The sequence below is a fragment of the Pristiophorus japonicus genome, chromosome 7, assembly GCF_044704955.1.
Source record: "Pristiophorus japonicus isolate sPriJap1 chromosome 7, sPriJap1.hap1, whole genome shotgun sequence".
NCBI classification, from domain to species: domain Eukaryota; kingdom Metazoa; phylum Chordata; class Chondrichthyes; family Pristiophoridae; genus Pristiophorus; species Pristiophorus japonicus.
In genome coordinates, this window is record NC_091983.1 from 209,144,444 (window position 1) to 209,288,622 (window position 144,179).

Below are 144,179 nucleotides of genomic sequence, written 5' to 3' on the forward strand. Positions count from 1 at the left end.
TTGGCTAACTAACAGAAAACATAGAGTCGGGATAAATGGTTCATTTTTGGGTTGGCAATCAATAACTAGTGGGGTGCTGCAGGGATCAGTGCTGGGACCCCAACTATTTACAATCTATATTAACGACTTGGAAGAAGGGACTGAGTGTAACGTAACCAAGTTTGCTGACGATACAAAGATGGGAGGAAAAGCAATGTGTGAGGAGGACACACAAAATCTGCAAAAGGACATAGACAGGCTAAGTGAGTAGGAAAAAATTTTGCAGATGGAGTATAATATTAGAAAGAGTGAGGTTATGCACTTCGGCAGAAAAAAAATCAAAGAGCAAGTTATTATTTAAAGGAGAAAAATTGCAAAGTGCTGCAGTACAGCGGGACCTGGGGGTACTTGTGCATGAAACACAAAAGGTTAGGATGCAGGTACAGCAAGTGATCAGGAAGGCCAATGGAATCTTGGCCTTTATTGCAAAGGGGATGGAGTATAAAAGAAGGGAAGTCTTACTACAGTTATACAGGGTATTGGTGAGGCCACACCTGGAATACTGCGTACAGTTTTGATTTCCATATTTAAGAAAAGATATACTTGCTTTGGAGGCAGTTCAGAGAAGGTTCACTAGGTTGATTCTGGAGATGAGGGGTTTGACTTATGAGGAAAGGTTGAGGAGGTTGGGCCTCTACTCATTGGAATTCAGAAGAATGAGAGGTGATCTTATCGAAAAGTATACGATTATGAGGGGGCTTGACAAGGTGGGTGCAGAGAGGATGTTTCCACTGATAGGGGAGACTGGAACCAGGGGGCATAATCTTTGAATAAGGAGCCGCCCATTTAAAACTGAGATGAGGAAGAATTTATTTTCTCAGCGGGTTGTAAATGTGTGGAATTCGCTGCCTCAGAGAGCTGTGGAAGCTGGGTCATTGAATATATTTAAGATAGAGATAGACAGTTTCTTAACCGATAAGGGAATAAGGGGTTATGGGGAGCGGGCAGGGAAGTGGACCCGAGTCCATGATCGGATCAGCCATGATCGTATTAAATGGTGGAGCAGGCTCGAGGGGCCGTATGGCCTACTCCTGCTCCTATTTCTTATGTTCTTATGTTCTTATGAGAAAGGACCATATTTTACAGTGTGCATTGGTGCGTTTATGCAGCACTTTAAAAGGTAAAGTTCCCCAAACCGCTGAGAGATTCTTTTTTGTGCAAGTATTTCCAAATATAGAAGTAATTTACAAAATGCTTTCAGTTCTCATGAGAACGAGCACATGATCGATGGGCTGAATTGTCTCCTTCTGCACTATACTGTTCTGTTCTAATCGGCAGCCAACATGATTTCAGAAGGGATAGATCCCCCATCCCCCTACCCCCGACCAACCTTCTCAATATTATTTGAGGAAGTGACATCCCAAGTGGATATTGGAACACAAATGCTGTAGCACACTTGGACCTCCAGAAAGCTTTTGATGAAGTGCCACATGAAAGGCTGCTACGCGAGCTTACGCTGGTGGAATTCGTAAGATAAGAAATTGGCTCAAAGGAAAGAAGCAGTGAGTGCTACTTTGAAGAAGGATGTGGGCCTGAAGAGATGCATTGAGTTGAGTGTTCCAGAGATCCCTGCTGAGGCCCTACTGTTTCTGAGCAACAGAAATGATCTGGATTCAGAAATGTAGTTAGTCAAAATCATAGATGATACTAAAATGGGGAGAGAGGGGATGGTAGAATCCAATGAAGCAGTTACGGAATTACAGAAGCAACTGAAAAATATCCATGGATTGGAAACAGTTTAAAGTGGTTCTGATTATTAAAAAGGGCCATTAAGCAAACTCGGGAAACTTCAGGCCTATTTAGTCTCACTTCATTAACTTGTAAGATAATGGAATCAATTGTCAGAAGTAAACTTGGGTATTGTCTGTATGATAATTTAATAACCAGCTGCAAAAATGGATTTAGAAGGATAAAGTCCTGCCTGACCAACCTCCCTGACCGTTTTTTGAGAAGGGAACAAGCCAATTGGACTATGGAAAGGCCTACAATGTGGTGCACATAAACATCAAAAAGTGATCGACAAAGTTCTACATGAGAGTTAATAATTAAACTCAAAATAGTAGGGATGAACCTTGGGAATGGATAACAAATTAGTTGAATAGTAAAAAGCAGCAGATACTTGTTAGAGGAGTTATGTCAAGGTAGGGAGAGGTGCAGATTGGGGAGCCCCGTAGTTAGTTGACTTACATTTGTTTAGCACCTTACATCTTTCTAAATGGTATCAGCGACAGCGTATGATGCTTTAATAAAACTTCAGTATCCCTTTCTAGGCAGTATACTTGTCTGTTCCAGATCAGTCCAATTAACCAGCAACACCTGGATGCTCAGATTTATTTAGAAGATCAAAAGTAAATGAATACACAGCATATAATTTAAATCAGTGGGAGTTGTTACAAGAATACCAAACGAGGATGTTGAAAATTAGTTTGGTTAAAGGACAATAATTGTTGATATCGCAAAGGCTTCTTTGACAGAGCCTCCCAAACGCGTGTAGCGTTGACCACCTAGAAGGACAAGGGCAGCAGGGGTCTGAGAACACCATCACGTCCAGGTTCCCCTCCATGTCACACACCATCCTGACTTAGAAATATATCCCCATTTCCTTCAACGTCGCTGCGTCAAAATCCTGGAACTCTCTACCGAGCAGTAGTAGGGGAGCACCTTCACCACATCGACTACATCGGTTCAAAAGGCGGCTCACCATCAACTTTTTCAAGGGCAACTAGAAATGGGCCTTGCTAGTGGTGCCCATATCTTTAGAATTATTATTGTTTAAATTACATCATGCAGGCTTTCTATTTGGGATTGTAAAGTAGCCCAAAGCCATTTCAGAGTAACTGCATGAATGTGTGGTTGGTCCTGGAAGGTGTGGCTCAGACACATGATCCAGAGATGGCCAGATGGAAGATAATGGGAATAGTGTTACCCGGATAGTAGTGTGTTGCTACAGATTCTAAGTGCACATACAACTAAAGGACTGGTTTTCATATATGGAAATGCATGGCTGAAGGTCACGAAAGATAAATAATGGGATGTGTACGAGGCATTGAGGCAGGCATTAAGATCCACCCAGGGGTAGTCTGAGGGAAGTAGGCACCACACTGCTAGATTCCGTAATCGTGGTACCAAAAGTGTTACTTAATCATCTTAACATGCAGCAATTAATGATTAATTTGGTGTGTTTAGGGAATTAATATTTGAGCTAATAGTCATGCTTATCTAGATTATGCGGTTGTGAAATAGAAAGTGTAGTAATCGCATAAAAGTTAAACCCAAGCTTGTATATGAAAGTTTGGGATGACACAATGATAGGCTGCTGTGCTTGCACATAACATCAGGATGCACGCAATCATTGAGTTCAACAATTACCTGTGTGTTCGGTCGGACGACTTCAGAAAAGAATAAAGTGCCAGCATACTTACTAGATGGGACGTCTGAGCCGCTGTTAATGTCACAGGGTCATTGTTGAGGCCTTTGAAGAACAACATAGCAACGGGGAATGAACCCTGACATAAAAGCCGGCAGGTGGGCAGACATTTGACAGAGCAAGATCCCGCACAACTTTCCGGCCATGCTCACTGTGATATATTCTTTACGATATCACAAAGCACACTACACACAAGATGGCGCTACAGGAACTTGTCATGTGACCCTGTCACATGATCCTTTTATTATTTACATCAGCAGTTGCATTACCACAGTAGTCCACTAGGTGGAGCAGTAGTCCACTAGGGGGAGCTCTATATTACACTCACCAGTTCAAGTGGGCCAGGACCAGAATATCCAGGCCATCGTGTCCGGCTATGCTTCGGCTCCTTGGCATGTGATTGGCTCCCACTAATCACATGACTGACAATACATTACCGATTGATGAGGTTGGCATGGTAGAAAGTGTAGCATTGATCTTGGTTCTGACCAGTAAAATTGTCAGATGATTGATGCAGAATAGGAATGAAGGGAGGGGAGGTAAGGGGGATCTGGAGTGCTTTCAGAAGCTGAAACTTATCTCAACAGCCTACTTTACACTGATTGGACCTCAGGGAAAGAAAAATCAGCAAGTAAATGTAAAAGGTTAATTAATTGGCATGAAAAATCCAGTTAAAAGGAGCTTATTTTATAAAAAGGGACACAGGTATGTAGAAGATCATTGAGGTTCAACTGGCTGGTTCCACAGTTCAAAACATAATATATAACATACAACCTTATACGTCCCCCATTTCTTCCCCTTTTGGTAAGAAACTATCCAGCTCCTTGTTGAACTTGCCAGACATTATCCGCTCCCACTGCCTTCCCAGTCTGTTCTAATTATTCGCCAGCCTCTTTTCAAAATTGTAATCTAAGCTGTCTTCCCACCATTTAGCTCAAGCCTCTGGCTCTTGGTTACTGAGGGGCTGACTTCAACACTCAAATCTACTAGAAGTCACACCTCTAAGTCACACACCATCCTGTCTTGGAAATATTTCACCGTACCTTCATTGTCGCTGGGTCAAAATCCTGGAACTCCCTCCCTAACAGCACTGTGGGAGTACCTTCACCACAAGGACTGCAGCGGTTCAAGAAGGCAGTTCACCATCACTTTCTCAAGGGCAAATAGAGAAGAGCAATGAATGCCGGCCTTGCCAGTGATGCCCACATCACAATAATGAATAATAACAAAACCAGTATCCCAGGGATGAACCAGGAGAAACTCCATTTATGATTTTAAGGAGCTGCGTCAGCTATAAGTGGCTGGGGTTGAAATTCAGCTTCGGCGGAGTGGGAAGACAGGTAGTAACGGATCAGTTGCCCATTCTACACCCTGCACCATTTTCCTTTCTGTTGAAGTCAACGGGAATAATTGGCGGCCAGGCCTGTTAGCCACCTCTTTATGCCACCCGCCTCCTCTCTCCTCCACTCAAGTTGAGTTTTACGCCCACCGCCTCCATTTAAAAGGAAGCCACCAGAAGCCATTAAAAAGAATTGAAAGACTTGCATTTATATATCGCCTTTCATGGCCTCACCGATGTCCCAAAACGGTCCACAGCCAAAGAAAAACTTTTTGGAGTGTAGTCACTGTTGTAATGTAGGAAATGCGGCAGCCAATTTGCACACAGCAAGCTCCCACAAACAACAATGTGATAATGACCAGATATTTTACTAATGTTGGTTGAGAGATAAATATTGGCCAGGACACCGAAGATAACTCCCCTGCTCTTCTTCAAATAGTGCTATGGGATCTTTTATGTGCACATGAAAAGGCAAATGGGGCCTCGGTTTAATGTCTCATCCAAAAGACAGCACCTCCGACAGTGCAGCATTTCTTCAGCACTGCAGTGAAGTGTCAGCCTAGATTTTGTGCTCAAGTCTTTGGAACTTGAATCCACAACCTTCTGCTATTCTCCACATCGCTTCTCTTGGAAGAGGTGGAAAAGTTCAGAAAATTAATAAAAATTGTTCAGCTTCATATAAGTTTGAGCTGCTGCAGGTTTGGTGTATCATGTTAATGCTGAACATGTGGTTCAGTCATTGAGCCCATTCAGTGAAAAGTAAGCAAGGGGAGAGCAGTCAGAGATCAAATGGGACTGAGTCAAGGCTCTTGAACTGCTCCCTTGTTTGTTTCCAAACCGTATGAGTGCTGTATGGAGGGAGTTTGTCTCACATACTGAGCTGATTCACGGTCTTGCACCTGAATGGAGCTCACTCTCTGTTTTCCAGCAGAACCATTCCATTGAGACTCCATCCATATATTCCCCCCGCTCAGAGGGATGCAAGACTGGTAATCTAAATAAGAGCCATTTAGAAGCATGTCTTGTTATGAACTCAGCTCAGGTTCCAGACCTGGGGCTGTTGTGATATTTGTGTGGTATTTTGTACAACGAACTACGCATAGGACTGGAGTGAACATCATAGTTTAATGATTCTCTCAAAATCATTCTATGAGATGACACCTTCTTATTTGCATGCCTTACCTTGACCGATAGACACACCTGTCTCTGAGCCATTCAGCCCAGAATGTCCCAGGGACTTGTGGTGGCAGTTGGATTGCAGCAATTGGCCTCAGTGCCCTTGAGACGGGAAGGGAGAAACAATGTTACGCAGCTGCATAGAGTTCATGTGTGAATATCGGGTGAGGGTAGGATGGGCTCAGCTGTGATGATCCCCATGGTTGAATATTCTGTCACCATGCATCGCGATAAATGGACGTTTTACCAAAGGATCAGTGCCCTTGGAATCGTACCCCTGCAGGAGCCAGGGTCTGCAGGTGAGGAGAGAAAAGATTGGAATGGGATGGGGAAAGGAATTAAGAGAGAACTAAAAGACAATACGTCGGGACTTCAGTTGCGTTGATAGACTGGAGAAGCTGGGGTTGCTCTTCTTGAAGCAGAGAAGATTGAGAGGCGATTTGATAGAGGTGTTCAAAACCTCCACAAGACCATCCTGGAAACATCAGCACCAGGCCAGACTTAGGGCAGGTGTTCACTGGAATGGTTGTGAATTTTCAGGGCCCATAGACGCAGGCTGGCCAAGCATTCGCACAGCCTTAAAGCTCTTTAATTGCATCTCATGCATACCTCAGAAGGGCGCACAGTCACGATCCAATGTACAATTCAAAGCCTTGCCAAACTTACAAAGCGGCAACTAGTGACCGACTGCACTGGTCTAATATACCAATGTAACGACATTGGACATGCAGTGAGAAAGGCGATCAAAGTTCTGGCTATACTGACCAATGCTCCTTTCACTACCTGATATTGGAGTGCTAGGCATAACAATGGAGGGTAGAGGGGATCTTGCCAAACACCACTGTGACATTTCCACATTGTAAGTTTCGCTGCGGGTGTCCTTGGTGCAGATAAAAAAAGAATTGCATTTCTAAAGCCTTTCACAAACACCGGACGCCCGGTGCAGTATTGAAGGAGTGCTGCACTGTCGGAGGTGCCATCTTTCAGCTGAGATGTTAAGCCAAGGCCCCACCTGCTCTCTCACGTGAACATAAAAGATCCCATGGCACTATTTCGAAGAAGAGCAGGGGAGTTATCCCCGGTGTTTATCTCTGCAGGTGAGGAGAGAAAAGATTGGAATGGGATGGGGAAAGGAATTAAGAGAGAACTAAAAGACAATACGTCGGGACTTCAGTTGCATTGATAGACTGGAGAAGCTGGGGTTGTTCTTCTTGAAGCAGAGAAGATTGAGAGGCGAGGCTTTGAATTGTACATTGGATCGTGACTGTGCGCCCTTCTGAGGTATGCACGAGATGCAATTAAAGAGCTTTAAGGCTGTGCAAATGCTTGGCCAGCCTGCATCTATGGGCCCTGAAAATTCACAACCATTCCAGTGAACACCTGCTCTAAGTCTGGCCTGGTGCTGATGTTTCCAGGATGGTCTTGTGGAGGTTTTGAACACCTCTATCAAATCGCCTCTCAATCTTCTCTGCTTCAAGAAGAACAACCCCAGCTTCTCCAGTCTATCAACGCAACTGAAGTCCCGACGTATTGTCTTTTAGTTCTCTCAATATTTATCTCTCAATCAACATAACAAAAACAGATTATCTGGTCATTATCACATTGCTGTTTGTGGAAGCCTGCTGTATGCAAATTGGCTGCCGCGTTTCCCACATTACAACAGTGACTACACAACAAAAAGTACTTCATTGGCTGTAAAGCGCCTTGAAACGTCTGGTGGTCATAAAAGGCACTATATAAATGTAACTCTTTCTTTCTTTCTTCACAATGGGTGGAATGACCACCTTCTGTGTCATAATTTTCTATGATTCGATAATTCTTTCTTTATATGAAACTGCAGGAACAAAAATATAACAAGGCTTTTTTTGTTTTAATACAGTAGAGATTTGGCAAATACAAAACAAAGTATTCAGTTTCTCTTATCAATAGTTGGAAATAAAAGCAGGAAAGGCAAAAAAAATGCAGAGGTTTAGACTTGAATGTAGGGGGGTATGATTAAGAAGTTTGCAGACGATACAAAAATTGGCTGTGTGGTTGATAATGAAGAATAAAGCTGTAGACTGTAGGAAGATGTCAATGAACTGGTCAGGTGGGCAAAACAGTGGCAAATGGAATTCAATCTGGAGAAGTGTGAGATAATGCATTTGGGGAGGACTAACAAGGCAAGGGAATACACATTAAATGGTAGCACACTGAGAAGTGTAGAGGAACAAAGGGACCTTGGAGTGCAGGTCCACAGATCCCTGAAGGTGGCAGGCCAGGTAGATAAGGTGGTTAAGAAGGCATATGGAATACTTGCCTTTATTAGCCGAGAGATAGAATACAAGAGCAGCGAGGTTATTCTTGAACTGTATTAAACACTAGTTAGGCCACAGCTAGAGTACTGCGTGAAGTTCTGGTCATGACATTACAGGAAAGATGTGATTGCACCAGAGAGGATATAGAGGAGATTTACGAGGATGTTGCCTGGACTGGAGAATTGTAGCTATGAGAAAAGGTTGGATAGGCTGGGTTTGTTTTCTTTGGAGCAGAGGAGGCTGAGGGGAGACCTTATTCAGGTGTATAAAATTACGAGGGGCCTAGATAGAGTGGTTAGGAAGGACCCATTTCCCTTAGCTGAGGGGTCAACACCAGCGGGCATAGATTTATAGTAATTGGTAGGAAATTTAGAGAGGATTTGAGGGGACATTTTTTTCACTCAGAAGGTGGTGGGAGTCTAGAGGGTGCCTGAAAGGGTGGCAGAGACAGAAACCCTCACCAAATTTTAAAAGTACATGGACGTGCATTTGAAGTGCCATAACCTATAGGGCTACGGACCAAGAGCTGGAAAGTGGGATTAGGCTGGATAGCGTTTGTTGGCCAGCGTGGACATGATGGGCCAAAATGGCCTCCTTCTGTACTGTAAATTTGTATAATTCTTCTATGATTCTGTATTAAAAAAATTGCTTACATTCTACAAAAGTGCTGCAATGGTTTAATATGCAAGTCTTTTCCTGGAATAATAAAGAAGTTTGTTTACGGAAGAACAAAAAATTTGAGGGCTACAGCGAAATAGAAGGGAAGTGGGATTAATGACTAATTGGACAGCACTTTCAAAGAGCCGGTGCAGGCACAATGGGCTGAATAGCCTTCTTCTGTGCTGTGTCATTCTGTGATTCTATATCAGAATATCCAAGAAATTACACAAATTTACCTTCTAATGCATTTCACTCAAAGCTGAGTCACCTGACAAAAGGGACACTGTGCCTATAAATAGAGACTTTAATGTGTGCTTTCTTATAACCAGTGGTGACACAGCTTTTTCAAATTTGAGTTGTAGAGGTATGTGTAGGTTGGCAGACACTGCATTCACAAAAAAAAAGAGAACAGGTTGTTTTATGTGTCGTAGAGACTAGAAATCAATAATAATAGTTCTTGGTTTGTGCAACTTTACTTCCTACAGTTAATGGAGCTTTAACAACTGTGGGAAAGAACCTGATGTTGAACTTAGTGCATTTTGTAAATGGATTTTTGTAGTATTTTACAGCATAATTAATGACCTAAATTTATAGACTTCGACAGCACAGAAAGACGTGCTGAAAGAGGCCCCTCATACCTATGCTGGCACTCTGAAAGAGTTACCTACTTAAGTCGGGAAAGGAATGCTGTGATACAGTTTATTTAGGCACAGCCGCCAATGAATCGTGGGTCGAAGAAAATCAGGGATGCACAAGAGGCCAGAATTTGAGGACGTAGAGTTATTGGAGGATTGTAGGATTGGAGGAGGTCACAGAAATAGGGAGGGGCGATGTTGGAGCAATTTGAACTCAAGGATGAGGAACACACCATTGGATAGCACCATTTAATATGGTGAGATCACCAATATGACACCTATATGGGGATGGGGGCATAAATCTTTCCTGTGAAGCCTTAAGATTGTGTGGAATATTCAGCTAACCCTGCTGCTTATCATTTAATTGGCAGAGATAGCTTGTGGGCAGGGCCATTTTATTGCATTGCAGGAAAACTTTTCTACCAGCTTTCCCACAGATGCCATTTCAAGGATAAGAACATAAAAACATAAGAAATAGGAGCATTTGGCCCCTAGAGCCTGCTCCATCATTTAATAAAATCATGGCTGATCTGATCATGGACTCAGCTCCACTTCCCTGCCCGCTCTCCATAACCCTTTATGCCCTTATCGCTCAAAAATCTGTCTATCCGTCCAGTCCATAGGAACTGATCTAGAGTCGATAGGCTGTTGGAAAATGATCACTATTTCTAAGGCCATTTCCTTAAGTACTCTGGGATACAGACTATCAGGTCCCAGGGAATAATCGGCCTTCAATCCCATCAATTTCCCGAACACAATTTCCCGCCTAATAAGGATATCCTTCAGTTCCTCCTTCTCACTAAACCCTCGGTCCCCTAGTGTTTCCGGAAGGTTATTTGTGTCTTCCTTCGTGAAGACAGAACCAAAGTATTTGTTCAATTGGTCTGCCATTTCTTTATTCCCCATTATAAATTCACCTGAATCCGACTACAAGGGACCTACGTTTGTCTTCACTAATCTTTTTCTCTTCACATATCTATAGAAGCTTTTGCAGTCAGTTTTTATGTTACCGGCAAGCTTCTTCTCGTACTCTATTTTCCCCCTCTTAATTAAACCCTTTGTCCTCCTCTGCTGAATTCTAAAGTTCTCCCAGTCCTCAGGTTTGTTGCTTTTTCTGGCCAATTTATATGCCTCTTCCTTGGATTTAACACTATCCTTAATTTCCCTTGTTAGCCATGGTTGAGCCACCTTCCCCGTTTTATTTTTACTCCAGACAGGAATGCACAATTGCTGGAGTTCATCCATGTGATCTTTAAATGTTTGCCATTGCCTATCCACCGTCAACCCTTTAAGTATCATTTGCCAGTCTATTCTAGCCAATTCACGCCTCAAACCATCGAAGTTACCTTTCCTTAAGTTCAGGACCCTAGTTTCTGAATTAACTGTGTCACTCTCCATCTTAATAAAGAATTCTGCCATGTTATGGTCACTCTTCCCCAAGGGGCCTCGCATAACAAGATTGCTAATTAGTCCTTTCTCATTAAGCATCACCCAGTCGAGAATGGCCAGCTCCCGAGTTGGTTCCTCGACATATTGGTCTAGAAAATCATCCCTAATACACTCCAGGAAATCCTCCACCACCGCATTGTTACCAGGTTGGTTAGCCCAATCAATATGTAGATTAAAGTCACCCATGATAACAGCTGTACCTTTATTGCACACATCCCTTATTTCTTGTTTGATGCTGTCCCCAACCTTACTACTACTGTTTGGTGGTCTGTACACAACTACCACTAGTGTTTTCTGCCCCTTGGTATTCCGTAGTTCCACCCATACCAATTTCACATCATCCAAGCTAATGTCCTTTCTTACTGTTGCATTAATTTCCTCTTTAACCAGCAAGGGGTCAGAGAGTCTAGTAAGGAGGAGGAACTGAGGGAAATCCTTATTAGTCGGGAAATTGTGTTGGGGAAATTGATGGGATTGAAGGCCGATAAATTGCCACGGCCTGATGGACTGCCTCCCAGAGTACTTAAGGACGTAGCCTTGGAAATAGCGGATGCATTGACAGTCATTTTCCAACATTCCATTGACTCTGGATCAGTTCCTATCGAGTGGAGGGTAGCCAATGTAACCCCACTTTTTAAAAAAGGAGGGAGAGAGAAAACAGGGAATTATAGACCGGTCAGCCTGACCTCAGTAGGGGGTAAAATGATGGAATCAATTATTAAGGATGTCTTAGCAGCGCATTTGGAAAGAGGTGACATGATAGGTCCAAGTCAGCATGGATTTGTGAAAGGGAAATCATGCTTGACAAATCTTCTGGAATTTTTTGAGGATGTTTCCAGTAGAGTGGACAAGGGAGAACCAGTTGATGTGGTATATTTGGACTTTCAGAAGGCTTTCGACAAGGTCCCACACAAGAGATTAATGTGCAAAGTTAAAGCACATGGGATTGGGGATAGTGTGCTGACATGGATTGACATGGTTGTCAGACAGGAAGCAAAGAGTAGGAGTAAATGGGTACTTTTCAGAATGGCAGGCAGTGACTAGTGGGGTACCGCAAGGTTGTGAGCTGGGGCCCCAGCTGTTTACGCTGTACATTAATGATTTAGGCGAGGGGATTAAATGTAGTATCTCCAAATTTGCGGATGACACTAAGTTGGGTGGCAGTGTGAGCTGCGAGGAGGATGCTATGAGGCTGCAGGGTGACTTGAATAGGTTAGGTGAGTGGGAAAATGCATGGCAGATGAAGTATAATGTGGATAAATGTGAGGTTATCCACTTTGGTGGTAAAAACAGAGAGACAGACTATTATCTGAATGGTGACAGATTAGGAAAAGGGGAGGTGCAACGAGACCTGGGTGTCATGGTACATCAGTCATTGAAGGTTGGCATGCAGGTATATCAGGCAGTTAAGAAAGCAAATGGCATGTTGGCCTTCATAGCGAGAGGATTTGAGTACAGGGGCAGGGAGGTGTTGCTACAGTTGTACAGGGCCTTGGTGAGGCCACACCTGGAGTACTGTGTACAGTTTTGGTCTCCTAACTTGAGGAAGGACATTCTTGCTATTGAGGGAGTGCAGTGAAGGTTCACCAGACTGATTCCCGGGATGGCGGGACTGACCTATCAAGAAAGACTGGATCAACTGGGCTTGTATTCACTGGAGTTCAGAAGAATGAGAGGGGACCTCATAGAAACGTTTAAAATTCTGATGGTTCAGACAGGTTAGATGCAGAAAGAATGTTCCCAATGTTGGGGAAGTCCAGAACCAGAGGTCACAGTCTAAGGATAAGGGGTAAGCCATTTAGGACCGAGATGAGGAGAAACTTCTTCACCCAGAGAGTGGTGAACCTGTGGAATTCTCTACCACAGAGAGTTGTTGAGGCCAATTCACTAAATATATTCAAAAAGGAGTTAGATGAAGTCCTTACTACTAGGGGGATCAAGGGGTATGGCGACAAAGCAGGAATGGGGTACTGAAGTTGAATGTTCAGCCATGAACTCATTGAATGGCGGTGCAGGCTAGAAGGGCTGAGTGGCCTACTCCTGCACCTATTTTCTATGTTTCTATGTTTCTATTTTTCTAATGACACCCTGCCTCCTTTTCCTTTCTGTCTATCCTTCCTAAATGTTGAATACCCTTGCACGTTGAGTTCCCAGCCTTGGTCACCCTGGAGCCATGTCCCCGTGATGCCAGTTACATCATACCCATTAACTGCTATCTGCGCAGTTAATTCGTCCATCTTATTCCGAATACTCCTTGCATTGAGGCACTGAGCCTTCAGGCTTGTCTTTCTAGCACACTTTGCCTCTTTAGAATTTTAGTGTAATGTGGCCCTTTTTGTTTTTTGCCTTAAGTTTCTCTGCCCTCCACTTTTACTTTTCTTCTTTCTATCTTTTGCTTCTGCCCCCATTCTACTTCCCTCTATCTCCCTGCATAGGTTCCCATCACCCTGCCCATATTAGTTCAACTCCTCTCCAACAGCACTAGCAAACACTCTCCCTAGGACAGTGGTTCCAGTCCTGCCCAAGTGCAGACCGTCCGGTTTGTACTGGTCCCACCTCCCCCAGAACCGGTTCCAATATCCCAGGAATTTGAACCCCTCCCTTCTGCACCACTCCTCATCTGAACTATCCTGCGATTCCTACTCTGACTAGCATGTGGCACTGGTAGCAATCCTGAGATTACTACTTTTGAGGTCCTACTTTTCAATTTAGCTCCTAGATCCTTAATTTCGTCTCGTAGGACCTCATCCCATTTTTTACCTATATCGTTGATACCTATGTACACCACGACAACTGGCTGTTCACCCTCCCTTTTCAGAATGCCCAGCACCCGCTTCAAGACATCCTTGACCCTTGCACCAGGGAGGCAACATACCATCCTGGAGTCTCGGTTGCAGCCGCAGAAATGTCTATCTATTCTCCTTACAATTGAATCCCCTATCACTATCGCTCTCCCGCTCTTTTTCCTGCCCTCCTGTGTAGCATAGCCACACACGGTGCCATGAACTTGGCTACTGCTGCTATCCCCTGATGAGTCATCCCCCTCAACAGTACCCAAAGCGGTGTATCTGTTTTGCAGGGTGATGACTGCAGGGGACCCCTGCACAACCTTCCTTGCACTGCTCTTCCTGTTAGTCATCCATTCCCTATCTGGCTGTCAGAGTTATTTAAATGCCATCCAATTGAGTGATAAATCTAAAGATTATAGTTAAAAATCAATTGATAAAAAGGAGTGTGTAAGGTATTAATGCACTGTTTACATTTCACAACCTGCTAGATTGTGCAGTTTATGAGCCAACATTTTGGTGTTGTCTCTCTGCTGTAAATATAAAGAAAGACTTGCATTTATATAGCGCCTTTCATGACCAATGAAAGTCTCCAAATGCTTTATTGCCAATGAAATACTTTTGGAGTGTAGTCACTGTTGTAATGTGAGAAACGCGGCAGTCAATTTGCTCACAGCAACTCCCACAGACAGCAATGTGATAATGACCAGATAAACTGATTTTGTTATGTTGATTGAGGGATACATATTGGCCAGGACACCATGGATAAGTTCGCTGCTCTTCTTCGAAATAATGCCATGGGATCATTTACATCCACCTGAAAGAGCAGACAGGGCCTCGGATTAACGTCTTATCCAAAAGATGGCACCTCCGACAGTGCAGCACTCCCTCAGCACTGCACGATGTATCAACCTAGATTTATGTGCTCAAGTCCCTGGAGTGGGCAAGTCAGTGTTCATGAGAAAACCCCTGCTTAAAGGGAGTGGATATTTATTTTTGGAAGATTGTGTTGCATACATAGCGGAGAGGAAAATATAATCCTCCTACATGCAGCTTACCTAGTAAGGTAAGGGCATTCAGGTGGGACAGTGCTCTCATACAAATACTCAATGCACTCATCCCAGATTCCTCTTGTTCCAGTTACAACAAGTTTCTCAGAGCAAGTTAAGAGCAAATTAGAAGTGACCAAAAGCTTGGTCGAAGAGATGGGTTTAAAGATTTTTAAAGGTGGTGAGGTAGATGGGTCTGAGGTGGGTGGTGGGGGGGGAGTGGTGAGTTTCAGCGGGTAGGGCTGAGGCAGCTAAGAGCTTTGACACCAATGGGTGTGGGGGGAGGTGGGCCGTAGATACATGAGAGGCCAGTGGACACAGAGGGATTTATAGATGAGGACAAGGATTTGAAATTGAATGCATTGGGGGTTTAGCAACCAATGTAGATTTTTGAAGACAGAAGTGATGGGGAAGTGGGACTGAGTGAAGGACAGGATAACAAGCAGTAGAGTTTTAGATCATGGAATAGAATCATAGAATGGTTACAGCACAGTGGAGGCCATTCGGCCCATCGAGCCCATGCCGACTCTCAGCAAGAGCACTTCAGCCAGTCCCACTCCCCTACCCTTTCCCTGTAGTCCTGCAATTTTTTTTCCTTCAGATACTTATCCAATTCGCTTTTGAAAGCCATGATTGAATCTGCCTCCACCACCCTCTCAGGCAGTGCAGTCCACCTAACCACTTGCTTAAAAATGTTTTTCCTTATGTCGCCTTTGATTATTCTGCCAATCACCTTAAATCTGTGTCCACTGGTTCTCGACCCTTCCGCCAATAGGAACAGTTTCTCTCTCTTTACTCTGTCTAATCCCTCATGATTTTGTGCACTTCTATCAAATCTCCTCTCAACCTTCTGCTCCAAAGAGAACAACTCCAGCTTCTCCAGTCTATCAATGTAACTGAAGTCCCTCATCCCCAGAACCATTCTTATAAATCTTTTCTGCACCAACTCTAAGGCCTTCACATCCTTCCTAAAGTACGGTGCCCGGAATTGGACACAATACTCCAGTTGAGGCCGAACCAGTGTTTTAGAAAGGTTCATCATAACATCCTTGCTTTTGTACTCTATGCCTCTATTTATGAAGCCCAGGATCCCAAATGCTTTTTTAACCATTTTCTCAACCTGCCCTGACATCTTCAACAATTTGTGCATACATACCCCTCGGTCTCTGTTCATGCAAGATGAATTGTAATTTGTGTAGGATGGATTTGGCCAGCATTTGGAGTAGTGATATAGGGGTAAATGTGCTTTTTTTGGCAGTAGCACACAGAACAACATTAACTGCATTTCAAAGCAATTGAGTTGTCACTGGTACAGGGATGATGAGCTGTGCTGTAAAGTATATGGGGGTGAAATTGGTCTTCGGGGAAAGCGCAACATGGGCAACAGTGAATCGTTTTACACTACGCTCGATTTCTTTTTCCAATAACTTCAATGCACAGTGTAAAACCGGGCTGCCAATTCGCAGATGCCTGATTTGTGCTTTTGTCAAAGACCAATTTCACCCCCTGTGATTCTTTGATTCGACTTCTGGCAGCAGGTTTAAAATCATCTTTCAGAACTTCATAACAAACAGCCAAAAAAGGGTCTGTAAGCATATTCTCTGAATGTGGCCATTCAAATGAAGCATGCCCCGAGAACACCAGAGTAAACAACCTTTGCACATCTCGGTATGTGGTTCAGCGCTGTCTGGACAGCCTTGCTCTTGGACACTGGCCAGTGTTAATGCAGCTGGCGTGGAGCTGACTAACCCAGCAATCATCTCGCTAACCACTTCAAGTCATAATACCCAGCACCTCAATGCATGGTGAAAGGATTCCAAGGAATTTGGGCCATTTTGTAGTCATCTCTGATAGGAAGACTGCGAGTTCTTCACTTATTTAGGCTGCAAGACACAAGGAAAGTTTAGAAGTAATTTCTGAAGTGATTTACAAAAAAAAAACATTTCCTACATTTAATAAGTCAACAATTTCCAGACTGCGAGTTAGCCGATGGCACGACAGTTCAACCTGTTGAAACAGAAACTCCCCAAAAACAGACCTGCTAAAAACGGACACTGATTGAGAGCCCCTAGTAAAATATCCAAGAGGCACTCTGAAATCACGGACACACATCACAGTACGAACTGGAGACAGCCTTCAATGCACCAAGCCCTTTTACAACTTGAAAGAAACTGGGATTGAGTGGTTTGCACGGCTCAGTCCCAGGGGTGGAGCGGGTTCTCTGCCAGTATGGGAGCTGGGGAAAGAACTCCCATTCCACGAAGGCCGTTTCTATCACAGAACCCGCTGCCGCCTCGCCCTGACCTCACCAGCCTCCAATCCGCCAGCCGCCCTGCGGACTCACAGCTCAACCACAAAGCTGCAGTTTCACGCCGAGGTACAACATGACCTGCCGCGCGTTTCCTCCCAAATCTTCTCAATCTGCTCTGAGACTTGCCTCTGGAAGCTTCAACACACCGCCATAACCGGCCAACACTATTGCCCTGTGACTGCCCCAATGCTGGTAACTTGATTTCCGAAGTTACACTCTGCGCCAAGCGACAGCGCTTTGAAATGAAACGGGAATTTCGAGTGCAAAACTGTTGCGTGAACGGCGCTGACCGCTGGTGTGTGGGAGGGGGTTTCTGAGTATTGCTGCGCTGATCATAATCGCAGCTGGTTCTTCAAGATTGTTGGGAATTTTTTTACAGTACATACAATGAGTATTTTGAAAATAAATACCCCTGCAACAAAAGGACAGCAGAAGCCAGTCCCTAAAGTGTCCGTAATTTACATGTTGCCCTCCAGGTCTCCATAACCAGTGCCTGTGAAGAGACACTTAGTCACTCAACCAAGAAACACCAGGATTGGTTTGATGAAAATGATCAGGAGATCCAAGAGCTAATAAATCGTAAGCGCAGAGCATTTCTGAGCCTCAAGCAACCAACCCAACTCGGGAGCTACAAAGCAATGTTACAGATGGCTCAAGGCTGAGGTCCAACAAAAACCCAGGACCTAAAGAACAGGTGGTAGATGGAGAAAGCACAGGAGATACAACAACTAACCGACAGCCATGACACGCGAGGATTCTTCATTGCAGTCAAGGCCACCTACGGTCCAAACCCCCAAGGTCTCACCCAACTCCTGGCTAAGAACGGGGAAACACTCATCAAGGACACCGAGGCTGTCAGGGCCCGCTAGAAGGAGCACTTTCAAAATCTCCTCAATCGAGACTCTGCCTTTGACTCAATTGTTCTCAACTCCATCCCGCAGCATGCAACCCGCCACCACCTCAGTGAAACTCCAACGCTGCAAGAGGTAGGCAAAGCCATAAAACAGCTCAAAAATAACAAGGCTAGGGGTACGGATGGAATTCCTGCTGAGGCGCTAAAATATGGTGGAGAGGCGCTGTTGTCGCGGATAAATGACCTCATCGCTCTCATTTGGAGGGAGGAGAGCATGCTGGGGAATCTCAGAGATGCAGTGATCGTGTACATTTTTAAAAAGGGGAACAAATCCGAATGCGGCAACTGCAGGGGAATCTCCCTGCTATCAACCACTGGGAAGGTTGTCGCTAGAGTTCTCATCAACCGTCTTCTCCCTGTGGCTGAGGAGCTCCTCCCGGAGTCACAGTGCGGATTTGGTCCCCAACGGAGAACAACGAACATGATCTTTGCAGGAAAAATGCAGGGAGAAGCTCCAGCCCTTATACATGGCCTTTTTCGATCTTACAAAGGCCTTTGACACTGTCGACCGTGAGGTCTTATGGAGTGTCCTCCTCCGTTTTGGATGCCCACGAAAGTTTGTCAATATCCTTCGCCTGCTCCACGATGACATGCAGGCCGTGATCCTTACCAACGGATCCATTTCAGACCCAATCCACGTCTGGACCGGGGTCAAACAGGGCTGCGTCATCGCTCCAACCCTCTTCTCAATCTTCCTCGCTGCTATGCTCCACCTCACTGTCAACAAGCTCCCCGCTGGAGTGGAACTAAACTACAGAACCAGTGGGAAGTTGCTTAACCTACCCCACCTCCAGGCCAGGTCCAAGAATCACCCCAACCTCTGTTGTTGAGCTGCAGTATGCGGACGATGCCTGCATCTACTCACACTCTGAGGCTGTACTCCAGGATATAGTTGATGTATTCACCTAGGCATATGAATGCATGGGCCTTACGTTTAACATCTGTGAGACAAAGGTCCTCCACCAGCCTGTCCTTGCCGCACAGCACTGCTCCCCAGTCATCAAGATTCATGGCGCGGCCCTGGACAATGTGGACCACTTCCCATACCTCGGAAGCCTCTTGTCAACAAAGGCAGACATTGATGCGGAGATTCAACATCGCCTCCAATGCGTAAGTGCAGCTTTCGGCCACCTGAGGAAAAGAGTGTTCGAAGACCAGGCCCTCAAACCTACCAACAAGCTCATGGTCTTCAGGTCTGTAGTAATACGTGCCCTCCTATATGGATCGGAGGCATGGACAATGTACAGAAGACATATCAAGTCGCTGGAGATATATCACCAACGATGTCTCCGCAAGATCCTGCAAATCCTCTGGGAGGACAGATGCACTAACATCAGTGTCCTCGCCCAGGCTAACAACCCCAGCATTGAAGCACTAACCACACTTGATCAGCTTTGCTGGGCAGGCCACTTAGTCCGCATGCCAGACATGAGACTCCCTAAGCAATTGCGCTACGTGGAGCTCCTTCATGGCAAACAAGGCAAAGGTGGACAGCGGAAACGTTACAAGGACACCCTCAAAGCCTCGCTGGTGAAGTGCGACATCACCACTGACACCTGGGAGACCCTGGCCGACGACCGCCCTAGGTGGAGAAAGTGCATCTGGGAGGGTGTTGAGCTCTTCGAATTTCAACGGCGTGAGTGTGAAGAGGTCAGGCGTAGGCAGCGGAAGGAGCGTGCGTCAAATCAGTCTCACCACCCCTCTTCCCCTGACGAATATCTGTCCCACCTCTGACAGGGTCTGTGGCTCTCGGACTGTTCAGCCACCAAAGAACTCACTTTAGGAGTGGAAGCAAGTCTTCCTCGATTCCGAGGGACTGCCTATGATGACACTGTATTATAGAAACTGGCGAGAGGAGTTACTGAACCTGACAGTGCTGCTGGATTAGCACCATCAGAGGCACAGCACTTAACGCAGGGGTCATCTTGAAACACCCCCAAACATCTGGTGTGAAAAAAGGCTGCATGCTTGCTAATGAGCACAACTTTTCGAACCAAAGAGCAGGCACAGGCACGATGGGCCGAATGGCCTCCTTCTGTGCTGTAAAATTGCGTGATTCCAATATTGTTCCTCAGTGACCCTGCAATAGAAAGCACGTAATTGTAATTCTGGGGGTTTTGGAAGCATTGACAGTATGACTGCCAGTAACTGAAGATTGTGGAATAAGTGCTTACTTGATTTAAATTACTTTGCTTAATTGCATGCTGAGTAAAGGTTCCCTTCACAGGTGGAGTTACGAGCTTTCTATTGGACTGATCACAACACAGTATGTGGCCTGAACTGGATTTGTTGACAATCTGCTTTTTTGTCTCAATAAATACTACTTTAAAAAAAATCCAACTGTGTTTCGCTTTCTGCCTAAGCTTATTAGCAAAAATATGGGGGTGTAGTGTTAAGTAGAAGGGGTTGTTTCTGACATCCCTCAGATGGCCCCCAACCTTTGGTCCTTTCTGCTTAAACATCTCTCAGATATGACTCTAAGTAGTTGCTTGTGCAACAACAATGACTTGTATTTAAATAGCATCTTTAATGTAGTAAAGCGTTCCAAGGTGCTTCATCGGAGCGTTATAAAACAAAATCTGACACAGAGCCACATAGGGAGATATACGGATAGATGAGCAAAAGCTTGGTTAGAGGTAGGTTTTAAGGAGCATCTTAAAGGAGAAGTTTAGGGAGGGAATTCCAGAGCTCAGGGCCCAGACAGCTGAAGGCACAGCCACCAATGATGGAGCAATGAAAGTCAGGGATGTGCAAGAGGCCAGAATTGTCGGAGCATAGAGATCTCCAGCTAAGAAGGTATGGTAACAAAGCTTTGTGGAAAGCTCAGCTCTTGGATATGGGTGCATCAGATAGTGCAGGCTTTCCAACGCAGGCCTCCCCATCGCCAGACATCTCAACATCACCTTGCCGCTGGATTTAGATGTGGTGGGGGCTGGGTGATGGTGGCGGGAACGCAGAGACAGGAAAACTGTGCAAATTTCACTCACTTCAGCGCAAGTGCCATTCATCTCATATTTCCGTCAATGAAATGATGTGCTGCCTGTCTTCTTCAATATCGAAGGACAAACGACAATGCAAGATGCTGCCCTGATCAAGAAAAGAAAAACATGCACTGATAGAGTGCCTTTCACGATTTCAGGACATCCCAAAGTGTTTTACAGGCAATTAAATACTTTTGAAGTGTAGTCACTGTTGTAAAATAGGAAACGCAGCAAGCAGTTTTGTGCACAGCAAGGTCCCACATGCAGCAATGAAGGGGCAGACAGGGCCTCGGTTTAACGTCTTATCCGACAATGCAGCACTTCTTCAGGACTGTACTGGAGTGCCAGCCTAGATTTTTCGTGCTCAAGTCTCTGAAGTCGGACTTGAACCTACAACCTTCTCACTCAGAGGTGAGAGTGCTACCCACTCAGCCATAGCTGACACTCTGATAAAGAAATGCCGCGGAGGCAAATAGGCCCTATGATACAGCAGTGAAATTTAGTACCATTGAGGTGATATCCTGGTGAAAGTCATTGTGGTTCACCTTTCACTTGTCGATAAGCCCAAAACATAGGGGCTGAATTTCCTCAGTGTCCTCTCCCTCACCGCCACTGCCAAAATCTGCCAAATTTATGGCAGCAGATCGGGAAAAACTCAGTGGAAATTCACTCCCACTCATGACTCACCGCAACGGTTCAATGGTGTTGGGTTTTTAATAAACTGATTCGACGGCCCCTGCTACGTTGTTCTCTACGTTGAACAACCACAACTCAAATGTATTTTTCTCTGCAGTGCTTAGGGTTGCCAACTCTGGTTGGACTTAGCCCTGGAGGTTTCATCACATGACCTCCCTGCTCCAGCCGCCCCCCCACACTCCCGCCATTGGTCATCCGACACATCAATCCACACAGTGCACCACCTTCCCAACCAATCGGAAAGTGAACAGTCTCTTTGTTACTTGATTGGATGATTCTTGACTGAAAGTCAAACAGCCTTCCCCCCCCCACCCCCCACCCCCCCCATTCCAATATTTTTATAACTAATAAATGAAAGTGCTCAAAGAACATGAAAAAAACCCACAAATCTTTTAAAGATTTTTCTCCCAGGTTGCTTGCAGCAGTGTCCCAGGGGGGGGGAATTTTTCGAGGGGTCAGCAGTCACGTTTGGTGGCGGGCCGGGTGGGAAAAGGTTTTTTTTTGACTGTGGGTCGGGACCCCGCTGTCAACCTACTGCCACACGCCTTTCGCAGATGTCGGGTCTGTCAACGTGAACAGATCTGGCACGCAGCGGCAGGGGAGGCAATTCAGGTCATTATGACCTTGTTAACAGCCACTTAAAAAGTATTTTAAGCTCACCATAACATTTTACGAGATCGCCCATGGGCTCTGTGCTGCTCAGGGATCATGTCATGGAAGGAAGTCAGGAGTTTGATAACCATGGAATCATCTCATTACTTGACAGCTACAAATGTGCTCCTGTCTCACAGCTGTTCACTTTCCAAGCTCAGAAGCTGTTGCTTACTGCATTTGGAAGACAGATTGAGCTTTATGCAGGTTGCAAGTCTTTGGAGTAAACGCTCCATCCAGTGTCACCTCATTGGAACAACCTCTCTCACCATTGACAGATCACTTCTGTCATCTCAAGTTCACCTGCTATCTATTACATCAGCATCAGTGACCTTGAAACTATCTCAACTTTGTCCTCAGAATCCCACCTCGATCAGCCCCAACACCAGCAGCACCAGGCACACCAGCAGCACCAACAACAACGCAAACCTTCTCCGCAATCAACTGATGCTGCACAGGACACAAGGTATCGACACCTGACCACATTGCTGCCCGGGACATCAGAGATGGCGTCACCATGGCCAGATTTACTACAGCTGACACCGCTACATGATGCGCCAAGTTGGCACCACCCTACACCAACAGCATAAAGCGTCCCGACAATGCCCAAGCCATTCCTTTCACACTCATCACCATTACGGGGATAGCATTATGTCTCACCATTCACTGCAACTCACTAAGCCACTTCCAAAGTTGCACACAGATCTGTCCAACAATGCAAAGTGTTGAAAATAAAGGTTTCTATGTTTGACACCACATTGACAGAAACTCTACATGAACATTGCTTAAAACACTCACGTGCCTACCCTTGTGTGTTGTTAGTTGATTGGACAAGGATGAGGAAAAGTGTGAGGAGTGGCTAGTGAGATGGGGAAGTGATAATGTAGATAGAGAGGGATGGGTGGAGGTGCAAGGTAAGTTGGTGTAAGGATGTGCAGGAGTAGGGTAGAGAAGGCAGAGTGATGGGGATGTGATGAGTGGCACAGCAGGATGAGGTAGAGTGTGGCTTTGCAGTAACGTTTCGTGATCTACTGAGATCATTGAAAGGTTTGCGCCATTGCAGCCTGGTTCTCCTGACAACATTCCTGCTTGTGTCCTCCTGTGCAATGTGCAACCAGTCTGCTTTGGTCTCCTGGGGAGGCTTCCTCTGCCAATTGGAAGGGAAGAGAACCTCTCTGTGTGCTGTGATTTCCTCCATAAGCAGATGGAGGGAGCCATGGGGGAGCCGGGGTGCAGCCCTGCATGTCTTTGTAGTGTTTGTAATGCTGTAGAACACTGACAGCACAACTGTCAAAATTAATTTGTGCATGGTCCCTTTAAGGAAACCGGCTGATGACGCATCAAATGATGTCATCAGACCCGCTTCCTTCAATTGGCTGGCAAACACGCTGGACGGACTTAACAAGCCCAATCAGGGGAAAATCATTTTGGGTAGCAGGCAGGAGCCAGCAGAAAGGTTGGGACCCGCCACCGATGTCACCTGCCACAGACCTGCCGAGGTAGGGGAAATCACGGTCCTGGAGATCAATCTTTCATGCTTGGAGACTCCAGGACAATCCTGAAGGGTTAGCAACCCTCGCAGCACTTGAGTTTTTTTCTTCTTTTCCCAGGTACAACATAATAAAATCTCCGTCGTCTTTGCGACAAAATAGTTGCAGTCTATTGCCGGCGATTTCCTCAGTGGTTGTTCCCATTGGCTGCCATAACATCAGCCGATTATCTGAGGCAGTTATGACGGCTGATCAGAAGAAGACTTGAGGAGATTGTGTGAATATTACAGATACGATTGAAGTTACATGAAGGGTAAATCCTCTGCAACTTAAAGTGTTCATTGTGCAGCCAAGAGTGTGACACAGTGCCCGGTATAGTGTGAAATATTTTTTATTAACAACAATTAGGACAAAGAATGCCTGACACATAAGTAAAGGCCTTCTATAAGAAACCTTTTTAGAGCTTCCTGCGCAAAGCTACAATCCCATTAATAACTTTCAGCTACCAGTTCTTGAAAATGTAGTAAGGCAACTATCTGCATCTGACCATATATATGTTGTTATACTGTTCTAATAAAGTCAGTGATGGTCAATGGATCAATTTTATTTTTGCATCTAGTAAAAAAAATACATGGCTATCTTGTTAGGAAGTATTATATTTCTCATTGTATCTCACTGCTTCTATTAAGTGCCTGTTGGAGATTAAACACAGCATTGCAAGGTTCAGTACATAATAGTAGATTAACTTGATCGTGACAGACAGTCCAAGGTTAAAGAGAAATCAACTTATTGGAGCTACTTGTAAGGGTTCAGAGTAAATATAGGGTCAGGTATGTTTATCTTCTGTGGTTGGTTGTTGTGTGCAATGTTAGTTTGGTTGAGTGGTGTCCTCATTTCCTTTCAGGATATATTATAATTGATTGATGAAGATTCCATTGGGACATAGGACACTTTTGGTGAATAGGATGTATGGTAAACAAGAGATGTATGGTAAACAGGGAAACATGGTAAACAGGAGATGTATGGTAAATTGGAGATGTATGGTAAACAGGATATCTATGGTAAACAGGGAAATACGGTAAACAGGAGATCTATGGTAAACAGGGAAATACGGTAAGTAGAAGATCTATGGTAAACAGGGAAATATGGTAAACAGGAGATCTATGGTAAACAGGAAACATGGTAAACAGGAGATCTATGGTAAACAGGAGATCTATGGTAAACAAGCGATATATGGTAAACAGGAAGACTTGGGCTATCTGCAATGACAGAATTCAGTGAAGTCTCCAAGGCTCCAGCTGATCATAACACAACATTGAATATATAGCTCAAAAAGTAACAAGTAATGGATAAGATCCAGTCCATATTGTGCATGGCAACATGTTCTAATCTTCATATTGTGCCATTTGGACTCTGATGAAATACCTTTATACCTGGATGCTGATGTCATCTCCCACAATAAAAGCCACAATTCAAACGAATCCCGCAAGTCAACATCTGTGGGTCCCTGGATATTTTCTCAAAATCCATTGGCCGAGACAAAAAGTGTGACCTTTGACACATGCTTGGCCTGGAAAGTGCGATCGAGGTACTCAGTCATGTCCACGTCCACCTCGATGGTGCAAGGTCCTTTCAAGGGCTGAACAAGAATGAGTTCTCCGGTCTGTCTGTCGGATCGCTGGACTACAAACTGCCCTTGGTTGCTTCCTCCTACAATGCCAAAACGCAAGCTATCTGGTCCAGGCCTCCCGGGAGCAGCAGCTGTGGCCATACGGAACAGGGTGACCGGAGTTTTCAGTTTTGAGGGCATCGACAGGTAATGGAAGGAGATAGTCTTCGCCGCATGATGGCAGGATTTGCTGTTCATGGGACAGGGATGACGTTCACATTGACTGGAAACAAGAAAAGCAGAGATGAAAGGTCATCGAACTGAAACGTTAACTGTTTCTCTCTCTACAGATGCTGCCTGACCTGCTGAGTATTTCCAGCATTTTCAGATTTCAGTATTTATGCTCCACTTAAGCCTCCTCCCATCATACTTCATCTAACCCTATCAGCATAACCTTCTATTCTTTCCTCCCTCAAGTGTTTATCTAGCTTCCTCTTAAATGCATCCATGCTATAAATATAGCCAGCTTTAACAGTGTATGGCAGTCTTTTCCTTTTTGTTTTATTTTTTACATAAGATTTTACATGAGATTTGTGAATCTTTTTCTCCACATACAACTCTCTTGGGTTAGCCAACCAAAAGGGCAGATGGGCTATCTGCTCCCAGACCTCTGCCAACGCCACACTTCAGCTGGACACGAGGGGGAATGCAATGACTCCTCCCTCCCGTCTTCCATCTCCGCTGTGGCCTCTGCTCAACACCTCGCCATAACAATGAGGCCAAGATTGAGAGGATGAAAGCAAAAGAAAATACCATGAGGTGTTTGTTTAAATTATCAGATGGGGCAATTGACCGAGCAGTGGAACATTGAAAATTCAACCGGATGGTATCAAGTATGATTTCTGGCCTTGACTGGCATTAGAACCTCAAGTGCCATAATGGTGCAAGGTTCAGTAAATTCATGGCCAGCTGCAACATGAACAACAGGATGAAAACATTAAAAAAAATTAATTCACAGGATGTGGGTGTCGCTGGCATCCCTAATTGCCCTTGAGTGGCTTGCTTAGCCATTTCAGAGGGCACTTAAGAGTCAACCACATTGCTGTGGGTCTGGAGTCCCATTTAGGCCAGACCAGGTAAGCGAGGCAGATTTCCTTCCCTGAAGAGCATTAGTGAACCCAATGGGTTTTTACGACAATCCGGTAGTTTCACAGTCACCGTTATTGATACTAGCTTTTTAATTCCAGATTTATTTAACTGAATTGATTTGAACTCTTGTCTCTGGATTATTAGTCCAGGCCTTTGGATTACTCGTCCAGTAATATTACCACTATGTTACCGTTTCCCCTATATCAAGACTACTCCCTGCTTCCAGATATGTGTGTCCCACAAGCGTGACATTAATCACTGTGGTGCAGAAATCCATAATACAAACCTTCCTAACTGAACCCAGAAGGATAATGTTGGAGAAGCTCATGAAATGCTGGGAAAAAGTGGAAAAGCAGGTATTATTTTTTGGTCCTCATGATCTGGGCAATGCTGAGAAGGCCGATTATCTATGCTTAGTTGCTCCGAACAACCAAGTAGCTTGCTCGGCTACTTCTGAGGGCATTAAGAGTCAAATACATATTATGGGCTAGAATCACTGGGAGGAGTGGCAGCTTCAATTCCCTGAGGGACATTGGTGAACCAGTTGGGTTTTTGCAATAATCCAGCAGCTTTCATGGTCATTTGTCTAGAGCTAGCCCACAAATTGCCAGATTTATTTGAATTCCATTTCGCTACTTGCTATGGTGATATTTTGACTCGCGACCTCTGGGCTGCTAATCCACTACCATTGCCACCATACCCATGTTGAAGTTAAACTTTACATTGTGATTCAATCACATACTTTTTCCAAGGTTAACGTAGACTATTTGGGTCCAGATCAAACATTATCTTTGCTTTTGATTGTAAGTGAAGGATTAAAGCTTCAGTCTCAAGTAAACATTTTTATTATTAAAATCTTTTAATATAGACCAAATAGTGTGTAAAAACTATTTTCTGTGGAATTTTAATGTATTGATGAACACATTTGGATAAGACTCCTGAGGTCCCTATTTCAATACATTCGATAACCTGTATGGGATATGCAGCCACTTCAATTGTTAAGCTATATAATGGAATGATAATATGTGGTGCATGGGACATAAAATGGTGCTTTATAAACACATGAATTTATACATTCAGAGAAAGAACTTGCATAAATAACCTTTGGATGGCCTAAAGCCAATGAAGTATTTTTGAAGTATAGTCACTGTTGTAACAGAGGAAAATGAGGCAGCCAATTTATGCACAGCAAGATCGGGATTGGCTTCACTTGAACCAGGCTGGGACCAGTGTCCTGGCGAATTGAATAATAGGGCTGTAGATAGGGCTTTAAACTAAATAGTGGGGAGGGGAGGGGGGAGGATCTGGTGAGCAGAAACTTCGAAAGTCAAGGAGAAAGGAGAAGGCAATAGTGCAGGGTAGCGATAGGGGTAATGACAGAGGCTGAACTCCAGGACATAGTCGACGTATTTACTGAAGCGTACGAAAGCATGGGCCTTATGCTAAACATCCATAAGACAAAGGTCCTCCACCAGCCTGTCCTCGCCGCACAGCACTGCCCCCAGTTATCAAGATCTACGGCGCGGCCCTGGACAACGTGGACCATTTCCCATACCTCAGGAGCCTCTTATCAACAAAGGCAAATGTTGAGGACGAGATTTGCCAGTGCGCCAGTGTAGCCTTCGGCCGCCTGAGGAAAAGAGTGTTTGAAGACCAGGCCCTCAAAACTGCCACAAAGCTCATGGTCCACAGGGTTGTCGTAATACCTGTTCTCCTGTATGGCTCAGAGACGTGGACCATGTACAGTAGACACCTCAAGTCGCTGGAGAAATACCACCAACGATGTCTCCGCAAAATCCGACAAGTCTCCTGGGAGGATAGACGCACCAACATTAGCGTCCTCAACCAGGCCAACATCCCCAGCATTGAAGCACTGACCACACTTGATCAGCTCCGCTGGGCAGGCCACATTGTCCGCATGCCAGACACGAGATTCCCAAAGCAAACGCTCTACTCGGAACTCCTTCACGGCAAGCGAGCCAAAGGTGGGCAGAGGAAACGTTACAAGGACACCCTCAAAGCCTCCCTGATAAAGTGCAACATCCCCACTGACACCTGGGATTCCCTGGCTAAAGACTGCCCTAAGTGGAGAAAGTGTATCCGGGAGGGCGCTGAGCTCCTCTAGTCTCATCGGCGAGAGCATGCAGAAATCAAGCGCAGGCAACGGAAAGAGCGGGCGGCAAACCTTTCCCTTAACGACTATCTGTCCCACCTGTGACAGGGACTGAGGATCTCGTATTGGAATGTACAGCCACCTAAGGACTCATATTAAGAGTGGAAGCAAGTCTTCCTCGATTCCGAGGGACTGCCTATGATGATGATGATAATGATGATGATAACCAGAGTGTGACAGGAAGGGACAGAGCGTATAGACATAAGAGTGCATCAGAAAGTGGGGTTAGAATAGGGAAAAATGGTAAAAAGACACAATTAAAAGCTCTTTGTTATTACACAGCATTAGTAACAAGATAGATGTGTTGACGGCACTAGAAATAAATGGATATGATCCGATAGCCATTACAGAGACGTGGTTGCAAGTGACCAAGGCTGGGATCTGAATATTCAGAGTTATTTGATAATTTGGGAGGATAGGCAAAAAGGAAAAGGAGGTGGGGTAGCTCTGTTAATAAAGGATGAGATCAGTGCAGTAGTGAGAAATGGTATTCGCTCAGAAGTTCAAGATGTAGAATCTGTTTGGTTAGAGATAAGAAATAATAAGGGAAAGAAGTCACTAGCGGGAGTGGTCTGTAGGCCCTCTAACAGTAGGACAGAGTATAAATCAAGAAATAATGGAGGCTTGTTAGAAAGGTACGGCAATGATCATGGGTGATTTTAATCTTCATATTGATTGGACCAATCAGATTGGCAAAGGTATCCTTGAGGAAGAGTTCATAGAGTGTATTCGGGATGGTTTCTTAGAACAATACATTGTGGAACAAACCAGGGGGCAGTCTATTTTATATCTGGTAATGTGTAATGAGACTGGATTAATTAATGATCTCCTAGTAAAGGATTCTCTTGGGAAGAGTGATCATAGCATGGTAGAATTTCAAATTCAGTTTGAGGGTGAGAAAACTAGGTCTCAAACTTGTGTTCTGAACTTAAATAAAGGCAATTACAAAGGTATGAAGGTAGAGTTGGCTAAAGTGGACAGGGAAAATAGATTAAAGGGTAAGATGGCAGATGAGCAGTGGCAAACATTTAAGGAGATATTTTGTAACTCTCTTGCAGTAAGAAAGAAAGACTCTAGGGGAAAGATGACCCATCCATGGCTAACTAAGGAAGTAAAAGATGGTATCAAATTGAAAACAATGGTATACAATGTTGCGAAGAACAGTGGAAGGCCAGAGGATTGGGAAATTTTTAGAAACCGACAAAGGACAACTAAACAAATAATAAAGAGAGAAAAGATAGTTTATGAGAGTAAACCAAGAAATATAAAAACAGACAGTAAAAGTTTCTACAATTATATGAAAAAGGGAGTAGCTAAAGTAAACATTGGTCCCTTAGAGGATGAGACTGGGAAATTAATAATGGGAAAGAGGGAAATGGCAGAGACTTTGAACAAATATTTTGTATTGGTCTTCATGGTAGAAGACACTAAAAGCATCCCAATAATTGGTAATCAAGGGGCTCTTGTGTGTGTGTGTGGAGGGTGGGGGTGTACTTAAAACAATCACTATCACTAGAGATAAGGTACTAGGCAGCTAATGGGATGAAAGGTGGACAAGTCCCCTGGACCTGATCGCCTGCATCCTATAGTCTTAAAAGAAGTGGCTGCAGAGATAATGAATGCATTGGTTGAAATCTACCAAAATACCCAAGATTCTGGAGAGGCCCCAGCAGACTGGAAAACAGCAAATGTAACGCCCCTAGTTAAGAAAGGAGGGAGACAAAAAGCAGGAAACTATAGAACAATTAGCCTAACATCTGTCATTGGGAAAATGCTGGAGTCCATTATTAAGGAAGTAATAGCAGGACATTTAGAAAATCATAATACAGACAAGCAGAGTTAGCATGGTTTTGTGAAAGGGCAAACATGTTTGACAAATTTGCTAGAATTCTTTGAGGATGTAACAAGCAGGGTGGATAAAGGGGAACCAGTAGATGTGGTGTATTTGGATTTCCAGAAGACATTTGATAAGGTTCCACATAAAAGGTTACTGCACAGGGTTGGGGGTAATATATTAGCATGGATAGAAGATTGGCTAACTAACAGAAAACAGAGCATTGGGATAAATGGGTCATTTTCAGGTTGGCAAACTGTAACTAGTGGGGTGCCACAGAGATATTAGGGCCTCAACTATTTACAATCTATATTAATGACTTAGATGAAGGGACCGAGTGTACTATAACCAAGTTTGCTGATGATACAAAGAAAGGTGGGAAAGCAAGTTGTGAGCAGGATGCAAAGAATCTGCAAAGGGATATAGACAGGCTCAGTGAGTGGGCAAAAATTTGGCAGATGGAATATAATGTGGGAAAATGTGAGGTTATCCACTTTGGTAGGAAAAATACAAAAGCAAATTATTATTTAAATGGGTACAGAGGGATCTGGGGGTCCTTGTACATGAAACGCAAAGAGTTAGCATGCAGGTACATCAAGTAATTAGGAAGCCAAATGGAATGTTGGCCTTTATTGAAAGGGGGATGGAGTATAAAAGTAGGGAAGTCCTGCTACAATTGTACAGGGTATTGGTGAGACCACACTGGAGTACTGCGTACACTTTTGGTCTCCTTATTTAAGGAGGCAGTTCAGAGAAGGTTCATGACGTTGATTCCTGAGATGAAGGGGTTGTCTTATGAAGAAAGGTTGAGCAGGTTGGGCCTATACTTATTGGAGTTTAGAAGAATGAAAGGTGATCTTATTGAAACGGATAAGATTCTGTGGAGGCTGGGTCATTGAATATGTTTAAGGTGGAGATAGACAGATTTTTGAATGATAAGGGAGTCTAGGGTTATGGGGAGGGAAGTGGAGTTGAGGCCAAGATTAGATCAGCCATGATCTTATTCAATGGTGGAGCAGGTTCGAGGGGACAAATGGCCTACTCCTGCTCCTATTTCTTATGTTCTTATGTTCTTATCCCACAAACAGCAATGAGGAAAGTCTTATCTGTTTAATGATGGTGGTTGAGGGAGGAAGACTGGCTAGGATGCTGGGAGAACGAGCCTACTTTTCTTCAAATAATGCTCTGGGATCTTATACGTCCATCAGAGAGGGAAAATGCGGGCTCAGTTTAATATCTCATCTGACAGCAGCTCCGATAATGCAGCACTGAAGTATGTCTCCAGATTATGCGCCCGAGTCACTGGAATGGGGCTTGGACCTGCAACCTTCTGGCTCCGAGGCAAGGTTGTACCTCTGAGACAAGGCGGACATGTACAAATTCATGTACAGATTTACTCACAATGGCGATGTTTTAACATAGCTGACATTCCCATGCGGCTGTGGACACTCTGGATTAACACACTGAAATCCTCCTCCCGTGTTGATACAAGTTGCCTCTCTTGTGCAGTTGTGCTGTGATGTTGCACACTCATCTATATCTGGAAAAACCAGACCAAAAGAAAAATATGAGAGCATGTTTTGAACCTTCACGTACAGTACAGCTATTGAACTTTTTTAAGTAGTGCAATTAAATTAAAATTGCATGCAATACTATTAAATTAACAAAGCAATGCATAATTCCACAAAGATTATCATCATCTTGCTCTTTTTTTGTTGGCTTTTCTTCCTTCCTCCTAAGGTGACATGAGCTACTTGCGCAGCTTGGGAGTCCTTGACTAGAAGCCACTTCCTGGGCATTTGCCAATGTTTCTCTGAGTCAATCGATAGGAAATGCCTCAGGGCACCCTCTGTCCCTCTGGGAAAGTGCCTTGAGCTCACGTGGCACTGTCACAAATGCCTTTTTTTTTTGCACAGAGTACTTGTGTTCTCAATTTGAACTCTGCAAACTGACAGGTTCACTGGCTTGAAGTGGAATGGTCCCACTTTTGCTTGGATTCTTCAAAGCAATTAAAAAAAAAGAGCCCTCGAATCAAAAATGGTTGAAAACTTAAACCTTTTGTTCTGTTGCCCAGGTTTGGGTAGACTTTTGGTAAGCCGGTTGATGTTTACCGGCTGGACTCCAGGGATCGCCGTTCTTTCATCGTCGCTGGGTCAAAACTCCCTACCCAGCAGCACTGCCCAAGTACCTTCACCACACGGACTGCAGCATTTCAAGAAGGCGGCTCACCACTACCTTCCCAGCTAGGGGTGGGCAATAAATGCTGGCCTTGCCAGCGATGCTCATTTCCCAAGAATGGATCACAAAAGAAAAGCTTCACTCATGGCTTTCATATGTGGGGACTTACCATCACAGCTCCTGCCATCATTGAGAAGTTTGTATAAAGCAGGACAAGTACAGCGGTAGGACCCAGGGATGTTTACACAGGTGTGCATGCAGAGTCTGGCAACCCCATCCAGTTGGAAAACCTCACACTCGTTCACATCTGTGTGGAAGAATTAAAGCATTTCCTTAGCACAACTACCCACACCACAATGGATACAGCCAGAGCAGTCCAGTAGGTCTGTACATATTTTACAAATGAACCTTGCCAGATTGGCGGTTGTTAAGAACTTGGCCTTTGCAGACACTTGGGCGTACACCTCTCAATCTCATTATCTCAACAGTGTCCCCATCTACAGCACATGCGGTTCCCAGCCTGAGAGCTTATAGAATCATAGAATGACACAGTACAGAAGGAGGCCATTCGACCTGTCGTGCCTGTGCCGGCTCTTTGAAAGAGCTGTCCAATTAATTCCACTCACCTCTTTCCCTGTTGGCCCTGCAAATTCTTCCCCTTGAAATATTTATTCAATTCCCTTTTGAACGTTATTGTTGAATCTGCTTCCACCACCCTTTCTGGCAGTGCGTTCCAGATCATAACAACTCGCTGCATAAAAAAAGTCTCCTCATCTCCATCTAGTTCTTTTGGCAATTACCTTAAACCTGTGTCCTCAGGTTACCGACCCGTCTGCCACTGGAAAAGTTTCTATTATTTACTCTATCGAAACCATTCATAATTTTGAACAACACTATTGAATCTGCCCATAACCTTCTCTGCTCAAAAGAGAACAACCCCAGCTTCTCTAATCTCGCCATACAACTGGTGACCTCCCATCCCTTGTAAGGTTGCAAAATTCGTGGGGAAACCCCTCTGCCCGCCCGCCCTCCCCACCCCGCCCCCCCCCCCCCCCACAGTGTTTGGACTCAATGGAAAGGAAATTTAATTTGGAACTATCAACCAGAAAGTTTGAGATCCTGAAGTGCACATGGAAGAAACTGTGAGTTTTAATCAAATTTGGGATTTTACAAGGCAGATTGGGTCCGTGTGGGAAGGGCTCAGAACTAAAGGATAACTATCCTTCAAAAGAAACCAGTTTTGAGTACTGAAACTATCTGGAGTATTGAAGCTAAACAAATCGTCCGGGGAATTGTATAAACTCGAAAACCCTTCTCCCCAGGAGACATTAACATAGCAACAATCAACCCAGAGATAGCCAGCCATCACTATGAGCAAGAAACGAATCCAGCATATACATAATGACAATGACACATCCAGCCCGCATGGAAAACCTAGGCCTAGGCAGACATTGCAAATACCAAAGCTAACTTTTCCCCATCAAGGAACAGATTTAAAAAATCGACACATCCAAGACAGGTTAACATTAATGAGCCCGCCAAAATATTACTAAGAGAAATCAAGCCCGCCAAAAATTAAACAAAGAATCAGGGCTGATTTGGCACGAAGATTAGAACAGCTCCAAAAGTATAACTGGGGCCCTGTTTTAACAAAGCGTGTGCATAGCATCATAGAGCATCAAGAAGGGAGGAGAGAGAGACTACCGCAGCAGTTTTAACAAGCCTCTCCAGCCTCGACGACACCACAGGGGCCACACTGCCCTGCTTTCGAGAAGGAAGGAAAAACATCGCCACGGCAGAGAAAGCAGCCCCAGAACCTCGGACATCACCATCGCGGCAGCAACCGACCACAGCCAACATGGTACCATCGAAAATGTAGTGTCCCTGCACCTTACTACAAACTCACACGAGGCATGGATATATCAGACACGGTCACTCTGTGACCTTCACCTCTATTGCCAGGACCAAAGAGTGTGGACCCTGGGTGGGCCCTCCCCTTTTATACCTGGAAACCCAGGTGAGGAGTGTCTCCCACAAGTTCACCCCCTGTGGTCAGGGTGTGCATTTCAACGGTACAGGTACAGTGTGCATGAGTTACAGTTGCATACTTAGTCATTGCAAAATGGTTAAATATATGACATCACCTCCCCCCTTAAGTCTTTTTGTTTCAGAGGTTAAGTCTATCAGGTGGTCGACGCTCTCTTGTGGAGCGCCGCAGTTGTGGCTCTGGTGGCTGAGCCTCGGCACGCGTCTCTATCACTTGAGGTGATTCCGGCCTGTCCGGGCTGACCGCAGGGACTGTGCATGCTGAAGGCTGTCTTTGTTGCTTGTCCGCTGGCAGTGGTGTGGGTGCTATCTCATGCTCTTCTTCAGGTTCCTCCATGTCTATGCTGAACCTTTTCTTTACTTGGTCCAAGTGTTTGCGGCATATCTGCCCATTGTTTATTTCCTTCTTTGCCAATTACGGTGCCCCCAAGCCACTTGGTTCCCAAAGCATGGTTAAGAACAAATACCGGGTCATCTATTTCTATACACCTCCCCCTTGAGTTTCGATCATGGAGCTCGCTTTGGGACTGGCACTTGCCCTCAACAATGTTTGCCAGGGCTGGGTGAATGAGGGACAGCCGCGTCTTGAGCGTGCGTTTCCTGAGGAGTTCCACTGGCGGGACTCCCGTGAGCGAGTGCGGGACCTGTAGGCCAGCAGGAGGTGCGATAGGCGGTACTGAAGGGAGGGTCCTTGGATGCGTAGCATGCCCTGTTTTATGATTGGACCACCCACTCCGCCTGGCCATTAGAAGCCGGCTTGAATGGCGCTGTCCGGACGTGCCAGATACCATTGCCCGACATAAACTTCTGGAATTCATGGCTGGTAAAACACGGCCATTGTCCGGCAAGCCGTAGGTCGCGAAAACCATACGCAGACTCTCCACGGCGATGGATGTCGTGCACGAGTTCAATATGATGCACTCGATCCACTTCGAGTATGCATCGACAACGATCAGGAACATTTTCCCCATGAACGGGCCCGCACAGCCTACATGAATACGTGACCATGGTCTGGTGGATCAGGTCCACGGGCTGAGTGGGACCTCCCTGGGGGCATTGCCCAGCTGGGCACACGTCGTGCACCTTCTAACCCAGTGTTCCAGGTTTGAGTCAATCCCCGGCCACCATACATGTGACCAGGCAATGGCCTTCATTAACACGATGCCAGGGTGCTCGCTGTAGAGTTCCCTGATGAACGCTTCCCTTCCTTTCTGGGGCATGACTACCTGGCTTCCCCATAGCAGGCAGTAGGCTTGGATGGAGAGCTCATCCATCCGTCTCTGAAACGGTCTGACTTCCTCGGGGCATGCTCCGTGTGTGGGCGCCCAATCCCCAGTCAGGACACATTTCTTTATCATGGATAGGAGGGGGTTCCTGTTGGTCCAGAGTTTGATCTGGCGGGCTGTGAAGGGAGAGCCCGCAGTGTCAAAAGCCTCAACGGCCATGACCATCTCAGCGCTCGGCTCCGACGCCCTCTCGGTGGTGGCCAGTGGGAGCCTGCTGAGCGCGTCAGCGCAATTTTCGGTGCATGGCCGGTGCCGTATGGTGTAGTCATACGCAGCCAGCGTGAGGGCCCAGCGCTGTATGCGAGCTGACGCATTGGCGTTGACAGCCTTGCTGTCGGACCACAAGGATGTTAACGGCTTGTGGTCCGTCTCTAGCTCGAACTGTCTACCAAAAATGTACTGGTGCATCTTTTTCACACCGTATACACACGAGAGTGCTTCCTTCTCGACCATGCCGTATCCACGCTCTGCCTGGGCGGGCGACCTGGAGGCGTAAGCCACCAGTTGGAGTCGGCCGTCATCATTACCCTGCTGCAACACACACCCAACCCCGTAGGATGACGCATCGCATGTTAAGACCAGTTTTTTACAGGGATCATACAAAGTCAACAGTTTGTTGGAACACAGCAGGTTCCTCGCCTTATTGAAAGCCCATTTTTGCCCATCCCCCCAAAACCATTCACACCCTTTACGCAGGAGCATGTTTAACAGTTCCAACAATGTGCTTAAGTTCGGCAGAAAGTTGCCAAAATAGTTCAAAAATCCCAGGAATGATCGCAACTCCGACGTGTTGCCGGGCCTGGGCACCTGGCGGATTACCTCCGTTTTTGATTCAGTGGGCCGGATCCCGTCTGCGGCAACCCTCCTGCTCAAAAACTCGACCTCTGGGGCCAAAAACACACACTTGGCCTTTTTCAGCTGCAAGCCTACCTGATCCAATCGGCATAACACCTCCTCCAGGTTGTGGAGGTGTTCTTCAGTGTCTCGACCCATTATGAGAATGTCGTCTTGGAATAGGATCGTTCCAGGAATAGATTTGAGCAAGCTTTCCATGTTTCTCTGAAAGATGGCTGCTGCCAAACGAATGCCAAACGAACATCTGTTGTAGACAAATAATCCCTTGTGCGTCGTGATGTTGGTCAGAAGCTTGGATTCTTCAGCCAGTTCCTGAGTCATGTAGGCCGAAGTGAGATCCAGCTTCGTGAACAGCTTGCCACCTGCCAACGTGGCAAAAAGGTCCTCCGCTCTCAGAAGCGGGTATTGGTCTTGCAGCGATATTCGGTTGATGGTGGCTTTGCAGTCACCACATATACTAACCGAGCCATCTGCTTTGAGGACGGGAACGATGGGACTTGCCCAGTCGCTGAATTCAACGGCCGAAATTATGCCCTCTCTGAGCAGCCTCTCCAGTTCACATTCAATTTTTTTATGCATCACATATGGCACCGCTCTGGCTTAGTGGTGCACTGGTCTGGCGTCCGGAGTGATGCATATCACTACTTTAGTGCCCTTGAACGTACCGCCACCAGGTTGAAACAGTGACCCAAATTTTTGCAGGACCTGTGAGCATGAACTTCGCTCCACGGATGAAATGGCGTGCACATCCCCCCATTTCCAATTCATCTCAGCTAGCCAACTTCTCCCCAAGAGCACGGGGCCATTTCCCGGAACGATCCAGAGTGGCAGCCGGTTCTGTAATCCATTATGTGTTACCACCAAGTTTGCACTCCCCAGCACTGGGATGATCTCTTTGGTGTACGTCCCTAGCTGCGTCTCAATGCGCTCCAGTTTGGGCCTGCTAGCTCTGTGTGGCCATGGTCTCTCAAATTGTTGGGCGCTCATGAATGACTGGCTAGCTCCCGTATCCAGCTCCATGTGCACCGGGATGCCATTCAGTAAGACTTTCATCATTATGGGTGGCGTTTTAGTGTATGAGCTGTGGACATCAGCTACATGAACCCGCTGAACTTCAGCATCTATGGCTTTACCCCAGGCCTCATCCTGCATTGCAGATCCCTCGTCTGGTTCCTCTGTCTCACAGATTAGCCTCGCTATTGCCTCTTTGCACATCCTGGCCAAGTGTCCACTGACATTACAAATCCTACAGGTATATTGCTGGAACCTGCAGCTCCTCGCAGTGTGTCTACCCCCGCACCTCCAGCATGAGCTGAGATTGAGATTGCTGTTAACAAAAGGACTATTACCAGGCATTCCTCTTTGATTGCCCATTTGGCTGTTTCTAAGCACTCTGATGGTGGGTGTTAATGGTCCCATCGCGGGACGCATTGTTTCTCGAGATGGCGTGAATTGCCGATCTCCTTTCCATTGTTCTTGTTGCGGGCCCACCCTAGAGTCTGTTGCTGCCTGGGCGGTTTCGAAATACCCTTGCCTGCCTGCGGGGTCCCGAGCTGCGTTCATCATGTTAACTCCCTGATCCATCGCCACGTTTGGACCAGGGCTGCACGCGTAAATTAGCTTGGTCCTCTTCCTCGGTCATAAAGGTCTGAGCTATCAACGGCGCCCCATCTAAAGTCAAGTCCTTAGTCTTTATGAGCTTCCTGAAAATGCCGGCATGATTAATGCCCTCGATGAAAAAGTCCCTTAACATCTCCCCCCTGCAGGCATCGGAGAACTTACAGAGACTGGCCAAGCGCCGCAGTTCCACCACGAAGTCCGAGAAGTTTTGTCCCTCCCGACGCCGGTGTGTGTAGAACCGGTGCCGGGCCATGTGTATGCTGCTCGCCGGCTTGAGATGCTCACTGATTAGCTGGCTGAGCTCTTCAAAAGACTTATCCGCTGGCTTTTGGGGTGCGATCAGGTCTTTCATCAGCGCATACGTCTGTGGTCCGCATCTGGTCAGTAGATGCGCCCTCCGCTTGTCAGCCGCTGTCTTTTCCAGCCAGTCCTTTGTGACAAAGCTCTGCTGGAGTCTTTCCACAAAGTCGTCCCAGTCCTCACCCACACAGTAACGTTCCTCTGTGCCACCGGTGGTCATCCTTGTGGTTCGGTGATTCCCGTTTCTCGTCGCCAAATGTAGTGTCCCTGCACCTTACGACAAACTCACACGAGGCATGGATATATCAGACACAATCACTCTGTGACCTTCACCTTTATTGCAAGGACCAAGGAGTGTGGACCCTGGGTGGACCCCTTTTATACCTAGAAACCCAGTGAGGAGTGTCTCCCGCAAGTTCACCCCCTGTGGTCAGGGTGTGTATTTCTAGGGTACAGGTACAGTGTGCATGAGTTACAGTTACATGACTATGTCATTGCAAGATGGTTAAATACATGACCCAAAACACCGCGATCGACCAACTCCGAAACAAAACTCCTCAAAGAAGAAATTGAAGATTCGAAAGTTTCCACTCTACAATCTAGTCCTGACTATCAACAGGTAAAGCATTATCTAAAGAGACTTTTAAAACCTATTTATAACGAATGAAAGTGGGTACTCACCCCATAAGTCCAATACGCGCCCTACCGCATCAGCGGACACCACCCAACTGAAGACTATGCAGTGAGAAGTCCTTTTATGACGTTCGGGGTAAAGCAAGCAGAACCTACAGAGTCCAGTGAACCCCGAATCGCGAACCACTGCCAACTGACAATAAAGGATTGGTGAGCATAGTCCCTGTTTGCCCTGGAGTTTAACCTAGTCAGAGTTAGGCATTGGGAGGTGGGAAGTGTATTATTTCTGTAACCTCTTTGAATGTGTGATATAGTGTTTTTTACTTGAATGATTACAAGTTTGACATTGTATTTTCTTGTCCTTAATAAAATCGAAGTTCTTTGCACCAAACCAGTTGTCTCTTGCACTTTGTCACATCCCCAAATAAATCCAAAGTCTAGAACCCAGGGAGTGGGAGCGATTCGAACCGCTCAGAAGGTCAGAGGTGAACCTGACCCCACACACCACCCCCTACACCTGGTACCATTCTAGTAAGTCTCCTTTGCACACTCTCTAAGGCCTTGACATTGTTCTGAAAGACTGAGTAGGAAATCTTATTTTCCAATCTTCAGCCAATTCTGCTTTAAATCAGTTTACAGATGTGATCTGAGTTGATTTCCCTTTGTCTTCCAGGGAATTAAGTTGTCTTCAATTGATGCAAATGCAGAATGGCTTTAACTTAGGCTACTAGTTGGTTACATTTCGGTTCTGTTGAAAATGGCGAGGGACTCAGAATAGAGGTCAGCCTGACGAGCAACGTGCTTTTACATTGCGTGATACTGTCCATGATAGAACCTGCAACTCTACCCACATTAGGTTGCATCACTTTGTGTAGTGAGGTAAGTGACTTGTTCATCGGCACAATATTTATGAGGGATCCTTTGCTTCATCCATTGACGTAATCACGAATCAACTCAGCAGGACCTGTGGCCTTGCTGTGTCTCTGCTGGTCTTCACCAACCACCTCTTTCTATCCCCCACCCATAATCACACTGCGTCACCTCATCTAACTCACTTAACACCCTTTGGGGTTGTGTTTCTATTCTGGTGCCTGCTTTGAATGATGTGGGTGGTGTAGAGTTCTGAGGTGCGGAGTTCCAGCTTCTTTCCTTCTGGGCTTGTGCTGTGCTGTCTATATATAAGCTAACAACATCTTTCTACAGCGCTCGTGCTGATGTGCAGTGAGAAATCTCAGAGCCGAGTTGAGAATAAAACAGTGGAAACCGTACAAGAGGGCAGAACGAAATGCTGGAAAAATTAAGGGGACAGAGAAGTTGTCAAAAAGAGAAAGGTTCTGAAAACAGAGAAGGCGGTGACAAGGTGGAGGAGTTCAGGGAGGGAGTTAGAGGGCAGGGCCTAATGGCTGAAAGACACTGGGTAACTCTTGGTACCCCGCTCCCTCTCTTGCACCCAGTGTCAGCACAAAGACAGTTCATGTGGTGACATTTGCCAGGAGGGGATTGCTGAGGTGGTGTGGAGCAAACCCACAGATTGATTTGAAAGACAGAATGAGGATCTTGAGGTCACTTCACTGGGATAGGGAGAGCCAGTGGACTTTGAAAAGGACAGAGTGATGTGACGTGGGGTTGGAGCCGAGTGGAGCACAACTGTTAACTTACAATAGAAGTAAAGCTTATCTGAATCTTTGGTAATATTCTAACAATTTGTCTGTTTGACACACTACCATGTGTGTGTATGATAATCACATGCACATACCTTGGCACACACTGTTCTCACTGGTCCCGCTCATATGGAAGCCGGCATCACAGCTACAGTGTTGGGTCCTTTCAACCTTTGCACAGCGGGGCTTCCGACTAAAGGACATGTCACTAAACGCACTCCATTCTTCAGCAGCGGGAGCTTTGGGGGGTGGGGGAAATGACATGTCAGCAAGAGATTTTTGTACTGGTCTCTGTTTTTAACAGCACAATGATTACAAGAGCCTGTAATTGCAAATTAGATACCTTGGTAGTGAAATTCCCACTGTTGCTCAATTTTAGCAAAATAAAAGTTGGCACGAGTACAAAGATTTTAAGTAAATTTAATGATTTCCCTACCCCACACTTCTATTTATACTGGATCCTGGTTTGATATTTGTTTTGTTTGGATGATGTCATTCAATGGAGAACACGGGTTCATACTTTCCCCATCTGATTTACACTCCAATTGAATCATGCTGCAATGAGGTGTTATTGGGTAGAAACCCAGCATTTTGTAGAACACATCAATGATGTTTCTCGATATGGGAAACACAGGAATTCTTCTTACTATTTCTGGCAGTGTTCTTAACACTTTATGAGCTCAAAGGAATTGTCCTTCAGGGAAACCAAAGGGAGAGGGATGGGCAATAATTAAAATACATCTAAAATTAAACCTTTTTACATTTAGGAATTTCAACATCATCGATTTGCATTCACATAGTGCCTTTAACATGGTAAAATGTCCTGAGGCCTTTCTAGGCGTGCAATCAGACAAAGATAGACATCAAGCCAAAAAAAGAAAACATTTGGACAAGTGACCAAATGCTTGGTCAAAGAAGTAGGTTTTGTGGAGCTTCTTAACAGAGGAGAGAGGCGGTGAGGTTTGGGGAGGGAATTCCAGAGGTTAGGGCCCAGACAGCTGAAGGCACGGCCATCAATAGTGAGTTGGCAGTGGGGGTGCACAAGAGGGCAGAGTTGGAGGAACACAGCCAGGTAGCACAATGGGCTGATGAGGTCGTCCATGTTTTGAGAGTCAGGTTTGACTCTGCCCTGTGGATCTTACATGATCAGAGGGTTGGAGTCTGCGCCAGGGAGGTAAGACTGTGTCACCGTCTTTGAAGTTTAGGATTGTTTCGATTCAAGGGAGGGCTGTGGTAATAAAAAAAAAGTGATCAGTTGTAAAATGTTTCTTGACACGTTTCTTGACTGAGCAAACAAGATGGAAATGCTTCCAAAAGATGTTAGCCAGTGGCTCAGTGGGTGGCACCCTTGCCTCTGAGTCAGAAGGTTGTGGGTTCAAGTCCCACTCCAGAGACTTGTGCACAGCATTTAGGCTGACCCTCCAGTGCAGTACTGAGGGAGTGCTGCACTGTTGGAGGTGCTGTCTTTTGTATGAGACATTAAATCGAGGACCCATCTGCCCTCTCAGGTGGAAGTAAAAGATCCCATGGCACTATTTTGAAGAAGAGCAGGGGAGTTCATTCCTGGTATCCTGACCAATATTTATCTCTCCACCAATAACACCGAAACTGATTATCTGGTTATTATGTTATTGCCGTTTGTGGGAGCTTGCTGTGCACAAATTGGCTGCTGTGTTTCCTACATTACAACAATGACACTCTTCAAAAATTGACTGTAAAACTCTTTGGGACATCCTAATGTTGTGAAAGGTGTTCTATAAATGCAAGTCTTTCTATTTCTTTCTTAAGGTTATGCAGATTCCAGAAGTAAACTTTGTAAAGCAAATGGATTCTATCATGAATTGATAACTCGGTCCCAGCTCGAGCTGCAGTGTTGTAATTTGAAAATGGAGTTTTGTTGTTATGCTTCTGATGATTTAGATTCTGTCAATTTGTGCGAACTGTTCGTTGCAGTCAGGCATCACTGTAATATGCAAGACTAGGCCTTAGGAGAAAGCCAGTGATGCTTAAGACCATCAACTGAACTGTCAAATCATTTCTTAAAAAAAATATATTATTTGGGAAAAAATAAAATGGTGTTCTACTTTCCAGTAGCGTCACCTAGAAATGGGAGTTGGAATCATACGGAATGAGATATTATGAAATCCTGTTGCTCACTCGACTATTCAGTTAATGACTTGGTAAAAAGAGCAGACACAGGAAACGTTTTGTTCCAATATTGCACAGAGTGGCTTCATCCTAATGGTCACTTTTTGAATCCCCCCAAAAAATTAAAGAAGTGAAACCTCAGAGCAGTCAGACGGACCGTGGTGTGAGGAAGGACTTGCCAGGCATAATCTTCTATCGTAATCCAATCAGTCCCGGGTCCTAAGTATCCGAAGGTTTATTGGCAGCGAAAGCACAGCTCTTCGCGTTGGACTCTAATTCTCAGCTGCATATAGCAACCCAAAGGACCAGCAAACCTGAGTAATTATAATCTCACAGCGGTGTAGTGCTGAGAGGCTGTCACTCAGCCTTCTCATCCTGCTCTCCGATATTTGTCTCTTAAAAACAAGTTAAAATGTTATTCATTAGATGTGACCACATTCCCCGAGTGGAATGTGCGTGCGGCCCACACGATAAGAACGGCACTTCAAAGAGAAGCTTCTGGAACGGATTCCAAACGGTTTTAACAAATAAAACCACAGCATGTGCAGAATTCCTTCATAATTCAGAGGGGAAAACGCCTTTCAATTTTTTTTTTGTGGGGGGGTGGGGGGGTTAAAAGATTAAGTTTTATTAAGTATGCCTTTGTAAATTTTCTTCTCGCACATTCCCACATTAAATTCTTTAAGAAGTCTGAGATGTTTGCTTCATAACTTTGGCTGGAACAAGATACCCCTGCTCGCTCTCCCAAATCCAGCTTGATTATTTAACTGTCCCAGATGTTACAAACCTGTCTGCACTGGATACCGACAGTGGCTCCCTGTCCAGCTGTTTGGGCACGAACACGTGTACTGGTTCACAGCATCCTCACACGTCCCTCCATTCTGGCAGGGGCTGCTGGCGCATTCGTTAATTTCTGTAAAAGAAATCAAACTGGTTTTAAAAAACATGGCTCAGACGAACAACGTGGACCAGATTCAGATTTAGCCAGATCTTTTAAATCGCTTCTTAGGTGTTCCAGTGACCGTTCTGACCCGTAGAATCAGAAAGAGCTATGCAATTAATCCCACACCCCTGCCCTTTCCCCGTAGGCCTGCAACACTTTCCCCTTGAAATATTTATCCAATTCCCTTTTGAAAGTTATTATTGAACTGAACATAAAATGCAGTTCAAAAGAAAACAGTAGATTTAAATTCCATCGAGACAAAATGGAACTGCCTGGTGCTGCTACAGGTTGTCATGGATACCTCTCTATCTTCCTTTAAGATGCTCCTTAAAACATACCTCTTTGAACAAGCTTTTGGTCACCTGTTCTAATATCTCCTGCGGTGGCTTGATATCAAATTTTGTCTGACAACGCTCCTGTGAAGCATCTTGGGAAGTTTTACTACGTTAAAGGCAAGTTGTTGCTGTTAATATTCTGGTAAATGTTGCTATTCATGACCTGTTAAAATGCTGACTTCCTGAATATTCTTGCGCTTGTCTCTTCCTCCCCCACCCGATTGATCTACAATTGGATGTACATGAGAGTGGCCTCAGTTTGACTTGCCCTCTGACTCTCTCTGGAAACACCTCGTGTCTCCCTGGAGGTTGAGATCATGATTTGCAGCCATTTCAGGAACTTGCTGTTCTATAAAGCATGCCCGACCACTGCATGGCACTGCAACCCTGGGCACTAACATCGTACCACAACACTGCACCAGCACGTTTGAAGCAGTGATATGTACGAAACCAGCTCTATCCGATGAAGAGTAACAAGTAAATTGAAGATAGTAATGACACTGCGTAAAATCAGACCACCGACACTTTCGATTTCCCTCCAGAATTGACTAATCTGCCAATTCCTATGACTTTTCTGGACAACACCAGGAGGGCAGTATTTATTTCCTATCCCTAGTTGACATGAATGCATTAAGAATCAACCACATTGCGTGTGACTGGAGTCACATGTACGCCAGATAGTGTCACGGTTCAGGATTCTGTGGTCACTTTTACCACCATCAGGACTCTGACGTGAGCTGGCTCCATTTGAGCAGATGCTCGTCTAAAGGTGGTTCACTGCTCCAGGTCGTCCCATTGCTGCGTTGCCAGTCAAGCACCAGTCAAGAGATGATCTAAATGCAGGATGGGTTATTGTATTGAATTGGTTGATTCAATAGCAATGTCTGGTCATTCAAGACACACCTACAACCTTAATGTCAACACATTTCTTTGACACCTGCTAGTCTTAGAAGAGAGGCTTTTTAAAAATCAGCACCATAAGAACGAAATAATTTGCATTTATATGGTGCCTTTCACGACCTCAGGATATCCCAAAGTGCTTCACAGCCAATGAAGTTCTTTTGAAGTGTAGTCATTGTTGTAATGTAGGAAATGAGCAACCATTTTAGGTAAAGCAGGGGAAGGGCTGCAAAAGGAGTCAAGGCAGCAGAATTAGAGAGGGAAAATCACCTCTGCACTGTGGGTAGGATCGATGTGAGAGCCAATCTGTCTTTCTATGTTCGGTAAGAATCCTACCAAGTGCATGCATGTTCTTTACTTTTGTAATAATACAGAAGTTGAACTGAGTGCATCAAGTGAATTACATTATCTTCAGTGTTCTGTATGCTTTGTCTACTATGGAATAAAGTAGATTGCGAACATACCGAACAATACCTCGCCTAACGTCAACTCGGTCTGCCTTCCGAGAGACTAAAGGAACCCATGTGCTTCAAAGACGGACATCCTGCCAGGATCAAAAGTCAGTTTGCTAGGTCCGGCTACTGCGCTAGTAAATCAAGGGCAGCGGGAGTTAACTTCTGTACAAGAGCAGGTAACCTCCTGCTACTAGCTCTTCAACTGGAATTATATTGTACTTTTTAACCCATTTCCTTTATAGGAATTTAGGAAAAGGAGTAGGCCATTCTGCCCCTCGAGACTGTTCCACCATTCAATTAGATCATGACTGATCTGCATCTTAACTCCATCTACCCGCCTTGGTTCAATCATGATTTCCCAAAATAAACATAGTTTTAAATAGATTGCAGATCTGAAAGGGGATTAAAAACATTGCAAAATTATTACAGGGATGTATTGATTACATTATTGTTACTTGTTATATTAAACTATCTGCATCACACTGTACAGTTATATAGTATATATTACTCTTCATTGCACTCAGTAATGCTGGGGCCGATTTTCATCAAGGCCCAAGTGCCGCCGATGGCCGCCGAGGTACCAGACGGTACTTTGGGCGGAATATTCATGGCCGAGTTCCCTCGAAGGTCGGCGGGCAGCAAATGGACGACGTACGCTGCCAATCTGGGCGGCAGCGGGCAGGGGGGTCTCATTCTCGGCGGCAGAGACGCTTGCCGCCCAAGTGCCGCCGAGGATGGAGTGGAGGGTCGAAGAACTGAAAAAAAAAATCATCAGTAAAAAATAAAAAAACTATCCGAAGACCTTCAGAGGACCCCCATCCAGGTAAGTCGCTACGGAAATTTAAAAAATAAGTTCATTAACTTTTTTTTCAACTTCTTCATACTTACCATTGGACAGATCAGCCTCCTTGCAGTGGTCCATTCCCGTTCTGCTGTCGACTCCCGCCTGCATCAATACGGGAGGTCAGCGGGCGGGCGGTCAGTTGCGCCACTCAGCTGTTCGCTGACATCAGCGGGCGGTTCCCGGCGGCTCGCCCCTCCCGCACGCTCCAGGCCACCTCAAAAGTGAAACTGGGCGGATGGGCAGATCTTCAAGAGCAATGTCGGCGGGTGTGGGCGGTGAATTGATGAATTTCGGCCCCATAGCGTATTGCTATGTTAGACGATATTAATTACTATATTCTACTCTCTGGAATTACTATATTCTACTCTTTATTATCCATTCTCTGCCATATTGTGTATCACTCTGTTATAGGGAAGGAGTTGCAGAGAGTGAATCCGTTGGTTGAAGGCTCTGTGAGCAGTGGTGGGACAAAGGGTGTTGGATGCACAGTAGGTATGAATTACAGGTCTGAAGTTTGTGGGAGATTCGGTTAGTAAGTCATAAAAGTAGCTTACGAACCCTGTACTTGAACAAAGAGGAACAGGGAGGGTAATGAATAGATGGAAAAGTTTGCCAGCAAAGGTGGTTGAGGTCAGGATAGTGGGTGCCTTCAGAAAACTCCTCGTGATGTAATGGTGAGGCGGCGGGGTTGGAATGATAATATTAAGCTATGTTACAGTTGTATAAACCCTTGGTTAGACTGCATTTGGAGTACGGCATTCAATTCTGGGCACTGCATGTCAGAAAGAATGTCTCTGCTTTGGAGAGGGTGCAGTGTCGATGCATCAGAGTGATACCGGGTTAAATTCTGAGCACAAGCTTGTATTCCCTTGAGTATAGAAGATCATGGGTGATCAAATTGAGGTGTTTAAGATGATCAAAGGATTTGATAGGGTAGATAAAGAGAAACGATTTTCTCTGGTCGGGCTGTCCAGATCTAGGGGACAAAACCTTAAAAGCTCAGGAGTGATGTCAGGAATACAAAGGATAGTGGAAAACTGAGATTGTTAGATTTTTGTAGGTAAGGATATTCAGGGTTATGGAAGCAAGGCGGGTAGTTGGAGTTAAGATACAGATCAGCTATGAATAATTGAATGGTGAAACAGGCTCCAGGGGCTGAATGACCTACTCCTGTTCCTATTTATTTTGGAAGAATTAGACCGAATGGGCGGAATGATCTCCTTCATTAGAATCCACGCGCAATCCTGTAACACAGCCCCTAACATTTCTCAAGGGATTTTGATCACAATAGCGTCGGCTTCATGTTTTCCTCAGTCCAAACAGACAAAAGAGTTGCGCCCTGTGAGGTCTCGTACAGCAGCCAATCTCAGAGCGTTACTCAGCCTCTGCCAGAACTAGGTGCGGTGGCTATCAATAGCATGCCTAGAATGTCTCTGGACCATTAGACCATGAAATTATTTCATGAAATGTCTGAGACTATTAACCCAATGCGTCCTTGACCTCAGAAACCCATCAAGCCTGGCAGCTGCAACATGGCTGGGCTAGTGGGGCAAGTGAGCACAGGCAGCTACACGCTGGCAGAGGCTGCCTGATGGGAAAGGTAGGAAGCTCGGGGTGGAATGTGCGAGCAAATATCATTAGGCTGGGGAAAGAAATACAGGTGTTCCCGCATGAGGAATGCAATGTTGCTTTTTTTTAAAAGTTTAAAAACGAGAATATTCAGCCAACTTTGATCAAGGTGGTTTTGTGTGACTAGAAACACCATAAAGACTTCATTATTCATTGCCTCAGAACTCTAGGGGTTGGCATTCCTCCCCATCAACAATTTTAGTGACAAAAGTGGTGCGAGCACAAAACAGAAGATCCTCTTTTGTGATCATGCTGAGTGAAATGATTATTCGGAAGAAATTCCTGACAATAATTCAGTCTAATGGTGGGAGTCTTTAAATTGCTGCATTTGATATTAATGTGCAAATGTTTAATATATGCATATGATATTACTATTTTAATAGAGGTGTTAACCCGTTTACTTTAAATTAATAAGCTAAAAATTTAGTATAGCTCGGTTTGATGTGGTGACACTGCCTGGTCGCTAACTTTAGCACCAGGTGATGTTTACCGCCTCCAATCGGGATATTCACCTTTTTTTAGCGCCCCAAGAGGGGGGTGAAGTGCTAAGGGAAACGTTCCACGCCCCTCTTTGGGCGCGAACCCTGATTCCTGGGCTGCTATCGCGGGAGCGCTGCTGAAATTCTGGCACGAGGAAACAGGCATCCTAGGGGAGGTCAGCTGGACCACCCGAAAAGTTAAGGACCAGCCAAGGCAGCTAAACAGCAGGATCTCAGAGCTTTGCTCAGCCCCTGCCAGATCTAGGAGAGATGTATTAATGGGAAAAACATTTCATTTTAACTTCCCACCTGCTCCCACTCGGACATATCGCCCTGGCAGCTTCTGCGTGATGCCTACTTTCCCCGTCGGAAGTCGCGGCAGGCGCTACGGCAGGCGAAAGCAGTCAAGTTCGCGACTGCGATGCTACGGGGGCGTTGCACACTTGATGATGTTACCGAGTGGGCGGCGCTAGCGAGCGCATTGCTACCGCTAAACCTTCGCTGAAGTTCGCAGCGGGTGCTGACAGCGCGGTGCTTGGGCGGGAGGTGCTTAGCGCCTCGAACGGGTGACGCTAACCAACTGAATTTCTCCCCCAATGTCTTTCCCAGAAAAGCGAACAGAGTACTCTTGTACGAATGTGCTAAATGCTTGTACTCTGATGTCACACGCAGTTATCCCTGGAGTCTATTATCAGTTATTTACTTTCCAACTGCACACTTATATGGGCCATTCGGTACCAATACTTTTAAATATTTTAGTCCTCCATAAAAACAATGTGATCATGTAGAAATTTAAATATAGGAGGAGACTGTTCTGGTCAACTATTAATGTTAGCTCTACACTGGAGCTATCTACACTAAGCTTATTTTCCCATTCCTACCCTCAAGTGTTTATCTAACTTCCTTTGAAACATTATGATTGAATTGCCAAGCATAACTCATTGTAATTTATTCCATATACTTATAACTATTTGCATGAAAACATTTCTCGTAAAGAAAGAACAAAAGACATTTACATAGGACCTCAGAACATCCCAAAGCCAATGAAGTACTGTTGAAGCATAATCACTGCCGTAACGTAAGGAAATGCAGCCATTTTGCATACAGCAAGGTCCCACAAAACAACATCTGATAATAGTCAGCTATTCACTTTTTAGTGATGTTGGTTGAGGGATAAATATTGTCCAGGACTCCGGGAAGAACTCCTCTGCTCTTCTTCAGAGTGTCAGCTGTGGCTCAATGGATAGCACACTTGCCTCTGAGGCAGAAAGTTGCTGGTTCAAGTCCCACTCCAGGGACTCGAGCACATAAATCTTGGCTGACACTCCAGTGCAGTGCTGAGGAAGTGCTGCACTGTCAGAGGTAATGTTTTTCGGATGAAACATTAAACCAATGTTAAACTCTTCTACTCACTCAAGTGGACGTAAAAGAGTAGGGGAGTTATCTTTGGTGTCCTGGCCTATATTTGTCCCTCAATCAACATAACAAAAGAAAACAGTTGATCTGGTCATTATCACATTGCTGTTTGTGGGAGCCTGCTGTGTGCAAATTGGCTGCTGCGTTTCCATCATTAAAACATTGATTACACTTCAAAAGTACTTCATTGGCTGTAACGTGCTTTGAGACATCCGGTGATTGTGAAAGGCGCTATATAAATTCAAGCCTTTCTTTTTTCTTAGAAATAGTGCCATGGAATCTTTTATGTCCACCAGTCCACCTAAGAGGGCAGATGGGGCCTTAGAGTCATAAAATCATAGAATGGTTACAGCACTATTGTGGTTAGTTTCTGTCCGATAGCTGGTGTTGGTGTTTCACTCGGGATGCTGGGACTCCTCCACATGCTATTTTATTTAGTAAAGTGAATGTTTAGGGATCTTGAGTCCAAATGATGCCAGCCTATTGTGAAACATTAAACAGGAGTACCTGTACAGCCAGCATTTTCCCCGGTCCACCGTCCGTTGGACTGACATACTCTGGTACTGGAGCCAATGAGCTGATAGCCAGGCTGACAGATGAAGTGCACTTCGTGATCCGTGCTGTACCTGGAGCCAAACTTCTTGCCATGCTTGGGAGCCTCCAGTGAAAGGCACGATGTCACTAAAACAAAACACATAGAGAGAGAGAGAGAGAGAGGAATGTCTCAACAGATCCACGTGAGGAACACTTGCTTAAGTTAAAGAGCTTGGTTTGATTCACAATATTTTAAGCATTCAAAGTAACTGAGAGTTTCGTAGCTATCATAATCCATAATCGTAAACAATATAGTAAACATGCAAATACATGAAGACCTTGTGACTATTTATTTCTATATTCTTATTTTCTTTGCTCTCCTCCCCAGCCCCCACATCCTCTCCTGAAGGTGTTCACTCCCTGTTAGTGTGTGCTTTCGCTGTTCATGATTCACATATTTAACTATTAAAATACTGAACATGCTGCTTAGAATTCTTCACAAGTCCTTCTTTGAGACGATGAATGTCTGAAACAGTATAGACTCTCACTTCTAGGACAACATTACAGCATTTTTATTCTAGAGGTTTATCGGTATGAATTTACTAAGTTAGCTTTAATAACTCCATCTTCATTCAGCGCCATATCCTGCAAGTGTTATCCTTGCTTCCTGTGATGATGGCATTTCCTTCATAGTTAAAAGCACATGAGAAAATTTCATCGGTATGACCTTCGAGCACTTGGAGGCATTGGCCTGTGCGAGGATCCCAAAGCCTGGACGTTTTATCAGAACTGCCTGTAAGAATACGACTGACCTGAGGATTGAAACAAATCTTGAAGATTTCTCCGTGAATTCTGACAGGCTATTCAACCACAACAACAACAACTTGCATTTATATAGCACTGTTAACATAGTAAAACGTCCCAGTAATGGTTAGAAAACAAATTTTGGCACCAAGCCACAAAAGGAGAAACATAGAAACATAGAAAATAGGTGCAGTAGGCCATTCGGCCCTTCAAGCCTTCACCACCATTCAATATGATATTAGGATAGGCGACCAAAATCTTGGTCAAAGCGGTAGGTTTTAAGGAGCGCCTTAAAGGAGGAGAGAGAAGTAGAGAGGCAGAGAGTGTAATGTATGTAGGCACCTTTAGTAATGACCCCACGAGGCAGGGTATGATACTTAAACTGTGTAGACCTGCAGTCCTTTATTTTCAGCTCCTGAGTGAGGACAAAAAGCTGTGTGTTCCTTTTTATACTGGGTTACCTGCAGTGTGCAGGTAACCCTTAGGTCTCCAGCAGCAGCACCCTCTGGTGTACAGGCAAGGTGTGTACAGTGTAAGGGTACATTCAGTGTTGCATAACAGTGTTACAGACATAACACAGTAAACAGGCATGCATACACAACAACACTTCTCGCCCTAAGCATTTTTCATATCCTTATTGTCATGACCAGGGGAGGTGATCAGTGGTGGGCTATGGGAGGTTGTGGTGAGGGTTGTGTGGTTGCCAGGTGTGACCCTTGTGCTTGAGGCTGGCCTCGTACGTTTCCCCTCCCTCACACACAAACCAAGTGGGTGTTACTGTTGTGGGATCCCTCGGGGGGGAGGTGGAGGGGAGGTAGCCACGGCAGCAGTGGGTGGTGTCTATACACTGTGATGTGGGTAGTTGTGGGCAGGGCCACAAGACTGGGTGGGTTCCTTGTCCACCAATTGGAATGAGGGTCACGTCATCCCAGGATTTGCCAGGGAAGCTGGAGGGTATTGACCTCATGCTCCTGGTGTTGGCCCTGGTGGCCAGGGGTTGTAGGGCTGATCTGGTGCAGGTTGCCATTGGTGGTGGCTGGGCTGCTCATTGACCACTGTCCCTGTAGTGAGTCTGCTCCCACTGGCTGTGTGTGTCCTGCAAGGGGCATCACATTGGTTCCAAAGGTCCAGGCTACATGGTCAGGTAGCCTGCTGGACCTGGGGGTCTCCCACAGGGGGATTCCATTGGCATCAGCATGGTCCCTGTAGGACCCAATGTCCTTTGGCAGTGTCCTACCGGTATACATGACACCTTGGCTCTGATCACACATAGTCGAGCCTGCATTATACATTCTAGCATTTGCATCACTTTTGGGTGTCCTGGTTTCAACAGACATGGTTACATTAGGCATTTCACATTCTTTATCATTATTGTTAAGCATAATAAACTTGTTCTTAACCTTACTGACACCTGCATTCATCTCATTAGTCACATTAGTTAAACCAGCATCACAATTCATGGTTACATTGCATACATTTTCATACTTGCACCCTTTAATTGCATCTTTAGCTTTAAAGTCTGTGTACTCAAATAGTTGAAACTTTCCCTTTAAATTTTTTTGATACCGGTCTCCTTTAAGGGAGCCTTCAAATCCGATTGGCCGCTTGATGTCACATGATGCTCCTCCATGTTCACTCGTGGCATGGCGGAGGCTATTTTGATTACAGGTTCTGCTGCTTGTGGTGCTGCAGCCATTTTCTGGTCTTGCTGCAGGTAGGCTGTGGTGTTCTTTTCTTCCACAGGTTCGATCCTGAACGTTGGGAATCCATTTCTCTTGTCGATGTTCACCTCTTGGAGTGCTGCCCCGGCCCGGAAAGTGAAGTTTGTCTCCTCAGTCTCGGAGATTTTGCCGGGGTGCTTTGGGCAGTCGAGCTGGACAGTGGAACCTCCGGTTTCAGCGATAGGAAGTTGCGAGGCCATGGAGGTATTTCAACACAAGAGGCATTTTACAATCGAGGTGTTGCTGGACTGGTCAGTGTGTACAGGGGTGATGGGTGCACGGGACATGGTGCTAGTTAGGATTTGGGCAGCAGAGTTTTGGATCACCTCTAGTTTATATAGGGTGGAATATGGAAGGCCAGCCAGGAGACGTAACCAAGGCATGGATGAGGGGACATCATGTCCTCACCTGACATCCATGCACATCGTACTTTCCAGTGAGGGTCACTGCATAGCAGTCAAAAGGAAGAATTAGATTACTTTCTCCTCTCTGACTCAACAGCATCAAGCACTCTAACTACTGTTCTGATTTGTCTACAAAGCAACAGGGACATATACAAAACACTTTGAGATGATTGTGCGAAATAAGGTGTTATAACTAAATATCCCTTTTGGTTGCGGTGAGCGACACCAGCAATTGAACCCAGCATCTTCACCATCGAGGAAGACTTGCTTTCACTCTAAAAGTGAGTTCTCAGGTGACTGTACAGCCCAATATGGGAATCACAGTCTCTGTCACAGGTGGGACAGACAGCCGTTGAAGGAAAGAGCGGGTGGGGAGTTTGGCTTGCCTGCGCTTGTTTGCCTGCTGCATGCTCTCGGTGACAAGACTCGAGGTGCTCAGTGCCCTCCCGGATGCTCTTCCTCCACTTAGGGCGGTCTTTGGACAGGAACTCCCAGGTGCCGTTGGGGATGTTGCATTTTATCACCGAGGCTTTGAGAGTGTCCTTGAAACGTTTCCTCTGCCCACCTGGGGCTTGCTTGCCGTGTATGAGTTCTGAGTAGAGCGTTTGCTTTGGGAGTCTTGCGTCGGGCATGCGGGCGATGTGGCCCACCCAACGGAACTGGTCGAGTGTGGCCAGTGCTTCGATGCTGGGCTGTTGGCCTGATCGAGAACACTGACGTTGGTGCATCTATTATGGTCTGTATGGCTCAGTACCACGACAAGCGATAAATCTACCCAGTATACCATCAAAGGCGATCAGTATTCTTTTTAATTAAATGCATTCATCTTGTTTAATGAACCAGGGGGTGATGTTTATACTTAGAGTATTTTTATTTTATAGAAGATACAGATTGAAGCTCATAATGAAGTAACAGCAGTTCAGTCCTAGTGATGAAATGTAACAGATCAAAGAAATTCTCCCTGCCCTCCCGTTTTTGACAATATTGGACACATTCCTGTATCGTCGCTGTAATGTATGTACCTGTGAGTATGCTCACAGGTTTGTAAAGCTGTTGCAGCCCCTCTTTCAATATTTGAAGGGGCTGCTGCTCATATTCTGGTTGCACTTCAGTCCCACATTCCTGATCTTTGGGCGCCCTGTGCGGAGGGGAGCGGGCAGGTCGGAAGGCCTCCTCGTAGGACTGCTTCTGGGCATGGCCAAGGTGGCCATCAACTGGTCCAGGCAGCGGACGGTCGAGGCGGTTGTTCAGCCCGACTGCCTGCCTCTCTTCCGCGGTTACACCCGAGCCAGGGTGTCCCTGGAGATGGAGCACGTGGTGTCCACTGGTACGCTCATGACCTTCCGCGAGAGGTGGGCGCCAGAGGGACTGGAGTGCATCATCACCCCCGGCAACCAAATTTTAATTTGAATTAAGTTGATGGCCAAAATTTAATTTGTTTATTTGTCGGTTTTAGTGCCCCCTCTAATAATGGGGCATTTGATTTGATTTGATTGATAGTCTCAACTAAAAAAGTTGTAGACCTGTTGATTGTGCTCTTAAAAAAAAAAAAGAGGCACTTGATTTAAAAGTTTTAGAAAAATAGTTGTCAAGCTGTTGCATTGTGAGTGGCTTAGCTAGTCACCTGATGCTCACAAGACTAGTCTAGGTCATCCTCGAGGAGATATGTAGTTGTGAGCTTAGTGGATGAACTGGTAACGTGTAGTGTGATTGTTAAACCTTTGTTAATAAACCAACTAGTTCTTCATAGCAATGTACTGCTATGACTTCTTAAGCAAGGAAAGCACGAAGCAAATACATAACAGTCGCTGGGTCAAAATCCTTTGTTGAAACCTGGGTTTGCTTACACACATCTTCCCATAATTCCTGGGTGGCAGAGCAGAGGATGAGGGGGTGGGGCTGGGAGGGAGGAACAAATAGCTCAGAGGAAGATAGAGGGAGCATTTTGGTAACCTGGTCAATCCCTGACAGTAGTTTCAGGATCTAGGCTAAGATCTTCACTAAAAACATTGAACACCTGCATCTTTTGATCCTGCAGTACTGGGTCTGAGAAATAATGTCATGGGCCATCCTTTGGTTCTTCTTGGTCAGATTTTACCACAATTTCAAGGCGTGTGGATGTAGAGTTTTTAAATGGAAGAGTTGGGGCTGGCTACTGTTGCACCATGCGCATCCATTTGAATCGTTAATTTATCACAACATAAGAACATAAGAATTAGGAACAGGAGTAGGCCATCTAGCCCCTCGAGCCTGCTCTGCCATTCAACAAGATCATGACTGATCTGGCCGTGGACTCAGCTCCACTTACCCGCCCGCTCCCCGTAACCCTTAATTACCTTATTGGTTAAAAATCTATCTATCTGTGATTTGAATACATTCAATGAGCTAGCCTCAACTGCTTCCTTGGGAAGAGAATTCCACAGATTCCACAACCCTCTGGGAGAAGAAATTCCTTCTCAACTCGGTTTTAAATTGGCTCCCCCGTATTTTGAGGCTGTGCCCCCTAGTTCTAGTCTCCCCGACCAGTGGAAACAACCTCTCTGCCTCTATCTTGTCTATCCCTTTCATTATTTTAAATGTTTCTATAAGATCACCCCTCATCCTTCTGAACTCCAACGAGTAAAGACCCAGTCTACTCAATCTATCATCATAAGTTAACCCCCTCATCTCCGGAATCAGCTTAGTGAATCGTCTCTGTACCCCCTCCAAACTAGTATATCCTTCCTTAAGAAAGGTGACCAAAACTGCACGCAGTACTCCAGGTGCGGCCTCACCAATACCCAATACAGTTGCAGCAGGATTTCCCTGCTTTTGTACTCCATCCCTCTCGCAATGAAGGCCAACATTCCATTCGCCTTCCTGATTACCTGCTGCACTTGCAAACTGACTTTTTGGATTCATGCACAAGGACCCCCAGGTCCCTCTGCACCTCAGCATGTTGTGATTTCTCCCCATTCAAATAATATTCCCTTTTACTGTTTCTTTTTCCAAGGTGGATGACCTCACATTTTCCAACATTGTATTCCATCTGCCAAACCTTAGCCCATTCGCTTAACCTATCTAAATCTCTTTGCAGCCTCTCTCTGTCCTCTACACAACCCGCTTTCCCATTAATCTTTGTGTCATCTGAAAATTTTGTTACACTACACTCTGTCCCCTCTTCCAGGTCATCTATGTATATTGTAAACAGTTGTGGTCCCAGCACCGATCCCTGTGGCACACCACTAACCACCGATTTCCAACCCGAAAAGGACCCATTTATCCTGACTCTCTACTTTCTGTTAGCCAGCCAATTCTCGATCCATGCTAATACATTTCCTCTGACTCCGCGTACCTTTATCTTCTACAGTAACCTTTTGTGTGGCACCTTATCGAATGCCTTTTGGAAATCTAAATACACCACATCCATCGGTACACCTCTATCCACCATGCTCGTTATATCCTCAAAGAAGAGGTGAACATCATGGAAGAGGTGAACATGTCAAATTTATCCTGCTACTCAGATGATTGAGTGGAAAAGGAACTTAGGTCGCAGGCAAAGAGGCTGAAGCTGGAGAGAATTGGTCGATCGTGCCCCAAGTTGGGAGATGGGGGTCGATCACCCACTGAGCCATTACACAAGGCTGTCAAAGAATGATAAGCAGCAAAACTGGAGCTGTTGATTTAAAAGAAGCCTTATATATGATTTCAAGAATGGAACACACAACCTGACGTCTCATCCCATCATCCAAGATGGAGAAGGAAAGGTCAGCATGGGAAGATGACCCAATGAACATCCCTGCTGATTGGAAGAAGAAGCAATATAGAAAAGATTAGCCACTAAGGGACAAGGGATCATGCTCTAAATCGAACAAGTGTGAGATAAGCACCTCAGCAAGAAACCCTCCCCCTCCACCGAACCTGAGCTTTAGAACATAGATTCATTTTGGAAAGGGTAATACAATTACAGGGAGGATGTACCTTTTAAAATGTTTTGATATTTTGATATGTTTTGATATGGGGAGAAATAGCATGATAGTCATGCTATTTCTCCCCATACCCACCCCTCCTCCACTCCTCCTCCCTCCACCCTCCTTCACCTCTCCTCCCTCCACCTCCACCCTCCAACCCTCCCTGACCCCTCACCCTCCTCTAACCCTCCCTGACCCCTCACCTTCACCCTCCACCACTCCTCCAACCTACACGACCGCTCCACCCTCCTGAACCCCTCCACCCTCCCCTCCACTCTCCCCGACCCCTCCACCCTTCACCCTCCCCAACTCCTCCAACCCCTTCCACCTTCCTCCACCCTCCTCCACCCCTTCACTCCTCCATTCTCACATCATATTAAAAGCTAGCTCTGAGGCTTTAGAATTGTGGTTAAAATCAGAAACTATTATAAGTAAGATTTATGATCTAAAATAGCGAGATGGATTATAGATCCATTTAAACATATGGGGCAGTGTTTATTTTGAAGTGTGAGTACACGAAAGTTGTAATTTTAAACTGAAATGAACAAAACTTGGCTAGCAAACTGCAGTTTAGAGTTTTTTTTCCATTGATTTTACATCAGTTCAGAAGGTATTAATTATTTTTAAAAGCTAAGCTATGTTTAAGTTATCAAATAACTACTGGTGGATTTAAACACTGTCTAAAATGCACAAGGGTAAGTACAGATGTCAGGGAACACCATCATCTTCAAGTTCCCTTCCAAGCCACAGACTAACCTGACTTGGAGACAGATCATCACTTTGTCGCCACTGGGTCAATGTCCAATGCCAAAAAGACTGCAGCAGTTCAAGAAGAAGGCCAACCGCCACCTTCTCAGGGCCTCGCGAGTACTGCACACATCCCCAAGAACAAATATATCAAAAAAGAGGGAGGCCTTTTGGTCCATCTAACTCATTCTTCCAGAGAAATCTACAATTGTCCTCCATCACAGCATCCAACTGCTTCTTGATTGACTCCATAGCTCAAGCTACTGGCCGGGAGCTCAGCACATAGGGGTAGAGTTTCCTCAATAGGCAATCCGGGCGCAAATTGCGCTGATAGTTTCCCGAAGTGAGGTTTCGGTTAACATTTCTGCTCAAACTTATTTGCATAATCACAAATGTTAAATCATCCATGAACCAGCGCAATCGGGCAGCACTTTAGAACATTATTTTTTTTAAATATTCCTTGTTGTATTTAAGAGTGGTAACCTGGACCAGCTTTATTAACACAGCTGAGAATGGGTTAATCACAAAAATAAACATTTTGAATGAGTGTCTAGTCCACCTATGAGTAATCTGATCTTAAATAACTGAAAACAACTTTAGAAAGCTATACTGAACCATTTACTAGTTTCATTGATGTACAGTAGTCAGTTTCTTAGTAAATTAAACATTTTTAATATTTATAATTAGTGTTCTCGCAACTAAAAAAAAAAAAGCTTAATTTTAAGAGCCTCCTCGAAGGGCCGCAAACAAGCTCAATTAGCGGAAACTCGCCATGTTGATTAATTTGATCTGGGGGTGTGGCCTGTTTTGTGGACGGGACCAGCTTCCAAAGCAATGTTTTTTAAACCAGTGCAAACTATTATGGAAATTCGATATGCGCTGCATGTAACTTGTGCTTGAAATTCCTTGATTTTTTTTTATGCTGGTTTGGCCGATTCTGGGCGAAACTCTAATCCATAATCTAAGCTGACACTTCACCGTAGTATTGAGCGAGTTTGCACCGACAGGGATTTTGTCCTTTTGGATAAGTCGTTAAACCAAGATTTGTAAAACAAAATTCCATGAAATTATTCGAATAAGAGCAAGGGAGTTCTCCTTATGTAATGGCCAACATTCATCCTTCAACTAACTCCACTGATTAACTGGTTAATTAATCTTGTTGTTTGTCGGACCTTGCTATCAGTAAAGTGACAGCACTTAAAAAAATAATCCTTTTGCTGTGCAGCACTTTGGGATATTCTCAGGATACAAAAGGCACAATATAATTTAAAAAAAAATTAATTCATGGGATGTGGGCGTCACTGGCAAGGACAGCATTTATTGCCCATCCCTAATTGCCCTGAGAAGGTGGTGGTGAGCCGCCTTCTTGAACCGCTGCATTCCGTGTGGTGAAGGTACTCCCACAGTGCTGTTAGGGAGGGCGTTCCAGGATTTTGACCCGGCGACAATGAAGAAACGGCAATATATTTCCAAGTCGGTATTGTGTGTGACTTGGAGGAGAACTTGGTGTTCCCATGCACCTGCTGCCCATGTCCTTCACAGGTTTGGAAGGTGCTGACGAAGAAAAAAAATGCAAGTTCTTTCGCTCTGTATCAGAGTCAGTGGCCACTATTTAAAGTGCTTGGATGGATGATGGTGACTCTTTGTAGGTTTTGCTTATGCCTCCAATGTTGACCTTGGTGAGGTCCAGACCTATCTCGGAAGTTTTGACTCTGTCAGTGCACTCTACCCAAGGCCCTTTCTACAGCCATACTCCCCCACCCTTTGTTTTCCTTCCTCAAATAGTTTTTCCTTGCTGTAATTAGTTTGGAGCCAGTGCTTGGTATACCAATCCCATTATCTGATCTGAATCCAAATGGTGTCAGGATACCAAGGATAGGATTCTCCTCTGAACTGGAGTGTCACGGTGGACTGGGCCATGCAGGGACCCTGTACCCTGAGACCGCTGAAGCTCTGACCCATTTGTTTTGCAAGGCATTCTCCAGGGAGGGATCGCCACGAGAGCGCCTATAAACCATCAGGAACCTGAAGATGCGGTAGTACTGCAGCACCAGACAATGTGCCAAGGAACCTTAAGAGACAGAAAACCAGAAAGATAAAGAAACCTACCAGTCTTGTAGGCCTCAGCAGATTGAGGCCTACAAAGGTAAGCACTGGGGTAGAACTAGAAGTAGAGGAGGCCACTCCTAGGCCCCCACTCTCCATTTAGAGAAATCGGGACCTTTTTCACAGCTACTACGAGCCTACCAACACCTATCATCACACAGTCCTGGGGAGCGACAGTAATAGGGATGGCAGCAGGAAAATCCACTGGGAACTCGAGGCCCAGGACTCAGCTCTCATTTACATGCAACAGGAGGGGAAGAGCAGCCAGTGGGGGTCCTAGTGGAGGCAAGGGGTCACAGCAGGGTCACAGCAAACACTTGACCGCTGATTTTTCCCCTTTTCTGCTGCTATCCTGGCCCATTATGGAGGAGAAAGTAGAGGAAAAGCCAACCTCGAGCCTAATCCCCATTATGTGCATTTTGTTAATCACCATTCATTTCACACCTCGTACACTGAATAGTGTTGAAATAACTGGTTTTGCAATTTGGCAGGTTAATATGCAAGGTGCAAAATGCAGGTGGATTACCGCGCTATAAATCAATGAAGATTAGTGTCACATTCAGATTCAGAACACCAAGGACTGGTTTTGGGTTTTTGAAACAATCCAACAGCTTCATGGACACTTTTTACTGATACCAGAGTATTATTTCCAGATTTTTTAAATTAAATTCAAATTCTCGAACCACTGTAGGATTTTAACTCACTTCCACTGGATTATTAAACCAGGCCTCTGGATTACTATTCTCATAGGCAGTCCCTTGAAATCGAGGAAGACTTGCTTCCATTCTAAAAAAAAGTGAGTTCTCATGTGCCTGTACAGTCCAATACGAGAACCACAGTCTCTGTCACAGGCGGGGCAGACAGTGGTTGAAGGAAGGGGTGGGTGGGGAGCCTGGTTTGCCGCACGCTCCTTCCGCCGCCTGCTCTAGTTTTCTGCATGCTCTCGGCGACGAGACTCGAGGCGCTCAGCGCCCTCCCAGATGCTCTTCCTCCACGTTGGGCGGTCTTTGGCCAGGGATTCTCAGGTGTTGGTGGGGATGTTGCACTTTATCAAGGAGGCTTTGAAAGTGTCCTTGAAACGTTTACTCTGCCCACCTGGGGCTCGCTTGCCGTGTCAGAGCTCCGAGTAGAGCGCTTGTTTTGGGAGTCTCGTGTCAGGCATGCAGACGATGTGGCCTGCCCAGCGGAGCTGTTCAAGCGTGGTCAGTGCTTCGATGCTGGGGATGTTGGCCTGAGCGAGAACACTGATGTAGGTGCATCTGTCCTCCCAGTGGATTTGCAGGATCTTGCGGAGACATCGTTGGTGGCTCTATCTTCCTTGATCTTCCTGGGTTTCTCGCTCTTCCTCGCTGCAATGCTCCATCACACTCTCAACAAGCTCCCCGCTGGAGTGGAACTAAATTATAGAACCAATGAGAACCTGTTCAACCTTCATCGCCTCCAGGCTAGATCCAAGGTCATCCCCTCCTCTGTCATCGAGCTACAGTACGCGGACGACGCTTGCGTCTGCGCACATTCAGAGGCCGAACTCCAAGCCATCGTCAACACCTTCACCGGGGTGTACGAAAGCATGTGCCTTATGCTAAACATCAGTAAGACAAAGGTCCTCCACCAGCTGGACACTGCCACAAAGCACTGTCCCCTGGTCATCAAAATCCATTGCACGGCCCTGGACAACGTGGACCAATTTCCATACCTCGGGAGCCTACTATCAGCAAGGGCAGACATCGATGACGAGGTCCAACACCGCCTCCAGTGCACCAATGCAGCTTTTGGTCACCTGAGGAAGAGAGTGTTAGATGACCAGGACCTCAAATCTGGCACCAAGCTTATGGTCTACAGGGCAGTAGTGATACCCGCCCACCGAGCAGGGTGGATAAGGGGGGAACCAGTGGATGTGGTGTATTTGGATTTGCAGAAGGCCTTCGATAACATGCCACATAAAAGGTTACTGCACAAGATAAAAGTTGATAGGGTTGGGGTAATATATTAACATGGATAGAGGATTGGCTGACAAACAAAAAACAGAAAGTTTGGATAAATGGGTCATTTTCCAGTTGGCAAACAGTAACTAGTGGAGTGCCGCAGGGATTGGTGCTGGGTCCTCAACTACTTAAAATCTATATTAATGATTTGGATGAAAGAACTGAGTGTAACGTAGCCAAGTTTGCTGATGCAGTAACTAGTGGAGTGCCGCAGGGATTGGTGCTGGGTCCTCAACTACTTAAAATCTATATTAATGATTTGGATGAAAGAACTGAGTGTAACGTAGCCAAGTTTGCTGATGATACAAAGATGGGTGGGAAAGAAAATTGTGAGGAGGACACAAAAAATCTGCAAAGGAATATAGACAGGCTAAGTGAGTGGGCAAAAATTTGGCTGATGGAGTATAATGTGGGAAAATATGAGATGATTCAGTTTGGCAGAAAAAATAGAAAAACAAATTATAATTTAAATGGAGAAAAATTGCAAAGAGCTGCAGTACAGAAAGATTATAAGATTACGAGGGGACTTGACAAAGTGGATGGAGAGAGGATATTTCCACTCATCGGGGAAACTAAAATTAGGGCACCTTGGGCTAGAACCTCCACTTTTGTGGTTATTTCTGGCATGGGCATTAAAAAAGGGTTTTCAGATCGCCAGCTTCTCGCCCATTCTCAACGCTCCTAGTTTCCACTTTTGAAAATGGGCGTTACCGCGAGCGATATAAAATGGGCGGTAGTGTTAAATTTTTTTGATCTTCTGCCGTAAAGTGTGGCCGTCCTTAGCAATGGCATGGCGACACTCGATTCCCGTGATTCTGGAGGTCAAGAGTCATCATAATATGCACAGAAGAGGAGACAGCGAGAGAGGGAGCTCAGAGAGACTGAAAACGTTTCTGGGTATGGTGTGGCTGCTTTGGGAGGAAGGAGGGAGACTTTAGAGCTTCACAGCAAGTAGGCAATCAAAATGTAGTTGTTACCAGCGACATATTTGACCGACTTTGGCCTATAATGGAGAGAAGGAGGCGGCATCACAGCACGCTATGGAGACTGACACTGAGAGAGCAGTGAGATGGGGAAGGAGCACATTGGAGGGCACAAAAGAGCCAGGAGGTTCTCGGACGAGGCAAATGCCTCCCTCCTGCAGGAGGTCGAGTTACGCTGGGGTGATTTGACACAGGGAGGGCGTGGGAAGCCCACCCCAAAGGCATACCAGAAGACATGGACCGAGATAGCAGAGGTGGTCTTGTCGGTGACCAACGAGGTGCGTGAGGGCAACCAATGCCGCAAACGATGGAACGACCTTGTGGGATCCGCAAGAGTAAGTATTACATTGATTTAAATGTACTTATGTATTTATATAATTTGATTTGTAACAGTCATGAGTGACTATCAGCAGATGTGAGGTCTTTCACTTTTACCGGGAATGTTTTACACAAAGCCTGCGGTAATGGTGTACGTCTTTAGGTAAACAATGATAATCATAATAATCATGATTACATCTGTCGGTTATGTGTTGTATCAATGTATGTGACAGTACCTAGCAATGATATCACGCAATGATCTCATGCCATGTCATCCTGTCACCTTTTACAGAAGAAGCTATCAACAATGAGGTCCGAGCGACATCACTGAGATGGAGGAGCGGGTGCTCGCACTCGTGGGGAAGCTCACCCGGACAGCCACGGAAGCATCTGCAGACCCTGAAGTGATGCCACGTGAGTAAAGCTTACACCACTGCGTGATGTAAAGTCAACAGAAGCCACACCCACTCATATCCGAACAATCATATATGATAGATGATTTCTAAAACTGTCATAGAAATAATGATGGCCTAATGAAAATCATTGCAATGCAAATGTGTTAATGGTCATGAAATATGATGTTTGCAATGATTTTGATGATGATGTCTGTGGTGCTTTTGTCATGCATATGCTGTGTGTAGCGCTGGACTCACCTTGTCACCCTAGCATCCCCTTCTCCTCTAATAACCTCATTTGTGTTTTGCAGCTCAGCCAGCAACGCGTCCCAAGGCAAGACCACAGAGGCCAGAAGGTGGGAACTCTGGGCAGGAGTCGGCAGACGATCCTACATTTAAAACAGAGACGAGGAGAAATTTCTTCTCTCAGCGGGTTATAAATCTGTGGAATAAGCTGCCTCCGAGATCTGTGGAAGCTGGGATATTGAATAAATTTAAGACAGAAATAGACAATTTCTTAAACGATAAGGGGATAAGGGGTTATGGGAAGCAGGTGTGGAAGTGGAGCTGAGTCCTTGATCAGATCAGCCATGATCTTATTGAATGGTGGAGCAGGCTCCAGGGGCCTACTCCAATATGGCCTACTCCTGTTCCTATTTCTTATGTTCTTATGTTTTTATGGTGCTGAGGAGCTCCGATTCTCGTCCGTCAATCCACTGGGTCTATTCTCCAAGGATGAGAGCGCGGACTTCAAGGAACCTGCATCGCCACACTGCAGAAGCCATTCCACCCCAAGGCCATCTAGTGGTCCTCCGGTCATTCCAGCCTCCACTCTGGAGGTACCAGCCCCAAGCAACCCGTCACAGGACACCCCATTTGTCCCCAGGATGGCGCCGACCCCGCGGATGTCCCGTGGACGCGGCAGGTCTGTTCCACGAGCACCACATAACAGCGGAGAGATGGTACAGTTGTCCAGGAGGACTGTAGACATTGGTGACCAGCTCAATAAAGTATTGGGGGCATATCCTGACAGCTGGCCACCATCTCCGGCACCATGACCGCATACATTCCGCAGATGGTGGAGTCCCTCAATGCGATAGCCAGGAACACTGCTGCCACAGGCCTCCCAGTGGTCCCCGAGCGCGGCACTCCACCCCTAGGTTCCGCACCACCACTGCGAATGAGAGCAGATGAGAGCAAGGACCAAGGTCCTGCTTCTGCATCAGAGGATGTTGCCTCCTCGGCACCCTCCGCTCCCGTACCCGTCCAATGACCGCATCTGCCTTCATCCCCCCCCGCAATGAGGCACTGCCTGAGGAGCTCCTTGGCCAGGCGCTGTGGAGCGAGGAGGGGAAGGGATAGAGGTGGGGAGAAGAAGTGGAGGGGGGATGGAAAGTGAGGTGCATGTCCGCAGGTGATGGCTGTGTTATATCTCCATCTGGGTGTGTGCAATTTGTTGCAATGTATGGCGGCTGGGGACTATGCTCCTGCTTTGCCTTTGCATTCTGTGTTGCTGGACATGTTGACCATGTGATTTATGTAAATGGTGGAAAAAGTGAGTTGTGAGTGGGGGTTGGGTGATTTTGCCTGTGATGCTTATGATTTCAGACCAATGTTGGTATAAAATTTTTGTTATTGAACATAACCTTGTTGCGCATTGTCTCAGATAGCTGCACCGTTACACACTGGTAATTCCTTAACATGAAAGGGTTAAATACAACTTAATTTCAATCAACGTAAACTTTAACTGGCACCAAGGTGATGGGCACCATTGATGTTTGAGCTGCACACACACATCAGTTCCTCACGTAAGAGTGGGATTTAAAAAATGCCAGCCACACCACTGGCGTTCGTTCAGAGCAGTTCCACTTTTTGTGGGTGGTTTTTTGGTCGAGCGATATTGTGGGTGATATGTGTGCGAGGTGGTGAAATTGACGCTGGGCGATCTGCTGGGCGTTAGTTTCGGTAAATATGCTCTTCACGACAAAAAAAGTGGGCGGGCAGTATTATTGAATCTTGGCGTTAAATCAGCGCGGAAATTAACGTCGGGTGATATTATGGCCGTTCATTTTGCCCATTCTGCTGATTCCGCCCAAAAAAAGTGAGCGGGCGGTAATATTTTTTCCCGGCGTTAAGCACATGGGGAAAGTAACACTCGCCGATAAGTTTCTGAAAAATGGGCGTCAGTTTCCATTTTATGGCTAAATGGGCGAGATCTGGGCGTTCTACATCATTTCAGCGGGAAAATGGGCGTTACGTGGGCGTCAAGCATGCAAAAAAAAGTGCAGGTTCTAGCCCCATAGTCTCAGAATAAGGAGCTGCCCAATTAAAATTAAGATGAGGAGGAATGTCTTCTCCCAGAGAGCTGTATGGAATTCTCTGCCCCAGAGAGCTGTGGAGGCTGGGTCATTGAATATAGTTAAGGCGGAGATAGACAGATTTTTGAGCGATAAGGGAATAAAGAGTTATGGGGAGCGGGCAGGGAAGTGGAGCAGAGTCCATGATCAGATCAGCCATCGTATTGAATGGTGGAGCAGGCTCGAGGGGCTAGGTGGCCTACTCCTGCTCCTATTTCTTATGTTCTTATATTCTTGACCTGGACCATATACAGCAGACATCTCAAAGCGCTGGAGAAGTACCACCAATGCTACTATTCTAGTAACATAACCATTACACTACTGTTCTCTTCGTAGGACTTTTTTTGGATCCACTGGGCATTGGTTACCATTGCCACGTATCACCTAACTATCTCACATTGCTCACTGAGACAGCCACGTGTTAAACCACAGCTATTACTGCAAGCGCCTCAGCAGTACATTTGGCATAGAGGCAAAATAAAGCAAATTGCTTTAAAACATTTTTTTTAAACAGCCACCAGTTCACTGATGTTTTTGTACAGTATTTTGAAAATATATATTTATCATACTGAGATTGGGATGTTCCCAAATCCTGAACAGATTTGCTGCAGAAACGACATTCTCATACCACAGAATTTGGTCCATTTTTAATGCAGAGAGGGTGCTTGAGTTGACGCAGAACTTTAGGGCCCTTGACTATTTGCTCAGGAGCACCTCTCGCTGAGAGTTCAGAAGCCTGCACTCACGAGCCTGCCCAATGAAGGGTGACACCAGCAATGTTGGAGGGAGTGGCACATCTTTGTCTCACTGTCTCCTCGCCACTGCAAATTCCTTTGTCCTTTTCCTTTGACTTCTCAAGAACCATAGAATGATAGACCACAGAAGGAGGCCATTCGGCCCATTGTCCCTGTGCCAGCTGTGGATGTTCTGGCTCAAGACATTTCACACCCACTTCAGTAAACAAAGACAGGTCAGCAACCAGCATGTCCCCCAGGATGGCGGTGGTTACAGTGGTTTGAATCCGTAAGTTTATTTATGGGCAGGCTTGCAACTAGCGTACTCGCGTTCTGCCAGGGATCTGTCAGTCTGGCCAGAGGCAGAAGCCCCTGTAGTCAATCATAACTTTGGAAGGTAATTGGGAGTTGGAGCCCAACGGTGCCGTTCAAGAGGTGGTAAAGAGTGAGCCTGCCCCCTTTGAAATACCACTCGATCAGACTGCCTGAATGTTTGAAACCATTGATTCACGGGTCCCACAGAACTAAATGGGGCAGCTCCCATTAGCCTTAGCCTTGCTTTATGGTGGATCTCTTTGTTTGGGATTTTTTGAAAGTTACGTTATTTAACTTTTGTCGGATTCAAGAACATAAGAACATAAGAAATAGGAGCAGGAGTAGGCCATACGGCCCCTCGAGCCTGCTCCGCCATTTAATACGATCATGGCTGATCTGATCATGGATTCAGCGCCACTTCCCCGCCCACTCCCCATAACCGCTTATCTCCTTATCGTTTAAGAAACTGTCTAGTTCTGTCTTAAATTTATTCAATGTCCCAGCTTCCACAGCTCTCCGAGGCAGCGAATTCCACAGATTTATAACCCTCTGAGAGAAGAAATTTCTCCTCACCTCAGTTTTAAATGGCTAGCCACTTATTCTAAGATTATGCCCCCTAGTTCTAGTCTCCTCTATCAGTGGAAACATCCTCTCTCTATCCACCTTGTCAAGCCCCCTCATTATCCTATACATTTCGGTAAGATCACCTCTCATTCTTCTGAATTCCAATGAGTAGAGGCCCAACCTACTCAACCCCCTCATCTCCAGAATCAACCTAGTGAACCTTCTCTGAATTGCCTCCAAAGCAAGTATATCCTTTCGTAAATATGGAAACCAAAACTGCACTATTCCAGGTGTGGCCTCACCAATCAATACCCTGTACAACTGTAGCAAGACATCCCTGCTTTTATACTCCATCCCCTTTGCAATAAAGGCCAAGATTCCGTTGGCCTTCCTGATCACTTGCTGTACCTGCATACTAACCTTTTGTGTTTCATGCACAAATACCCCCAGGTCCCGCTGTACAATCTTTCTCCATTTAAATAATAACTTGTTCTTTGATTTTTTTTCTGCCACAGTGCGTGACTTCACACTTTCCAACATTATACTCCATCTGCCAATTTTTTGTCCACTCACTTAGCCTGTCTATGCCCTTCTGCAGATTTTTTGTATCCTCCTCACACATGGCTTTTCCTCCCATCTTTGTATCGTCAGCAAACTTAGCTAAGTTACACTCAGTCCCTTCTTCCAAGTCGTTAATATAGATTGTAAATAGTTGGTGCCCTACTGGTTACTGATTGCCAACCTGAGAATGAACCATTTATCCCAACTCTCTGTTTTCTATTAGTTAGCCAATCCTCTATCCATGCTAATATATTACCCCCAACCCCGTGAACTTTTATCTTGTGCAGTAACCTTTTATATGGCACCTTGTTAAATGCCTTCTGGAAGTCCAAATACAGCACATCTACTGGTTCCCCATTATCCTCTCTGTTCATTACATCCTAAAAGAATTCCAGCAAATTTGTCAAACATGACTTCCCCTTCGTAAATCCATGCTGACTCTGCACTTCTCCCATTGGGCAGCTTACAAGGATGTCTGCCCAGATTTGCACAAGGGTTCCAGTCATAAATTAACCTTATCGGTAGGTAGGTGAAACAGTACAACTTTCTAGTCAAGTGTTGGAGAAATAGGCCTCTGTTGACTCGGGGCTGATGGTAACGTACCTGTGGGCTGGTCTGCAGTCAATTTGGTCACTGACATCTGTAAGGCAGAGAGCTTGGCTTTCATGTTGCGGATCCCATCAGTAAAACGGTTTTCCTGTCCTTTTAGGAATTGTTGCATTTGTCGGATGGCAATTAGGACCTTTTGTCTGTTCAGGCAACCCTACACAATGAAAATAAGAGTGAATTAGAGAATGTGGAACTCCCTACCACAAGGAGCAGTTGAGGCGAATAGCATAGATGCATTTAAGGGGATACTAGATAAGTACATTAGTGAGAAAGGGATTGAAGGATAGGCAGATAGGGTTAGATGAAGAGGGGTGGGAGGAGGCTCGTGTAGAGCATAAACACCGGCTCAGACCAGTTGGGCTGAATGGCCTGTTTCTATGCTGTAAAACTCTATGACACGGTTGACCACATCACCTTCCTCCGTTGTCCTGCTGGTTGGGCATGCTTGGTTACACTGTTACCTGTCTAATCGTAGCCAGACTACCTCCAGAAATAGCTTCTCTTACTATCCCTAAAATATTACCTCGAGAGTCCTACAAGAATCTATTCTTAGCCCCTCCTCTTCCTCACCTATATGGTGCCCCAGGTGACATCATCCAAGGACATATGGCTAGAATTTTCTGATTGCTGCCCAAAAGATCGCTAAGATTCCCGAGATAATTGCCGGCGAAAACTTCACCCCCAAAAAAGAAAAAAATCCGCCCAGTGAAAAAATTGGGCGCTGCACCCCGATTCTTGGCGGAAAAGTGGAATTTAGGGTCGATTGGCCAGTTCTTAAAAAAAAAATGGGCGATAATTTAAAAATTCAATAAAATTTACCCCGAGGCTGCGGGTTAGGCCTAGGTGGAGAAAAAATATAAAAATATATTTTTTAAAACAGAATATAAAAAAATCATAAAAAGATTCTCAGGGCCCTTTTAACTTAAATCACCACAACAGAATTTTAAAATAATGAGTAAAAAAACAATTATTTACCTTTTTTCTTTCAGAGCTACTCAGCTACCGCCCAGCTCCGCTGATTCTCGTGGGCGTGGGCGTTTTATTTTATATTTACCTACGGGTCACAAATATCACGCCATGGCGATCTGTGACGGTGCATGCCAGCGGTCCGCCCCACAGCGGTACCTCGAAACCGCCAGCGTAACTCAGCTAGGCAAAATGGCCAATATCGCCCAGAAACCGGGCGGTGAGCCAATACAATTTCTAGCCCATAGAATCAGCTTCCACATGTATACTGATGACACCCAGTTCTTCTTCTTCACTACCTCTCTTGACCAAAGCTCCCTTTAATTTTTTTTGGGTGCGTGGTCCCTTTAAGGGTTTGCCAGCCCATTCAAAATACTGCACATGTGCATTTTTTCCCACATAAAAGCCGGTGAGCCAGCTACGCAGGAATGTCAGGGCGTTGCACAGCCGCACAGGTTAAAGGGAACATTTGTCTTGACCCCTCCACTGTCTTTCTGTTGTCAGACTGCTTGTCCAATACCTAGTCTTAGATAAGGTCTCACAGGGCAGACTGGTCACGAAAGTAAAAGCCCATGGGATCCAGGGCAAAGTGGCAAGTTGGATCCAAAATTGGTTCAGAGGCAGGAAGCAAAGAGTAATGGTTGATGTGTGATTTTGTGACTGGAAGGCTGTTTCCAGTGGGGTTCTGCAGGGCTCAGTGCTAGGTCCCTTGCTTTTTGTGGTATATATCATTGACTTAGACCTGAATGTAGGAGTTATGATTAAGAAGTTTGCTGATGATACTAAAATCGTCCGTGAGGTTGATAATGAAGAAGAAAGCTGTAGGACGATATCAATGAACTGGTCAGGTGGCAGAAAAGTGGCAAATGGAATTCAATCTGGAGAAGTGTGAGGTAATGCATGGGGAGGGCTAACAAGGCAAGGGAATACACATTAAATGGTAGGATACTAAGAAGTGTAGAGGAACAAAGGGACCTTGGAGTTCATGTCCACAGATCCCTGAAGGTAGCAGGCCAGATAGATAAGGTGGTTAAGAAGGCATACGGAATGCTTGCCTTTATTAGCCGAGTGCAGGGGTGTTATGCTTGAACTGTATAAAACACTAGTTAGGCCACAGCTAGAGTGCAGTTCTAGTCACCTCATTACAGGAAAGATGTGATTTCACTGGAGAGGGTACAGAGAAGATTTACGAGGATGTTGCCTGGACTCGAGAATTTTAGCTATGAGGAAAGATTGGATAGGCTGGGTCTGTTTTCTTTGGAACAGAGGAGGCTGAAGGGAGACCTGATTGAGGTGTATAAAATTATGAGAGGCCTAGATAGACTGGATAGGAAGTATCTGTTTCCCTTAGCAGAGGGGTCAACAACCAGGGAGAATTGATTTAAAGTAATTGGTAGGAGGTTTAGAGGGGATTTGAGGGGAAATTTCTACATCCAGAGGGTTGTGGGGGTCTGAAACTCACTGCCTGAAAGGTTGGTAGAGGCAGAAACCCTCACCACATTTAAAAAGTACTTGGATGTGTGCTTGAAGTGCCGTAATCTACAGGGCTACGGACCAAGAGCTGGAAAGTGGGATTAGACTCGATAGCTCTTGGTCGGCCGGCGCAGACACGATTGTCTGCAATGGCCTCCTTCCGTGCTGTAAATTTCTATGATTCTATGATAAGCCTTGATTTCCTCCAGTTTAAACATTGTGAACAAAGCCATCATCTTTGGCTCCCAACCAGAAATTCCGTACCCTTGTCACAAATTCCAACCCTCTCCCAGACCACTGTCTCAGGATGAACTGGACTGTTCGCAACCTCGGATTCCCAAGCTGAGCTTCTGACCCCACATCCTCTCCTTTACAAAGACCACCGCTGACCTCCATCTCCACCTCCATCGTATACTGCCTCCTCCCCTAACTCAGCTGCTGAAACCCGAGTCCATATCGCTGTCCCCTTCAGCCTTAATTACTCCAATACTCTGCTGGCTGAGTTCCTCATATCGTCCACTCTTTGTAAACTTCAGCTGCCCATATCCTATCCTGTATCAAGTCCCGCTCATCCATCACTCTTCTCCCTGTGTACCTACATTGGCTCCCAGTCCCCCAATACCTCAAATTCAAAAGCAAAATATGTAGATGCTGGAAATCTGAAATATAAACAGTAAATGCTGAAAATACTCAGCAGGTCAGGCTGCGCCTGAGGAGAGAGAAACAGAGTTAACGTTTCAGGTCAATGACGCTTTGTCATAGCTGCCTGACCTGCTGAGTAGCTCCAACATTTTCTCATTCTTGTGTTTAAATCCATGTATGGCTTTCTTCTCCTTCTCTATGTATCCTCCTCCAGCCCTGCGGCTTCTTCCATACCCAAACTCTCCATTACTCTGAGTCTGGCAATTTCTCCATCCCCCTCCCCTTTGTCCTATCATTGAAAGCGATGCCTTTAGCTGCCTGAGCCCCATGCTCTGAAAGCCCACCTCTTTGACCAAGCTTTTGGTCACCACCATCCTAATATTGCTTTCTCTGGCGATATCCATTTTTGACTGATTGTGCCTCTGAGCAGCAACTTGGGATGTTTTTCTACATTAAAAGCACTATGTAAAGGCAAGTTATACACACATACACATTAAGATGAGTACTATTTATTTTAACAATTTCACAGAAAAAAATAAAATAGTCAGCAGAATTTTGCCTGTTGTTTTGGTAAAGACACTTATTTTATTATCGTCTCGTAGGCTCTCCTTCCCTGGCAGTGGTGCCATTGACTGGGAGTATCCCGTGCTCCTCTGTAGCAAACATCAGAAGCCACAACTTCAGACTAGCTTTGGAGCTGCGGATCCCAAAGATGCATCTGCAGACTGCACTGCGGTGTACCATATGGCTGTGGGTAGCTCTCAGGATGGTTTAACATGGGTCATTTGCTGGTTGACTAGTGGGATTTCACAGGGATCAGTGCTGGGGCCTCAGCTATTTACAATCTATATTTAATGACTTGGATGAAGTGACCAAGTGTAATGTAACCAAGTTTGCTGATGATACAAAGATGAGTGGGAAAGAAAATTGTGAGGAAGACACAAAAAATGTGCAGAGATATAAACAGGCTAAGTGAGTTGGCAAAAATTTGGCAGATGGAGTATAATGTGGAAAAATGTGAGGTTATCCACTTTGGCAGAAATAATAGAAAAGCAAATTATAATTTAAATGGAGAAAAATTGCCAAATGCTGCAGTACAGAGAGACCTGGGGGGTCCTTGTGCAAAAGGTTAGTGTGCAGGTACAGCAAATAATCAGGAAGGCAAATCGCCTTTATTGCAAGGGGGATAGAGTATAAAAGTAAAGAAGTCCTGCTACAACTGTACAGGGTATTGGTGAGACCACACCTGGAGTACTGCGTACAGTTTTGATCTCCGTATTTAAGGAAGGATATACTTGCATTGGAGGCTGTTCAGAGGAAGCTCACTAGGTTGATTCCGGAGATGAGGGGGTTGACTTATGAGGGGGTTGAGTAGGTTGGGCCTATACACATTGGAGTTCAGAAGAATGAGAGGTGATCTTATTGAAACTTATAAGATAATGAGGGGGCTCGACAAGGTGGATGCAGAGTGGATATTTCCACTCATATGGGAAACTAAAATTAGGGAACATAGTCTTAGATTAAGGGGCCGTCCATTTAAAACTGAGATGAGGAGAAATTTCTTCTCTCAGGGTTGTAAATCTATGGAATTCTCTGCCCCACAGAGCTGTGGAGGCTCGAGAGGCCAGATGGCCTACTCCTGCTCCTATTTCTTATGTTCTTATTTTCTTATCTCTCCCTCAGGGGTTTCTTTGTCAGTGAGGTTCCCCTGCAGCCTAACAGGGAGCGACATTCAACCTGTGGTCTCTAGGCGCTTAACAAAATTGCTGGTTTCACTGAAAAGCGGGAGACAACTCTGCTGAAACATAGAAAGGCCCTTTGGGCCATTGCGCCAATTCCTTTGAGAGCCCAATTACAATATGCTCAATCACAGATTGCACCACAACAACTGAACGTTCTGCAGAATTAATTCAACACAATTACTTCCAGATTCAGAAACGCGATCAAGTGAAATTCCAGAATGTTTATCTATCCTCAAATATCAACTCCTCAATCCTGATCTGTTGCCCGCTCGAGCACCAATACTCCCCAGCTCCCCAACACCAGCTCCAACAGCAGAAGATCTGCACGTATCTCATGGTGAATTTGCTCATCTCAGTTCATCACCAGACATTTTTCCAACGCTTTTTTGGAGGACTGATTAACACAGCAGCCTTTGTGTTTTCTGGGAGGCTTTTTGTGGAGGGGGTGGGGGGGGAAAGAAAACCACCAAAAGAAAAAAAATTACCATTGCCTCTGTCTCATGTATTTGCACAGGCTGTTTTTAATGCCATTTCCATATCAACAGCAAGAATAGATGGCAGGAAGGATGCGGTTGACAGGACAGTGGGTTGTCTGTACGGGGCAGGATGTGGCATCAGATGCTGACAAAATCCAGCAGCAAGTTTGCCAGCAGTTTACACTGGCACATGGCTGCTATGGGACTAAGGGCTGGCACTGATTAGTGCCAACTCAGAATATGTAATTCAGGCAATTTATACTAGTAAACCCAGGGTAGATTTCAGTAAGACAAACTCAACTCCATTTACTGTTATTAACATATTGTACATTGCTCTGACAATCCAGTTAAACTCCAGTCAGTGCCACAGCCACTACAATAACAACAACAACATGTATTTATATAGCACCTTTAAAGTAGTAAAAGGTCCCAAAGTGCTTCACAGAGCATTATAAAACAACATTTGACTAAAGCACCAGAGTGTCCTAGATTTTTTAATCTTTATGGTCTTTCTAGCTTTCAGGATTCCTGAATTAATTTCAATTCATGGAATCATAGAATAGTACAGCACAGAAAGATGCCATTTGGCCCATCGAGTCTGTGCCAAGCAGATTTGCTGACAAGCCAGTGCTGTGGACAGATAGGTTAAAACGCTATGAAACTCATTTTATTTAAGATACCTGGCAGCTATTAGAGAGAGAGTTTTGACCCGTTTGCCTGGCTGGATTGAAATCCATTCTAACGCACCACACGCCCTACACCTTTCCTTTTAAGTGGTGGAGGAATATGGTGGAGGACTTACAAATGAAATTGGCAATTGAAAATAAGAAAGTAAGCAAATTGTTCATGTTTACATCCAGGAATAGTAAGGCAGTCGTTAATTGGATTCCTTTTGTTTGACATCAGCTGAAGTGCTGATATTGAGAGCTCGCCGATAGGGGTTCAAGGTCAGGGGTTGATCGCGTGCATTAGAAAGGAGAAGTGCGGCAAAACGGCATTCCTATAAGAATGGGCAGTAATTAAATGATACAAAGGAGAATGCGTGCAACCAGCAGGTGTAAACAGTGGGACCTTGAGGAATGGGGAACATGATGAGCAACAGAAGGAGCAGTGGAAGGGGCAAAAGTGAACAGAAAGGTTATCACACAAGGGTTGGATATTCTGAGACTGGTCAGAAGATGGAAAAATAGATGCCCTCAACGCATATGTCTTCAGTGATACGGACTAAGAAGCTCCCAGGTCTGTACTGAGTTAACTGATTTCAGCCAGGTTGAAACGAGAAGTGTTACAGTTGGCCTCAGCATTCATAACAAAATAGTTGAGTTGATGGCAGAAATAGATACAAATGGGTATGATCTGATAGCCATTATACAGACGTGGTTGCAAGGTGACCAGGATTGGGAACTAAATATTCAGGGGTATTTAACAATTTGGGAGGCAGACAGAAAGGAAAAGGAGGTGGGGTAGCACTGTTTAAAAAAAGAATGAGATCAGTGCGTTAGTGAGAAATGATATTGCCTCAGAGGATCAGGATGTTCAATCAGTTTGGGTGGAGATAAGGAATGATAAAGGAAAAAAAGTCACTGGTGGGTGTAGTCTATAGGCCCCCTAACAATAGCTACACTGATGGACAGAGTATAAATCAAGAAATAATGGAGGCTTGTAATAAAGGAACGGCAATAATCATGGGCGATCTTAACCTTCATATTGACTGGACAAAGCAAATTGGCCAGGGTAGCCTTGACAAAGAGTTCATAGAGTGTATCTGGGATAGTTTCCTTGAACAGTATGTTGTGGGACCAATCAGGGAGCAGGCTATCTTAGATCTACTACTGTGTAATGAGGCAGGATTAATAAAAGATCTCGTGGTAAAGGAATGAGTGACCATAATATGGCTGAATTTCAAATTCAGTTGGGGGGTGAGAAAGTTGGTTCTCAAACCAGGGTCCTAAGCTTAAATAAAGGAGACTACAAAGGTATGAGGGCAGAATTGACTAAAGTGGACTGGGAAAATAAACTTAAGTATGGGACGGTTGATGAGCAGTGGCAGACATTTAAGGAGATATTTCATAACTCGCAACAAAAATATATCCCAATGGAAAGGAAAGACTGTAAGAGAAGGGATAACCATCCGTGGCTAACTAAGGAAATAAGGGATGGTATCAAATTGAAAACAAGGGCATACAATGTTGCCAAGACTAGTGGGAGGCCAGAGGATTGGGAAATTTTTAAAGGCCAGCAAAGAACGACTAAAAAAATGATAGAGGGAAGATAGATTATGAAAGTTAACTAGAATGAACTATAAAAACAGATACAGGTACATAAAAAGGAAAAGAGTGGCTAAAGTAAATGTTGGTCCCTTAGAGGATGAGGCTGGGGAATTAATAATGGAATACAGGGAAATGGCAGAGACGTTGAACAAATATTTTGTATCAGTCTTCACGGTAGAAGACACTAAAAACAAATCAATAGTGGATAATGGTGGTAAAACCGCAAATGTAATGTCCCTATTTCAAAAAGGAGGCAGACAGAAAGCAGAAAACTATAGACTAGTTAGCCTAACATCTGTTGTTGGTAAATTGCTGGAATCCATTGATAAGGAAGCAGTAGCAGGAGATTTGGAAAAATATAATACAGTCAAACAGAGTCAACAGAGTTTTATAAAAGGGAAATCATGTTTGACAAATTTGATGGAGTTCGTTTAGGATGTAACGTGCAGGGTGGATAAGATGGAACCAGTGGATGGGGTGTATTTGGATTTCCAGAAGGCATTCGATAAGGTGCCACATAAAAGGTTACTGCACAAGATAAGAGCTCACGGGGCTGGGGGTAATATATTAGCATGGATAGCGGATTGGCTAACAGAAAGCAGAGAGTAGGGATAAATGGGCCATTTTCTGGTTGGCAAACGCTAACTAGTGGGATGCCACAGGGATCGGAGCTAGGGCCTCAACTATTTACAATCTATATTAATGACTTGGATGAAGGGACCGAGTGTAATGTAGCCAAGTTTGCTGATGATGCAAAGATGGGTGGGAAAGCAAATTGTGAGGAGGACACAAATAATCTGCAAAGGGATATAGACAGGCTAAGTGAGTGGGCAAAAATTTGGCAGATGGAGTATAATGTGGGAAAATGTGAGGTTATTCAGTTTGGCAGAAATAATAGAAAAGCAAATTATAATTTAAATGGTGAAAAATTACAAAGTGCTGCAGTACAGAGTGACCTGGGGGTACTTATGCATGAAACATAAAAAGTTAGTATGCAGGTACAGCAAGTAATCAGGAAGGCAAATGGAATATTGGCCTTTATTGCAAGGGTGATGGAATATAAAGGCAGGGAAGTCCTGCTACAACTGTACAGGGTATTGGTAAGGCCACACTGGAGTACTGCGTACAGTTTTGGTCTCCGTATTTAAGGAAGGATATACTTGTATTGGAGGGTGTTCAGAGAAGGTTCACTAGGTTGATTCTGAAGATGAGAGGGTTGACTTATGAAGATAGGTTGAGTAGGCTGGGCCTATACACAGTGGAGTTCAGAAGAATGAGAGGTGATCTTATTGAAACATATAAAATAATGAGGGGGCTCGATAAGGTGGATACAGAAAGGATATGTCCACTCATAGGGGAAACTAAAACTAGGGTTCATAGTCTCAGAATAAGGGGCCACCCTTTTAAAACTGAGATGAGGAGACATTTCTTCTCTCAGAGGGTTGTAAATCTATGGAATTCTCTGCCCCAGAGAGTTGTGGAGGCTGGGTCATTGAATATATTTAATGTGGAGATAGACAGATTTTTGAGCAATTAAAGGAAGTAAAGGTTTATGGGGAGTGGGCAGAGAAGTGGAGCTGAGTCAATAATCAGATCAGCCAGGATCTTATTGAATTGCGGAGCAGGCTCGAGGGGCCGAATGGCTCACTCCTGCTCCTATTTCTTATGTTCTTAGTACCACCAGACTGAGGAGAGGAAATACAGCCAGATTTCCCCCATTCCAATGCTTTCCACTTGTCCCGGCTGGGAAGTGTGCATGTGTGTATGTTAGTCGAAGACAGGATCGGGCTTGCATGTGTTGTCCCGCACAGTAAAATAGCTTGCTGCTACACACTGACCAGGCTTGTACTCAGGGGATGTACAGGACGATAGTCGATGATGTATCAAGAGCGAACATCTTCTGTAGAGGAGGGGAGAAATTGGGGATAGAGTATGGAAAGCAGAGAGAAGAAAAGTAAAAGGAAGCATAAAATTACAAAGAGATATTAATAGATTAAGTGAATGGGCAAAACTGTGGCAAATGGATTTCAATGTAGGCAAGTGTGAGGTCACCTGCTTTGGATCTATAAAGTATAAATCAGAATATTTTCTTAATGGTGAAAAGCTAGAAACCATGGTGGTCCAAAGAGACTCAGGGGGGAAGGGTCCATGTACATAGACCATCAACATGTCATGTACAGGTACAAAAAGCAATCAGAAAACCTAATGGAATGCTGGCCTTTATATCTAGAGGATTGAATAGAAGGGGTCAGAAGTCACGCTACAGCTATATAAAGCTCTGGAGTACTACGTTCAATTCTGGGCACCAAACCTTAATTTGATAATTTGGCCTTGAACTCCAAGGGTTAAGTTAGAGGAGAGATTACACAAACTAGGGTTGAATTCTCTGGAATTTAGAAGTTTAAGGAGCGATTTGATCATAGTTTTCAAGCTATTAAGGGGAATTGATACGGAAGAGAGAAACTATTTTCACTGGTTGGGGAATCTAGGACTAGGGGACGTAGCCTACAAATTAGTACCAGATCTTTCAGGAGAATGGTAGAAGTTTGGAACTCCCATCTACAAACAGCAGTTGCTGCTTGATCAATTGTTAATTTTAAATCTGAGATTGATAGATTTCTGTTAACCATGGTATTAAGGGATATGGGGCAACGGCGGGTATATGGAGTTAGGCTTGAAGGGCTAAATAGCCTACTCCTGTTCCTATGTTCCAAGAAGAGAAAGAGAGACCAGGAAGAAATCTGCAGATAGAGGTCAGGAGATCTGAGTCAGGATGATCCTGTCAAGCGAATTTAAAAAAAGAATTACATCCAGCCTGTGGAAAATAAGGAAAAAATATTTCCAGCAAAAGTGCAAACTGAGGAGGCTCCATCCATTGCCTTAAACATCCTCTCCCTCTACCTCCAGCACACCATGGTTGTAGTGTGCAACCATCTGCAGGATGAATTCCAGAAATTCGCCAAGCTTTCTTCAGCAGAACCTCCGAAACCCGTGATCTCCACCACTTAGAAGGACTAGGGCAGCAGCACCATGGGAGTACCACCACCTCCAAGCAAGGCCAGCATTTATTGCCCATCCCTAGTGCTCTTGAGCAGGTGGTGTTGAGTCTTCTTCTTGAACCGCAGTCTGTGTGGTGAAGGCACTCCCACAGTGCAGTTAGGTAGCAAGTTCCAGGAATTTGACCTAGTAATGACAATGGCACGGCGATATATGTCCAAGTCACAATGGCCTGGTACTTGGAAGGGAACTTGCAGCTGATTGTCCTACTAGGTAGACGTTGTGAGTTTGGGAGGTGCTGTCGAAGAAACACTGCCGACGAATTGCTGCAGTGCATCTTGTAGATGGTACACGCTGCAGCCATGGTGCGCCAGTAGTGGAAGGAGTGAATGTTGAAGGTGGTGGATGGGGTGCCAATCAAGCATGCTGCATTTTTCTGGATGGTGTCGAGCTTCTTGAGTGTTGTTGGAGCTGCACTCCTCCAGACAAGTGGAGAGTATTCCTTCACGCTCCTGACTTGTGCCTTGTAGCTGGTGGAAAGGCTTTGGGGAGTTAGGAGGTGAGTCACTCAACACAGAATACCCAATCTCTGACCTGCTTTTGTAGCCACAGTATTTATGTGGCTGGTCCAGTAAAGATTCTGGTCAGTGGTGAGCCCCATGATGTTGATGGTGGGGGATTCAGCGATGGTAATCCTATTGAATGTTATGGGAAGTTGGCTAGACTCTCTTTTGTTGGAGATGGTCATTGCCTGGCATTTGTGTGGCGTGAATGTTACTTGCCACTTATCGACCCAAGCTCGGTCTTGCTGCTTGTGGGCATGGATTACTTCATTATCTGAGGAATTGCGAATGGAATTGAACACTGCAATCATCAGCGAACATCCTTATTTCTGACCTTATGATGGAGGGAAGATCATTGCTGAAGGTTAGGCTAGGACACTGCCCTGGGGAACACCTGCAGCGAAGTCCTGGGACTGGGATCATTGGCCTCCAACACCTCAACCAACTTCCTTTGTGCTAGGTATGACTTCAGCCTGTGGTAACATTTCCCCCCAGTTCCCATTGGCTTCAATTTTACTCGGACTCCTTAATGCTGTACCTGGTCAAATGCTGCTTTGATGTCAAGGGCAGTCACTCTCACCTCACTTCTGAAATTCAGTTTATTCATGTTTGGACCAAGGCTGTAATGAGATCTGGAGCCGAGTGGTCCTGGCGGAACCCAAACTGAGCATCGGTGAGCAGGTTATTAGTGAGTAAGCGCCCCTTGACAGCACTGTCGAAGACACCTTCCATCACTTTGCTGATGATTGAGAGTAGACTGATGGAGCGTTAATTGGCCAGATTGGATTTGCCCTGCTTTTTGAGGACAGGACATACCTGGGCAATTTTCCACTTTGTTGCAGCTGTACTTTTCCAGTGTTGCATTACTGGAAGAACTTGGCTAGAAACATGGCTAGTTCTGGAGCACAAGTTTTCAGTACCACAGCTGGAGTGTTGTTGGGGCCCATAGCCTTTGCTGTATCCAAAGCGCTTAGCCATTTCTTGCTATCATGTGGAGTGAATTGAAATGGCTGAAGTCTATTTTTGTGATGGTGGGTACCTCAGGAGGATGCCGATATGGCTGAAGATGGTTGCAAATGCTTCAGCCTTGTCTTTTGCATTCATGTGCTGGGCTAGGCGATCATTGAGGATGGAGATGTTCATGGAGCTTCTTCCTCCTGTTAGTTGTTTAATTGTCCACCACCATTCACGACTGAATGTAGCAGAACTGCAGAGCTTTGATCTAATCCGTTAGTTATGGGATCACTTAGCTCTGCCGATAGCATGCTGCTTCCACTGTTTAGCATGCATGTCTCCTGTGTTGTAACTTCCCCAGGTTGGTACCTCCTGGCATGCTCGTCTGCACTCCTCATTGAACCAGGGTTGGTCCCCTGGCTTGATGGTAATGGTAGTGAGGGATATGCTGGGTCATGGGGTTACAGTTTGTGGTGGAATAAAATTCTGCTGGTTCTGATAGCCCACAGCGCCTCATGGATGCTCAGTTTTGAGTTGCTAGATCTGTTTTGAATCTATCCCAAATAACACAATGGAGGGTGTCCTCAGTGTGAAGACGGGACTTCGTCTCCACAAGGACTGTGTGATGGTTACTGCTACCAATACTTTCATGTTATATCTTGAACAAAGAATCTGACCAGATACTGTAAGCTTAAAGTAATGTGTGACCGTAGTCCTTTATTACAGGTCTCCAGAGTGCCTCTCCAACCTGTGAGGCCTCCTTATGTACAGGTGCTCCCAAGGGATTGTGGGAACCCTTGGGATTCCAGGGGATGAGCCTTTTGTGGCTAAACAAGATATTTACAGGTTTACATATATAACAACACTCGCCCCCCCCCCAAAGTCAACAGTGAAACTATTTACAATGTGAGTCGATCTGGGGCCTTTCTTTCCCTGGTTGATCGTCTCGGTGCAAATGCTGGTTTTGGTGAGTCATTTGTTGGGCCCTCGCTGGGCTGCTGCGCAGCTGGCCTTGCCGGGCTGCTGGGTGTGGTGAGTCCTGCTGGGCTGCTGCAGGTGATGGGTTCTGCTTCGTGGTCAACCGCGGTGTCAGTTGCCACTTGTGTGTGTGTTGGGGGGTTGAAAAAGATAGAGTCTATTGTGGATTATTCTGGACAGTCCGTGAATCTGAGTTTGGTTTGGTCCAAGTGTTTCCTGCAGGTGAGTCCATTTGAAAGTTTGACCTGAAACACCCTACTCCCCTCTTTGGCCATGACAGTGCCAGGAACCCACTTGGGACCTTGTCCATAGTTTAACACAAATACAAGATCATTAATCTCGATTTCGCGTGACAAATTTGCATGATCATGATATGTTGAAGCTGCCTGCTCTCTACCTGTTTGTGTAAATCAGGGTGTCTTAAGCACCCTTTTCATGAGCAGTTCAGTGGGGAGGGGGGGGACCCCAGTGAGCGAGTGGGGTCTTGTGCGGTAACTAAGCAGGACTCAGGATAGGCGAGTCTGCAGTGAGCCTTTAGTTACCCTCTTCAAGCTCTGCTTGATTGTTTGCACTGCTCGCTCTGCCTGACCGTTGGACGCTGGTTTAAACAGGGCAGATATGACATGTTTGATCCCATTACGGGTCATGAACTCTTTGAACTCGGCACCTGGTGATGCACGGCTCATTGTCACTCACAAGAACGTCAGGCAGGCCATGCGTGGCAAACATGGCCCGCAGGCTTTCAATGGTGCCAGCGGACATGCTTGCCGACATTATCCCACATTCAGTTCATTTGGAGTAGGCATCTACAACCACAAGGAACATTTTGTCCAAGAATGGGCCTGCATAGTCGACATGGACCCTGGACCACGGTTTGGAGGGCTTGGTGGCGTCTCCCTGGGTGCATTGCTTAACTGTGAACATGTGTTACATTTGTGCACGCAGAACTCTTAAGTCTGCATCAATACAGGGCCATCACACGTGTGATCTGGCTATCGCTTTCATCATTACAATGCCCGGGTGGGTACTGTGGAGATCACTAATGAAAGTGTCCGTGCCCTTTTTTGGCATCACTACCCGATTACCCCATAGGAGGCAGTCTGCCTGTATGGACATTTCATCTCTCCGCTGCTGGTACGGCTTTATTTCTTCCTGCATCTTGAACAGGACACTAGACCAACTACCGCGGAGCACACAGTTTTTTTACTAAGATCAGTAAGGGGTCCTGGCTCGTCCAGGTTCTAATCTGTTGGGCTGTAACAGATGGTTGCTCACTCTCGAATGCTTCCATTACCATAACTAAAACTGCGGGCTGTGCCATCTCCACCCCTGTGGTGGGCAATGGCAGCCTACTGAGAGCTTCTGCACAGTTTTCTGTGCCTGGCCTGTGGTGGATGGTGTAGTTGTATGCGGACAACGTAAGCGCCCATCTCTGGATGTGGGCCGATGCATTCGTATTTATCCTCTTACTTTCAGAAAAGAGGGATATAAGTGTCTTATGGTCAGTTTCCAATTCAAATGTGAGCCCAAACAGATATTGATGCATTTTCTTTACCCCATAAACAAACGCTGACGCCTCTTTTTCGATCATGTTGCAGGCCTTCTCAGCCTTGGACAGACTTCTGGATGCATAAGCAACCGGTTGCAATTTCCCAGATTCATTAGCTTGTTGCATTACACACCCGACACCGTATGACGACGCATCACATGCTAGTACCAAACGCTTACATGGATCATACAACACAAGCAATTTGTTTGAGCATAACGGTTTTCTAGCTTTCTCAAAGGCATTTTCTTGGCTTTTACCCCATACCCATTCATCTCCTTTACACAGTAAGGCGTGCAGTGGTTCTAACAGTGTGCTAAGATCCAGTAAGAAGTTACCAAAGTAGTTCAGGAGACCTAGGAACAACCGCAGCTCCGTCACGTTCTGTGGTCTCGGTGTGTTCTTGATTGCCTCCGTCTTCGAATCGGTGGGCCTGATGCCGTCCGCCGCGATTCTTCTCTCCAGGAACTCCACTTCAGGTGCCAGGAAAACGCACTTCGAGTGTTTTAACCTGAGCCCCACACGATTAAGCCGACTAAGAACCTCCTCCAGGTTCTGCAGGTGCTCGACGGTGTCCTGACCTGTTACCAAGATGTTGTCCTGGAAGACCACGTCCTGGGACTGACTTCAGCAAGCTTTCCATGTTCCTCTGGAATATCGCCACGGCTGATCGAATCCCAAACAGGCACCTGTTATAAATGCAGAGACTTTTGTGCGTGTTGATGCAGGTGACGTCCTTCGATGATTCCTCCAGCTCCTGTGTCATGTAAGCCGAGGTCAGTCCAGCTTCGTGAACGTTTTTCCTCCAGCAAGCGTCGCAAATAGGTCATCTGCCTTTGGTAGCGGGTATTGATCCTGCAGGGAGAAATGATTGATAGTTACTTTGTAATCACCACCAATTCTGATGGTGCCATTATCCTTGAGGACTGGAAAAATCGGACTGGCCCATTCATTGATTTTGATCGGCGAAATGATGCCCTCTCATTGCAGCTAGTCCAGCTTGATCTCCACCCTCTCTCTCATCATGTAAGGTACCACTCTCGCCTTGTGATGGATGGGTCACGCCCCGGGAATAAAGTGAATCTGCACTTTTTCTCCTTGGAACTTGCCGATGCCCAGTTCGAACAGTGAGGGGAACATGTTTAGGACCTGGGCACATGAAGTGTCGTCGACGGACGAGAGTGCTCGGACGTTGTCCCAGTTCCAGCGTATCTTTCCCAGCCAGCTCCTGCAGAACAGCATGGGGTCATTGCCACCCAGAGTGGTAAATTGTGCACCGCTCCATCTTAGGAGACCTTTACAGTAGCACTGCCGATTACGGGAATCAGTTCCTTTGTATACGTTCACAGTTTAGTATGAATGGGGGTCAGGACTGGCCTTGAGGCCTTGCTGCACCACAATTTATCGAAAGTCTTTTTGCTCATGGACTGGCTCGCGCCTGTGTCCAGCTGCATTGACACCAGGAGTCCATTTAATTCAACCTTCAGCATTATCGGGGGACACTTTGTGGTAAATGTGTGCACCCCATATACCTCTGCCTCCTCAGTCTGAGGCTCTGGTTCGTCGTGATCCACCGTGGATCTGTTCTCCTCTGCAACATGGTGGTTTGCAGGATTAGCAGGGTTTGCAGCTCACCTGCACATACGTTGGAGGTGTCCGATTGTTCCACAGCCCTTGCAAATGTATCCTTTGAAGCGGCATGAATGGAAGCGATGATCACCCCCGCAGCGCCAAAAAGGTGTTAATGGCCTTGCATTCACCACCCTTGATGGTGGACTCTGAGACATCTGCAGATGTGCAGCTGCAGGCATGTGAGTCCTGCCCTATACATTACGATTCGAAAACAACATTATTTTGTTCACAGTACTTGCAGCAGCACTCGTGTGCTGAGAGATTTGTTTGGTATTGTCACTGGTGGCGATGAACGCCTGGGCTATCGCTATGGCTTTACTCAAGGTTGGGGTCTCTACAGTCAAAAGTTTGCGAAGTATCACTTCATGGCCAATGCCAAGTACAAAGAAGTCTACGAGCATATGCTCCAAGTGTCCTTCAAATTTGCAATGTCCAGCAAGGTGCCTTAGCTCGGTGACATAGCTCGCCACTTCCTGGCCTTCAGACCTCTTGTACGTGTAGAACCGGTACCTCGCCATCAGAACGCTTTCCTTTGGGTTTAGATGCTCCCAGACCAGTGTGCACAAATCATGTTACAACTTCTGCGTGGGTTTCGCTGGAGCGAGCAGATTTTTCATGAGGCCATACATTGGTGCCCCGCAAACGGTGAGGAGGATCGCCCTTCATTTGGCAGCGTTCGCTTCTCCTTCCAGCTCATTGGCCACGAAGTATTAGTCGAGTCGCTCCACAAAGGTTTCCCAATCATCTCCCAACGAAAATTTCTCCAGGATGCCCATGGTTCTCTGCATTGTTGTGATGGGGTTCGTCATCTGTATCTCGTCGCCAGTTATTATATCTTGAACAAAGAATCTGACCAGATACTGTAAGCTTAAAGTAATGTGTGACCGTAGTCCTTTATTACAGGTCTCCAGAGTGCCTCTCCAGCCTGTGAGGCCTCCTTATGTACAGGTGCACCCAAAGGATTGTGGGATCCCTTGGGACTCCAGGGGATGAGCCCTCTGGTGGTTAAACAAGGTATTTGCAGGTTTACATATATAACAAGATGCATCTGCGAGAGGTAGATTGGTGAGGACGAGGTCAAGTAGGCTTTTCCCGCTTGTTGGTTCTCACACTACCTGTCGCAGGCCCAGTCTGGCAACTATGTCCTTCAGAATTCAGCCAGCTCAGTCAGTGGTGGTGCTACTGAGCCACTATTGGTGATGGACATTGAGGTCCCCCACCCAGAGTATACTCTGTGCTCTTGCTACCTCCAAGTGGTGTTCAACATGGAGGAGTACTGATTCATCAGCTGAGGGAGGGCAGCAGATGATTTCCTTGCCCACGTTTGAACTGATGCCATGAGGCTTCATGGGGTCCAGAGTCAGTGTTGAGGACTCCTATTATGTCACCACCTCTGGTGGGTCTGTCCTGTCCGTGGGACAGGACATACCCAGAGATGGAGATGGAAACGCCTGGAAGGTATGATTCTGTGAGTATGACTATGTCAGGCTGTTGCTTGACTAGTCTGTGGGACAGCTCTCCCAATTTTGGCACAAGTCCCCAGATGTTAGTGAGGAGGACTTTGTCGGGTGGACTGGGCTGGGTGTGCCGCTGTCGTGTTCAGTGCCTAAGTCGATGCTGGGTGGTACGTCCAATTTTATTCTCAGTGTACTTTTTGTAGCAGTTTTGTACAACTGAGTGGCTTGTTAGGCCATTTCAGAGGGCAGTTAAAAGTCAACCACACTGCTGTGGATCTGGAGTCACATATAGGCCAGAACAGGGTAAGGGCGGCAGATTTCCTTCCCTCAGGGACATGAGTGAACCGGATGGGGTTTTACAACAATCCAGTAGTTTCATGGTCATCATTTATAATACTAGCTTTTTATTCCACATTTATTTAATTAACTGAATTTAAATTTCCCAGCTGCCATGATGGGATTTGGAACTCCTGTCTCCGATCATTAATCCGGGCCTCGGGATTACTCGTCCAGCACCATAAAAACGAAAGACTTGCATTTATATCGCGCCTTTCATGTCCTCATGAAATTCCAAAGTGCTTCACAGCCACTTTTTGAAGTCTAGTCACTGTTGTAATGTAAGAAACGTGGCAGCCAATTGCGCACAGCAAGATCCCACAAACAGCAATGTGAGAATGACCAGATAACCACGATCCTACCGTACCTCTCCCTATTGTAGCTGTGTTCTATATTGTGGCTGTGCACTGTACACATACATTGAAAACTAACCCACATTGGCATCTTCAGCACGTGAGGTTTAGGTACAACTCTTTTCTGAAGCTCACAAACATTTCTATAAAACGGATTATTGCTCAGCTAACAGGACTAGCGGGGTTTATATCCGATGCCTTTGAACCGCTCTACATTGGTCATTATACAGTAACGGCGCTGGAAGAAACACTACACGCCTGCATGTACATTACAGTGGTTAAACGAACAGATTTTAATGCCTGCAGTGCATTCTGTGTGAAATGTATTTTTTAGATTGGTTCAAACGCACTCGAACGCATATACCACATCAATGAGGATTTTCTCGGAATAGAACTTGCAGCGACATCAGAGACCGAGGAACCCCCTGCAGACTGTTGAGTTTACAATTTACTCACGTTCCTTCCAGATAAGCTATGTTTCCCCTTTTCTCTCTCAATAATCTACAGCACAGCAGTAAAAAACAGAGGTTGCTACTTGCCTGCGCTGCCTGTGCCGGGCAAAGGCAGGAAAGGACCAGGTACAGAAACAGGCTGCACTGAATACCAGGAACCATATCGCACTCTGCTCCTTTACTCTCAGGGAATTCCTTCAGCATCTGCACGTGTTGCGGGGTTTTTTTCTCTCTCTCCGCCCACCCACCCCCAGACCAAGAAAACTCCAGGATTTCACTGGCAGGTGCATTCACACAGAGCTCATTGTGGAGGGCCAGTCGCTTTCACTCCCGAGACAGGATGGCTGCAAGTGGGAATCCGGCAAGGTCTTTCAAGGGAGTTTCTCTTCCAGACTCGATTGAATCCACATCCTCAGATTTGTTTCCTGACTGCGGGATAGGAGTTGATTTCTCCTGGACTGTGTGCTCAGGGTGAAGGATTACTTTGGTCTCAGGTTCCTGTCCCGCCCCTTTAAGGAGATGGAGGGCTGGTGGAATATAGACAAAAAAAATTGCTTCAACCTTATTATGTTAAAATAGCAAATCACTCTCTGAACAACTGATTATGCACGTTGGTGACAAGGGCTACCTTTTAACAACACCTATAAGTAGTTGTCAGATAAGGACTGATTTACAACTGCTTTATATGCGCACACATACAAGTAAATGTGAATACAGAATATTGTAAGAGTGCTCTGTGGATTTATATAACGAATGATATCGGTGAAACAATTTATGCTGCTCTCAGATTTCAGAATTGAGCCCCACAGACTGAGAATGTTCAAAATAAAAGTTCAAGGGACAGAGTCTCAGAATAAGTGGCCGTCCATTTAAAACGGAGACGAGGAGGAATTTCTTCTCTGAGGGTTGTAACTCTATGGAATTCTCTGCCCCAGAGAGTTGTGGAGGCTGGGTTATTTAATATATTTAAGACAGATTTTTGAGCGAAAAGGGAATAAAGGGCTGTGGGGAGCAGGCAGGGAAGTGGAGCTGAGTCCATGATCAGATCAGCCATCATCTTATTGAATGGTGGAGCAGGCTCGATGGGCCAAATGGCCTAATCCTGCTCCTATTTCTTATGTTCTTATGTACATAAGCTGCATTCGTGCTTTGAAAACACTATCAAAATGGTCAGTGATAAGGTATCTCTTTAGCGTTAACAGGGGTTAGAAAAATATTTTGAAACTTTAGATGTGAAACCTGTCAAATGGCAAATTTTCCCTCATTATCTTTTAAATTCCAAATAATATGCAATTATAAGAAATAATAAAATGATGTAGCAACATATTTCTAATTATATAGCACCTTATCACATGCATTGCGTTTGATGACTAATGGATGACTTTTCAAGTGCAGTTGCACACAGCAAATGAGATGAATGAACCTTTAAGCTGCTTTTGGTGTCTTTGGCCAAGGGGAAAATGTTCGGACAGTCGGAGCCTTTTCAAATAAAGGTTAAGGAAGGAGTGGTCAGGTGGATTAGTCTGTTTCCAATATGGAGACATAATGAAACCACATTTCCCCTTAACTCCGCTTCAAACAATTCTGCCAGGACTCCTGAATCAACATTGTAAAATGCATGTTGCTCAATTGTCACTAGCATAGAAACATAGAAACATAGAAAACAGGTGCAGGAGCAGGAGCAGGCCATTCGGCCCTTTGAGCCTGCACCACCATTCAATACGATCATGGCTGATCATTCAACTCAGTACCCCATTACTGTTTTCTCTCCATACCCCTTGATCCCTTTAGCAGTAAGGGCCATATCTAACTCCCTCCTGAATATATCTAACGAACTGGCCTCAACAACTCTCTGCAGTAGAGAATTCCACAGAATTCCACAGGTAGAGAATACAACTCTCTGAGGATCGTATCTTAGAAATCAAAAAGCAGCAGCATTCCTCTCCTTCTGGTGAATTAATTTCATATCAAACAGCCCAGAAAGGCTTTTTCTTTGCTGGATATAGAGAGCAAATACTCACAATAAAAAGCTGAATGGCTTTCTAATCTAATATCACTGCTTTAATTAATACGATTCAGGTGATTTTTCATTTTCCAGTAATGCACATTTGAATTGACACCCTTATAATGGTATATATTATGCAGCTTACATGTGATTTCTGTTTGTAAAACCTTACTTCCTATTGAGACATTTTTGTCATACTTTTATGTCAACTTGTTCTCATTAAAGTTCTAGTGCCCACATTTGCATATGTAAACATGTAAACATGTCACACTGTACTGACACCCTCCTGCCAATGGTGGCGCTGTAGAGCCTCAGTTTCCAGTTCCCAGCTCCTCAGTGAAACTCCTATGTCCCAGCCAACTCTACTTCACTCCTTCCTAAACTACCGGTGCTTTTGCTGTTTACAAATCTAAATATTAGATACAATTAAGAACAGAATGTATGACTTTAAAATGAGAATGAATTATGGCTGTACTCTGTGGTCCAGTTATCACCTGCTCTCTAACCCCACTTCACTTTAAGACTACACTTGATCTTGGCTCCCCATGTGTAATGGTGGAATACTTAACAGCTTAACAAATGCCAAGGGTTTTTCATATCTTCCATTTATACAGCAGCATATCACGTGTCTTAGAAATATCTCAACACATAACAAACAATGGATTACTTTGACAGTGAACCTATTTGCACGCAGGATGATCCCAAAAACAGCAGAGAGATGAATGCCCAGTTGATCATATTTTGGTGGTGTTAGTTGCGGGAGGAATACTGGCCAGGTCACTGGAAGAGCCCACTTTCTCTTCTTCCAGTACGGGAGTTTTTAACATTCGCTCAAAAGGCAGGTTGGACATCAGTTTTAATGCCTATTCGAAGGGCAGGGAGATCACCATTCGTGACAGTGGATAAGCTGGATGGAGGCATTCCAACCCCAAAATCTTTTTGTTTGCTTTGTAAACCGATTCACCTAGTGCTGTACTTGTGTGGATTGAGACGGTGGTGGAGGGGAGGGGGGGGGGGGCTACCTAAATTGTCCACATATAGAAGGACCCACATAAGGTTCAGAAGTTAGATTACCCATTCATCGTGAGTCACAGTGGGTGGAAGACTGTCCAGACACTCACATTTCAACTGAGAGAAGGTGGATGACCCAGGACTAATTGGACACAAAGAGGAGGTTCGTTTGAAGGCTGGGTCACAGACTAAACAAATGTGATAGATAGCAGTGCCCTCCGGTGGTTGTTATCTGCAAGGTCGCCACAATAAATAATAGACTTCAGAAACACAGCTGGTGAGCGCCCCCTGCCGGACAAAAGGAAGACGTGGCCACAAGGTTCTGGTTTAAAGGGTCAGGCACGTACAGAAGGTGTTCAGATTCAAAACTGTTCTGTGGTGAGAACCCACAGCGTTTCTTTTGTGAAATTCCAAGCTAATTGGAATCAGCAACATATTTCAAAAATCAACAGAGGTGTTAGAGAGGGGATTGATTGGTTCCCCAGTGATAATTTTTAAACATTTGTTAATGGATTGTGGGCGTCGCTGGCAAGGCCAGCATTTATTGCCTGTCCCTAATTGCCCTTGAGAAGATGGTGGTGAACCGCTGCAGTCCGTGTGCTCCCACAGTGCTGTTAGGGAGGCAGTTCCAGGATTTTGACCCAGCAACGATGACAGAATGGCAATTTTTTTTTTTTAATTCGTAGCCAATCGTTCCAATTCTTTGTCAAATCACAAACGCCAGAGGTCACCTTGCACATGCCAAGGATCACTCTGCGCCAATGCTCTTAGCCAAAAGGCCTAGAGCCACTGCACCGTTCCTGGAAGTACTGCAATACCAGGTTCGTGCCATGGAGGTGGATGGGTCAGGTCCCCCACACACCTCCGTGGAGGTGGATGGGTCAACCCTCCCCACCCACCTCCAATATATTTCCAAGTCAGGATGGTGTGTGACTTAGAGGGGAACGTGGAGGTGATGGTGTTCCCATTCGCCTGCTGCCCTTGTCCTTCTAGGTGGTGGCGGTGCTGCCGAAGAAGCCTTGGCGAGTTGCTGCAGTGCATCTTGTGGATAGTAACCACTGCAGCCATGGTAATAGCACTACATTGCACTAATGTGTTTGTAGAACTGAAATTCTTCAGGTTGGAGGTTTCTCCAGCCCTAGAAATGGAAGGCCTAATGGATGAGACACAGAAGAATGGAGAGAGAGCAGAGGAACTGAAGAAAAAGTGAAAAACTGAAGCTGGAGTCAGGATTGCAGAGATCGAGAACTCAGTTGCTCATCAACCTGAAACATTGGCCCCGGTCTTTACTGGGGTGAGATTTCCAAGCTGGGTGGAGGAGTTCTGATCAGGAAACCTGGAACTCCGTGCGGTGTTTTTTTTCCAACATTTTCCCTGCATGGAAGACAGCCTGATTGACGGGGGTTGGTGGGGGGGGGGGGGGAAATCACTGCAGAAAAGGCTGCAACCCAGGAGCAGGTAAGTTCATGCCGCTGGGATAGAGATAGCAAGGCGGTGGGAGTGGGTTGTGGTGGAGCTGTGTACAGAATGGCTTCGAAGATCGGGGTTGTTTCCGGGGTGTTGGAGAGAAATGGGGCGGTGGGGGGGGCGTCGGGAAGGTCGGTGATCATGGGGGGTTAATGATCGCGGGGGCAGGGTACGATCCTGGGGGAGTCTGATTGTGGGGGGTCCGATGCAGCGGGGCTCCGAGCGATCCCGGGGAATGAAGCAGGTGAGCCTGGGGGCTGGGGGGAAGCAGTCCCGCTCCTCCTGGTCCACAAGCTGGAAAGGGACTTCTAGCCTGCTCCTGTTCCGTGCAGCACTCCTCCCTTGGGCACCCGGGAAAACCCAACCAGCCAATGTTAAAGCCGGACGAGAGATCAAATCTGAGGTCCGCAGCCTCATTCAAATATTTAAATCAGCACCCTGCCTCCTGGGAGCGAATTGGTTGCCTGTCCCGCCACCGTTAAAACCGGAAGTGGGCGGGTTCGAGGCGGGTTAGGTTCTGGTTTGAGAATTTTTACATTTTCACATCCCTCCCGAAACCCAACCATTTAGGGGGTTAAAATTACCCCCCAAAGATGCTGCCTGACCTGCTGAGGCTTTCCAGCATTTTCTGTTTTTAGTTCTGATTTACAGCATCTGCAGCACTTTGCTTTTGACTCACTTGCTTGACGTAACATGAGAATACACAGCTAATAAACTGCTGACTCCTGACAATTTACGTGCAAGCTCCGCCGTGCTGCCCCTTGTGGTCAAATAGCCTACCTACATGCACTGTCAAAGCTCACACATGATTAATGGGTAAGGTACCAGGGAGGGACCAACACTCAAAGAACTAAAGCCAATGTCTTTAAAAAAGAAAATTGTTCGAATTTTATACCCAGTAAAAGTGAATGCACACGGTACCACACAGTACCACACGGCTAATGCATCTTATATCTTTAAGAAACAAATTGTCTACCATGTAGCAGTTTTGATTTAATGAAAGCTTGACCTTTTTTTAATAAATTGACAGTGTCCTGTATTTATCCTTAATTCTTAACACAGTCTTGTGTGGATGAAACTGATAGTTTCCAATAACTTCACCGTAGTAACAGAGATAACCTCTCTGGTCACTGTGTGTTAGCTACGTTGCAAACATAGTGGGAACAGCCATTTACTTGTACTTCTTTCAATTTAGTACACTGTATTTGCTACTCACAATGTGATCTCCGCTACAGTGGGGAGACCAAGCGTAGATGGGGTGACTGCTTTGCAGATCACGTCCGTTCAGTCTGTAAGCGTGACCCTGAGCTCCCGATTGCCTGTCACTTTAATTCTCCACTCCACTCTCACTCCGACATCTCCGTCCTCGGCCTCCTTCACTGTTCCAATGAAGCTCAACACAAGCTCGAGGAACAGCACCTCATCTTTGGTTTAGGCACTTTACAGCCTTCTGGACTCAACATCGAGTTCAACAATTTCAGAACATAACCTCTGCCGATTTTTGGCTCCCTTCGCCCCTCACACCCATCTGATGTTTTTTTTTTCTCTTTGTCTCCAATGGCAGCTGGTTATTATTCCACCATTAACACCCTATCTAGACTAACCTTTTTCTAATCTCTATCATTACTATTTCAATTTGGCCCATCATCCCTTTTGCCTCTCTAATCTCTCCTGCCTTCCATCCTATCATAGACCTTCCCTTTTGTTCTTTCTTCCCCTCCCCCTTTCAGTGCTCCTTAAGAATCTGTTCTTTCCGAACATTCGTCAGTTCTGACGAAGGATCGTCAACCTGAAACATTAACTCTGTTTTTCTCTCCACAGATGCTGCCTGACCCGCTGAGATTTCCAGCATTTTCTGTTTTTACTTCAGATTCCAGCATCCGCGGTATTTTGCTTTTGTAACAGTGGGAACAATTCCTGAAATTGCAAGTTCGAGCAAAGCCTTGAAAATATTGTAAAGGAAAGTGCGATCAGAGGAAATTGATTCCTTGTATGTGGAGTTGATTTTCACGGCCTTCTGCCCAGCAGGAATGGGATGATAATGGCAGTGTTCCACATGCCGCCCTGTTCCCAGTCCCAGTCTGGCCACTGCTGTTTTTGGCGGGACTTTTCACATGGAGGGCCCAGATGTCCACCTGTTTCAGGCGGGAACCTACTTTTAGTACAGTCCCCGCTGCTTATAGGTATGAATGCGATTTGGCTGCTATACAAGGAGGACGGTTTATGTTCCGTTTAAAGCCCATTAATCTCCCCCATCGCTGATGAACTCTTCTGTATTAATCAGGAACATGGGAAGTGCTGGTGGAACCCAGCGCTCTACAATTACTAACTGCTCATGCTATTTTCTGGTGCAATGTACACTAAGCATTCTGTAAAATTTTGCACAATTCTCATACTGGCGGGACATGGTAAAGAACCACGAACTCCTCACTGGCACTTCCAGATTGTCCGCAGAGATCAGTCAATTTCACCCAGCTTCTCTTCACCTGAGTTCCTCATCTGGCTCCACACAGAGAGGTATAACAGGTAATTGTACCTTAACAAGGTGCGAACTACTCACTCAACACTGATTCTGCCTGAAATAACTGACACTGTTAACACATTATTAGCGCCAACTTTGCAATTGACAATAATGGTAATGACAAATTGATTAGTGCTATTTGCCCGATTTAAACTAGCGCATTTAAGTAGTGGGGATTATAGACTAATTATGATCCTATGACATACATAGGATCCCAATGTGATTTTAAGGTAGCAATGGGCAGAGATTGGACCATGCACACTACACCCATTTTTATTTTATTTGTTCATGGGATGTGGGCGTTGCTGGAAAGGCCAGCATTTATTGTCCATTCCTAATTGCCCTTGAGAAGGTGGTGGTGATCCGACTTCTAGAACCGCAGAGGGCAGTTAAGAGTCAACCGCATTGCTTTGGGTCTGGAGTCACATGTAGGCAGATTTCCTTCCCTAAAGGACATTGGTGAATTAGATGGGTTTTTAACGACAATCTGGTAGTTTCATGGTCATCATTACTGACACTAGCTTTTTTAAGGAAACTATAGACCAGTTAGCCTAACATCTATGGTTGGGAAGATGTAGGAGTCCATTATTAAAGAAGCAGTAGCAGGACATTTGGAAAAGCAAAATTCGGTCAGACAGAGTCAGCATGGATTTATGAAGGGGAAGTCATGTTTGACAAATTTGCTAGAAATCTTTGAGGATGTAACAAATAGGGTGGATAGAAACATAGAAACATAGAAACATAGAAAATAGGTGCAGGAGTAGGCCATCCGGCCCTTCATGGCTGATCATTCCTTCAGTACCCCGTTCCTGCTTTCTCTCCATACCCCTTGATCCCTTTAGCCGTAAGGACATATCTAACTCCCTCTTGAATATATCCAATGAACTGGCATCAACAACTCTCTGCGGTAGGTAATTCCACAGGTTAACAACTCTTTGAGTGAAAAAGTTCCTCTTCATCTCAGTCCTAAATGGCTTACCCCTTATTGTTAGACTGTGTCCCCTGCTTCTGGACTTCCCCAACATCGGGAACATTCTTCCTGCATCTAACCTGTCCAGTCCCGTCAGAATTTTATATGTTTCTATGAGATCCCCTCTCATCCTTCTAAACTCTAGTGAATACAGGCCCAGTCGATCCAGTCTCTCCTCATATGTCAGTCCTGCCATCCCGGGAATCAGTCTGGTGAACTTTCGCTGCACTCCCTCAATAGCAAGAACGTCCTTCCTCAGATTAGGAGACCAAAACTGAACACAATATTCCAGGTGAGGCCTCAACTGCAGTAAGACCTATACTCAAATCCCCTTGCTATGAAGGCCAAAATACCATTTGCCTTCTTCACCGCCTGCTGTACCTGCATGCCAACTGCATGCCAACTTTCAATGACTGATGAACCCAGGTCTCACTGCACCTCCTCTTTTCCTAATCTGCTGCCATTCAGAAAATATTCTGCCTTCATGTTTTTGCTACCAAAGTGGATAACCTCACATTTATCCACATTACACTGCATCTGCCATGTATTTGCCCACTCGCGTAACCTGTCCAAATCACCCTGCAGCCTCTTAGCGTCCTCCTCACAGCTCACACCGTCATCCAGTTTAGTGTCATCTGCAAACTTGGAGATATTACACTCAATTCCATCATCCAAATCATTAATATATATTGTAAAGAGCTGGGGTCCCAGCACGGAGCCCTGTGGCACTCCACTAGTCACTGCCTGCCATTCTGAAAAGGACCCGTTAATCCCGACTCTCTGCTTCCTGTCTGCCAACCAGTTCTCTATCCACGTCAGTACGTTACCCCCAATACCATGTGCTTTGATTTTGCACACCAATCTCTTGTGTGGGACCTTGTCAAAAGCCTTTTGAAAGTCCAAATACACCACATCCACTGGTTCTCTCGTGTCCACTCTACTAGTAACATCCTCAAAAAATTCCAGAAGATTTGTCAAGCATGATTTTCCCTTCATAAATCCATGCTGAGTTGGACCAATCCTATCACTGCTTTCCAAATGCGCTGCTATTTCATCCTTAATGATTGATTCCAACATTTTCCCCACTACTGATGTCAGCTATAATTGCCCGTTTTCTCTCCCTCCATTTTTAAAAAAGTGGTGTTACATTAGCAACCCTCCAGTCCATAGGAACTGATCCAGAGTTGATAGACTGTTGGAAAATGATCACCAATGCATCCACTATTTCTACGGCCACTTCCTTAAGTACTCTGGGTTGTAGACTATCAGGCCCTGGGGATTTATTGGCCTTCAATCCCATCAATTTCCCTAACACAATTTCCCACCTAATAAGGATATCCTTCAGTTCCTCCTTCTCACTAGACCTTCGGTCTCCTAGTACATCTGTAAGGTTATTTGTGTCTTCCTTTGTGAAGACAGAACCAAAGTACTTGTTCAATTGGTCTGCCATTTCTTTGTGCGCCATTATAAATTCACCTGAATCCGACTGCAAGGGACCTACATTTGTCTTCACTAATTTTTTTCTCTTCACATATCTATAGAAGCTTTTGCAGTCATTTTTTATGTTTCCGGCAAGCTTCCTCTTGTACTCTACACGTGATTTCTGTTTGTAAAACCTTACTTCCTATTGAGACATTTTTGTCATACTTTTATGTCAACTTGTTCTCATTAAAGTTTCAGTGCCCACATTTGCATATGTAAACATGTAAACATGTCACACTGTACTGACACCCTCCTGCCAATGGTGGCGCTGTGGAGCCTCAGTTTCCAGCTCCTAGCTCCTCAGTGAAACTCCGATGTCCCAGCCTACTCTACATCACTCCTTCCTAAACTACCGGAGCTTTTGCTGTTTAAAAATCTAAATATTAGATACAATTAAGAACAGAATGTATGACTTTAAAATGAGGATGAATTATGGCTGTACTCTGTGGTCCAGTTATCACCTGCTCTCTAACCCCACTTCACTTTAAGACTATGCTTGATCTTGACTCCCCATGTGTAATGGTGGAATACTTAACAGCTTAACAAATGGCAAGGGTTTTTCATATCTTCCATTTATACTGCAGCATATCACGTGTCTCAGAAATATCTCAACACATAACAAACAATGGATTACTTTGACAGGCAGTGAACCTATTTGCACGCAGGAAGATCCCAAAAACAGCAGAGAGATGAATGCCCAGTTGATCATATTTTGGTGGTGTTGGTTGCGGGAGGAATACTGGCCAGGTTACTGGAAGAGCCCACTTTCTCTTCTTCCAGTACGGGAGCTTTTAACATTCGCTCAAAAGGCAGGTTGGACATCAGTTTTAATGCCTATTCAAAGGGCAGGGAGATCACTTCAGGAATGGATCACCATTCGTGACAGTGGATAAGCTGGATGGAGGCATTCCAACCCCAAAATCTTTTTGTTTGCTTTGTAAACCGATTCACCTAGTGCTGTACTTGTGTGGATTGAGACGGTGGTGGGGGTTACCTAAATCCGACTGCAAGGGACCTACGTTTGTCTTCACTAACCTTTATCTCTTCACATATCGATAGAAGCTTTTGCAGTCATTTTTTATGTTTCCGGCAAGCTTCCTCTTGTACTCTATTTCCCCTCTCTTAATTAAACCCTTTGTCCTCCTCTGCTGTATTCTAAATTTCTCCCAGTCCTCTGGCTTGCTACTTTTTCTGGCTAATTTGTATGCCTCTTCCTTGGATTTAACACTAATTTCCCTAGTTAGCCACGGTTGAGCCACCAACCATGAGTATTAAAACATTCTACCTAAACGCATGCAGCATTCGAAATAAAGTAAATGAGTTGACGGCACAAATCATTACAAATGGGTATGATTTGGTGGCCATTACAGAAACGTGGTTGCAGGGTGGCCAAGACTGGGAATTAAACATACAGGGGTATCTGACGATTTGGAAAGATAGACAAGAAGGGAAAGGAGGTGGGGTAGCTCTGTTAATAAAGGATGATATCAGGGCAGTTGTGAGAGACGATATTGGCTCTAATGAACAAAATGTTGAATCATTGTGGGTGAAGATTAGAGATAGTAAGGGGAAAAAGTCACTGGTGGGCGTAGTTTATAGGCCCCCAAATAATAACTTCACGGTGGGGCGGGCAATAATCAAGGGAATAATGGAGGCATGTGAAAAAGGAATGGCAGTAATCATGGGGGATTTTAACCTACATATCGATTGGTCAAATCAAATCGCACGGGGTAGCCTGGAGGAGGAATTCATAGAATGCATACGGGATTGTTTCTTATATCAGTATGTTACAGAACCTACAAGGGAGCAAGCTATCTTAGATCTGGTCCTCTGTAATGAGACAGGAATAATAAACGATCTCCTAGTAAAAGATCCTCTCGGAATGAGTGATCACAGTATGGTTGAATTTGTATTACAGATTGAGGGTGAGGAAGTAGTGTCTCAAACGAGCGTACTATGCTTAAACAAAGGGGACTACAGTGGGATGAGGGCAGAGTTGGCTAAAGTAGACTGGGAACACAGACTAAACGGTGGCACAATTGAGGAACAGTTGAGGACTTTTAAGGAGCTCTTTCATAGTGCTCAACAAAAATATATTCCAATGAAAAAGAAGGGCGGTAAGAGAAGGGATAACCAGCCGTGGGTAACCAAGGAAATTAAGGAGAGTATCAAATTAAAAACCAATGCGTATAAGGTGGCCAAGTTTCATGGGAAAATAGAAGATTGAGAAAATTTTAAACGACAGCAAAGAATGGCTAAGAAAGCAATAAAGAAAGGAAAGATAGATTACGAAGGTAAACTTGCGCAAAACATAAAAACGGATAGTAAAAGCTTTTACAGATATATAAAACGGAAAAAAGTGACTAAAGTAAATGTTGGTCCCTTAGAAGATGAGAAGGGGGATTTAATAATGGGAAATGTGGAAATGGCTGAGACCTTAAACAATTATTTTGCTTCGGTCTTCACAGTGGAAGACACAGAAACCATGCCAGAAATTGCTGGACACAGGAATGTGGGAAGGGAGGACCTGGAGACAATCACTATCACTAGGGGAGTAGTGCTGGACAGGCTAATGGGACTCAAGGTAGACAAGTCCCCTGGTCCTGATGAAATGCATCCCAGGGTATTAAAAGAAATGGCAGAAGTTATAGCAGATGCATTCGTTATAATCTACCAAAATTCTCTGGACTCTGGGGAGGTACCAGCAGATTGGAAAGCAGCTAATGTAACGCCTCTGTTTAAAAAAGGGGGCAGACAAAAGGCAGGTAACTATAGGCCGGTTAGTTTAACATCTGTAGTAGGGAAAATGCTTGAAACTATCATTAAGAAATAGCGGGACATCTAGATAGGAATAGTGCAATCAAGCAGACGCAACATGGATTCATGAAGGGGAAATCATGTTTAACAAATTTTTGGAATTCTTTGAGGATATAACGAGCATGGTGGATAGAGGTGTACCGATGGATGTGGTGTATTTAGATTTCCAAAAGGCATTCGATAAGGTGCCACACAAAAGGTTCCTGCAGAAGATAAAGGTACGCGGAGTCAGAGGAAATGTATTAGCATGGATAGAGAATTGCCTGGCTAACAGAAAGTAGAGAGTCGGGATAAATGGGTCCTTTTCGGGTTGGAAATCGATGGTTAGTGGTGTGCCACTGGGATCGGTGCTGGGACCACAACTGTTTACAATATACATAGATGACCTGGAAGAGGGGACAGAGTGTAGTGTAACAAAATTTGCAGATGACACAAAGATGAGTGGGAAAGCGGATTCTGTAGAGGACACAGAGAGGCTGCAAAGAGATTTGGATAGGTTAAGCGAATGGGCTAAGGTTTGGCAGATGGAATACAATGTCGGAAAGTGTGAGGTCATCCACCTTGGGAAAAAAAACAAAAAAAGGGAATATTATTTGAATGGGGAGAAATTACAACATGCTGCGGTGCAGAGGGACCTGGGGGTCCTTGTGCATGAATCCCAAAAAGTTAGTTTGCAGGTGCAGCAGGTAATCAGGAAGGTGAATGGAATGTTGGCCTTCATTGCGAGAGGGATGGAGTACAAAAGCAGGGAGGTCCTTCTGCAACTGTGTAGAGTATTGGTGAGGCCACACCTGGAGTATTGCGTGCAGTTTTGGTCGCCTTACTTAAGGAAGGATATACTAGCTTTGGAGGGGGTACAGAGATGATTCACTAGGCTGATTCCGGAGATGAGGGGGTTACCTTATGATGATAGATTGAGTAGACTGGGTCTTTACTCGTTGGAGTTCAGAAGGATGAGGGGTGATCTTATAGAAACATTTAAAATAATGAAAGGGATAGACAAGATAGAGGCAGAGAGGTTGTTTCCACTGGTCGGGAAGACTAGAACTAGGGGGCACAGCCTCAAAATACGGTGGGGGAGCCAATTTAAAACCGAGTTGAGAAGGAATTTCTTCTCCCAGAGGGCTGTGAATCTGTGGAATTCTCTGCCCAAGGAAGCAGTTGAGGCTAGCTCATTGAATGTATTTAAGTCACAGATAGATAGATTTTTAACCAATAAGGGAATTAAGGGTTACGGGGAGCGGGGGGGTAAGTGGAGCTGAGTCCACGGCCAGATCAGCCATGATCTTTTTGAATGGCAGAGCAGGCTCGAGGGGCTAGATGGCCTACTCCTGTTCCTAATTCTTATGTTCTTATGTTCTTATGTTCAGACAGACATGGATGTACAATTGTTGAAATTCGTCCATATGATCTTTAAAGGTTTGCCATTGCCTATCCACCGTCAACCCTTTAAGTATCATTTGCCAGTCTAATCTAGCCAATTCACGCCTCATACCATCAAAGTTACCTTTCCTTAAGTTCAGGAGCCTAGTTTCTGAATTAACTTTGTCACTCTCCATCTTAATAAAGAATTCTACCATATTATGCTCACTCTTCCCCAAGGGGCCTCGCACAACAAGATTACTAATTAGTCCCTTCTCATTAACATCACTAGGATGGCCAGCTCTCTCGTTGGTTCCTCGACATATTGGTCTAGAAAACCGTCCCTAATACACTCCAGAAAATCCTCCTCCACCGCATTGCTACCAGTTAGTTTAGCCCAATCAATATGTAGATTAAAGTCACCCATGATTACTGCTGTACTTTTATTGCACACATCCCTTATTTCTTGTTTGATGCTGTCCCCAACCTCACTACTACTATTTGGTGGCCTGTACACAACTCCCACTCGCGTTTTCTGCCCTTTGGTATTCCATAGCTCCACCCATACAGATTCCACATCATCCCAGCTAATGTCCTTCCTTACAATTGCATTAATTTCCTCTTTAGCCAACAATGCCACCCTACCTCATTTTCCTTTCTGTCTATCCTTCCTAAATGTTGAATACCCTTGGATGTTGGGTTCCCAGCCTTGGTCACCATGGAGCCATGTCTCCGTGTTGCCAATCACATCGTATCCGTTACCTGCTATCTGCGCAGTTAATTCGTCCACCTTATTCCGAATACTCCTCGCATTGAGGCACAGAGCCTTCAGGCTTATCTTTTTAACACACTTTGCCCCTTTAGAATTCTGCTGTAAAGTGGCCCTTTTTGTTTTTTGCCTTGGGTTTCTCTGCCCTCCACTTTTACCATTCTCCTTTCTATCTTTTGCTTCTGTCTCCATTTTATTCCCCTCTGTCTCCCTGCATAGGTTCCCATCCCCCTGCCATATAAGTTTAACTCCTCCCAAACAGCACGAGCAAACACTCCCCCTAGGACATTAGTTCCGGTCCTGCCCAGGTGCAGACCGTCCGGTTTGTACTGGTCCGACCTCCCGCAGAACCGGTTCCAATGTCCCAGGAATTTGAATCCCTCCCTTCTGCACCACTGCTCAAGCCACGTATTCATCTGAACTATCCTGCGATTCCTACTCTGACTAGCACGTGGCACTGGTAGCAATCCTGAGATTACTACTTTTGAGGTCCTACTTTTTAATTTAACTCCTAGCTCCTTAAATTCGTGTCTTAGGACCTCATCCCATTTTTTACCTATGTCATTGGTACCTCTATGCACCACGACAACTGGCTGTTCACCTTCCTTTTTTAGAATGTCCTGCACCCGCTCCGAGACATCCTTGACCCTTGCACCAGGGAGGCAACACACCATCATAGAGTCTCAGTTGCGGCCGCAGAAACGTCTATCTATTCCCCTTACAATTGAATACCCTGTCACTATAGCTCTCCCACTCTTTTTCCTGCCCTCCTGTGCAGCAGAGCCAGCCACGGTGCCATGAACTTGGCTGCTGCTGCTCTCCCTGATGAGTCATCCCCCTCAACAGTGCCCAAAGCGGTGTATCTGTTTTGCAGGGGGATGACCGCAGGGGACCCCTGCACTACCTTCCTTGCACTGCTCTTCCTGTTGGTCTTCCATTCCCTATCTGGCTGTGTACCCTTTTCCTGCGGTGAGACCAACTCGCTAAACGTGCTATTCACGTCATTCTCAGCATCGTGGATGCTCCAGAGTGAATCCACCTGCAGCTCCAGTGCCGCAATGCGGTCAGTTAGGATCTGCAGGCAGATACACTTCCCGCACACGTAGTCGTCAGGGACACCGGAAGCGACCCTGACTTTCCACATGGTACAGGAGGAGCATAACATGTGTCCGAACTGTTCTGCCAGACTTAACCCTTAGATAAACTTAATTTGGCAACAACAATGCTAAATGTTACTTACTGAAATAGAAAAGAAAAAGAAAATGAAAAACTACTTACCAATCACCAGCCAATCACTTACCCCCTTGGCTGTGACGTCATCTTTCAATTTCTTTCTGCTTATTTTTTGCCTTCTCTCTCTGCTGCAGCTGCATCCACTGGGACTTTATAGGCCTCACTCACACTGCTCCCGCCTCTCGCTGACTGCCGCCTCAGGAACTCCCGCTGGGCCTTTATAGGCCTCACTCACGCTGCTCCCGCCTGTCGCTGACTGCCGCCTCAGGAACTCCTGCTGGGCCTTTATAGGCCTCACTCACGCTGCTCCCGCCTCTCGCCGAATGGAGAACCAGTGGATGTGGTGTATTTGGACTTCCAAAAGCATTTGACAAGGTGCCACATAAAAGGTTACTGCACAAGATAAAAGTTCACGGGTTTAGGGGTAATATATTAGCATGGATAGAGGATTGGCTAACGAACAGAAAACAGAGAGTCGGGATAAATGGTTCATTCTCGGCTTGGCAATCAGTAACCAGTGGGGTGCTGCAGGGATCAGTGCCTGGACACCAACTATTTACAATCTATAATAACGACTTGGAAGAAGGGAACGAGTATAACGTAACCAAGTTTGCTGACGGTACAAAGATGGGAGGAAAAGCAATGTGTGAGGAGAACACAAAAAATCTGCAAAAGGACATAGACAGGCTAAGTGAGTGGGTAAAAATTTGGCAGATGGATTATAATGTTGGAAAGTGTGAGGTCATGCACTTTGGCAGAAAAAAATCAAAGAGTAAGTTATTATTTAAATGGAGAAAGATTGCAAAGTGCTGCAGTACAGCGGGACCTGGGGGTACTTGTGCATGAAACAAAAAATGCAGGTACAGCAAGTGATCAGGAAGGCCAATGGTATCTTGGCCTTTATTGCAAAGAGGATGGAGTATAAAAGCAGGGACGTCTTGCTACAGCTGTACAGGGTATTGGTGAGGCCACACCTGGAATACTGCGTGAAGTTTTGGTTTCCGTATTTACGAAAGGATATACTTGCTTTGGAGGCAGTTCAGAGAAGCTTCACTAGGTTGATTCCAGAGATGAGGGGGTTGACTTATGAGGAAAGGTTGAGTAGGTTGGGCCTCTACTCATTGGAATTCAGAAGAATGAGAGGTGATCTTATCGAAACGTATAAGATTATGAGGGGGCTTGACAAGGTAGATGCAGAGAGGATGTTTCCACTGATGGGGGAGACTAGAACTAGAGGGCATAATCTTAGAATAAGGGGCCGGCCATTTAAAACTGAGATGAGGAGAAATTTGTTCTCTCAGAGGGTTGTGGATCTGTGGAATTCGCTGCCTCAGAGAGCTGTGGAAGCTAGGATATTGAGTAAATTTAAGACAGAAATAGACAGTTTCTTAAACGATAAGGGGATAAGGGGTTATGGGGAGCAGGCGGGGAAGTGGACCTGAGTCCATGGTCAGATCAGCCATGATCGTATTAAATGGCGGAGCAGGCTTGAGGGGCCGTATGACCTACTCCTGTTTCTATTTCTTATGTTCTTATGTTCTTATAATTCACGAGTTTCTGAATTTCAATTTCCCAGCAGCCATTGTGCGTCTCTGGATCGTGAGGCCAGGCCTCTGGATTACTGTGCCATTAACATAACCATTATGTTACTGTACCGATTGGAACCAGGTGTACAGCAGCCTCACCAACAGGCCTTAAAGGAACTGTTCAGAAAAAAGTAAAAGTTTTTTGAAGAGATTTCTGTGGGGCCAGGAGAACTCGAAAGTCAGGCTAATGAGGATATATGATAGACTGCCAGACAAAGGAAAGGAAATTGTAGGTGAAATTTGTAGAGAAATTAGGGACATGTATTATGATAAGAGTTATAATTTTAGGAGATTTTAACTAGCTAAAGGGGTAAGAGAAATGTTTGTAGAAAGGAAATTGAGGTTTTTTTGAAGTGTGTTCAGGATTGTTTTCTCAGTCAGTATATTGCTATTCCAACAAGGAAGGCAGCATTACTTGCCTGGCTCTGTATAGTTAAGAAGAGCGAATAGACAACGCAGAAATAGGACAATGATCACGATATAATTAGGTTCAGTCGGAAAAGGAAAATGAAAAATTGAGGGCCAGGGGCATGACGGGACAATGCAAATTGTAGCGAGGTGAAGAATCTTTCATTTAATTGATAAATACATTCTGGTTTGTCCATTAAATGAGAGGCTTGATACAGTCCTATCATTAAATTATCTCAGCAATCATTCCCATAATTAGTGATGTGTATTAGGAAATGGAAGTTTTCATGGTTTAGAGTTTCCTCTCAAATCGCCCACTTACCGCCCATTTACTGCCCAGAAAATCCAGCCCTCAGATTGGTGTATCATGCCAGAAAGCCTTGTAAGCAAAGGGCATTATTTCGGAGTAAATGGACTGGATTTTCCTTTTAAATCGCCACCGCCCGATCCTTAGCGGTGTTCAGCCGCCGGAATGACGCCGGTGCGCGCTCCCGCGGTTTTCGGATGCTCCATGTCGGCAGCGAAGCAGAGCGAGAGCGAAGTGCAGCGGGCGGTGTGCGGCCGATCGACTCCGGGATCTTCGCAGCTGTCAAGCTCCGCCCCCGCCGAGAGGCACCGGCAGAGGTCAGAGACTGCGCTGTGGGCGGGGGGAGTGGGGGGAGATTGCAGTGGGGGGAGGGGGAGAGAGTGAGATCGCTGTGGGGGTGGGGGGGAGAGAGTGAGATCGCTGTGGGGGTGGGGAACATAAGAACGTAAGAATTAGGAACAGGAGTAGGCCATCTAGCCCCTCGAGCCTGCTCCGCCATTCAACAAGATCATGGCTGATCTGGCCGTGGACTCAGCTCCACTTACCCGCCCGCTCCCCGTAACCCTTAATTCCCTTATTGGTTAAAAATCTATCTATCTGTGACTTGAATACATTCAATGAGCTAGCCTCAACTGCTTCCTTGGGCAGAGAATTTCACAGATTCACAACCCTCTGGGAGAAGAAATTCCTTCTCAACTCGGTTTTAAATTGGCTCCTCCGTATTTTGAGGCTGTGCCCCCTAGTTCTAGTCTCCCCGACCAGTGGAAACAACCTCTCTGCCTCTATCTTGTCTATCCCTTTCATTATTTTAAATGTTTCTATAAGATCACCCCTCATCCTTCTGAACTCCCAACGAGTAAAGACCCAGTCTACTCAATCTATTGGGAGGGAGAGTGAGATCGCTATTGCGGAGGAGACGTTAGATTGCTGCGAGGGGGGGTGGAAATCTTTGGGAGCAGGGAGGAAAGAGTTAGATCGCTGTGGCGGGGGAGTGAGATTTCTTTGGGGGGGGAGTGAGATCTCTGTGGTGGGGGGGGGAGTGAGATCGCTGTGGGGAGGGGAGGAGAGTGAGATCGCTTTGAGGAGGAGGGGTAGAGAGTGAGATTGGTGTGGAGGTGGGGGAGAAATCACTGGGGGAGGGAGAGAGTGAGATCGCTGTGGGGGAGAGAATGAGATTGTTGTGGGGGGGGAGAGTGAGATCGCTGTGGGGGAGGGAGAGAGTGAGATCGCTGTGGGGGGGGGGAGGAGAGTGAGATCACTGTTGATGCGGGGGGGGGGAGAGTGAGATCGCTTTGGGGGGGGAGGAGAGTGAGATCGCTGTTGGGGGGGAGAGTGAGATCGCTTTGGGGAGGAGGGGTAGAGAGTGAGATTGGTGTGGGGGTGGGGGAGAAATCACTGGGGGAGGGGGAGAGTGAGATTGCTGTCGAGGGGGAGGAGAGTGAGATCGCTCTGGGGGGGAGGGGGGAGAGTGAGGTTGCTGTGGGGGGTGGGAGTGAGATCGCTGTGGGGGTGGAGGGGCGGAGAGTGAGATTGCTGTGAAGGGGAGGAGAGTGAGATCGCTCTTGAGGGGAGGTGGGAGAATGAGATTGCTGTGGGGGGGGGGAGGACAGAGTAAGATCGATGTGGTGGTGGGGTTCGGGAGAAATCTCTGGGGGGGGGAGGAGAGAGTGAGATCGCTGCGGGGGGGGGGAGAGTGAGATCACTGTGGGGGAGGGGAGGAGGGGGAGAGTGAGATCGCTGTGGGGGAGGGAGAAATCTCTGGGGGGGGGAGGAGAGAGTGAGATCGCTGAGGGGGGGGAGAGTGAGATTACTGTGGCGGGGGGAGAATGAGATCGTTGTGGGGGGGGAGAGTGAGTACGTGGGCGGTGGAGAGTGAGATCACTGTGGGCGGTGGGGAGAGTGAGATCGCTATGGGGGGGGAGAGAGTGAGATCGCTGTGGGGGGGGAGAGAGTGAGATCGCTGTGGGGGGGGAGAGTGAGTACGTGGGCGGTGGAGAGTGAGATCACTGTGGGCGGTGGGGAGAGTGAGATCGCTGTGGGGGGGTGGGGGGGAGAGTGAGATCACTGTGGGCGGTGGGGGGAGTGAGATCGCTGTGGGGGGGTGGGGGGGAGAGTGAGATCACTGTGGCGGTTGGGGGGGGAGAATGAGATCGTTGTTGGGGGGGAGAGTGAGATCGCTGTGGGGTTGGGGGGAGTGTGAGATCGCTGTGGGGGGGGAGAATGAGATCATTGTGGGGGAGGGAGAGTGAGATCGCTGTGGGGGGGGGAGAATGAGATCGTTGTGGGGGGGGGAGTGAGAGAGATCGCTGTGAGGGGAGGGGGGAGAGTGAGATCGCTGTGAAGCGGGGGGGAGGAGAATGAGATCGCTGTGTGGGGGGGGGGGAGAGTGAGATCGCTGTGGGGGGGGGTGAGATCGCTGTGGGGTTGGGGGGAGTGTGAGATCGCTGTGGGGGGGGGAGAATGAGGTCATTGTGGGGGGGGGAGTGAGATCGCTAGGGGGGGGGGAGAGTGAGATCGCTGTGAGGGGAGGGGGGAGAGTGAGATCGCTGTGAAGCGGGGGGGAGGAGAGTGAGATCGCTGTTTGGGGGGGTGAGAGTGAGATCGCTGTGTGGGGGTGGGGGGAGTGAGATCGCTGTTTGGGGGGGTGAGAGTGAGATCGCTGTGTGGGGGTGGAGGGAGTGAGATCGCTGTGTGGGGGGGGGGGGGGGGAGAGTGAGAGCGCTGTGCGGGGGGAGGGAGAGTGAGTTCGCTGTGCGGGGGGAGGGAGAGTGAGATCGCTGTGGGGGGAGGGGAGAGTGAGATCGCTGTGGGGGGTGGGGAGAGTGAGATCGCTGTGAGGGGGGGAGGAGAGTGAGATCGCTGTGAGGGGGGGAGGGAGAGTGAGATCGCTGTGAGGGGGGGAGGAGAGTGAGATCGCTGTGTGGGGGGAGGGAGAGTGAGATCACTGTGAGGGGGTGGGGGGGGGAGTTAGATCGCTGTGAGGGGTGGGGGGAGAGTGAGATCGCTGTGCGGGGGGAGGGAGAGTGAGTTCGCTGTGCGGGGGGATGGAGAGTGAGATCGCTGTGTGGGGGGGCGAGGAGAGTGAGATCGCTGTGAGGGGGGGAGGAGAGTGAGATCGCTGTGTGGGGGGGAGGAGAGTGAGATCGCTGTGTGGGGGGGCGAGGAGAGTGAGATCGCTGTGAGGGGGGGAGGAGAGTGAGATCGCTGTGTGGGGGGAGGGAGAGTGAGATCGCTGTGTGGGGGGGAGGAGAGTGAGATCGCTGTGTGGGGGGAGGGAGAGTGAGATCGCTGTGTGGGGGGGCGAGGAGAGTGAGATCGCTGTGAGGGGGGGAGGAGAGTGAGATCGCTGTGTGGGGGGAGGGAGAGTGAGATCACTGTGAGGGGGTGGGGGGGGGAGTTAGATCGCTGTGCGGGGGGAGGGAGAGTGAGATCGCTGTGGGGGGTGGGGAGGAGAGTGAGATCGCTGTGAGGGGGGGAGGAGAGTGAGATCGCTGTGAGGGGGGAGGGAGAGTGAGATCACTGTGAGGGGGTGGGGGGGGGGAGTTAGATCGCTGTGCGGGGGGAGGGAGAGTGAGTTCGCTGTGGGGGGTGGGGAGGAGAGAGTGAGAATGACATCATCGCAATGTGCGTCCCGAACTGGGGAGCAAAATGCATGACTTGGCGCTAACTGCCAATCGCCCCGAAAATCTCAGGGGCAATTTCAGTCGCGGCGCCACCGCCACCCGCCCCCGGGCGAAAAGGGGTTTGTTCCCCGTTACAAGCGTGCTAACAGGGCACAGAAAAGGGGCAATTTTGGCCCCTTTATTTCTAAATGGAATGCATATTCATTGAGAATTTTGGAATATTTCTTTAAATGGTTGCCACTGCTTATCTGTTGCCAAAGCTTTTAATCTCATTTCCCAATCTACCGAAGCCAACTTGCCCCTCATTAGCTTTGTTTAAGTTTTTCGGCTCCTCTCCGCTCCACTTTTTGCCCTGAAACGGCATCAATGGCGGCGGTGAGGTGTTCTGGCCACGCAGTCAGCCTCCAGCGCCCCGCAGCGATCCTCGGCTCCAGGTTTGGAGCAGCACCGTCCAGAAGAGCTGTGCCGGTGTTCAACGTCCCTGGTTGCGACACCGGCACGGGTTTTGACTCTTGTGTAGAATTTACCAATATTTCGCAAAGATTCCTTGTACCTTTCCCCTGCAGAGGAGAAGAATCCCTTTTTGGACTTTTAAAATGAGTTTAAAGGACAGACGAGGCCAGCAGGGGTTAAAAGGGGATGCATTCATGGAGACCCGCCCCCCCCCCCCCCCCCCCAGTGTTTGGACGTATAGGAAAGGGAATTTAATTTGGAACTCGATGAACATTTTGGTACCCTAGGAAAAACTCTGAGGAAGATACCTCAGAGCTTTAGAAGTTTAAGATCTCTAAAGGAGCATGTTGGGAGAGACTGCCAGAACAGAGGATGGGACTTCACTCAGGAATTGGATATTGGAGCTAATTCAATTTGTCTGGGAGAATGAGTCAATCGATAACTAACAAGAACTGTGAGGCATAAAAATTCGCTCCCTAGGAAAAAAACGCATCAAGGGCTATCAGGCTAATCACCGGAGACCATTATTGGTATGCATGTGCAAATAGACCTATAGGAATCACGGGCCCAGCCAAACGGCCCAAGAGTTTAAACATGCTTCAACAATGCCAACCGGTGATTTTCCACATTACCACATCATAATCAAATTACTGCTGAACGAGCCCGCCAAATTCTGACAAACAAGAGAGCTCAAAACTAATGAGCAGCTCCCTTGAAACAAAGAGCTGGGCCAGATTTGGCGGGAGATAAGGAAGCCTTTTTGGGGTATATCTATTCCCAGTTTTACAAGGGAAAATACACAAGCAGCAGGAGGTGGGCAGTGAAGAAATGGAGTAGTGAAGAAAACTACAAGAAACCGTCAAGGACAGACTGAGCACGCCGACAGCAAGAGGCCCACGAAACGGAAGGTTGTCAGCAACCAAATTGACAACCCGGGCCACCACAACCAGCGAAACGACCAACCGAAACCAACTCAGCAAAAAACAAAGAATCGACATTTATTTCCACTCTACAATCTACTTCTGAATGACCAACGGCTAAGAAATTACCTAAAAGGACTAACTAAAACTATTCCTAACCAAAGAAAGTGGGTACTTACCCCATACATCCAAAACGCGACTTACCGCATCAGCGGACTCACCCCAACTGAAGACTACGCAGTCCGAAGTCCTCTCCTCCGTCCGGTGTACGGCTCACCTAGAAGGCAAAGTACAGCAAACCCTGAAACCGTGATTCACCGGCAACTGTCAAAAGGGATTGGTGAGCATAACCCCCTAAACCCCCAGAGCTATAACTTAATTAGTTAGGGGAATTGGGAGGGGGGAGACTGGGATAACTTGTGTAAATGTATCTGCATTCTCCTCTTTACCCCATTCAGAGTTTAAGCTGTATTCTTTTCCCCACAGGCAATATTTTGACATTTTATTCAATGTGTTGTACCCCTCAGTGTGTATTGGTATCACTATTCTGTGTGTGTTATTAAAGGTATGCCTTTTACTTCTTTTTAAACACAATAAAGCCATACCTGCTTCCTACCTTGAAACCAATTGTCTGTCCAAGTCTGTCACAGTCCCTTCATAATTCCAGAGTCTAGAACCAAGGGTGTGGGAGCGATTCGAAACCGCTCACATAAGGTCAGAAGGGAAAGCTGACCCCCTGAAAACCACCCCTTACACTTGCCCCACCCGTATGCCCCAAAGCGCGTCCCGCAGTGAATGTCTGGGAAATCAGGGGCTGCAATGATATTGACAGTGGAGAGTTAAGTAATGGACTCCTGAGGTAAATGTGATTGTTTTTAAAAAATTTTTTTTTTGCGATTTGTGATGTGGTGCCTTGGGCAATGTTTTGGGAATGTTTTTGTGGGTATTATTCCCCCCACCCCAGCATTCTTGGTGCGCTCCCAGCCCGGCTCTTTAGCTCAGGAGTTTTCCATGCTAACGCCCTGAGAGATGTACACAATACCTCCCTTAGTGCTGCGCCCTCTGGCTCAGGGCCTAGCTGCCCAATGTTAGATACTGAGGCGCAGACTGTTCCTGGGCGCAAACATTACCGCTCTGCCGCCATTACCGCCCCAAAAACATCAAAGCCAAAATTCCAGCCCCAAGATTCTAATGTCAGATTTAAGAATGTCACTTTTAAACTCAATATGAAATTCGATCATATTATAATCATTCTTCCCTCGAGGATCCTTGACTATAAGATTATTAATTAACCCTGTCTCATTACACAAAACAAGTTGTAAAATAGCCTGTTCCCTGGTTGGTTCCATGTTGTTTTGTTCTGGGAATCTGTCTCAAATACTTCCATCAACTCATCCTCCAGACTACCTTTGCCAATTTGATTTCCCCAATCTATGTGCAGATTAATGTCCCCCACGATTATTCTATTACCGTTGTTACAAGCTCCTATTATTTCTTAATATTCTGTCTCATGATATAGTTACTGTTAGGGGTGGCCTATAAAGTACTCCTACCCCTTGTTGTTTCTTATCTCCACCCATTCTATTCTACTTCCTTATCTTCTGAGCAAAGGTCCTTTCTCACTACGGTCTTTAAGTTAGCCTTCATTATCAGGGCTACACCTTCCTGTTCCAGTCTGCCTGTATTTTCACAAAGTCAAGTACCCTGGAATATTTAGTTCCCACCCCTGGTCACCTTGCAACCATGTCTCTGCAATCTCTATTAAATCATACACATTTCATTATCATCATCGACAGTCCCTCGAAATCGAGAAAGACTTGTTTCTGCTCTAAAAGTGAATTCTCAAGTGGCTGTACAGTCCAATGCGGGAATTACAGTCTCTGTAACAGGTAGGACAGACAGTGGTTGAAGGAAAGGGTGGTGGGGAGTCTGGTTTGCCGCACGCTCCTTCCACTGTCTACGCTGGATTTCTGCATGCTCTCGGCGACGTTACACATTTATCACTATTTGTGCCACTAATTCGTCTACCTTATTCCGAATGCTTCGTGCCATCAGGTAAAAAGCCTTTATTTTAACCTTTTACCATTATTCCCTGCTTTCATCTTACCCACTGATGCACAATTACCTTTAAACTCTCTGACCCCATTTCGAGTGTTTTCACTGCCGCGGTGGTTGAGGTGGCCTCTTGAGCGAAATTCCCTCTTTGTTTTTTTGTTTTCAGTCCGCCCCGTTCTTGGCCAAGAGTGGGGTGGAGCCTTGGGAGTTTGGACCGTAGGTGGCCTTGACTGTAATAAAGAATCCTCGCATATCGTGGCTGTCGGCCAGTTGTTGTATCTCCTGTGCTTTCTCCATCCACCACCTGTTCTTTTTTATGCCCCGGGTTTTTTGTTGGACCTCAGCCTTGAGCCGTTTGTATCGTTGCTTTGCAGCTCCCGAGTTGGGTTGTTGCTTGAGGCTCAGAAATGCTCTGCGTTATGATCTATTAGTTCTTGAATCTCCTGATCATTTTCATCAAACCAGTCCTGATGCTTTCTGGTTGAGTAACCAAGTGTCTCTTCACAGGCACTGGTTATAGAGGCCTGGAGAGCAGATCAAGCGCGATCGGCATTCAGTATCTCAGGGTCATCAAGGCACGCCAGATTAGTTGTGAGGTGCTGGCTGTTTAGGGCTCTGTTAGCTGGGTCTTTAAGAGTCCCAGCATTACCTTTTTGCGGCACTGCTTCTGCTGTCCCCTCTGCTTTGGGGCTGTGTTTATATCGATGATGGATCGAATTAGGCGATGGTCCATCCAGCACTCGTCAGCTCCTGACATGGCGCAGGTGATGCACACATCCTTGTGATCCCTGGCTCAGATGATGACATAGTCGAGCAGGTGCCAGTGTTTGGAGCAAGGGTGTTGCCACGATGCCTTGTATTTGTTCCTCTGGCGGAACAGGGTGTTGGTGATGAGGAGTTCATGTTCTAGACATTTTGTCAGGAGTAGGGTGCCGCTGGAGTTGGCTTTCCCTAACCCCTCTCTGCCAATCACGCCTTCCCAGAGGGCTGTGTCTTTGCCGACCCTGGCATTAAAGTCACCGAGGATAATCTATTTGTCGCCTGTGGGGACGCGGGACAGGGATGTCTCGAGGTTGGAACAAAAACCCTCTTTAGCCTCATCTGTTGCATTGAGTGTTGGGGCGTACACACTGATGACTGTGGCGGATTGGTTCCGGGATAGGGTAAGGCGAAGAGTTACGAGGTGTTTGTTACATAGTTGCTGCAGCTTGGCTGGTGGAAGACTGCTGACTGGGGAACACTGCAGATGGCCCTGCAGGGCGACCTCGAGGAGCTGGTGACTGGGAGTGTGAAATCGAGCAACGGTGTGATATGAGAAAGGCAGAAGGGTAGAGTTGTGGAGAGGAGAGAGGGTAAAACAAAAGGTGCATGCTTACACCATGTGCAACTTGTAAATCACAAGCAATTGTGGAATGAAAAGAGAAAGAAAGACAATCCAAGTTTGCTGACGATATATTTGCTACCTTCCAATCCACTGGGACCGTTCTAGAGTCTAGGGATTTTTGAAAGATCAAAACCAATACATCCACTATCTACAGCATTTATATAGCGCCTTTTGCAACCACTGGATGTCACAAATTGCTCTACAGCCAATGAAGTACTTTTTGAGGAGTAGTCACTGTTGTAATGGATTCTAGAATACATTGGCTGAAAGGATGGTGGAGGCAGATTCAATCTTATCTTTCAAAAGGGAGTTGGGAAAGCATTTGAAGGAAAAATATGTTCAGGTCTACAGGGAAAGATTGTAAGAGCTTCGACAAGTGTGTAAAAAGGAAGAGAGGAGCAAAAGTAAACATTGGCCCCTTAGAGGCTGAATGAGGTGAAATTACTTTGGCTAATAAATAAATGGCAGAATCAAATATTTTGCATCTGTCTTCACAGTAGAAGATGCAAAAAGCATACCTAAAATAATGGGGAACCAAGGGTCTAATGACGATGAGAAACTTAATGTAATTAATATAATTAGAGAAAAGGTACAAGAGAAACTAACGGGACCAAAAGCCGACACATCCCCTGGACCTGACGGCCTACATCCTAGGGTTCCAATAGAGGTGGCTGCAGAGATAGTGGATGTATTGGTTTTAATCTTTCAAAAATACCTAGATTCTAGAACGGTCCCAGTGGATTGGATGGTAGCAAATGTATTGTCAGCAAACTTGAATTGTCAAGAAAGGAGTGGGAGAGAGAAAACAGGGAACTACAGGTCAGTTAGCCTGACATCAGTCATCAGGAAAATGCTGGAATCCATTAGTAAGGGAGTGGTATCAGGGCACTTAGAAAATCATAACATGATTAGGCAGAGTCAACATGGTTTTATGAAAGGAAAATCATGTTTGACAAATTTATTAGTGTTTTTTGAGAATGTAACTAGCAGGGTAGATAAAGGGGAACCAGTGGATGTAGTATATTTAAATTTCCAAAAGGCATTCGATAAGGTGCCACATAAAAGGTTATTATATGAGATAAGGGATCATGGGATTGGAGGTAATATATCAGCATGGACAGAGGATTGGTTAACAGACAAAAAACAGAGAGTAGAGATAAATGGGTCTTTTTCGGGTTGGAAGGCTGTAACTAGTGGGGTGCCGCAAGGATCAGTGTTGGGGCCTCAGCTATTTACAATCTATATTAATGACCTAGATGAAGGGACCGAGTGTAATGAATCCAAGTTTGCTGACGATACAAAGCTAGGTGGAACAGTAAGCTGTGAGGAGAACGCAAAAAAGCTGCAAGGGGATATAGACAGGCTAAGTGTGTGGGCAGTAAGGTGGCAGGTGGACTATAATGTAGGGAAATGTGAGATTATTCACTTTGGTAGGAAGAATAGAAAAACAGTTTATTTTTTAAATGGTGAGAAACTTTTAAATATTGGTGTTCAGAGGGATTTGGGTGTCCTTGTGCAAGAAACACAGAAAGCTAGCATGCAGGTACAGCAAGCAATAAAGAAGGCAAATGGTATCTTGTCCTTTATTGCAAAGGGATTGGAGTATAAGAGTAAGGAAGTCATGCTACAATTGTACAGGACCTTGGTGAAACCACACCTGAAGTACTATGCACAGTTTTGGTCTCCTTATCTAAGGAAGGATATACTTGCCTTGCAGGCGGTGCAACAAAGGTTCACTAGATTGATTCCTGGGATGAGAGGGCTGTCTTATGATGAGAGATTGTGCAGGAGGAGTTCGGGCAGTCCGGGGAGCGTCGATAGGTCTATAAAGGCTCAGCACGTCGGTGAGGCAGCAGTCGGAGGAGCTCGGGCAGTCCGGCAACAATGGAGAGGCCTATAAAGGCCCAGCGCGTTGGTGAGGCGGCAGTCGGAGGAGCTCGGGGAGTCCGGCAACAATGGAGAGGTCTATAAAGGCTCAGCGCGTCGGTGAGGCAGCAGTCGGAGGAGCTCGGGCAGTCCGGCAACAATGGAGAGGCCTATAAAGGCCCAGCGCGTTGGTGAGGCAGCAGTCGGAGGAGCTCGGGGAGTCCGGCAACAATGGAGAGGTCTATAAAGGCTCAGCGCGTCGGTGAGGCAGCAGTCGGAGGAGCTCGGGCAGTCCGGCAACAATGGAGAGGCCTATAAAGGCCCAGCGCGTTGGTGAGGCAGCAGTCGGAGGAGCTCGGGCAGTCCGGCAACAATGGAGAGGCCTATAAAGGCCCAGCGCGTTGGTGAGGCGGCAGTCGGAGGAGCTCGGGGAGTCCGGGGATGTTGGAGAGACCTATAAAGGCCTACCAGTGCAGCTGCAGCAGCGAGAGAAGGCAAAAAAAGAAGTAGAAAGAAATCAAAAGGAGACGTCACAGCCAAGGGGGTAAATGATTGGCTGGTGATTGGTAAGTAGCTTTTCTTTTCTTTTTTCTTTATCAGTAAGTAACCTTTTGCATTGTTGCCAATTTAAATTAATCTAGGGGTTAACTCATGGCAGGACAGCTCGGACACGTGTTATGCTCCTCCTGTTCCATGTGGGAAGTCAGGGACGCTTCCGATGTCCCTGACGACTACGTGTGCAGGAAGTGTATCCTCCTCCAGCTCCTGACAGACCGCATTGTGGAACTGGAGCTGTGGGTGGATTCACTCTGGAGCATCCACGATGCTGAGAATGACGTGAATAGCACATTTAGTGAGTTGGTCTTACCGCAGGTAACGGGTCCACAGCCAGATAGGGAATGGAAGACCAACAGGAAGAGCAGTGCAAGGAAGGTAGTGCAGGGGTCCCCTGCGGTCATCCCCCTGCAAAACAGATACACCGCTTTGAGTACTGTTGAGGGGGATGACTCATCAGGGGAGGGCAGCAGCAGCCAAGTTCATGGCACCATGGCTGGCTCTGCTGCACAGGAGGGCAGGAAAATCAGTGGAAGAGCGATAGTGAAAGGGGATTCAATTGTAAGGGGAATAGATAGGCATTTCTGCGGCCGCATCCAAGACTCTAGTATGGTATGTTGCCTCCCTGGTGCAAGGGTCAAGGATGTCTCGGAGCGGGTGCAGGACATTCTGAAATGGGAGGGCGAACAGCCAGTTGTCGTGGTACATATAGGTATCAACGATATAGGTAAAAAATGGGATGAGGCCCGACGATATGAATTTAGGGAGCTAGGAGCTAAATTAAAAAGTAGGACCTCAAAAGTAGTAATCTCAGGATTGCTACTAGTGCCATGTGCTAGTCAGAGTAGGAATCGCAGGATAGTTCAGATGAATACGTGGCTTGAGCAGTGGTGCAGAAGGGAGGGATTCAAATTCCTGGGGCATTGGAACCGGTTCTGGGGGAGGTGGGACCAGTACAAACTGGACGGTCTGCACCTGGGCAGGACCGGAACCAATGTCTGAGGGGGTGTGTTTGCTAGTGCTGTTGAGGAGGAGTTAAAGTAATATGGCAGGGGGATGGGAACCAATGCAGGGAGACAGAGGGAAACAAAAAGGAGACAAAAGCAAAAGACAGAAAGGAGATGAGGAAAAGTGGAGGGCAGAGAAACACAAGGCAAAAAACAAAAAGGGCCACTGTACAGCAAAATTCTAAAAGGACAAAGGGTGTTAAAAAAACAAGCCTGAAGGCTTTGTGTCTTAATGCAAGGAGTATCCGTAATAAGGTGGATGAATTAACTGTGCAAATAGATGTTAACAAATATGATGTGATTGGGATTACAGAGACGTGGCTCCAGGATGATCAGGGCTGGGAACTCAACATCCAGGGGTATTCAACATTCAGGAAGGATAGAACAAAAGGAAAAGGAGGTGGGGTAGCATTGCTGGTCAAAGAGGAGATTAATGCAATAGTTAGGAAGGACATTAGCTTGGATGATGTGTAATCTATATGGGTAGAGCTGCAGAACACCAAAGGGCAAAAAACATTAGTGGGAGTTATGTACAGACCTCCAAACAGTAGTAGTGATGTTGGGGAGGGTATCAAACAGGAAATTTGGGGTGCATGTAATAAAGTGCAGCAGTTATAATGGGTGACTTTAATATGCACATAGATTGGGCTAGCCAAACTGGAAGCAATACGGTGGAGGAGGATTTCCTGGAGTGCATAAGGGATGGTTTTCTAGACCAATATGTCGAGGAACCAACTAGGGGGGAGGCCATCTTAGACTGGGTGTTGTGTAATGAGAGAGGATTAATTAGCAATCTAATTGTGCGAGGCCCCTTGGGGAAGAGTGACCATAATATGGTGGAATTCTGCATTAGGATGGAGAATGAAACAGTTAATTCAGAGACCATGGTCCAGAACTTAAAGAAGGGTAACTTTGAAGGTATGAGGCGTGAATTGGCTAGGATAGATTGGCGAATGATAAGGGGTTGACTGTGGATGGGCAATGGCAGACATTTAGAGACCGCATGGATGAACTACAACAATTGTACATTCCTGTCTGGCGTAAAAATAAAAAAGGGAAGGTGGCTCAACCGTGGCTATCAAGGGAAATCAGGGATAGTATTAAAGCCAAGGAAGTGGCATACAAATTGGCCAGAAATAGCAGCGAACCCGGGGACTGGGAGAAATTTAGAACTCAGCAGAGGAGGACAAAGGGTTTGATTAGGGCAGGGAAAATGGAGTACGAGAAGAAGCTTGCAGGGAACATTAAGGCGGATTGCAAAAGTTTCTATAGGTATGTAAAGAGAAAAAGGTTAGTAAAGACAAACGTAGGTCCCCTGCAGTCAGAATCAGGGGAAGTCATAACGGGGAACAAAGAAATGGCAGACCAATTGAACAAGTACTTTGGTTCAGTATTCACTAAGGAGGACACAAACAACCTTCCGGATATAAAAGGGGTCAGAGGGTCTAGTAAGGAGGAGGAACTGAGGGAAATCTTTATTAGTCGGGAAATTGTGTTGGGGAAATTGATAGGATTGAAGGCCGATAAATTCCCAGGGCCTGATGGACTGCATCCCAGAGTACTTAAGGAGGTGGCCTTGGAAATAGCGGATGCATTGACAGTCATTTTCCAACATTCCATTGACTCTGGATCAGTTCCTATGGAGTGGAGGGTAGCCAATGTAACCCCACTTTTTAAAAAAGGAGGGAGAGAGAAAGCAGGGAATTATAGACCGGTCAGCCTGACCTCAGTAGTGGGTAAAATGATGGAATCAATTATTAAGGATGTCATAGCAGCGCATTTGGAAAATGGTGACATGATAGGTCCAAGTCAGCATGGATTTGTGAAAGGGAAATCATGCTTGACAAATCTTCTGGAATTTTTTGAGGATGTTTCCAGTAAAGTGGACAAAGGAGAACCAGTTGATGTGGTATATTTGGACTTTCAGAAGACTTTCGACAAGGTCCCACACAAGAGATTAATGTGCAAAGTTAAAGCACATGGGATTGGGGGTAGTGTGCTGACGTGGATTGAAAACTGGTTGTCAGACAGGAAGCAAAGAGTAGGAGGAAATGGGTACTTTTCAGATTGGCAGGCAGTGACTAGTGGGGTACCGCAAGGTTCTGTGCTGGGGCCCCAGCTGTTTACATTGTACATTAATGATTTAGACAAGGGAATTAAATGTAGTATCTCCAAATTTGCGGATGACACTAAGTTGGGTGGCAGTGTGAGCTGCGAGGAGGATGCTATGAGGCTGCAGAGTGACTTGGATAGGTTAGGTGAGTGGGCAAATGCATGGCAGATGAAGTATAATGTGGATAAATGTGAGGTTATCCACTTTGGTGGTAAAAACAGAGAGACAGACTATTATCTGAATGGTGACAGATTAGGAAAAGGGGAGGTGCAACGAGACCTGGGTGTCATGGTACATCAGTCATTGAAGGTTGGCATGCAGGTACAGCAGGCGGTTAAGAAAGCAAATGGCATGTTGGCCTTCATAGCGAGGGGATTTGAGTACAGGGGCAGGGAGGTGTTGCTACAGTTGTACAGGGCCTTGGTGAGGCCACACCTGGAGTATTATGTACAGTTTTGGTCTCCTAACTTGAGGAAGGATATTCTTGCTATTGAGGGAGTGCAGCGAAGATTCACCAGACTGATTCCCGGGATGGTGGGACTGACCTATCAAGAAAGACTGGATCAACTGGGCTTGTATTCACTGGAGTTCAGAAGAGTGAGAGGGGACCTCATAGAAACATTTAAAATTCTGACGGGTTTGGACAGGTTGGATGCAGGAAGAATGTTCCCAATGTTGGGGAAGTCCAGAACCAGGGGTCACAGTCTAAGGATAAGGGGCAAGCCATTTAGGACCGAGATGAGGAGAAACTTCTTCACCCAGAGAGTGGTGAACCTGTGGAATTCTCTAACACAGAAAGTAGTTGAGGCCAATTCACTAAATATATTCAAAAGGGAGTTAGATGAAGTCCTTACTACTCGGGGGATCAAGGGGTATGGCGAGAAAGCAGGAAGGGGGTGCTAAAGTTTCATGTTCAGCCATGAACTCATTGAATGGCGGTGCAGGCTAGAAGGGCTGAATGGCCTGCTCCTGCACCTATTTTCTATGTTAAAACATCGGTCCAGGAAAAAGAATGACACTCCACAAACCCTGGTGTGGAAAGTAGGATCATGAGAGCAGATACGATAGACATGGAAACTAGGAGAAAAGCATGGAAACTAAACAGGAAACAGAATGGAAAGAAGGATCCTCATCATTATGGACATCCATGGAGCTACAAAATATGTCTGCGGAAATTTCATTGCCAGAGAATGCAGGAAGTGAAGGGAAGAGGCAGAGATGGAGAGATTCGATTGGTTGGAAACAGGGAATCTATTTCCTCCGGTGGTGGAGTCCAGAACAAGAGGGTAAAGTTCTAAAATTAGAGCTCGGCGATTTAGGAGTGAAATCAGGGAGCAGCTTCTCATTAGGAAGGGTAGTGGGAGTCTGTAGCTTTCAATTTTTTTAAAGCCTGTGGATGCTAGTACAATTGCAGCTTTAAAGACTGAGGCCGACAGGTTTTTATTAGGTAAGGTTATCAAGGGATATGGATAAAAGGTGGGTTAATGGTGTTGAGGTAAAGATGAGCCATGATCTATTGGATGGAAGAGCAGGCTTAGATGCTGAATGGCCTACTCCTGTTCCTATGTGTTGGTTACAGAGGCCGAGGAATATTTCATCTATCTGAGCAAAGCTGGAAATCGATGAATGTCACAGAGACCTGAGGCCTAAAAGACAGAAGTAAATATTGTAACAAGATAATGAAGGATGGCAATTATGTTATAAATAAAGGGAAAAAAGAGACTTGTGTTCACCTGTCCACAAATTGTCTGATTTTGGCAAAATCCCAGCTATTTGGTGAATTGACAAGAACTGTCCGACTGAGGTTGCTGTCTGACATCTGACACAATCTGCTCTTCGTTGCGAACAACCAGTTTGACTGCAAGCTGAAAACAAGGTGTTATGTCCCTGGTTAATGTTCCAGGGAATAAAGAGACAGGAGAATTGGAGGAACATTTAGTACATTTTGGGCTGGTTTTCACAAACCTTGGTGGGTCCGTGGCAGGCGACGTTGGAGGTGGGTCCTGGCCCCACTCCCAGTTCCAGCCCGCTGTGTAGAATGAATTTCCCGAGATGTGGCTTGTTTTTAGTACCTCAGCCATACCCTCTGCCTCCATGTGTAGGTCTCCATTTTGGTCCCTAATCAGCCTCACCCCTCCTCTTACTACCCGTTTACTATTCGATTAGATTGTATTGGTAAGACTTTTGGATTACCTTTTATACTGGCTGCCACTCTATTCTCATAATCTCTCTTTGCTGCTCTTATTTGCTTTTTCACTTGTACTCTGAACTTTCTATATTTAGCCTGATTCTCAGATGTATTCTCGACCTGACGTCTGTCCTGTGCGTTCTTTTTCTGCTTCATCTTGAGGCCGGAATCTTCCCAGCCCAGCGAGTGTGGGTTTGGAGGCGGGCCCACTGTCAAAACAGCGGGTCGGGATCCCGCTCTGAACCCACTTCCGTGTGGGTTTCTGACCTGTCAGATCTGTGTTCGGATAGCAGATCCGACAGCAAGACGTGGGACAGGTAATCAACATCATTAAAAGGTACTTAAATGCAAGTTAAGAGGCTGAAAAGCTGGCACTTACAATGTTACCAATCTTTTGATGGGTTTGCTGTGCCCCGGAGAATACGGCAGGTAACTGGAATCAGGTTCTCTGTGATTTTCTATTGCTTTGGCTAGTTGACAGCTGCAGTAGTAAAGCTACCATTTCATAGCTGTTCACTTTCCATTGTCAGAAGCTGAAAGCTTCAGGTTTTGGAAGAGAATTTTGAGCTGTATGCACTTTGGAAATGTTTGCACTGAACTCTCTATTCACTGTCACCTCCTTGGTGCAACCTCTCTCACCATTGATAACACTTCTGTCATCTCAACCTCACCTGCTATCTATTCCAGCAGCATCGGTGTCGTTTAAAAAATCTCACCTTGGTCCTCAGAATCCCACCACAATCAGCCCCAACAGCAACATCACCTGGTACACCAACATCACCAACAACAACACCAACCTTCTCCGCAATCAGCTGATGCTGCACAGTACACAGGGCATAAGCACCCGACCACATTGCTGCCTAGGAGGCCAGTGATGGCCTCACCATGGCCACATTTACTTCACTTCACGCTGTACACCCTGACTACCACATGATGCACCAGGTTGGCACCACCCCACACCAGCCCCATAAAGCATCTCTGCAATGCCCTTTCACACTCATGGTCATTGTGGAGGGTATCCTTTGACGAACAAACCAACAACCTTTGAATTTCACCTTCAGAATCGGTCTGCTTCCTTTGCTTGTGACATGTGCAGTGATCAGTCACAGGAATGTTAAACGTTGTGATGGTAAATGGGTTTTCGATGTAAAATTTTAGTGTATGAAATAAAGTGCAAGAAACTGAAAAAAAAATCCTTATGTCTCACCATTCACTACAACTCACTAAGCCACTTCCAAAGGTGCCCACAAATCTCCCCAAGAACACAAAGTGCTGAAAAGATTTCAATATTTGACAACACATTAACATTACATGAACATTGGCTAAAGGACCCAAGTGCCTACCCTGTGTGTTGTTTGTTGATATGATTGAACAAGGATGAGGTTGAGCATGAGGGGTGGCTAGTGAAATGTGGAACTGATAATGTAGATAGAGAGAGAGAGTGATGGGTGGAGGTGCAAGGTAAGTTGGTGTGACTTAGGATGTGCAAGGATAGACTAGGGAAGGCAGAGTGATGGGAATGTGATGAGTGGCACAGCAGGATGAGATTGAGTGTGGCTTTGCAGTAACATTTCGTGATCCACTGAGATCATTGAAAGGTTTGCGTCACTGCAGCCTGGTCCTCCTGATGACATCCCTGCTTGTGCCCTCCTGTGCAATGTGCAACCAGGCTGCATTGGTCTCCTGGGGAGGTCTTTTCCATCCATTGGAATGGAAGAGAACCTCCCTGCATGTTATTGGCTTTCTTTAAGCATCTGGAGGGAGCCATTGGAGAGCCTGGGTGCAGCCGGGCACCTTTGTGCAGTGATTGTCAGCGTTTGCAGTAGCTCAATGCTGCAAAACACTGACAGAAGAACTGTCAAAAATAGTTGGAAATGGTCCCTTAAGGAAACCGGCAGATGACTTCATCATACCCGCTTCCAGTTAATTGGCCAGGAAACCCGCAGGGCCGACTTAACAAGCTCCAGCCACGGAAGATTGAAGAGAGAGGGTGGGCTGTACTTCGGAGCGGCTTTCCCAGCTGCACCAATGCCGCCCACATTGAACTCGCCTCTGTTGTCGAAATGCCGACCTTTACCTCTTTCGTCATCCAGGGAACTCTGACTTTAGTTGCCCGACCTTTCATCCTCCCAGCTTATTTCATCTCAACGTACCAACATATTCTACTATTCCCATCTATCTCATGTGTTTATCGAGCTTCCCCTTAAATGGGTCTCGCTGAACTATTCCATGGGGTAGCGAGATCTACATTCTCACCACTCCCAAGCTAAATAAGTTTCCTTATTGGATTTATTATTGATTATCTGATATTCATAACCACAAGCAGAAAGATATTTTAAAAGTCTACCCTATCAAACCCCTTCATAATTTTAAAGACTTCTATCAGGTCAGCCCTCAGCCTTCTAGAGAAAAAAGACCCAGCCTGTTGTCTTTCTTGATAATTATAACCTCTCAGTTCTGGTATGATCCTTGTAAACTTTTTCCATTATCCTTCGCATAATATGGGTAGACTTTTAAAATATCTTTCTGCTTGTGGTTATGAATATCAGATAATCAATAATAAATCCAACAAGGAAACTTATTTAGCTTGGGAGTGGTGAGAATGTAGATCTTGCTACCCCATGGAATAGTTCAGCGAGACCCATTTAAGGGGAAGCTCGATAAGCACATGAGGTAGATGGGAATAGAAGAATATGTTGGTAGGTTGAGATGAAGTAAGCTGGGAGGGGGGCCGGGGAGTGGGGTAGAAATTGCCCCCTGCCCGAAACGGGGCGCACACACCCTTTTCACTGCAGCTGTAGTTGAGGTCGCCTCTTGAGTGAAATTTTGCTCTTTGGTATTTTTTTTACTTGGATCCAGAAGTCGCTCTTAATGGTGGCGGTGACGACACGAGAGGGGTGGAGAACCGGCGGCAGCAACACCTGAAGGCGGAAGTTGGGGATGGTGCGGAGTGACCGCCACGATGACGTCACCACGGCCCGCACCTTCACTTAAAGGGGAGAGAGTTTGCCATTTGAAAACTTTGGGCCACTGGGCCACCAGGGAGGGTTTCAGCCGGGCCAGCGGCCTGGCACCCGGCCGAACCCGGAGGCTTAATTGTCGGCCCGACGTGGCAGTCGGCCGACAAAGAAAAAACATGGCATCCTCCCCTTTAAGGGAAGCTGCACCGCTGCTGCAGAAGGCCACAGCCTAACTGGACCACTGGGAAAAACCAGCGTGGCCAGTGATTTGCAGTGGTAACAGGCCTTAAGGAGAAGGGCAATTTCCTCCCCCAGAACTATGCACAGTACTCCCCGTGTGGTCTAACCAGAGTTTGATGCAAGTTGAAAACTTCCTTGTTCAATTCTATCCCTCTAGAAATGAGCCCCAGTGATTTGTCTGCATGTTTTGTGGCTTTGTTATCCTGTGTCGCTACTTTTAGTGATTTATGATTCTGATTGGATCATTATTTGTTCGTACGAGGAAGCATTCAGCCCAATCGAGCAATTGCCATGATAAAAGTTGTTTAATGTGTCTTTGAGCACTGGGACAGAAGGATACTACTCCCAGGTTAATGTCTCACCTCGCAGGTCAGCAGCTCCACCAGTGCCAAACTTCCCAGGCCTGGAGCCACAGTGTCGCCTGTTGTATGTGTCCTTTACCCATTACACAGATTCATATAACGAGAGACAGCAATATGTTTGATAACTCACTTCATTTATTATGGACAAAAACATGAATCTTAAACACCCGAACCAACCATACAGAGTACATCAGTATTCGCACTCTAAACTTACTGTACGTGGATTAATGAGGACCCATGAAAGTGGCTTCTCTAAGCCTGATCACACCACAGGGTCTTTCTTTCTTTATTTCTTTCTTTCTTTCTTCTCTTTATAGCATTTCTGTTGTGGTTCTCTTTCTGCTGGATGCAACACTATCTAATGTTTTATGATCACTCAGTTGCTCGCATCTATTAGCAAACAGAGATGAGAGGCCCCATGCCATTTCACATCAAACTATTACTTCCTATCCTTGCTTTTCCCCAAACAATAGCTTTGTTATAAACAATCTTTGATGCACTTATACTACCAACTCTGCAGCACCTCCCGCCCTCCCGTTGCTGTGATGAAAAGCCTGTGCTTCAAAAGCCTATTGGAGAGACGTTCATTTTAGTAAAGATGCCAGTGTCACTGCCAATTGGAGTTAATGGTCGCTGAAAATGGTCGCAACGCTAATGGGGCAGAATTCATCTGGGGGTTGGCAATTGTTGCCGCAGCGCTTACCTGCCATACAACTCCATCCTGGTGGCGTTACTGAAGGCATCCGACCCGAAGTTTGTGTGCAGGTGTGGCATTCGAGTCCTGCACAGTCTCTGGAAGTGAGTCTGTGGAGCTCGCAAGGAATTGTGGCCAATGAAGAGGCCCGAGAATAAGAACGTAAGAACATAAGAAATAGGAGCAGGAGTAGGCCATTTGGCCCCTCGAGGCTGCTCTGCCATTTAATACGATCATGGCTGATCTGATCATGGACTCAGGTCCACTTCCCTGCCCGCTCCCCCTAACCTCTTATTCCCTTATCGGTTAAGTAACTATCTTAAATTTATTCAATGACCCAGTTTCTACAGCTCTCTGAGGCAGCGAATTCCACAGATTTACAATCCGCTGAGAGAAGAAATTCCTCCTCATCTCAGTTTTTAATGAGCGGCCCCTTATTCGAAGATTATGCCCCCTAGTTCTAGTCTCCGTTATTAGTGGAAACATCCTCTCTGCATCCACCTTGTCAAGCCCCCTCATAATCTTATACATTTTGATAAGATCACCTCTCATTCTTCTGAATTCCAATGAGTAGAGGTTCCACCTGTTCAACCTTTCCTCAAAAGTCAAACCCCCTCATCTCCGGAATCAACCTAGTGAACCTTCTCTGAACTGCCTCCAAAGCAAGTATATTCTTTCTTAAATATGGAAACCAAAACTGTATTCCAGGTATGGCCTCACCAATACCCTGTATAACTGTAGCAAGACGTCCCTGCTTTTATACTCCATCCCCTTTGCAATAAAGGCCAAGGTTCCAGTGGCCCTCCTGATCACTTGCTGCACCTGCATACTAACCTTTTGTGTTTCATGCACCAGGTACAGCTGTACTGCAGCACTTTGCCATTTTTCTCCATTAAAATAATAACTTGCTCTTCGATTTTTGTGTGCAGGTGTGGCGTTTTTACCCACTCATCGAGCCTGTCTATGTCGTTTTCAGGTTTTTTGTGTCCTCCTCACACATTCCTTTTCCTCCCATCTTTGTATCATCAGCAAACTTGGCTACATTACACTCAGTCCCTTCATCCATATTGTTAATATAGATTGTAAATAGTTGCAGCACCAAACTAGTTACTGATTGCCAACCCGAGAATGACCCATTTATCCCGACTCTGTTTTTGATTAGTTAGCCAATCCTCTATCCATGCTAATATATTACCCCCAACCCTGTGAACTTTTATCTTGTGCAGTAACCTTTTATGTGGCACCTTGTCAAATGCCTTCTGGAAGTCCAAATACACCACATCCACTTGCTCCCCTTTATCCACCCTGTTAAGTCCTTACTCTACAGCATGAAACCACACGAGGCACATTCTGGGGACAAGGTCACTCTGTGACCTGCTCTCTTTATTTACAGCACTCCAAAGAAAATGACCCTGCGAGGGACCTCCCTTTTTATACCTGTGTGATCAGGTAAGGAATGTCTCCCAGAAGTTCACCCTTTGTGGTCAAGGTGTACATCTTTTGGAGTGTATACAGTAATACAGTGGTGTTACAATGTGGTTACATGCATGACCTCACCTTCTCCTCCCCAAAGTCTTATTGGGATCATAGGTTCAGTCTTTCAGGTGGTCTACGCTCCCTCGTGGAGCGCCGCAGTTGGGGCTCTGGTTGTTGGACACTGTCGTGAGTGTCTGTCACCTCTGGTGTTTCCGGCCTGTCCAGGCTGACCGCAGGGACTGTGCATTCTTCTGATTGTTCTTGTTGCTCGTTCACTGGTGGTGTTGTAAAATCCATTTCATGGTCTTCTTCAGGTTCCTCCGTGTCGGTGCTGAACCTTTTTTTACTTGGTCCAGATGCTTACGGCATATCTGACCATTGTTGAGTTTTACCATGATGACCGTATTCCCCTCTTTGTCAATTAGAGTGCCCTCAAGCCATTTGGGCCCCATGGCGTGATTGAGGACGAATACAGGATCATTTATTTCTATACATCTCCTCCTCGAATTACGGTCATGGTACTCGTTTTGTGACTTGTGCTTGCCCTCAACTATGTCGGTCAGGACTGGGTGAATGAGGGACAACCGAGTTTTGAGTGTCCGTTTCATACCCCAGTGAGCGAGTGCTGTCGGGATCTATAGGCCAGCAGGAGAGGCAATAGGCGGCATTGTAGGGAGGGTCCTTGAATCCTGAGCATCCCTTGCTTAATGATTTGGACCGCACGTTCCACCTGGCCATTGGAGGCCGGCTTGAACGGCGCAGACCTGACATGGTTGATGCCATTGCCCGACATAAACTCTCGGAATGCGTAGCTTGTGAAACATTGGCCATTATCACTAAACAGGATGTCTGGAAAGCCATGGGTTGCAAAGATCGCACGTAGGCTTTCCACGGTGGTGGATGACGTGCGTGAATTCAGAATGATGCAGTCGATTAATCTCGAGTAAGCATTTACCACAATAAGGAACATCTTACCCATGAACGGGCCCGCATAGTCAACATGAATGCGTGACCATGGCCTGGTGGGGCAGGGCCACGGGCTGAGCGGGGCCTCCCTCGGGGCATTGCCCAGCTGGGCACACATCGTGCACCTGCGAACACAGTGTTCCAGGTCAGAATCAATTCCAGGCCACTAAACGTGTGACCGGGCAATGGCTTTCATCAGCACAATGCCTAGGTGCTCTCTGTGGAGTTCCCTGATGAATGCCTCCCTGCCCTTCTGGGGCATAATTACCCGGCTGCCCCATAGTAGGCAGTCGACTTGGAGAGCTCATCCATCCGTCAGTGGAACGGTCTAACCTCCTCAGGGCATGCTCCGTGTGCGGGCGCCCAGTCAGGACACATTTCTTACTCAGGGATAGGAGGGGATCTCTGTATGTCCAAATTTTGATCTGGCAGGCTGTGATGGGGGAGCCTGCGCTGTCAAAGGCATCGACAGCCATGACCATCTCAGCGCTTTTCTCCACTGCCCCCTCAATGATGGCCAGTGGAAGCCTGCTGAGTGCATCAGCAGAATTTTCAGTGCCGGGCCGGTGCCAGATGGAGTAGTCATTGGCAGCGTGAGAGCCCATCGCTGTATGCTAGCTGATGCGTTGGCATTGATGGCCATGCTGTCTGACAACAGGGATGTTAATGGTTGTGGTCCGTCTCTAACTCAAACTTCCTACCAAACAGGTACTGATGCATTTTTTTTACACCATAGACACATGCAAGCGCTTCCTTCTTGACCATCCCATATCGCCGTTCTGCTTGAGAGAGCGACCTGGAGGCATAAGCCGCAGGTTGTAGTCGACCCTCAGCATTGCCCTGCTGCAACACGCACCCAACCTCATAGGACGATGCAGCACATGTCAGAACTAATTTTTTACAGGGGTCGTACAGGGTCAACAACTTATTTGAACACAGTAGGTTTTGCGCCTGACCAAAAGCCCGTACCTGACAGTCCCCCCAAAACTAATCGAACCCTTATGCAGGAGCACCAACAACGTGCTCAAGTTTGGCAGAAAGTTCCCGAAATAGTTCAACAGTCCCAGGAATGAACGCAACTCCGATGGGTTGCAGGGCCTGGGTGCTCGTCGAATCGCCTGTGTTTTGGATTCGGTGGGCCGAATCCCATCGGCAGCAAACCTCCTGCCCAGAAACTAAACCTCAGGAACAAAGAACACACATTTAGACTTCTTGAGTCACAGACCTACCCGGTCCAGTCGGCGTAGCACCTCCTCCAGGTCGTGGAGGTGTTCCTCGGTGTCTCGACCCGTGAAGATGATGTCGTCCTGGAATACGATCGTTCCAGGAATGGATTTAAGCAAGCTTTCCGTGTTTCGTTGAAAAATTGCGGCTACTGATTGAATGCCAAACGGGCACCTCTTATAAACGAACAGTCCCTTGTGCCTGGTGATGGTGCTCCGTAGTTTAGATTCGTCGGTCAGTTCCTGGGTCATATAGGCTGAAGTGAGGTCCAACTTGGTGAACAGCTTGCCACCTGCCAGCATGGCGAAGAGGTCCTCCGCTCTCGGGAGCGGGTATTGATCTTGTAGTGACACACGATTGATGGTGGCCTTGTAGTCGCCACAGATCCTGACAGAGCCATCCTCTCTTAGGACGGGAACAATGGGGCTCACGAAGTTGCTTAATTCAACAGGCGAGATGATGCCCTCTCTCAACAGCCGGTCCAATTCGCTCTCGATCTTTTCCCGCATCACATACGGCACTGCTCTGGCTTTGTGGTGCACTGGCCTGGCATCCGGTGTGATGTGTATCACTACCTTAGTGCCTTTGAAAGTCCCAATGCCAGGTTGGAATAGAGAATCGAATTGTTGTAGGACTTGTGAGCATGAACTTTGCTCCTCCGATGACATTGCGTGAACATACCCCTATTTCCCGTTCATCTCCGCTAACCAGCTCCTCCCCAACAGTGTGGGACCATTTCCAGGGACAATCCAGAGCAGCAGCCGATTCACTACCCCATTGTGTGTGACAGCTAACATTGCACTGCCTAGCACCGGAATGATTTTGTTAGTGTTAGTCCATAATTGAGTCTCGATATGTGCTAATTTGGGTCTTTAAGTGGCCATAGCTTCTCAAATTGCTGAACTCCCATGAGTGACTGGCTGGCCCCTGTGTTCAGCTGCATGCGTACTGGGATACCGTTTAATAAAACCCTCATCATCATTGGTGGCGTTCTGGTGTCTGAACTGTGAATATTGGCCACATGGACCCGCTGAACCTCGGCATCCATCGATTTGCCCCAAAAGTCATCCTGCCTCAAAGAACCCTCTTCTGGTCCATCTGCCTCATATATTAGTCTGGTTGCAGACTTCCTGCACATTCGAGCTAAATGTGATTGCAGTTCTTGTAGACAAACTGTTGAAACTTGCAAGATCTAGCTGGGTGTTTTCGCCCACACCTACAGCATGAGTTAAAGTTTCTATTGTTGGGAACAAAGGGACTTTGGCCAGGCATTTTGTCCTGACTGTTCCTTTGACTGCTCTTAAGTACCCTTTTAGTGTGTGTCAATGGCCCCATCTCCGGCCGCATTATCCACTGTGATGGCGTGAATGTCCGTTCAGCCTGTCATTGTCTCTGTTGCAGTCCTACTCTGGGGTCTATTGCTGCCTGGGGAATGTCGGACTGCCCCTGCCTGCCTGCGGGGCTCTGAGTCACATTGATGATGTTGATCCCCTGATCCATCACCGCGTTAGAGGCAGAATTGCGCGCGTATATTATTTTCGTCTCTTCCTCCCCCGCCATGAAAGTTTGAGCCATCAACACCGCCGCTTCCAAGGTCAAATCCTTGGTCTCAATTAATCTGCGGGAAATTCCCGCATGACCGATGCTCTCGATAAAGAAGTCCCTTAGCATCTCCCCTCTGCAGGCGTCTGTGAACTTACAGAGGCTGGCCAAACACCAGATGTCCGCTATGAAGTCCGGTATGCTCTGTCCTTCACGATGTCGGGCCATATGTATGCTATCTCGCTGATTTGAGGTGCTCCCCAATCAATTTGGTAAGTTCTTCAAAGGTTTTGTCTGCCGGCTTTTCGGGTGCTAGTAAGTCCTTCATGAGTGCGTAAGTCTTTGGTCCGCAGCTGGTCAAAAGATGAGCCCTTCGCTTGTCGGCCGCTGCATCCCCCAGCCATTCTTTCGGAACAAAGATTTGCTGAAGCCGCTCGACAAAATTATCCCAGTCTTCCCCAACACAGTACAGTTCCTCTGTGCCAACGGTGGCCATTCTTGTGGGCCGTGAATTCCAGTTTCTCGTCGCCAATATAAAGTCCTTCCTCTACAGCATAAAAGCACACGAGGCACATTCTGGGGACAAGATAACTCTGTGACCTGCTCTCTTTATTGACAGCACTCCAAAGATGATGACCCTGCGTGGGACCTCCCTTTTTATACCTGTGTGATCAGTTAAGGAGTGTCTCCCACAAGTTCACCCCTTGTGGTCAAGGTGTGCATCTGTTTTGAGTGTATACAGTAATACAGTGGTGTTACAATGTGGTTACATACATGACACACCCTGTTCGTTACATCCTCAAATAATTCCAGCAAATTTGTCAAACATGACTTCCCCTTCATAAATCCATGCTGACTCTGCCTGACTGAATTATGCTTTTCCAAATGTCCTGCTACTGCTTCTTTAATAATAGACTCCAACATTTTCCCAACCACAGATGTTAGGCTAACTGGTCTATAGTCCCTGCTCTTTGTCTGACTCCTTTTTAAAAAGGGGCGTTACATTTGCAGTTTTCCAATCTGCTGAGAGCTCCTCAGAATCCAGGGAATTTTAGTAAATTACAACCAATGCATCCACAATCCCTGCCGCTACTTCTCTTGAGACCCTAGGATGCAAGCCATCAGGTCCAGGGGATTTATCAGCCTTTAGTCCCATGATCTTACTGAGTACCACCTCCTTAGTGATTGTGATTGTGTTAAGTTCCTCCTCCCCGATAGCCCCTTGACTATCCACTGTTGGGATATTTTTAGTGTCCTCTACCATAAAAACTGATACAAAATATTTGTTCAAAGTTTCTGCCATCTCCATGTTCCCCCTCACTAATTCTCTGGTCTTGTCTTCTAAGGGACCAATATTTACTTTAGCCACTCTTATCCTTTTTATATACCTGTCGAAATTCTTGCTATCTCTTTTTATATTTCGTGCTAGTTTACTTTCATAGTCTATCTTCCCTTTCTTAATCATTTTTTTAGGCGTTCTTTGATGCCTTTTTAAAGCTTCTCAATCTTCTGTCCTCCCATTAGTTTTGGCCACTTTATATGCCCTTGTTTTTAATTGGATACCATCCTTTATTTCTTTAGTTAGCCATGGATGGCTATCTTTTCTATTACACCCTTTCCTTCTCCCTGGAATATATTTTCTTGAGAGTTATGAAATATCTCCTTAAATGTTATCATCATCAGAGGTAGTCCCTTGAATCGAGGATGACTTGCTTCCACATCAAAAAGTTCACAAGTGTTTCAATGAAAGACCTAATATTCCAGATCCTGAACTAAATCTTGAAGGGTGGAAGATGCTTGTGCGTGGATTTTTTTAATGTGTGGTGACCATTGCTCACCAGCCACCACACGGGCTCGACAGAGCGAGGTCTTGATCCAGTGGCAAGGATTAGCCAAGACGACTGGAGACCAGCTCTGCTGCACATACCTAGTGCGCACACATATCACAGTGTGGGCTGGCCCGTGCTGCCCCTGGGCCCTCACAGCCCTCTACAATCTCTCACCATTCCTTCGCACCGGCCTCTCCGCTCCTGCAGTACCTGTCCACGCTCCAATCACCGACCTGGATCTTGGTGACGTCCCTCTTCACTGCCGTTGCTCTCCTGCTCCAGCACGTGTTGCTCCCTGGAGGTGTATGCTGCCACGCTGCTCCTTCCGCTCCCCGGCCTGCTCCGATGGTGCTCGCAGGCCGGGGGCCGCTCAGCCTGCTGGGCCAGGCGCTGTTCATCAACCGACCTACACTTCAATCTATTTTCCCAGTCCACTTTAGTCAACTCTGCCCTCATACCTTTGTAGTCTCCTTTATTTAAGCTTAATTAAACTGGTCAATGAAGTGAAACAATGCAGTTTTCCGCCCTTTATGCCTTAAAATAATATATTTAACTTTAAAAAGTCCCAAATGTGTTTATTCGGCTCTTCAAGCTGAATTCCCGTCCTAACCTCAAAAAAATGGGAAAAATGCCTCGGCATTAACACAAATGGCTCAGCAAGCCAGGGAAGGGGCACCCAGGGTGTCGCACGCAGCACTTCAGCTTTGTGCGGGGGTGAACACTGCAAGACAGGTCCTCCGCCCACAGGGGCCAGGAGGCTCTCCACAAAGAACGATGTGGGAGTACACTGCCAAGGCTGTCACTGGCAGCAGTGTCGTCCCACTATCTGGCTCCAATTCCCAAAGAAGCTTAATGACATAGAAACATAGAAACATAGAAATACGGTGCTGGAGCAGGCCAATCGGCCCTTCGAGCCTGCACTGCCATTCAATAAAATCATGGCTGATCATTCAACCTCAGTACCCCTTTCCTGCTTTTACTCCATACCCCTTGATACCTTTGGCCGTAAGGGCCATATCTAACTTCATTTTGAATATATCTAACGAACTGGCCTCAATAACTTTCTGCGGTCGAGAATTCCACTGGTTAACCAATCTCTGAGTGAAGAAGTTTCTCATCATCTCAGTCCTAAATGGCTTACCTCTTAGACTGTGACCCCTGGTCCTGGAACTCCCCAGCAACGGGAACATTCTTCCTGACTCTAACCTGTCCATTCCCTTCAGAATTTTATATGTTTCTATGAGATCCCCTCTCATTCTTCTAAACTCCAGTGGATACAAGCCCAGTTGATCCAGTCTCTCCTCATAAGTCAGTCCTGCCATCCCGGGAATCAATCTGGTGAACCTTCACTATACTCCCTCATTAGCAAGAATGTCCTTCCTCAGATTAGGAGACCAAAACTGAACACAATATTCCAGGTGTGGCCTCACCAAGACTCTGTGCAACTGCAGTAAAACCTCCCTGCTCCTATACTCAAATCCTCTAGCTACGAAGGCCAACATGCCATTTGACTTCTTCACTGCCTGCTGTACCTGTATGCCAAACATCAATGACTGATATACCATGACACGCAGGTCAAGTTGCACCACCCCTTTTCCTAATCTGTCACCATTCAGATAATATCCTGTCTTCGGATTTTTTACCAAAGTGGATAACCTCACATTTATCCACATTATATTGCATCTGCCATGCATTTGCCCACTCACCTAACCTGTCCAAGTCACCCTGTAGCCTCTTAGCATCCTCCTCACAGCTCACACCGCCACCCAGCTTAGTGTCATCTGCAAACTTGGAGATATTACATTCAATTCCTTCATCTAAATCATTGATGCATATTGTAAATAGGTGGGGTCCCAACACTAAACCCTGCGGCACCCCACTGGTCACTGCCTGCCATTCTGAAAGGACCAGTTTATTCTGACTCTCTGCTTTCTGTCTGCCAACCAATTCTCTCTCCACGTCAGTACATTACCCCCAATACCATGTGCTTTAATTTTTCACAGTAATCTCTTGTGTGGGACCTTGTCAAAAGCCTTTTGAAAGTCCAAATACACCACATCCACTGGTTCTCCCTTGTCCACTCTACTAGTTACATCCTCAAAAAATTCTTGGAGATTTGTCAAGCATGATTTCCCTTTCATAAATCCATGCTGACTAGGACCGATCCTCTCATTGCTTTCCAAATGCGCTGCTATTACATCTTTAATAATTGATTCCAGCATTTTCACCACCACCGATGTCAGGCTAACCGGTCTATAATTCCCTGTTTTCTCTCTCCCTTCTTTTTAAAAAAGTGGTGTTAGATTAGCTGCCCTCCAGTCCATAAGAACTGATTCAGAGTCAATAGAATGTTGGAAAATGATCACCAATGCATCCACTATTTCTAGGGCCACCTGCGTAAGTACTCTGGGGATAAGTATCAGGCCCTGTGGATTTATCACCCTTCAATCCCATCAATTTCCCTAACAAAATTTCCTGACTAATAAGGATTTCCTTCAGTTCCTCCTTTTCACTAGACCCTCGACTCCTCAGTATTTCCGGAAGTTTATTTGTGTCTTCCTTATTGAAGACTGATCCAAAGTAATGGTTCAATTGGTCTGCCATTTCTTTGTTCCCCATTATAAATTCACCTGATTCTGACTGCAAAGGACCTACGTTGGTCTTCACTAATCCTTTTCTCTTCACATATCTACAGAAGCTTTTGCAGTCAGGTTTTATGTTCCCTGCAAGCTTCCTCTCATACTCTATTTTCCCCCTTCTAATTAAACCCTTTGTCCTCCTCTGCTGAATTCTAAATTTCTCCCAGTCCTCAGGTTTGCTGCTTTTTCTGGCCAATTTATATGCCTCTTCCTTGGATTGGACACTATCCCTAATTTCCCTTGTTAGCCACAGTTGTGCTACTTTCCCCGTTTTATTTTTATCACCTCAGAGCAATTGTCAAGGTCAGTGAATGCATCTTCGTACCAACTGCACTACTAGTCTCACACACTACTCAGTGCACAACCCACGTACCCAATCTCTCACCTGCAAACTATCTGCACCAATCACATTCCTAGCCTCACCTCACCCCGTTGGAGGAGGCGTTGCTGGCCATTCTTGGTAGGGGCATGGCTGAGCCCTTGGCCAGCGGCGGGGCTGTAGGAATACAAGAAGCTGGTATCTTCACACATTGTCCTCCTCCTGGCATGCACCTTATGCTTCCCCCCCGTCCCCTCTGCACAACTCCACCCTTGTACCTTCCTCATTTCACGCACCTTGCAACCTGCCCAACCAGTGGGTGACCAAGAAGAGGATAAGGAGAGGAAAGGAGATCAAGAAGAAGATTGATTTGACACTCCCAGCCACCAGCTCCTCAAGGTCAACCAGCAAGCATATTTGCAGTGTCCCCCAGTGAAAGTCAGCAGCCTTTCATCAGCCATGCTGCAGCCACTGAGGCAACACTGCATGACATCAGTAGGATAGGTAAAGGCACACAGAAGATGCTAATTTAGAGAATGCATATGGGTGATGAGTAGATTTCTTGATGTCACATTGGATGGATTGACATAGATAGGTGGATTGGAAAGTTTGCAAGAGGACGCTGTGATGGTCAGTAACAGATGGAAGGTAATGTGTGGGACTAATGTTGAAAGGGGGAGTGGTGTTATGGTATGTGGGACTGTAGATGGATGATTCCATCCCAGATATCCCGGCCAGAAAGGGAGTGTCTGGGTTGTATCCACTTCCTCCTCTTCTGTATCTTCCTCTTCCCTCTGCAAGCGGATGCTGTAAATGTGAAATGAAAGCAAACAATTCTGGAAAATGCTGGTCAGGCAGCATCTCGACCTGAGACGTGAACTCTGTTTCTCTCTCCATGGATGTTGCGTGACCCCCTGTGTATTTCTGTCTTCTCAAAGGCCTCTGGGGCACAAGTCTTCAGCATGACAGCTGGGACGTTGTTGGGGCCCAGAGCCTTTGCTACATCCAGTGCACTCAGCCGTCTCTTGATTACTTGTTTGTTTTTGTCAGAAACAAAAGTAATGTTAAATCATATCAATATTCTTACACGGCCTACATTGTGCGTTCAGATCCTCGAGTGGAGCTCGAGCCTGCATTTCCCCGAAGCTCCCAACCGAGCTAAGCGAACACCACAAACCGTAGACAATCACAGATTACTTTGCTAACCCTGTTGTTCTTACCCTTCTCCTGCCTGTCTCTCTTCCTCACACACCCCATGGTGCTGTGACCTTTGAATTCACGTGACATTTACTCCCTAATTCCTGAGTAGCTGGGTCACTCTATGGGCGATGGGACGGAGTCGATGTGCACATTAAAATCAATTCCAGAAGCTAACTCCAGAACCATGTGTCAGCTGTAGCTCAGTTGGTAACACTCTCACCTCTGAGTCATAGGGTTGTGGGTTCACATTCTCTTTCAGAGACTTGAGCACATCATTCCAGCTGACACTCCAGTGCAGTGCTAAGGAAGTTCTGCACTGTTAAAGGTGCCGTCTTTCAGATGAGACATTAAACCAAGGCCTCATCTCCCCGCTCAGGTGGATATAAAAGATCCCATGGCACTATTCGAAAAAGGGCAGGCGAGTTCTCACGGTGTCCTGGCCAATATGAATCGCTCAACGAACTTCTCTAAAGCAACAACAACTTGCATTTATATAGCACTGGAGGAGGTTACAGAGATAGGAAGTGGGGAAACATGGCAGGATTTGAAAACATGGATGAGAATTTTAAAGTTGAGCTGTTGCCGGACCGGAAGCCATTGTAGATCAGCGAGCATCTCGGGGTCGGAGTTTGTGGCGGGGATGAAGACAAGGGCTTCGATCTTCACTATATTTAGTTGGAGGAAATTTCTGCTGGACAAGCACTGTGACAAATCAGAGACTGCGGAGGGGTCGAGAGAGGTGGTGTTTAGGTGAAACTGGGTGTTGTCGGTGTAAGTTGATGTATAAATGCAAGTCTTTCTTTTTAGTGTGTGTATGAAACGTAACATTTGGACTGGATTGTAGGACTATATACTACTGGCCAAGTCTGATCAGTTGGCAAAAACAGTCTGTACCCTGCCTTCCAGGACAGTAAGACTATATCCTGCTGGCCAAGCCTGATCAGTGAACAATCTGTTTTCAGTCCATAAATCAGTGACTATGGACTGCATCTCCACCCACCTCTGTCTCCCATTGTTTCCCTCCACTAAATGTATCAACATCACACTAATGAAGCAATTTTCCCCCCAAATGCTGCTGATTAATTTATGGCACTTGGGGCTAGAAATTCAGTACCTCCGGTTAGAGCGTTAACTTTTGAAAAGTTGTAAGTTTAGCGCCAGGTGTTAATCAATCTCGACACCCGTGAAATTGAGTCTCTGCACTGAATGAATGCAGGGGAGCGCTAAGTCAAGCGCTAATACCATAGGTGAGTGATGTCAGGCTCCAAGCGAAAACGAAAATGAGGTGTGGTGTAATTGGGAGTGAGCATTGGCGAAGGTGCCTTCCAGCCATTGATGGGGAGGGTCACTGGAGTCTGCACACCAGCCCCCAATGATTCAGGGAGTGCAGAACGGCGATATGCTGTGGGATGAAATGCAAAGGCCTTTGACGACCTGCAACACTCTGGGGAATAAGCAGCATTTATCTGGCTGCAGATACATCATGCGCTCTCTGGCACGCATAAATAACCTTTGGAACGGAAATACTGGGGGTGTATCCCTTTAAGCAGCTCTCCGCCAGTCGGTTGGTTCATGTCTCCACTCCCTGGTGCAGTCAGCCTGAGGGGGCATTACTGAAGTTTGGGCCCCCAGCGGGCGTTGCACGCTCACTGACGTCACCATTGGTGAAAGGTGCCGAGGCGCTAACTGTTAATTCCGGCGCCATGGGGCCGGCGAATGTGGCGTGCGGCGCAGGATTCACCCCACCGTGGCGCTGCTGACTGAGCACCGCGTTAGTGCTCCCCCAGGGCGCTAACAGGAGCTGCTAAGCAGCGAATTTCTCCCCTTTTAAAGTATTTAAATATTGTGGGATGTCCCTCAACATCACTCAGATACCTGTCCGTCAAATAAAATTTGAAAGGTAATCATTAAATTTTACATACAGCGATCTGATTACCAACAAACCGTAGAAATAACAGCACAGGAGGAGGCCATTCTCTGCTGGTGCCAGCCCCACAGTCCAGCTGTCCACTCAAATCCCACTTCCCTACCCTTTTCCTGAACCCTTTAATATGTTTTCTCTCCAAGTGTCAGGAGCGCCACTATCAGAGCGCTACCCAATTTCAGGTGACTTGTATTCAGCATTCATCCTTCAACCCTTCACACTGGCTCATTCCAGCTCTTAAAGAGGAGCTTCTATCCAGCTGCAGATGCTCATTGTCACCACCTTGTGGCTATGCCTGCTCCGAATCCAGATCGAAAGGCGAGAGCTCGTCGGTTTAATGATGCATTGGTGGGGGCAGTGTCTGGCAAGTGGAAGGAGGCCAATGCCCCAGGTCTTCAGGGCAATGTGGAGGGAAGTGACGCAGGAGGTCTTGGCCAGTAGTGTCATGGAACGCAGCCTGACACAGTGCCGTAAGAAGTTCAATGACCTCAGTCGGGTGATCAAGGTAAGTAAATGCTTCAATAAGTCCTACATACCAACATCTGAACCTCTGTCTGTGCACACTGTGCAAACCACCACTGCCCCACCACTGCCCCACCAAACATCTGCAACTACTCAAACTCACATCCTCATCTCATGCACCTCACAGCTATTCAACGATGGCAGGCATATTCCCCAGAAACACAGCTGGACTCTGACTCACACACATTTGTTTCTTTTGCAGGCCAAGATGGTACACAATAGGAGGGAGCAGAAGAGGACAGGCGGAGGTGAACCTCAGCTCTAGTAGCTCTCAGACCTCGAGGAGTGAGTGCTGCGGCTCATTGGGTAGCAGGTGGTGGGTGCCATGACCGTCGGTGACATCGATCCCACTGGGGGCAACAACGGTATCTTTATCCCCTCTCCTTTTCTCATCCCACTTCCCCCTCACACTATAAAGCTTTATCACTTTCCAGCTCCTGATACTGTCTGCCTTCCCTGCTGCATTCCTTGCCCCAGCCCTCACCTGAACACAAGTCTTGTGCCTTTATGCTTTCAGATAATCAGTCAGCAGATGACCAGCATGTCCCTGAGCGCCCCATCAGAGTGACGAAGGAGAAGAGGAGGAGAACCCAAGCACCGTGTCATTGCATCTCTCACCCGTAGGCACCATCTCAGAGATTGGCACTACGTGTTCGTTAGAGGTTAGCTTACTGGAAGGGTGTGCACTGGGTGAGGCACCGGGGACAAGCGGGCTGCAGCAAGGCCAAGGGGTAAGGGTAGCTCGGGGGCCAGTTCCAAGGAGCGAGAGTTCGTTTGCGAGTTCTGCTGCTTAGGACTCAGATGAGGACCTCGATGGTGAGGCGTTCACACAAAGGGTGACGGCCATGCACTCTGCCATCATAGGTGCAATGGCAAGGGTGCCCGAGAGCCTCTCAGCAATGGGAAGGAGCATGGGGGGAGTCCACCTCCCGCCTGTACACAGCTCTGCACACACCATGGAGCCCACCATTACCAGTCTGTAGATGATGGTGGACTCCCAGAGAGACCATGGTGACTCAGACCTCATGACGTGTGTCATGAGCGATGTGGCAGCCTCCACTGCAGCACAGGCAGAAGCAACGCAATGACTTAGTGCTGTAATACAGTCAATGGTTGCTGGCATAGAAGCTCACGACTGCTCTAATGCAGTCTCACTCGATGCCGTATGAGCTCTAACAGCTGCCATTATTGCTGGGTCCATCACTGTCCACCAGGGATTCTCACGTCGTCACAGCAGCCCACCAATGTGTGCTCCAGCAGATTGGTAGGGATGCTGAGGTGCTGCCCCAGGGGAATGTACTCAGACTGGCAGAATGTGAAAAATGGTTCTGTTCTGGAGCCTCAACTTTTAACCATATTTATTGACTTGGATGAAAGAATGGAGCTGTATATCCAAGTCTCCAGATGTCACTAAATTCAGAGACACAGCAAGTGGTGCATCTGGGAGCAGGAAGTTGCAAAAAGTATGACAGATGGACAAGTGTGAGGTCATCCACTTTGGACCCAAGAAAACTCAATTTTCCAAATAATGAGAAACTAGGAACTGTAGAGGAGCAAAGAGATTTGGGAGTCAAAGTACACAAATCATTTAAAACTAGTCGGCAGATATAAAATAAAACACAAAAGGATAGTATGCAGGTACAGCAAGTGATCAGGAAGGCCAATGGTATCTTGGCCTTTAATGCAAAGGGGATGGAGTATAAAAGCAGGGAAGTCATGCTGCAGCTATACAAGGTATTGGTGAGGCCACACCTGGAACACTGCGTGCAGTTTTGGTTTCCATTTTTATGAAAGGATATACTTGCTTTGGAGGCAATTTAGAGAATGTTCACTAGGTTGATTCTGGAGATGAGGGTGTTGACTTATGAGGAAAGGTTGATAGGTTGGGCCTCTACTTATTGGAATTCAGAAGAATGAGAGTTGATCCTATCAAAACGTCTAAGATTATGAGGGGGCTTAGCAAGGTGGATGCAGAGAGGATGTTTCCACCGATGGGGGAGACTAGAACTAGAGGGCACGATCTTAGAATAAGGGGTCGCACATTTAAAACAGAGATGAGGAGAAATTTCTTCTCCCAGAGCGTTGTAAATCTGTGGAATTCGCTGCCTCAGAGAGCTGTGGAAGCTGGGATATTGAACAAATTTAAGACAAAGATAGACAGTTTCTTAAACGATAAGGGGATAAGGGGTTATAGGGAGTGGGCGGGGAAGTGGAGCTGAGTCCATGATCAGATCAGCCATGATCTTACTAAATGGCGGAGCAGGCTCGAAGGACGTATGACCTACTCCTGTTCCTATTTCTTATGTTCTTATGTTAAGGCCAATGGAAATTTGGCCTTTATCTTTAGATGGCTGGATTACAAATAGGACCAGTTGTAATCTTAAAATGTGTCTGTTTAGGATGAAAATCAGAAATACCTTTTCACACAAGGTATTAGAAATCTGGAATTCTCTCCCCAAAAGTCTGTAAATTCTCGGACACCTGGAGCTTTCAAGACCGAGATTGACAGATTTTAGTTGGGAAAGGATATCAAGGGACACGGAGCAAAGGTGGGTACATTGAGATCAGCAGTGATCTAATTGAATGGCATTGGAGGCTCGAGGGGCTGAATGGCTTACTCCTGGTCCTATCTTCCTTTCAGTCTGCTTGGCTTCCAGGCAGGTTTTGTCAGGAGGAATAAAAATTTAAATTCTTCATTCTTAATTCTATTGCAGGGATTTAAAAAACATCGGTCATTTTCATGAAGGACTTGTTGCAGGATTCATTAAAGTGTTGGAGCAAGACAATCGATCCTTTGATAGGAATTCCCATTGCGCCTATTTTTCCTACTTACATGGGCTCGTTGCCTTTTTAAAGAAAATGAATGAAACTTTTCTGAACCCTGTGCATGGTGACCCTTTTTATAAATACTGCCCTCTACTGGCAGTTGCCAGTGTTTGTCTCCCACCCACACTGCTGCATTGTGAGGTGGAGCTTCTTATTCAGAATTATTCAGCAACAGTAACTCCAACACTGAGCTTTTCTTTCCCATTGGTTGGTTTGTATTTTCCTTCACTGTTCACTTTATTTGGTTTTATCCAATGAGTCTAAACAACGGCCCTTTCCAGGTGCCCAGTTCAATGTTTGAGACCCCTCTGGTAAATTGGGCTACACTGAACCGGGCCGGTGCCAGGCCGACTACCTTCAGGAAAAGCTGGCCTACCTGTGGCCTAGCCTAACTACGTGTGTTAACGCTGAAGCAGGTAAGAGCACATGACTGATAAATGTTATGGTAGTCCTCCCTAGCATCTGCCTGAGGTTGAACCAGACTGTTTGCAACCTTAGTATCCTATTTGACCATGAAATGAGCTTCCGACCATATATCCGCGCCATCACTAAGACCACCTATTTCCAACTCCATAGCATCGCCTGACTCCACCTTTGCCTTGGCTCATCTGCTGCTTAAACCCTCATCCATGCCTTTGTTACGTCTAGACCTGACTATTCCAACACACTCCTGGCTGTCCTCCCACATTCTAACCTCCATAGACTTGAGCTCATCCAAAGGTCTGCTGCCCCTGTCCTAACTCACACCAAGTCCCGTTCACCCATCACCCTCTGCTTGCTGACCTACATTGGCTCCCGGTTATGCAAAGACTCAACTTTAAAATTCTCATTCTTGTTTTCAAATCCCTCCATGGCCTTGCCCGTCCTGAGCTCTGTAACCGCCTCCAGCCCCACAACTCTCCTGCACTCCTCAAATTCTGGCTTCTTAGGCATCTCAGATTTTAATTGTTCAACAATTGGTGGCCATGAATTCAGCTGCAAAGGCCCTAAGCTCTGGAATTCCCTTCCTAAACCTCTCCACCTCTCTACCACTCTTTC

At 46.1% G+C, this 144,179-nt stretch overlaps 1 protein-coding gene across 1 annotated transcript; it reads right to left on the minus strand.

The window, feature by feature from the left end:
- Window positions 1–24,367: 24,367 nt before the first annotated feature.
- On the minus strand, window positions 24,368–88,523 carry LOC139266932 (fibulin-7). The gene is made up of 8 exons (XM_070884566.1): window positions 88,404–88,523; window positions 69,474–69,633; window positions 50,900–51,073; window positions 44,179–44,304; window positions 41,339–41,482; window positions 33,012–33,149; window positions 32,066–32,204; window positions 24,368–25,791 (listed from the first exon to the last, which is right to left on the minus strand). Exons 1-8 carry the CDS (start codon window positions 88,518–88,520, stop codon window positions 25,419–25,421), a joined length of 1,371 nt encoding a protein of 456 aa, XP_070740667.1. The 5' UTR covers window positions 88,521–88,523; the 3' UTR covers window positions 24,368–25,418.
- Window positions 88,524–144,179: the final 55,656 nt, after the last annotated feature.

Excerpts from the sequence above, each read along its gene's own strand:
- LOC139266932 (XM_070884566.1), bottom strand. The coding sequence starts at position 88,520 with ATGCTGAAGGAATTCCCTGAGAGTAAAGGAGCAGAGTGCGATATGGTT. Across the intron at positions 69,634-88,403 it reads GCCCGGCACAGGCAGCGCAG|GGTTGCCTGAACAGACAAAA; the intron begins GCAAGTAGCAAC and ends TTCATTGTGTAG. Across the intron at positions 41,483-44,178 it reads TCGGTATCCAGTGCAGACAG|CTCCCGCTGCTGAAGAATGG; the intron begins GTTTGTAACATC and ends CACCCCCCAAAG.